Source organism: Dipteris shenzhenensis, chromosome 4, assembly GCF_047967505.1.
Source record: "Dipteris shenzhenensis isolate YYH24624 ecotype China chromosome 4, Dip_SZ_1.0, whole genome shotgun sequence".
Taxonomy (NCBI): domain Eukaryota; kingdom Viridiplantae; phylum Streptophyta; class Polypodiopsida; order Gleicheniales; family Dipteridaceae; genus Dipteris; species Dipteris shenzhenensis.
Window position 1 is genome coordinate 22,035,005 of NC_141599.1, and position 144,179 is coordinate 22,179,183.

General features: G+C 41.8%; 2 protein-coding genes across 2 annotated transcripts; both read right to left on the minus strand.

The window, feature by feature from the left end:
• Window positions 1–4,850: 4,850 nt before the first annotated feature.
• LOC147902596 (cytochrome P450 714A2-like) lies at window positions 4,851–46,012 on the minus strand. The gene is made up of 10 exons (XM_087373896.1): window positions 45,973–46,012; window positions 44,518–44,576; window positions 36,534–36,729; window positions 35,937–36,071; window positions 35,460–35,659; window positions 34,616–35,281; window positions 30,444–30,594; window positions 21,057–21,302; window positions 19,712–19,896; window positions 4,851–5,202 (listed from the first exon to the last, which is right to left on the minus strand). The coding sequence occupies exons 1-10, from the start codon at window positions 46,010–46,012 to the stop codon at window positions 5,092–5,094; spliced, it is 1,989 nt and encodes a 662-aa protein (XP_087230022.1). The 3' UTR covers window positions 4,851–5,091.
• Window positions 46,013–63,369: 17,357 nt separating this feature from the next.
• Window positions 63,370–66,727, minus strand: LOC147902597 (lysine histidine transporter 2-like). The gene is made up of 8 exons (XM_087373643.1): window positions 66,534–66,727; window positions 66,125–66,312; window positions 65,511–65,894; window positions 64,993–65,386; window positions 64,798–64,903; window positions 64,624–64,715; window positions 64,454–64,522; window positions 63,370–64,325 (listed from the first exon to the last, which is right to left on the minus strand). Exons 1-8 carry the CDS (start codon window positions 66,591–66,593, stop codon window positions 64,203–64,205), a joined length of 1,416 nt encoding a protein of 471 aa, XP_087229769.1. The 5' UTR covers window positions 66,594–66,727; the 3' UTR covers window positions 63,370–64,202.
• Between the last annotated feature and the right edge of the window lie 77,452 nt (window positions 66,728–144,179).

The window sequence follows — 144,179 nt, forward strand, 5'->3', positions numbered from 1 at the left end:
GAAACATAAAGAGGGTACAAGGTATCACTCTTATAACCCTCAGCCACTACAACCTGACCATCAGTAATCACCCATTTGGAATCCCCAAATATGGTGTGGTAACCACTGTCATCCAACAAGCCAGTGCTAATCAGATTTTTCTTGATTTGCGGCACATGGCGGACACCATCAAGCATAAATATGCGTCCATCAGGGAATACTATCTGTATACTGCCAATCCCTGCAATCTGACATGCATAGTTGTTCCCAAGATGAACAACTCCATGAGTACCTGTGTAGGAAGTAAACCACTCCCTATGAGGAGTAACATGAAAAGAAGCACCTGAATCCAAGAGCCAGGTGTGCATGTCATGGCCATCAATAACCAAAGTATGTGCAATTACAGCAGAAGAGCATAAAACATCATGTCTGTCACTGTCACTATCCTCTGCTGCAACATTCACTGCATCCAAGTCATCTGCCTTGGCCTTGCCTTTGCCTTTGCTTCCACTGCCTGCATCCTTTGTTTCAACCTTCTTGGCTTTCTGATCCCGTATGAACTTGAAGCACTAAGACTTCACATGTCCCTTCTTGCCACAATAAAAGCATTCAATATCCTTTTTGCCACGGGACTGACTGCGGGATTTGGACTTACTAGCAGATCTCCCCTTCTGCTGAGTCCTGCCTCTATCCTGTACCTGCAAAGCATTTGAAGACTTGCTGCCCATATTATTTTTACTGCTCATCTCCTCCATAAGGAGAGAGCTCTCCACATCAGCATACATAAGAATGACATTTGAATTTGACAGGGTGGTCTTGAAAGTGTCCCAACTCTCAGGGAGGGTACACAACAAGAAGGTAGCCTTGAACTCCTCATCAAGGTTCAACCCCTGTGCAATCAGCTGTGTAAAGATGGCATTGAACTCACTCAAGTGTGAGGTCATAGTTGTACCTTCCTTCATGCGAAGATCAACCAGCTTCTTCAACCAATAAACCTTACTGGCTGAACTCTTTTGGGCATACAACTCTGCTAGCCTCTGCCATAGGCCATAAGAGGTCTTTTCAGCCTGAACATTGAACACAAGAGTATCAGAAATAGTAAGCATGATAGCTGCCCTTGCGGACAAATCAAGCTCTTCCCATTCATCATCTGCCATGTCAGATGGCTTGACACCCTTCACCCTTATGGGCTTAGAAATCTTCTTTAACAGAAGTACATTCAAACATTGTTCTGCCCATAATGCATAATTGTGTGCTCCTTCCAATTTTTTTATGTTCAGAATTGATGATTCACTTCCCCCTGATGCCATATCAGATAAGGAAAGTACCTGACTCCATGTAAGTCAAAAAAAAATGACTGAATAAAGTTCTGATTTCTCAGAAAAACCTGCTCTATCAAGAGCCAGAAGCACTCACAATAGTGCTGTTTTTACTGTCAAAAAAGATCTGCAGCAAAACAGTAAATGTCCCTCCAGCCACTGTACCTTCTGACACACTGTACCGTGCTCAAATAGGCATAAAACAGTAACTCCAGAATGCTGCAGCTGTTCCACAAGCGCTTTAACAGTGCATCATCAGCTGACAAAGCACAAAACACTGCTGTAAACACTGCTGTCCTGATCACTTCTCCCACCTCAGATGAGGTATTGCACTGATTTAATATGCATAAACCACTTGGCATACACTGTTTTGTTCACTGAAAAAAAAAGGCTCCAGACACTTCAGCCTGTCACAAACCTGCAATAGAAAATGGGATAAATCCCAAACAATCACCCTTCTGCCAAGGGGATAAAAGGCATCTGAAGATCTCTGACAGTAACCCAAGTGCTCTCAAGCAAAATCTGGGCAAAAGCCCCTTGATTTGACACCTGTACCAAGTGAAAAACAACCTCAACAATGAGGGATAAGGCATACAATGTGCAAATCTCTCTGACAAAATCAACTAACAGTATAATGCATATACTGCCCTGTGTAGAAGTGACATACACAGATCCCAACGTACAAACACTCAATGAGGAACCTTTTGAGCACTGTCAACGATGGACACTTAGGGACCGAGTAAACTCGATGCGCCCTGGCCAAGCGTGGCTCAACTAAGGTTCTCTGAGTGTTGCACAAGAAATGTGACCTGCAAGAAAATGTCACCTCCACACTGCGGAAATCGAGACAAATGTGTGCACTCTGGCACCACACTACCTCAAGGCATACAAAGCATCAACTGCCGGGCAAAAGCCCTATGATATGCTCACCCGTAAACTGAGATTCAAACCAGCATATATCCTCTGTCAAATGCATAAATTCCGATATCTGTGCACAAGTCCTCTTCCAAACAGGAGGGAAATAAAAGAAAAGTACTTGCTATACTTCACGCAATACAATGCACCTCGGAAAAATTCCAAATCTCCTCGCTGTACCTGCTGTACTTTTCTCAAAATTTGAGATTTTCTTCCTCCTCGAATGCTTCCTAGGCTTGCGTGCCTAGATGCACGTTCAGTTGCACTCGTGCTGCACACAACTCGTATTCCAACTGTACCAACTGTACTAGTGCTGTACTAGCTGTACCTGTTATACTTTCAGCTCGTGTACTTGTGCAGAGTACGAAAAAAAATTTCCAAACAAAAACCTTCCTTGACGCAGATCCCTGACGAAGAAGTTTCTTGCGCTGCTCCCAATCGAAAAAGGCACCTCCCTGTCGCAGTCCGTACGGCGATCCGTACGGTACGATCGACAGTACGGTGGCCGTACGGATGTACGGACGACCGTACGTCCGTACACGATTCGATGCCCAACTACGCCCACGCGCTGCCTGCACGCTGCCCGTGCTGCTGCCTGCGCTGCTGCCTGCACTGAGGATAGGTAGAGGTAGAGGGGGTGGGTAGGCAGGGGTAGAGGGGGAAGAGTGGCTGGCTCTGATACCAGTTGAAAGGGAAGGAAGGAGAAGTACAACAGGGAGAGAGAGAGAGGGAGAGGAGTGACTCAAAATGCGGGTGTGAAGTGATGAGCCACACCACAAACTCTTTAGTTTTATTAGGATTAGGTTTTTCACCCTATGACTGTCTTAAGACAGTCATAGGTGTCATATCTTTAATAAAGGGGTGGCAATGTGCCTTTACCCCAACATAGATGAGGGGAGTAGGGGAGGTAGGGAGGCAGAGAGGGGGAGGGAGAGGGAGAAGAGAGTATAGAAGTGAGGGAGGAGAGTGGGAGGGATCGGGAGAGGAGAAGGATCGTAGCGGGTCTTAGGGAGAGGGAGGTGAGGCAGTAGTGAGAGGGAAGGAGGGCTGAGGGAGAGGCGTGAGAGCCAAGGAAGTGGCTGAGAGCTCTGAGAGGAAGTGGCGAGAGGCGGAGGGGAGAGTAGTGACAGAGCAGAAAGCTACGAGACAAAGGGATACGGAGGAATTTGAGTGCTTAGGTTAATACGTTAATTTGAGAAAATGCTTAGGTTAATTAAGTGAAAGGTGATGTATAATTAATTGAATAGTGCCTGGGCGCGATTAGAGGTGGACATGCCATTTACTTAGTAGTAAAAATGGCAATAGCCAAGGCACTTATACTTCTTTTCAAAGATTTAGGCATGGCAATTCTATTACAAGAATTGCCATGCCTAGATCTTGAAAAATATGGATGATAACAACGTAATAATCCCGCAGAATCCATAAAATCTTGGAAATGCACGTAGAGAAAAATTGTTTCCTATCCCAATAGCACAATCTTTAAACAAATCGGTTGGACCTCTCCCTTTGCCATGCATGTGTATTATAAGTTTTTTCACATTTCATGCATAGCTAAACGTATGTGTCTCTGCTCAGCTTGAGGAAGTCATAAGCAAAAAAGCATAATGACAGAATTTGACGTCTCTTGTTCTACGACAGGAATATACCATGGAACATGGTAAAATAGTTCCAATAAGAAATAACTTAACCAGAAGATGGTATGTGCAAGCTAGAACTAGACCAATGAACATAGACTTGCTCTAAAGGAAAAGTAAGTCCGTCCCTGTGATTGAAAGGTGGACATAGGCACATGGAAGAGCATCACACATAAAAGGACTTTTTTATATGGAAAGACTTGCTAAACCTTTTAAACCTGAAGCGAGGTGATGAAGTTTGGAGTATGAAGGGAAACGAAACAAACTAAGCACACAATCAAAGCAAGCCAAAGAAGAGGTTTTGTTTGCATTAATGGCGTTGGAAACTATGCAGGCAGCCAGAAATCTTGACTAGCCTATGCATACTACTGGACCTGGGTTCTCTTTCCATCCAACCCTTCCACTTATCAATCTCATACCGTTAACATTGCCACCTATCAGTAACCCGAGGAATACCAAGCATTACCATGAACATATGCCATTGAAACATGCCAAATATTTACAGCATTTAAAGAACACCAAAGGTAACATGGACAGAGCTACACCATAAAAGCATCCATCAAGAAAAGAGATGAACTGGTTAAGAAAAGGGACACCAAAAGATATGCAAAGATTGCACCTAGGATGAGATGATGTGAGGCTGAAACCACATTTGCAGTAGCTACAATTATCGGAGAAGAACATTGACAAAAAATATCGCTGCATCCCCATTGGCCCTTAATCAGTTAGATAAAAATGCAAGTACTACTTCACCCTGCCGTACAAAAAAAGAGATTGCGCTACTAATCAACGTTCTCATACCCCAAAACTGGATTAGGTGATCATGCTTGATTGGAGCTGCAGACTGCTTATTTCATTCTCAATCATGTACAGAGATAATGACAAGACAGTAAATTTTCAATTCCCAAATATCCATAAATACAAATGCAAAGCAGTGCCTGCAAAGCTTAAAGAAGCAAAGGTTTTCACAAACTCCAATTCACAGGAGAAAAAAAACGAGGCCTAGTACAAATCAAGAATGACTCAAGCTTGGGGACATAGCTTTTACACTACTCTACCTGTGACCCCAACAGTGAGGGTTCAGCAGAGGAAAAATGTCTCCAGTTCAAGCCACTCGGAAAAAAAACCCACTAAATCATCAGCCACCTAAGGGGCTTACCATAATCTTTGGGCAATTGAAAACCGTCTTGTTAAACCAAATCTTTCGATGCCACCAGAAAAAAAAGAGATCACTAAACACAGCTTCAATGGTGGCACCAAGACTCAAATATCAGTTTTGGACTGGGTGAAAGATGTGATATACAATTCTCAAATCTGGGTTCTGGATCTTCCCGACCTCCAGAACCAAGTTTTATCTGCAAAAATTTCAGTTTGGTTAGTAAGCTAGACTAGGAGAAAAAACATGTGTTGCGGACTGTGCATGCATTTTGTACACTATCTCCACCTAACAGATTGCCCAGTATAACTTAACCACAACCCAGAACTGGTGCCGGGTACCACAGACTATCAAGAAAACAGATAGCTGACCCCCCCCTCCCCCCTAAGGCTGCTATTGCTTGCTTTCCCACAGTGGCCTTTTCCACACAGCATTACGTTCAAGATCTTTCCATGCATGAAGTCTGCCCAAACATTTGAACCTGAGAGTTGGAGAGTGAGTTCAGTTATCAATCTCATGATACTCACCAACGATCAAAATCCATTGACCATAACATGTATACCAGCAATAGCTACTATGACACAGACCATCATAAGCAGCAACAGTAATGGATGCAGACCACTGTATAAAGATAGAAACTCGCACATACAGACAGACACATCTGCCACCCACTCACACAGGTATTTGCACCAAGTATCTGTCCAAACTCTAGAGGTGAAGGGCAAAGTCAATCAGAATGACAGCTGATACTTACAGAGAAAGCCACGTTTCAGAATGCAAAAAGTGCTTTCAAACCTTTGAAAGCATACCCTTCAGACTTCACAATTGGAATGGAAAGCAGAATGCGCCTTCACTACATGAGCATATGGAAACAAGGTCACAGGTACTCTCTAACAAGCATGGCGACTACGCTATTCTACACGCTTTTATGTGCTATATCTCTTCGAGTGTAGAAGCCTGTTGTTAATGAACTTGGACGTACCTGACCTACAAAGCATTGTAAGAGATTGCAAGACATGCATTGCAGGCCCTCCCATCCATCCCTATACATACCACATGGACTGTATCTACTGTTTTCCAGGCTTCAGCAATGAGCTGGATGAATACAAGACTTCCACAACCCCTATGGAAGGCAATCTCCTTCCTTCAAACTGCAGGAAAAGGATGAAGATTTCTGTAAGCTGCTGCTTCCAATGTGATGATGAGGAAGACAGAGGCCTGTTCCAGCTGTTCGCCTGAGACTTGGTGAAGTGTGATTTTAGAATTTGTGGATGACCCGACTTAAAAGATTGCACCTGTCGCCTTCACTACATGAGCATATGGAAACAAGCTCACTTGCTAACATCTAGATGAATCCAGGAACATGCCCAAACTCATCCTCTAAAAATAAAACACATAGTGCAGTTTAAATCTCACGATAGTCACTCATAGGATTGAAAACCATAAACTCCATCACGCATAGCAGGGACTAGCTACTATGACCATGTGCTTGTGGAAAGAGCGTGAATGGCCATGCTGCCTCGGTGTTTTTGAAGGTAATGTCTCCATTCTATAGGACGGCTCCGCTGCCATAAATGAGGTCATGTTTCACTCAGGTCAGCTGTGCTGCCAATTTAGTTCATCTCTGCCAAGGGTGGTTATGCTTTGGCTTGCCATGCTGCCTATAGGACCGCTCTGCTGGCATGATTGAGCAGGCCATGCCGCCACTCATATCAGCTCTGCTGTTAATATGCCTTAATCTGCCAAGCCCAAGCCATTATGCACAGCAGAAAATATGTTCAACCCGCAAGATCAGATACTGTTCTGGATCCTACTCAATATATGCACACAAGCATGTGTAAAACTTCACGCTCAGATCTGGAAATAGACATAGAGGTATTGTAACAAAAGCATAAATGGATATGTCCCGGAAATAGGACCAAACTAGATACAAAAGTGAACTACACCATGTGGACACCAGTATGCTGCCCCACTGTTGCTAAATCTGAGATCTACAAGTGTTACCGATCCTCCATCTTTCTCCTTCTGCATGATTTTCCTTCTTCAACTGCAATTGCATGCCACGTGTGCAGGGTGGTCGTCGTAGAAGCATTTCTTCTTGCCTACACCCTTTGACGAGTCCCCTGCCTCATCTGAAGAGTCACCATCAACCTTCCCTTGTCCAAGCTTACCCTTGTTCTTTCCCTTTCCTTTGCCACCATTATATCTTCAGTACTACTTCATCCAAGCCTTCTCTTGGAGCAACAATGGACTCAGGAAGAATTGCCACCACCAGCAGTCGTATTGGCTGACACGGATCAGTTTGTGGGAGAACATGCCCCACCCCAAAAAGAAAAAAACATTGCCAACCTGTAGCAGCCCTGCTAGCCAACCAATCCAGCTCCAAGGGCCTATATATGCCCCATCTTCATGGCGCCTTCCTGCCTATTTGTAGGGCTAGTTCCAGCACCACCTGCCCCTCCAATGGGGCTCTGCAACTGCAGCCTACCTGCCCTATACAAGGGCCCATGCATGGGTGTCACATGCACCAGGGTCAAGCCCAGGTGGCAGTGACAACTGGCTGCCTGGCCTGCCTGAAATGGCCCAAAAGGGCCTGGTTTTATAGGCAAGGGCCAGCAGCCTGGTCGGCCAAAACCAACCAGCCAGTCAGTTGTGCTGGCCCAAGGTTGGCTGGTTACCAGCCCTATATAAGGGGCCTTCAGCCCCCCTTTTCACTCACTCAGCTTCCTCAGTTCAGGACTCAGCTCCCAGAGTCCAGCAGCACTTCCAGCCAGCACAAGTGCGAGGTTTGGGTGTCTTATTACGGCAGCATAGTTCCCTCTCCCGCACGTTGTAGTTAGGGGAGTGGTAACCATGTATGCCGATTTGGCAACCATGTACAAATAAAGCAGTGTACTATAGTTAGGTAAAGCTCTCGTGTGTGTCTCTCATGCTTGAGTTTGCCTTTTATATTCATCTATTTTTCCGCACAACAAGTCTCCGCATGTTACAGTGGACCAACAGATGGCCAACACCATGGCTGTCCCATGGACAGATATGTGTTTGATTAGATGGATCTCATTATTTGTGCGGCCCACATGTCAGCCAATGTGCTGCCCATTTGGCAGACCCTCTATCCCTCATCATCGCCCCTAGCTTTCTATAGGTTTCACTCCCCTGTGCTCTCCTCATATGGGGCCTTACATGTGGGGAGTTGAATGTATTTCTCTAAACGCCCCCTCTCAAAGAGCCGCAACCACTTCGTGAAGGTGGACGACAGCATGTGTTGCTTATCATTGGCGGAGAGCTGAACTTGGAAAAGATGGAGTTTGAGATACAGGCGTTGGACCAGATTTGAAGGGGCCTTCGATGAGTTTTGAACGCCCTTCTGAGAGGGAAAATGGAGCAGATGCTTAGAGACGTGATTATATTTCTGTACACCAAGGCTGAATGTCTGACATCTGCACAGTCACCCTGCTGTTTGCATATGGATGCTTGGAACAACCACCAAGGTTAGTTCCTCAAACACCACATTTGCCTCTGGTTCCTCCTTTGAGGTTGGTTGTCCTCCTCCTCCTACTGATTTGCCATCTTCAATCTAAAATCACATGCTATGTGTCAAGGCCGGTCATGGTAGAAGCATTTCCAATGTCTCATCCAAAGAGTCACCATCCAGCCTCCCTTGTCCAAACTTACCCTTGTTTTGTTCTGCTTTCTTTGCCAGATGTAGCATACGCCTTCTCATTACCATTACATATATTGTACTACTTCATCTGAGCCTTCTCTTGGAGCAACAATGGGCTGTGCCTTAGGGGAGGAGCTCCAAAATGCCTTTTACAGCACCCTTTCTGCTGTAGTTTTCTGCTCCATTGATGAGCTCTACACTGAGCCAAGGGCTACTGGAAACACTGCTTGCAGGTGCCTTTACCACACCCTCCTGCTACTAACTTTGCCAATGCAAGTGTCTGGAATGCACCCTCTAATGGGTGAAATACTTGTGCTTCTGCCCACTGGGTGCCTTTTACATGGCTGAATGCCCCTCCAATCAGCTGACTGGCCTACTGTTCAGCCAACCAGCATGTGGGGGATCCCCGGTCATCGAATGAGATGCTCTATCTGCTCACGAGAAAGAGCTTGGTGAATAAATCGGCAATGTTTTCTATTGTAAATTGTCGGGCAGTAAGTCAACTCGATCAAGTCATCCATGATCAGTTCTCTGATGGAAGTGGTGTGAACCTCTATGTGCTTCATTCAAGCATGGAACATTGAATTCTTTGTGATTGCAATGCAGCTTTGGCAGTCCCACAAGATCTCCACCGCCTCATTCTGTAGGACCTCCAAATGTTCGAGGATTCATCTACGCCATAAAGATTTGCATGATGCCATACAGACCACTCTATACTCAGCCTCCGTAGATAAAAGAGTGGCCATGGGATGCTTCTTACCTAGCCAAGAACTGACTCCTAGCCCAAGTAGAAAACAGTAGCCAGTCATGGAATGTCGAGTGACCCCCATCTCCAACCCAATCCAAATCTCAGTACCTGAAGTCAATCCCTCTGCCGTATGTGACCCCGTAACCCAAATACCATTCAAGTATCACAATACATGCAAGCAAACGTGCCAATGACTCTCGGAGCTTTGAAGAGAACTGGCAAAGTAGTCCCACCGAGAATCCAATGTCAGGACGAGTGTTTGTGAGAAAAAGCAAGCTCCCCACAAGTTGCCAATACTTCAAGTCCACCAGCTTAAAAGGATCTTCATGCTGAGTTTGTTCCCCACTTCTATTGGTGACACCGCCTCGTTGCACTCTTCCATTTAAAATCTCTTAAAGATCTTCAAGCAGTGCTTTTCTTGAGGGTCAAAGCCTTCTCCTCCTCCTGCCATATCTCTATCTCCAAAAAGTATTGCAACAAGCCAAGATTAGTCATTTTTCAAACTCTTCATGCAGGAGAGTCATTACCTCCGTTATATTGCTGTCGTGAACCACGTCAGGATAAGGTCAGCGATAGAGAATCATCATCATTCTTCTGTTCCCCTTTAAATGAAGATACAAGTTAGCATCGGACGAACATGCAAAAAGGACAATCTATGTAAAGTACCCGTAGATGCGCTGCTGGGGAGCCTGTTTCAGCCCATAGAGTGCCTTCTTCAGTCAACACACCATGGTTCTCTTGGTCTGAAATCCTTGTGGCTGCTCCACATACACTTCCTCCTCCAAGTCTCCATTGAGGAAGGTAGACTCTACATCCATCTAGTAGATAGGCCACCTGTGGTGGGCAGCTAGTGCTATCAATTTCCGAATAGGGCCATTGGTGCAAAGGCCTCGTCATAGTCTAGAGTCTAGACCTTCAGCCTGTGAGTAACCCCTGGCCACCAACCTCACCCTGTACTTGTTGAGTGTTCCATTTGACGTGTACTTGGCTTTGTAGATCCACTTGGTTCCAATCACCTGCCATTTAGTCGGCCTTAGTACCAAGTCACACATGCAATTCTTCCCAATGGTAGCCATCTCACCCTCAATTGCTCTTCGTCACTCACAAACGTCCTTTGCCTCCTCGAAGATCTTTGGCTCATGAATCAACTTGATTTGAGCCATCAAGGCCTAGTTCACTATGAGATCTTTCTGGTTCCTCCGCGACCTTCTCTCATCGTCCAAACTCACTTCAAGGATTTCAGCAACCCCTGAGTCTACCATGGTCTTTATGTACCATTGAAGTAATCTCTTCTCTTTGGCAGGAGTCTTCTTCTTTGATAGTTCGAGCTCCTTTGTATTTGAATCTAACCTTGCCAAGCTTGCTTCTTATTCTTTTGCTTTAATCTGAGGCACCACCGAGATAGTGCAGGTGCTGACACTGTCTCAACCTGCCGACATAGGGCTCAATCTCTTGGAAGACTACGTCCCCACTGACCATCACCTTCTTTGCTTCTTTGGCGTACAGCCAATAGCCATGTCACTATAACTTAAAAAAAGGCATTTCCCGCTCCTTGTATCTAGGTTGGTTCTAGTGTCTTTGTGGAGATGCACCCATGCGTCACAACCAAAAACTCTTAACTGCTTGATTATAGGTTTCTTACCTATCAGAGGTGCCTTTCCCACAACCGCTTTAATCATCGTCCTATTAAGTATGTGGACAGCTGTATTAACTGCCTCTGCCCAAAGGACCTTGGGACATTCTTACCTCTCAAAATGCTCAATCCCATTTCAACTATTGCTCAATTCTTGTGCTCAACCACCCCGTATATTGGGAGTTGTGTGTTGTCGTTAACTATGTTTAATGCTAGTCTTCTTGCGATTTGAATTGAACTCATATGAAGTGAATGCTCCCCCTCGGTCTATCCTGAAAGTTTTGAGTTTTCTTGTAGTTTCTTTTTCTACCTTTGCCTTCCATTTCTTGAATTTCTTCAGGACCTGTGACTTCTTAGAAAGACAATAAAATCCAAGTCATTCTACTGAAATCATTTATGAAGTGGAGAAAGCACTCTTACCATGAAGTGACCTTGTAGGCATGTGCCCACAAAAGTGAACCACTCTATCGCCCGACTCGTGGCCTCCATCGGGAATGGTGCCCGATGATGATTGCCTTCCATGCAAACTCTACAAACAACTTGTATGCTTGGCAGTTGTGGAAGTCCATCCACCATGCCTGCCTTGCGCATCTCCTCCAAATAAGTGTAGCCAATGTTCCTAAACCTATCGTGCCACACCTCAAATTACCTAGTTAGTGTCTCCTTGTATAGCATAGCACTGATTTTGTAGAATCCTTCAACGACTCCTCGAGAAATCACTTTATCCATTATCTTGGTTGCGATGACCACTTCGTCCTCGTTGAAGACGACTCTCATTTTATTCTTTGCAAGCTAGCTAGTTGAAAGTAAATTCTTACAAGGCTCTGAGACATATATGACATTTGTCAATACCTTGTCTTCACCCATGGTCATTGTGAATGAGACGCTCCCAATGCCTTTGACCAGGCAGCTCCGACTATCCCCATGGTAACGGATGGACCGACATTAACTCCACTAAGGTTCTTGAACCACTACTTCATCAGGGTCATATATTTCAAGGCTCCATTTTCGGCCTACCAATAGTCTCCTCTGTTGCTAACAGCAATATCAAATTTGTGTAGGATCGATAAACCAGAGAGCAAGCACAAGATTCAAGAGTCGATGGATATCAGCCATCACGTCAACTAGATTAGAGAAGAGAAAGTACAATGTCCTTGAAGGTAGACCCTAGGACTAAGTGGCCTAGGTGTCACATAGGACTAAATGTCCTATGTTGCATAAAAGACACTAAAATACTAGAGTGCCTATTACTATGCCTACAAGGCCCATAGAGCATCACTAGAACCGGGAGAAGATGGCCTACAAACCCCCCTCCATGGTATGGGCTGAAGTATTCTGGAAACGTCTCACAATACCTGGTATTTTCTGGTGATGGTGACATATGTTCATTCAAAAGGATATAGCCACCTATGAATGTATAAGGTATGTCAGATCATTTCACAAAGGAAACCAAGTCTAAAGCTTGTCGGAAGACTTCGAACTTGGGACGAGGAAGTGCCTTTGTAAACATATCTGCTATGTTGTCCTCTGTAGGAAGGTAGGACAACTCTATGTCTCCTGCTGACAACCGCTCTCGAACATAATGATAGTGAACTTCAATGTGCTTGGTACGCGCATGGAACACTGGGTTACACGCAATGGCCAAAGCACTCTGGTTGTCAGTGTAGACCATAGTGGGGGATGTCTGGCTAATACCAAGATCTGTAAGTGATTGTCGAAGCCAGACACACTCTACTATAGCAGTGAAGGCTGCCCTGTACTCAGCCTCACAGCTAGATGTGGCAACTGTTGGTTGCTTCTTGCTGAGCCAAGAGATACATGAATTGCCAAGCAAAAAACAATTGCCGGTATGTGACACTCTGGTGTCGGAACAACCTGCCCAATCACTATCAGTGTAAGCATGCATGGTAAGTGAACCCTGATTACCATAGAAGAAGGCTAAATCCTAAGTGCCTCTGAGATATCTGAAGACTCTTCACTGCCTTCCAATGCTGTGAACTGGGCATGTGCATGAACCTGCTGAGCTAAGATACTGCACACTGTAAGTCAGGTTTGGTGTGACATAAGTAAATGAGACATCCAACAGCCTGCTGGTAAAGAGTGATATCACATGGTGGGCTCCCATCATGAGCTGAAAATTTGAAGCCAGGGTCCACTAGTGTAGAGATTGGCTTGCAATCCTCAAACTGAAAACGATCAAGGAGCTATCCAATATACCTGGACTGTGACATCATGATACCCCCCTCAACATGAGCAAACTGAATGCCCAAATAATAGTGTAGCTGTCCCATGTCTGACATTTCAAAAGCCTGCTGCAAATCACAGAATTAACAACCTCAAAGCCAGGAGGTTGTGTCACATAAACTTCTTCCTGCAGATCCCCATGAAGAAAAGCAATCTTGATGTCAAGCTGGTGCACTTGCCTATGGTGATGGGCTGCAATGGCAATGACACATCTAATAGTGGGATGTGGGAGCAAAGGTCTCCTCAAAGTCAATGCCTTGTTGTTGGGCATACCCTTTTGCAACAAGACGGGCTTTGTGTCGATTTATACTGCCATCAGATTTCCTTTTTAATTTGTAGACCCACCGGGTACCAATAGCATGCTTGCCGGGAGGGAGATCTACTAATTCCCATGTGTCATTTTTTGCAATGGATTGTAACTCAGCTCTCATTGCATCCATCCACTCTTTCTGTCAAAAGCATCTTTATGACACAAAGGCTCTTCATTGCAAGCTGTAGCAAGGAGTGCAAATTCAAGAAAGTGACCACTATAGGATCGATAAATGAGAGAGCAAGCACAAGATTCAAGAGTCGATGAATATCAGCCGTCACATCAACTAGATTAGAGAAGAGAAAGTACAATGTACTTGAAGGTAGACCCTAGGACTAAGTGTCCTAGGCGTCACATAGGACTAAATGTCATATGTGGCATAAAAGGCACTAAAATACTAGAGTGTCTATTACTATGCCTACAAGGCACATACCAGGGCCCATAGGGCATCACTAGAACCGGGAGAAGATGGCCTACAATTCGAAGTAGCCTGAGATCGTCTACCAGGTAGAGGTGGTTGAGCCGAGTAGATTTTGCTTCATTGGTCAAAAAAAAGAATAGGCACCGCCAGTGCTTGTAAGCAATCAACTTCAAGCATCGGTGTTCCCACGAAGTACCATGGGTTTGTTGAAAAGGTCACCTCTCCATCTGTAAACTCACTAATGAGGAAAGCATGGGATAGGGAGACCTAAGGCAAGATCTGCCTAGAGAAAGGGGAAAGAGGGGGCTGCCACATGGTTAGCACTTCACAGCAAACAAGGTGGGGTTAGCCCAGGGCAAAGGCGCACTTGTGGCAAGGATTGTGGTCAGGCTTATGACTTGCAACAGGCCCATGAACAGGGCGGCGAGAACAACAAAAGGGTCGGCTAGAAAGGAGGGCTGGTTAGGCTGGTTGGAGCCAACCAACCAAGCCTCGGATGGAGCAAACCAAGGGGCTAGGCCCCTGCATGGAATGGAGAGCCAAGGCCCAGCTTTATAGAGCCCCACAAGTCATTGGCGAGCAGAGGACGTCGGCCAACAAGTTGGCCACATTGAAGGGCGGTCCAGAAGGGCCTAGAATAGAGGGCCCATGGAAGGGGGCTGCTGGGTCGGCCACTAGACTCTCATGGGTCAATTTTTTAGGCACGGAGTCGGCCACCAAGGCAGAGCTGGGCCCTATTTAAAGGGGCATTTGCAGCCTCATAACACATCCACCAGGACAGTGAGATATGAAGTATGACACATCCACCAGGACAATGAGATATAAAGTTGGAGGTAATAAACTTCACGCACCTCTCCACTTCCTACTGCTTTCAAACTGAGTGACATATATCTTTATCACTGAGAAAGGTGAAATAAAACAAAGCTTTCATGCCAAGAGACCACACCATACTTTCCTCCCTTAGATGAGAATGAAGATGGTTAGACTTTATCAACGATCCAAAGCCCATAGAGGTCGCCTAGGAGAGAGGAAAGATTACCCTTCGTGGCACAAGAAACAGGAGGAAACAGGTGGACCATGTGCGCACAATGAGCAGCCGAGTAAGAAGCACTTTGAAGACTTTGAAAGGAAGAAAAGAACAATGGAAGGAGAGAAGACTCAAGGGAGGTAATCTGAAGTGACCTTCATTTCCAATAGAGTGATACTCTACTTAAATGCAACTCCATATGCTATACACGCAAGGGAGAAAAAGAGGTTTCATAAATACAAGAGGGAGCCGAAGCTCCAAGACTACTCATAGAAAGAGAATAAACTAGAGAGATATGGACTCAAAAGTCTACATAAGAGGATATCTACGAGAGAGAGAGAGAGAGAGAGAGAGAGCTCATGGAAGAGCCTTGAGGAGACTAGAGCTACAGCAGCATGAGGCTCAATAGTGGAAGAGATGTTGAACAAGGGAGAGGAGGGCTCCTTTTATAGAGATTTTGCCACCCTCCTTCACCCATTTACAATTGTTGCACGTAGATTCCTTTCCACATCAATCACATAAGGCCGTATGTCACCATCCATGTCCTTTTTTGCTACTCTTGCCATGTGTCCCATCAAAAGATGCCCAAGACTTGTAAAATATTGAGAAAGTCAAGAGTCTCCCCACATGGAGTCCATAGGGACCCTCTCTTTTCCATATGTCCACATCCTCCTTATTCCACAGGAATTCTAGAAGGATTCCTCTTGACTCCACACTCCTCCACATGCCTTCCACACGCTTGGCATATGATCTCTCTTATATTATTGGAACACATGGACAAGACCCACCTCTTTAAATGACTCAGTCCTCCTATTTTCTAAAAACCCCATAATATCCCATATACAAATAACTCTCACCCCATACCAAGGTATTTATCATTCATACACATGGTATTTACAATGATCCATTCCACTCATCCTCTCAATCCCATACAATCTCTAGCTTCGTTTTCTTACTAGAAGTGTCCTCTTCATCTTCAGAATCATCCTTCTTGGACTTGCCACCGCTGGGCTTGCCCTGTACTTTGCCAGCTTTGTCCTTTGCCAGGTTGCCTTGTCATCGTTGTCTTTGTTATAGAGCTTCTCCCGAGCCTCTTTTCCTGTAGTAGTAAAGGACCCAACTCCTTAAAGATCAGAGGTCTGGTCCTCTGTTTTGCTGTTCTAGTCGTAATGAAGCTCTTGAAACTCCGTGGTAGCATCCCAAGTACCATTAAGGCCAATTTACTTGAGTCGCCCAGAAATGTAAAACCCCGCCATTGCACGTATGGAGCCTGTTTGACTTGATTAATTGATCAAAGAGCTCATCAATGCGATGCATAGAATACTTTATTTTTATTGTGATTTTATTTAAGGCTCCGTAATCTATGCATAAACGCATAGTGCTATCTCTTTTCTTTACCAGTAAAACTAGTAACCGTGGTGAATTACTAGGTTGAATTTGACCCTTCCTCAGGTATTCAAATAATTGTCTTTCAACCTCAAGTTCTTCCGTTTGACTAAGTCTATATGGTGGTTTACAAATAGGAGTAGAACCAGAAATTATGTCTATTTTATGATCTACATCTCTCGGGAGATAAACCATCAGGCACATCACATGGAAAAACATCTTTAAATCCAATCATTAAATCCTTAAACAAAGATTCAGACTTTTAAATCACATCAAGAGAAAATTTATTCTTCTCAGACACAGCACAAATAAAATCACCAATAAAAGTAAGTTCACATAGGTATACCTCACATTGTTGTTGCTGTAGAAGTCGTTCCAATTCCATCAAAGAAATAAGGGAAGAGTTGGTTACATAATGTTCTCTCTGAACATGAAAGACTCTACCATCTTTTTCAAATATAATGAAACTATTTAAATAACTCTACTGCAAGCTATGCCCAAGACTATACAACCATTCCCGACCAAGAAGAACATCTGTTCGATTGAGATGCCTGATAGGCATCCTGATAGCCTTGAATATCCACCTCTTTTTGTCACTGCCTTTTGCTAGAGAGACCACATATTTACGAGCACTTGGACTCTCTAGCAACTTCAAATTTTTAACTAATGAACAGTTTAAGAAATTGTGTGTGTTGCACTATGCACCGCGTGTATTTGTTTTGTGGAGGTTTATTTGCGGCTTTAGCTCCTGCCAATTTCTTTTTAGGACAGTTCCAAGCAACATGATCTTTGCCTAAACATTTTAAGCAAAGATTTTCCTACTTGGCCTTTTCATAATTCTCTTTCTTTAGGAGAATATATCTTTGCGTTTGAGGTTTCTTAGGCGGTGCCTGAGAAATCCCCTTCCTTCCTTTTCAAATTGAAAATTTTGTTTAACTTAGGAACAAAACTAGTTTGTTCCGAAGTTCCAGCTTTGAATTTCCCCGTAGTGTCGTCATTTATTTAGGCATATTTAATTGCATCTTCCAAGGTCTTGAGAGAATTTATTCTCACCTAAATCTTGCACGTGTCGGAACTTGTCGCTTCCTTTCAACTTAAGGACCGCCTCCCTACAGTTCGCTATGTACTCGACAAAAGTGTTCTTACCCATGCTACAATTGTCCCAAGCTTCCCAAGCTCTTTTTCAGGTAAAAACTCTTTTAATAAGATTGTTCAAATTCAGCCCAATACCTAGGAATCCTATCATTTTTCCTGAGGCTCATCCACCATTTATAAGCCTTATTTCCAAGGGAAAGACTCACTTCCATAACTTGATTTTCATGAGGATTGAATCTAAGTCGATGTAAGTCTTGCCATCTTTGCAAGGACGTATTTATCACATCCTTGTTGCATTCTTTCTCTTCCCCATTGAAAATTGGTGGTTTCAAGTCCTTAAGAATGTTAAAGGTTTCTTTAAGTCAAGAGGTGGACCTCTCAACTTAACCAGAAGGAATCGATGATTGCGCCATGGGAGTTCGTCTTCGAAGTCAACGCACTTTTGTGCTTCACAACTTTTCCTTTTGATCTCACTTCTTGGCGAGTCACCAGGTCTCGAACTTCTCAAGTCGATTTCTTTTTCTGACTTTGGAGAGGCTAACGAGCTAGAAAGGTTCTAGGCCTTGCACTTTGGAAAAGGGCCTTGGAAATCTCCTTAGTTTCTCTGTATATTTCATTAGGTGGATCTTGAACTTTGAAAATCCTTAGAGAGGGGTAAAAAGCTATGATGACGTGGCTTTTGCTAAGATCTTGGAAACTTTGAATGACGTGGATGTTCTCTATCCTAAGTATTTGCAAGTCACTCAAGAAGACTTCTTCTCCGTAGATAGACGTCGCTTCAATCATAGATCATCAACCAATCGGGCTGTGAAGACAATTGGAAAGGTTGCCTACGCTTATACCTCCTCTCTATCTATTGGCGGCCGCATTTAGCCTCCCAAGGACGACGAGATCAATGTGCCACAGTGCTGGCCAGCAAGTAATTGTAACTCTAGAGAAAGTTGCCGGCAACAAGTTAAATTGTACTTGAATGAGTGCACCTATGTGGCTGTTTAAGTTGCTGATATTAATACACGTCTAGTTTCATCCACCCAAGAAGGTCCGGTCAGTCAAAGAGAGAATTCGAACAATTCTGTGGTGCCATGTGTCCTCTAATGGACTCCTTCCATTAAGCCCTCTCTTGGGCTATCCTATGCACCCCCTCGCAAATGCCTAGGCCTTGGGTGACCCTAGACCCAAGCCCTCGAGGCCCCAATATATACAAGCATTGTCGGCCCTCTGATTTCCCGCCTTGCCATAACCAAGCCATAGGCTCCCGTGATTATGGTCGACATAACACTCTCCCCCTACCATTTGGAAGAAATCAAGTCTATTTTGTAACTTGAAGAGTATATTGTAGCTTTTAGACTATTAAATTTCAAAAATATGTTTGATATTTTGTCAAACGGTAAGGTGCCATTCACCATTGCCCGGCATTTTTCAAGAGCTTCCAGATGGTGTTAAACATGTCATCCCACATCGATGCCATATCAACATTGCTAATCCACATCATGAAAGGATGGCATAATTATGAATCTGTAAGACATATCTAAGTTCTTGTACAAATTCTTAAGGGAGACTTGTCCCCATTGGAACTTTTAGCAAATTTGTTTATCAGTGTACTGCCCATGTTTCGTATGCAAGATGCAATCAAGGGTGGAGGGAGAGAAGCTATGCACCACGATTTTCCATTCTTTTCCAAGAAAAAAAAGTCCCTCATATCTACAGCTCATCGTTGTCTCTTTTTTCTCCTTCACACCTAATCTCTCAAAAAATTCAAGCCTTTCCTATCCTTTAGACAATTCTCTTTTTCATTTACATCATACCTTAAACCTTTGAAAACTAACCACTCTATCCCCCTCCAAGGGAACATGTCCACACATATCATGAGCTCCAGTATTCCATTCAATATGAAACAAATTACTTCATATACGTTTTTTGGCCTTCTGTGGACATTGATAGAGCTTTCTTTCTCTCTCTCACCCCAAAAACAAAACAACACACAAAGCAAGCACATGATTTTTTCGTTTATGTTAAACTTAAATGAAAAAAACATCTTCAAATCCAGATCAGTTTGGAAACACATTCCGCTATTATTCTCATGTGCATCAAAAGGGGGTGCTTTTGATGATCACTAAGCAATCTACAATAAACCCTAAAACACAAGAAAGAAAAGGCAGCAAGAGCAGGACTATAGAAACCTGGTATTCCTGGAGAAGTGTTGCCAGCAGCAGCATCAATTCATTAATGGCAAAATTCTTCCCAACACATGATCTTGGACCCATACCAAAAAGAAGGAAAGACGGATTGCCACAAGGATCCTTGAAGATCACGTGATCCTCACCATTGACACCACTACCTTTCACATTACAAGATTCTACGTTTCCTGCAATCAAAACTCAAATCATTTTCCATGTACAAGGCCCTGCTCAATGCATCCAAATTGTGAATACACAATGTCTACAATGACAAAATGTTTGACGACTAATGTCCTCAGACCAAAGCTGAGGTAGTAAAAAAGACTACCAATCACGTCATTTCCTGTCAGGACAAATGCCCCCCCCCCCCCCAACAACCTTCATATAATTTATTCACATTTATATGGTCCATTTGTGCTCTACTAAAGAGCCTCTCAAAACCAAGCAGAGACAATCCATAATTCAAAACCATTAAAAACAAGACTATAGATCAATATTGTGACGGGGAAGGATGCTCAAAGAGCACGGGAACATCTAAGAAATAGAGGGCCTATGTGATGCATTATGCCGAATAATATAGCAAGACAAACAAAACATTTACACCCAAGATCAAAAAGGCAGTCTCAGACATGCCATGTATGGGTATGATGTCTTGTTCACATCAAACATTAGAAAGGTGTTGCAGGTATCCAAAGTTATAATAGATTACCACAGGAGAATCAAGACTCAATAACTTGGCCCAGGTAAGGTCTGACTTTTTATAAAGCAGAACCCCAAAAAAGGTATCATGGTATATGAAACGAGTTTCACTGCAACACACGCAGGGACTGCCAAAAACACACCCAAGCCCTGGAAACACGTTTCTGTATATTATTGTCTCTTGCCTCTTCCATCACTTTAAGAAGACAATATGTCTTGTTTTAAGAGGCAAGGCAATAGGTGAATTTTGATCTTTAAACATTCAGACAATCACAATCACTACAGAGGCCACACTTTAGTGGAGTGCCTACCTTCAGCACACTCTGCTTTTTTTTTTTTTTTGGGTGAAAATATTGTTGCTTTTAAATTACTAGATGAGCATCCCAAAGCACGATATGCTCAAAATACATCAAGCAAAGATGTCAAAGTTGTATGGATCACACTAATAAGCACAGGCTTAGCACCCGGATCCATCACCCACCAAGAAGAACGATGAATATGAAGAAATGTACAGGGTAAAATGCAGATGGCATTTCATTTTACTGTCATGATCAAAATGAAGAGAGAATAAACAGTGTAAACTCATACAGGTTAACGAAATGATTAGACTTGGTAGAGGTTCCCATCATAGTATCATAGAAATGGCTACCTTTTTCTTCTCCTGCCTTCGATATACCACTAATGCTCTGGCATGCTATCTGCATGTTTGTTGGATACCTCTTTTCATTCCATAAATTCTTTTGATCTTCCATGTCTGTCCTCCTGCACAAGAATCTGTCAGGATTGAAATCCTCAGCATCTTGTCCCCAACTGCACTTCTCCATTTGAATCAATTGAACAGGTATAGCAAGAACTGCCCCAGCTGGCAAAATCAACCCCTGACCCAGTCTCATATCTGTACAAGAAAAATATGCCATCATCATTTCCTTGCTAGCAAGTAGATGGGATCAATTTGGGGCTGAATATCCCACATACATACACATGCACACATACACCTTCATTGTGCTATCTTTGTTTCCTCTTTAGCGTGGAGACCAAGATCTCAGCCTTGCATAGGAAGTATTGAGTTGCACTCTCTGATTGAATTAATGATGTATAGAACCTCAATCAAATTAATGATGTACAAAACCTCAAGGAGTGACATTGACCATTTCTAAAACCACCAGTTCTCAGGACACTTGAAATCAAGATGCACCTTAAGGAAATTACCCGTCGCTAGATAGCCAAGTGCCACAAAAGTACACGTTCCAATACAAAAGGCAGGACATCTTCCTCATAGTGGGTAAATAATGTCATAAAAACAGAAAGTATGGCCTCCATCTTCTACCACGCAAAGTCAAAATCACACCAAACTTCTTTATTCTCATCTCAGCATTAATTCCTTAGCTCACAAGAAGGTGGATTCGATTAGGGCCCATACGCGTAAACACATGCACCCATCTATCTTCCCTCCTCCCAGCTCCTAAAAGCATGAGAAGAGCATACAAAGGCCTTTGCAATATTTAATGAGATTATTGCAGTGAAAAGAATTAAGCAAACTGACATAAACCGATTTTTAATACAAATATTTGTCAGGCCCCAACAAAAACATGCTTAAGATACTCATGTTTATTCATGACCAGGAAGAAGTCATTATTCCAAGAAAATACAATATGCAGCGAGTAGCCTCAAGTATAAAACAATCAAACATCACACTAAACATGTGTCTATTTCATCGTTCAGCACTAGTTCTTTCAATTCTAAGGTAGAATAAAATGCAACCACCTGCAATGGTTTGTGTGCTGATTATAGACAAAGTTTGGATTAAGTGCATAAGCATACAGTATCCTACAGATAGGCAACAACAATGACAACTCTTCATGTAGCCTAGGGCCAATAGCTAAATAACCTCATTTTTTGATGTAAAATGCATGTATGAAATAATAGTGAAAGAATCCGATGGGGCCTTGAGGATGGACATCATGTGAACTACAAGACATCCTCAAAACCCAACAATGGGTGTATACATAGCATAAACAATTTTTTTCATGCAAGCCCATATATCCAAACACCACATACATGAGCATCCACCGGTACAAAGGTTATCATGTATATACCTAGATGAATCCAGGAACATTCCCAAACTCATCCTCTAAAAACACAGCATAGTGCAGTTTCAATCTCATGAGAGTCACTCACAAGGTTGAAAACCATAAACTCCATCATGCATAGCAGGGACTAGCTACTATGACATCCCCACTGACGTCATCAGCGCCCAACAGTGGGTGTAGACCATAGTATAAAAATATGCTCTCACACATACAAATCCACACACCCACACATACTTGAGCATCCATTTATACAAAGTCTTCGTACTGAGTTTCTGTCAGCACTCCGGAGGTGAAGGGCAGACTCAGCCATGATGAAGGCTAGCACTAAAGGAGAAGGCTAATCAAAAGGTAGTCCAAAATCTCTTCATTCAAGCTACAACTGCTTGTGAAGTCTAAACATTTTCATTTTAGTCTCTCCTCAACGAGCATCTAAATCTAAATCTAGCTGATAGGGCAACGCACCATTTAAGATAGAAAGAATTATCACAATACCAGCAGGCCGCAACTTGGACGAAAACTTCACAAAGGTTATCATGTAGACTTTCTGCAAGAACTTCAGACACTGTTTCTTCTGAATATGACATGTATTACTAAAATGGTTGAGTCCTTACTTGTAGATTATTTAGATAGGTTTTTCAAGATACAGCAAGCCCTACAAAGTCCCCATTTAAGCTCCTTATTTGATCTTTGTATTTTCTTGTTAAAGTTTTGAGCAATATATACTTTCATAAGTGAGGAATATATCCAATCTTACAAATTAATTTTTGTAATCAAATGAGGGAAAGAAGGGAAGACGGGAGTTTGTAAGAGACATCAAACATTTTTTGTAAAGCGACCGAAAGAACAAAGGAGAGGGAGAGACTGTCACATGCACCCCTATGCTTGGGTGCAAGGTGACACACTGGCTACATCGACAAGTGCATTATAGTTCCCAGAGAGGAGATTTTGTCGTATGCTGTGACCCCGTTGTGAGCCCTTGTCCAGGGATAGTCAGGCACAAGCTACGTAGGTCAGTCTCTCAGCCTTAGGTCAAGTCCGTAAGTCAGTTCTTGTTCACTAGTACCCACTGGAGAACAGTAGCTTAAGTGTTTCCATATTATAGTTTAGGTCTTAGCCTAGGTTAGGAGTCCCTTTAGGGTCCCCAAAGGCTGGATAGGTAAGCAGGGAAGGCAGCCTGCAAAGGCTGCCCAAAAACTCCCCTGGCAAATGAGCCAGGGAGGGCTTTTTATAGGCTGGTTGTAGGTCAACCAGTATGTAAAACAGACCGACTCAGTCGGCTGTTTACAGACTGGGTTGGCTCAGTCCAGCCCTATAAAAGGGCCCCTTGGCTGCCCTGTTTTCTCATTCAGTTTGCTCCTGCCTTCAGTTCTCCTACAGCTCCACTTCAGCCTCCTGTGCAGCCCCTGAGATCCTCAGATCTGACCCTGCTCTAGCCTCAGTCCCTTTGGCCATCAGTTCAGCCTGATCTGAAGGTGACCACGCAGCACAACAGTCGGAGTTTTGGACCAGCAAACGGAGAGAGGTTTGGACACTGTTTCCTCAGCTTTCTCAGCTCTCTTTTACAGTTTACACAGCTCACTCTCAGCTCTATATTTCAGTTCATCTCTCAGTTCTCTCATAGGATCTATCACTCCTAGTTTTCACTCTCACTCACGCAGTAACCCTGCATTCCGGTAGACAGCACAAGCCTCTTCCTTGCCTTGCAGAAGCGTCCTACATCATCACTGTGGACAACATCAAGGTCTCGGTATTGGTCGGCGTTGCCTCTCACGTCCTTGGGTCTGCTATACGTGTGCACAGTGAGCTCTTCAGAAGCGCGTTCCGTGCTCTCTCGAAGAGTGTTCTTTGTATTTCTCAGTTCTCCAAGTATAAAGCAAATTCTCCCCTAATTGGGGGAGGGGGCCCTCAGTGGGTACAAGGACCCAATTGGTTGTCGACTCTACTCTCTCTCTACCCTCATCTCCTTTCTCTCTCTCTATGGTAAACAACGCTCATTCCTCGCTAAAGGTTTAAAGAACCGTTGCATGTTACAGAGACAAGGGAAGAAGGGAGTTTGCAAGAGATATCAAACAAAACTAAGAGTACAAGAGAAAACAACCTGTGCTTACTAAGCTATCAAATCGCAACCCAGACAACAAGAAAAGAAAAAAAGAAGAAAAAGAAATGTGAGAGAAAGAAAGAAAACACATCTAAAGAAGGTCAAAAAAGCCTATAAAACCAAGAAGAACTGAAATCAAACTAAGAGTACACCCCCCATGGGGAAAATAGAGGTGTCTATCACATCCCCCAATGAGCTACTGCAAAAAAAAGAAGAACAAAACTCCGTTGTCGTTAGTGATCCCACCATGTCATGTCATGTGTTCCGTATCTATGAGAGAGAGAGAGAGAGAGAGAGAGAGAGAGAGAGAGAGAGAGAGAGAGAACAAACGAAACACCAAAACTAAGACAAGGGAGCAAAATATAAACTTATGCAAATACAAGAAAATAAATGAAACACAAATGCAGAAATAAAGAAAACATTTTTGAATTTATTTTTAAAATAATGATAATAAATAAATAAGGGGATTGAGAATTTACAAAACAAACTATACTCAGATCCATATGACCTCCAAAAATAGTAGAAACCTAAGAGCTATACCAAAGATGAGTTTTGAAGCTTCCCACTTTTGATTCTAATTCTAAGCTCAAGAATCCTTAACATGCCAAAGCTCAAATTCAAAAGATAAAACGACTATAACGTAGAATAGAGTGAGGTTTCTTCATTACTTTTCTCATATTCTAGGCCTTCTTTTTCATGAAAATTAGTATTATTATAGCCCTTTTGGAGAAGTGAGATGATAAAATTACTAAAAGATATAAAAGCACTCATACTTGTGTAAAGATGAGAGAACCTATAGAATTGGGAAGTAATCACACCATATTTAGCCATATCAAAGATAGTTCAGTTGATGTGAGGCACTATGATAGCATACTCATCGATGTCAACTTTTGAACCTAAAAGACGATTGAGTAATACTAAGATCTAAGAAACTACAATAGCTCCCACGAGCTTGTATAGGTAAGTTCACGAAAAGAAAATGATAAATTCCTCCATTAAAAGAATTTGGATCTTTGTACATAAAATCTTTAAAGTTTGGAACATCTCATACAAATTTCTATGAACCTCCTAACCTAAAAGAGATCAATTGTTGCATATTCATAAAATCTTTAAAGTTTGGAACATCTCAGACAAATTTCTATGAACCTCTTAATCTAAAAGAGATCAATTGTTGCATAAACTCATCTTCGTACGTAAACATATAAGAAAACAGCACTATTAGTGCCTGTGGGAATACCGATGCTTTGTTGGAATAAAAAGTCCCCTAGAGTTACAAACAAATTATCTAGAATAAATCTACGACTGTTGTGCACCTCTTCATTGTCAAATCAAGGCCTCGAGTTTTTTATTACAACAAACAAGAATCAGAATGCTCAACTCGTAAAACTTTGCAACTATTTCTTTGAATCCTATGATTGAAGACTAATGAAACACGCTTTCCTATTTGTGAAATTTTAAACAATCACCGAAAACGGTGTAAACCAAAGAAAAAATGGCATTCAAACACACACACACACACACACTTTTTTTTTGTGAAATCCATGTATTTTTATATTACAAAAGACTGTCCCCGAAATGGAGAACAGCAAATATAAGACAACTAAGCCCACCAGATCCTAGACACTCATCACGACTAGATTACCAGTGTATTCTCAATATCTTCAATGTTTCCGGCATTGCATCATTAAACCTTAGACACTTCAATTGTTTCATTTATGTCATTAATCCTTAGCACTTCAATTGTTTCATCATTACACCTTAGACACTTCAATTGTTTCCGGGCGACTTCGCCATCTCCAACAAAGGGAGCAGGATGCGCTGTAGCAGGTTTACTCGAGGCAAATGAAGGGGTTGTATTAGTAACCTCTAGTTCCCCTACATGAGGTGTACTCCATAATGTATGAAAATTTGGTCGCATAGGCCTTTTTGGTCTTTCGCAGATGATAGTAAACCTCTCTCTCTCTCTCTCTCTCTCTCTCTCTCTCTCTCTCTCTCTCTCTCTCTCTCTCTCTCTCTCTCTCTCTCTCCCAATTGGACCTCCTCCAGCTCCATACATCTACGGCTTGGGGGGGAGAGGAGTTCCCCACCAAGGTCCAGTTCTAACATGACCACTTCCTGAGGGTCTCAAAGCACGGTCTTGTCATTAGACTTCAGTATCTCGAGGAGAGGAGAGTCTCACATGCACTGAGGGTTCGCCCTCGGTCAGCTGCGAGTCATATCACATAAGTTGCGGATTGAGGCAAGGAGAGCTGCAGGCATACCCAGAGAGCATAGGACTTGCACACTATGCCAAATGGAGGAGATCGAGACAGAGGAGCACTTTCTATGTGTCTGCCCAGTCTATAATGAGATACGAGGACGATACCGCTGCCTCTTTTAGGAGAGGCACGGCTTTGGTCCACTTATACGGTTGATCCATTTTCACAATCGGGTCTGGTTGGGCTCTACGTAATTGAGATGCGTCGACGGAGAGAGACATTGATGCGACAGATCAAAGAGTAGCAGAGACTAATGCCACAGGTCACCGATATCGACAGGTCACAGACTTTTATGCATCTGAGTTAGCTGCCGGTGAGGCTGAGGGAGAGAAGCTTAAGGAGATGAGAGCATCATGGATTAGCAGTAGGAGAGTCCACCACGATGCTGCCAGACAAGCGAGGCACACTCCACGTGCGACACAAATAGAGACCAAAGCATGCACGGTCGAGGTTCGGTCTAACTCAGCTCTTCTTAGAGGCGACCACCAAAGGCAAGGCATCACCCTTGACGTAGCCCACCGGATCCAAAGATTGAGGAGACCACGCCACGAGACAGCTCGACAGACACAGATACAAGAGCTCCTCACATCTCATCAGAGAGCCACTAGGTTACCTGGATATACGGAACCTGAGCATGTACTAGGAGTGCTAGCTCTAAGCACCTGACACCCCTCTATTATTTGGCTTCCGCTACTCTAGCATTTCGACACTTGATTCATTAGTTGTAGCACTTTAGCTTTTAGCTTAGTGAACCCTCTGCTTCAGCCCTCAATGGCTTGTATGAGTTACCTTTTGGCGTGTACTGTCTCATAGGCCCACGAGGCCTCTCATAAACGTTAATCTCTCTCTCTCTCTCTCTCTCTCTCTCTCTCTCTCTCTCTCTCCTTCAAGCTCATCAAGCTCCATCTATGAGAAGAGCTCCTCCATATTCATGCTCCCTTTGGTGACTTCAAGCTCATCAAGCTCCATCTATGAGAAGAGCTCCTCCATCTCTGCCCCTGGCACTCGACTGGTCCTCAAATCCCAATGTTAGGCAGCATCTTCACAACGTCTGGAACACTATGCTACACTCTTCAGTGTCTCTCATAAACACTGTCACACTTGTGTCTGCAAACTCTCTCTAGCTGAGAAATGGAGTCTTCACTAAGAAAAGCTTGTCTCTCACTACATTGGATGATGTTGGGTCTGATTGATCCTCCTTAGCATGATCAGCCTTTTTATTCTTGTCTTCTTTACCAAATATCCACGCTTGTCACAATAGATATCCTCCCAGTCAAAAGAGTCCCCACATCCTTCTTTTTCTACAGCTTCCCTTTTCCATTCTTGCTTTTGACCATGAAAGCCTTTTCGTTGCCATCATCACTTTCGTCGTGCAGCTTCATATGGGCTTCACTTTCCATATATCTAGACGAATCTAGGAACATGACCAAACTTATCCTCTAAAATCACAACACATAGTGCAGTTTCAATCTCATGATAGTCACTCGTAAGGTTGAAAACCATAAATTCGATCACGCATAGCAGGGACTAGCTACTATGACATCCCCACTAACGTCATCAGTGCCCAACAGTGGGTGTAGACCATAGTATAAACATATGCTCTCACACATACAAATCCACACACCCACACATACTTGAGCATCCATTAATGCAAAGGTCTTTGTACTAAGTTTCTGTCAGCACGCTAGAGGTCAAGGGCAAACTCAGCCATGAAAAAGGCTAGCACTAAAGGAGAATATACCTTTGTAAGACTAGAATAAGTCCAATCATACAAATTTAGATTTTTTGTTATTCTAAAGACCAAAAATCTACACAGAAAATAAAAGGGAAAATGAAAGAGAAAAAAAAAGAGGTAAACAAAAGCTTTTATGAAAAACAAAAGGAAGACATACTTAGCAAGCAAAGCAACACTTATGTTGTCATCAGTGCCCAAGCATAAGCAGCTATACTGGGTTTCTAAAGCACTAAAGGAGAAGGCTAATCAAAAAGTAAGTCCAAAATCTCCTCATTCAAGCTACGACTGCTTGTGAAGACTATACATAGGATACTTGGTTCCGTGCTTCCCAAACTCACCGAAATTTAGGAGTGAATTGGATCCCATGGCAGATGACTTCACTTTGCACTCATTGCAAGCCTCTTCTCTAGGTCACTGCAAACCTTTTCAATTGAATCTGCATTTCTTTCTTACAGGGAAGACCTTGATCTGTAGTCATCTTCTTGAAGCAGATTCTTGAGCATGTGTCTTGGCTTTCCCACCAAGGATGTTCACCTTGGCTTTGACACCATGTTGGAAAACACACCTAAACTTGTCTAGAATATAGCAAAGCTAATGCCACATGTAGATAAATGAATGTCCTTGCAGCCCGCACTTGAGAAAACAAGACATCTAAATGCAGGAGATATTTGCCAAAGTACAACAATCACATAACTCACTTTAGACTATGCATTTAGAAGAGGAGCTAGATAGAGAACACTTTTAGAACTGGACAGAGAAAGAGTACACAAATCCACAACCTACTCATCACCAAAACTCACAAGAAGTGCCCCTCATGGGGGAAAAACACCCTTAGTCCCAACATCCTTAGGGTAATCAACCTACTTAACTTGCACTCCTTAAATGGACCCTTGAATTGGCCTTAGTAACACAGTAATATATCGATTTCAAAGCGAAAATGAGAAACATACAAGGGAAGGCACAATCGGTAAATCTTCGTAGGAGCAAATAAGGAAGCAAAGACTTCCCCTTCTCTCCCAATGAAGAGAATAACAACAAATAAGGATGGCTTTCCAAAATTCCAAAGCTCAAAGCTTGCAAGCCAAATAGGAAACATAACAGCTGCAAATGAAGAGGGCGGAATGAAAAGCTAGTTTTTTTTTTTTCCAAAGAAAATGAATAGTTAAGCTACAAATCTACAACATAGGTTTCAAAAGCCTCTTATCCAAAATGTTCAACTAAACCAAATAGATTTCAAATAAAATTATTTACCCATTTTTAATACACTTTCCAAATTGGAAGCTCGATCACTAAATCGCATTAACATTAAGGCCATAAGCCATGTTTCACCTTCTTAGAGAGCTAATCACAAGCACTATATCTACTATCTAGGTTATAAAGGTCTAGCACACACCAAGACGTTTCTCCATCCATCTATCATGATCCTTATTCTCTTAAATTAACATGTAGCCTCACACATCCTTAAATGCATAGATCTTACCATTCAAATATCAATTATAAGATAGAAGGGTAAATATGGTATTTAAGAGCAGGGTTTTTTTCAAAAATGTGATTGACAGAGCATTTACGGAGGATTTAAAGCCCATTGGCAAGCGGTTACAGTGTGTATATATATATATATAAATTGCCTCTCATCTTACAAAAATTATGAATCAGTTCATTCTATACTATTTGTGATAAAAGAAAGTGAGACAAGCCATTTGGCACATAATTATATACCAATCAAAAGTAAGCACATGTAAAAGACAGCAAATGTTCATACATGAAAGTAACATCAAAAGAAGTATGTGGACTTGTGCTTGTCCATATCGATATATCAACCACACTTCAACAAAGCATAAAAGTGTGCCAATACCATGAAGGGGAGAGCAACGTTGCAGCAACGGCCCAGAGGGCAAAAGGCGAGCAGACTCATGCAATGTTGCCATTAGATAATGGAGTCTTTTAACATCATCCAGCATAGGAGGCGATTTTTTACCGCATACATTATCAATTTCTGCATGAATCTGAGAAAAAGATGGTGTTATTAACTCGAAACCTCATAACACGCCCCCCTGAACAAATCTCTCTCTCTCTCTCTCTCTCTCTCTCCAAAACACAAGCCTACCATGGTGATCCAAATGACTTTTAAGAGGTAAGGAACAGGGAAGGCAAAGCATTGAACATCAATATAACTAGCACAACTAGCCAATCTGTCACGCGCAAGAAATAGCCAATTGGACACTCGTAACAAACTTTCTAAAATACAATTTGAAATTAAGGAGAGGAAAATTTAAGAGGCTTGGTGAGTGGTAACGAAATGACATTAGAGAAGAGGCAATAACTATTAAGTTCAAGGATAAAAATGCACGCTAGAACAATTTGACAAAGAGAACACTTCTACCACCTACATAAATGAGGAACTCACACGTGCAAGTGAAACAAAAAAAGAATGCATCACAAAGATATGAAAGCTAGAGTGTGCAAGGGAAGTTAGCAATGTACAGAGATGTAAGTTTTCATCTAAGAAAAAAAGTGCCCCTCTCAATTCTGAGAAATAAGCCCCCTCTCAACAAATAGAGGTAAGCAGCTTGGGAGACCATGAAGACTCTATCAATGGCAAGCTGGAATGGTAATGTGATGTTATGGTCCTCCCCAGGCAACCTTGCCAAAAGCTTCCAAGGGAAGGACATCATTTACACACTGAGACACCAGAGCCTCAAAAGAAGCCTCCCAGCTACACATGGGAATCTAAATATTATTGAGAGAAGAGCCACACTTCAAAATCAGTACTTTTCTAGTCACAATTATAGCTATAAATCACAGCTGTAGGTAAAGGCAAGCATGAATGGATGAATAGCCTGGCACTTGCCCAACCTCCCAACAACACTAATCCTTTGCCACTATAATATATCAAGTGAATGTTCATTCAAGGGACCCCTAAATGTGGCATACGGCGCTAGCCAGGGGGGACCTTCAGCACCTATACTATATGAGGGCTCCTAATGCAACATCCCATCCTCTCACCATGTATAGTGGAGAGCAAGATAGCAAGTTAGAAGAGGAACCCCAGTGCTAAAGAACATTCCCAACCACGGCACCAAGAGTCCTCATCTACAAGGCTCATCCCTCTCTCCAATCCTCAGGGATGTCTGCCTCAGTCTCTCTACCTGCCCTCAAGTCCCTCTCATCTGCACTAAAACACTCTCCCCTAGATGCCAAGTCATCTACAATCCTGGATATAATTATAGTAGCCTTAGGCCAAAGACTCTGGACAAACTCATCCAATTTCTATGTTTCTCTAATCTCAGGCGTTAGACCGCTCTCAAATACAGTGAAACTTATATTATGCATATGTGTGACAATGCATCAGCAACTTTATTATCCTCCCCTCTTAGGTACCAAATTCCTACATGAGTTCTATCCACCTAGCTTGGTGGGCACTCAAATCAGGCTGCTTATAAGAACATTTCAAACTATTATGATTGATATCCACCTGAAAGCTCAACAAATATAAGTAATGTCTCCATGCTTTCAAAGCATGAATAATCGCATACAACTCTTATTCATGAGTTAGCCAATATTGCTGAGAGGGAGAAAGCTTCTTGCTTTCAAAGACAACAGTAATTCCCTCTTGCAATAACCACTACTATTGCATAACCGCTTGGATCAATTTCTTGGAAAAACAATTTATGAGGATCGACAATTTTCAATACTAGCCCTTGAGTCATTGCTCTCTTTATTGTGCCAAAACTCTCTTATTGATTCTTTTCCAAAGTGTAACGTACTTTATCTAGGTCAACTCAATTAATGGTGAGACAATATCAAAATATGCTCGAATACACTTCGTGTAAAACTGAACAAATCCCAAGGACTGCAACGTTGTGACATTCTTAGGCATCACTCACACTAAAATAGCAACCACCTTCTTCGGATCCTTTCCTACTGCATCAAGACTTATAATGAACGGTAGATATTATGACTTAACCATACACAATACAGTCTTCTTCTTGTTGACAAAGAGACTAGCTTGTCTCAAAGTAATGAATCCTTTTCTTAAGTGCATTTTACATGAAAAATCCAAACATGGTCACTCACTGATCTTCCAAATGAAAAGAAGCCTATTGTTTGCACTTGGGCATACAGAGTTAAAGTTCATCAAGATGGAAAAAATACAAAGTAAGCTTAATTGCCAAAGATTAGGAATACGAAACACATTATAAAGAAACCAATACCCTAATTGCAAAGATGATAACAAAGCTGTTATTGCTTTAGCTTCTCACTTTGATTGGCCTTCCATCAAATGGATGTGAAAAATGCTTCTTGAACGGTTATCAGATGAAAAATTCAAATGACACAAGCAGAAGGATATCTTATCAAAGGCCAAGAGAACAAAAGTTTGCAGATTACTCAAATCCATAAAGATATACCTTCACGGTAAAAAAGTTTATAGTACAAAGGAAGGAAAGGAATTTGTAAGTGCCTTTAGACAAAATTATGAGTAAATGAGAAAAATAATAAACTTAGTATGCAAAGCTACACTTGTGTTCTCATCAATACCCAAGCATAAGCTGCCATTGGGTTTTGAAAGATTCCAGAATCTCCTGGGTATAGAATTGAAACATATGGAATGGTAGGATACCTTATCACTTTCTCCACATGTGTTTTAAATTGTCAGATTTTGATCCATCACTCCACACGGAGAGACAACACAGGACATAGTGCTTCTTGTACTCTATATTGATGACTTAACCATCAGACATTCCAATGGCAAACTCATCACTTAGGTGAACAAAGTACTCAATCCTGAGTTTGATAAAGATATGAGAGATGTCCACTATTTTCTCACTATAGAAATCTGGAGAAATGAAAATAGCATCCTCAAAGAGTCTTCAAACAATTTCGGATGCACAATTGCGAAACTTACCAACTCTCATGGAATCCAACAATAATTATCAACTTAAGACAAATCTCCTGATACAAATCCTCAACTGTAATACAGCCCATTGGTAGCTTGATCTACTTGACAATCACCCAACCACACATTTCTTAATTGGGGTTTCAGCCAATTCATGCAAAATCCCAAAAGATTCATCTTTTGGTTATACTCAAATATCTCAATGGCACATGGAATCTGAAATATGTCGAACTGTCCAAACCAATCTGAAATTAATGGATATACAAGTGCTGATTGGGCTGGTGTGTGGACAAGATGAACACAAGGACTTTCCTTCAGTCTGATTTTGTAGAGGCCTGTCAAACAAATGAACTCGCACCTAGATCTAATAACATGTGCACCACAGAAAGAGGATATAATGTAGTTGCACGACTGCAAAAGCCTAAGAAAGCCTTTGAGTTCACATGGGGTGTGGTCTGGTGATAACGTCCACAAATGCTCATCATCTATGAGCTAAACAAAAAGAAGCTGTACCAAAGATCTCATGAAATAGCAAGCTTTGACGAAGTTGATATTGTCCAAATTTGAATCACACGGCAGGAAATTTGTGTTTCTTAGACAAGCCAAGAAATTGAAAGACACACAAAAGTATGAATGTCATACAACGAACTCAGTTGAAGCAGAAACAAATGGAGTTACAGAAAGTCAGCAAGCCAAGAAAGCATCACAATGGGCCACCTATGGTCAAAGCAATCATTAAGACTTCAAAGACTATAAAACTAAATCTGTCTTATCTAAAGACACATAGTCTAAAACTGGTGAGTTTCAGTCTGGCTGTGCTGTGACCCTATGTGAACGGTAAATGGTAGGAGTTGTTAGATCCTGAGAGTGGTGTGCTAGGACCTATAGTTCCCCATAAAAGTATGTTGATCTCGCAATGTATTTCTGGTTTGGTGTCATAGGTCCTTTTTTGCATTCTGCCTTAGTGAGCCCTTTGCTTCAGCCCTTTTTGGCTTGTATGAGTTACCTTCTGGCTCTGCATTTGTCTCATAGGCCCGTGAGGCCTCCCACAGATGTTAATACCTCCCTCCCTCTCTCTCTCTCTCTCTCTCTCTCTCTCTCTCTCTCTCTCTCTCAGATAAAAACACTACCTTGGCTTGTACAAAGGGGTATTGTGCAAGTCGCATAAGAACTCCACCCAGAATAGACGCCGTGGTCAATGAACCATGAAACATCATGCTGATCAGACTTCCCCTGACTTCCTCAATTGAGTTGGAGTTTGATGGCCTCAACCAATCACAAGATCTAGCCAGCCCAGAAATGACCCTATCTGACAGATCCAACCCTGTCCCTTTGTATCCTGAGGCCATTTCTGAAATGTACGTGTCGCAACAAGATGCTGTCTGAGTGTGTCTTGGTACAACTGACTTATCTTGATCTTGCCTGCACTTTGCAATGATATCTTCAGTTAACTGCTTCAGCTTAAAGCAATTCTTTCTATACGTTCTGAATCTCTGATTCCAAAATGGCATAATGGAAAAGTTTGACCAAAAGCATGCTTCATTTGCAATAAGCAATAGCAGCTTCTTGAATTCATCCACAGCAGACCATGAAAGAAAGCTTTCTCCAAACAAGGCCGTGCCAAGTACACTAAATGCTAAATGCTGGGAGACTGATTTACAGTCAACTTCAGCACCAAAAACATCAATGCTGGCACTCAATTTAAGTTGATCAATCACTTTCTGGCAGATGGCCTCAACTCTGCCCATTGCCTTCCCATTAAACTCCTCGTTGAAGAGCAACCTTCTCTTGTTGGCCTGGAAGCCGTCCCCAAACAAAAAGGTTTATTTAGGCAGTGCGCTATACTCCCACAAGCACGTTCAACAAACGAAATATGATCTCCTTTCAAGAAAGCGAAAAATGCTGAGCATTAAGAAGAAGTTGAACAAGAGACTGAGCATAATAAGAACTGCTACTGATAAAAATTTGTCAAACCTCGGTAAAAGAAGCTGAAAAGACCGTACTCCTTCCATAAGCTAAATGTAAGGCCTTTCCAATGCTAGGCAGTCTATCCTTGGCCTGCAGAAGCACTTCCTCAGCTAAGCTTAAATCTTTGATTGAAACAAGCAACTGAGTAGGTCCCAACCATAACCGAACCACGGGTCCATATTCCTTATGCAGCTTGCTCAGTAAAGCTGGAAAAAAGAGACCGAAGCATGTGTCGATATAGTTAAGATCCACTTTTCCAAAAGCCAAGAGTCAACGCTTTGAGCATTCGGACAAATTTATTTTAGAAAAAAAATCTAAAAGGAAATTGTAATATGAGAGAGAGTGATATGATCGGCCCACTGCTTTGAGGGATAATATGAGTGATATGATCGGCCCACTGAGATGAGTTTGTTTACGTCCATCTTATCCCTCAAAGCATACTCTTCACGAAGATCGGAAAACTTAGAGAGCAAAGTAACATACCATTGAACCCATCACGACCCCCCGCTTTGGCAATGGACGAGGAATGACCAGAGAGAGCAGAGGATGGAGGCCCAGGTATGCGGCTACCGAGTATCCACAACCAAAATAATTTCGCAACCCTCTTCAGAAGCACTCCTGTAGTGACAATAAAGAGAGCCCACAAAATAGTATTGATCTCATGTATAGCGTATTGATGCAGGAAGGGAGGGCAACGAGCGTCAGAATCTTGAACGGAGACAGCTGCAATGCTGAAATTTGGAGCGAGCACTGTAGAATCGGGGGGGGCGGAACCCATCGCAGACAGTGACTTCAACATCAATTACATAGATGGTGTAAACGACGCCTCCTTGTTCCAATTCCAAGCGAACATGCAATTTCCTAATTACATGACCGCGATTGAGGCAACTCTCTGCCCTTGATCAAGTATGCAACAACGAAACTTCTTCGAGCTGGCACAACTTGAGACGCAAATGTCTAGTGCAGGCCGAAAGCAAGAATGCCGGAAATGCCACTGGAGAAAGTATCCGAAGAAGCGTTTTCCGCTTAAAAAACAAGACTAAATTGCCGTGAAAACGGGAGAGAGAGAGAGGATGGCACCACAATTGCAGGAAGGATGTTCTGTCCGGTGAAAAAAAACGAGGCGAACCTGCTGAAACCCGGACAGGACCCGAACCTGAAGAGGAAAGGGGGCAAAATGAGGTCGAGAAGGGGGGAGGAAAGGGAGGAAGAGGCGAGAAGGGGTGTGGAAGCTAAAGGGGGGATCAAATCGAGGGGAAATGCAAAGGGATGGAAGCTACTGTGCTCGAAATTGGAGCTCCGGCCGCCATAGCCGAGCTTGCGAAGAAGAAGATGATGAAAAATAAGAAGAAACGAAGCAATTGAAGAAGACGATGACCGCCACCAGCGGCTATTGCCCGTCTCCCCCCCCACGTGGCGCCCTTCCCTCACCCTATCCCCTTTCGACACGTGGTCCTCCCACAACCCTTAACATGGGGGTTTGACAAGGAAGCGGGCTTTCCATGTTTCAAATATAAACTCGAGTTGGGCTAGTGGTTTGAGTGTTGGGCTGCCATCCCTCAAGTCATGGGTTCAAGTCTTGGAGGCTGGCGCATGGAGTCCTAGCTTGTGGTTGGGTGCATGTGTGTGGTGTGTGTGAATGCCACAGCTATGGACCCATTGCCCACTGGTCCAGGGCGAGGTGCCCCTCGATAGGACCAGGGGTGCGTGAGTGTCGTGTGGGTGTGTTCAAAAAAATATTATATATATACTCGAGTTGACTTTTATGTATCTCCAAGTTGGCCGCATGCCACTATAGTATGCATCCTATCAAAGCTCCAAAGATGGCATTGCCACATAAACACTGAGTCTGCAGAGGGGCAACACAATGGCGCGTTGGAGAGATTTTTACCTGCCTTGTCGGCTGTTGAGTAGCCTCTATGTGGTCAAAGTTGGAGATTGGAGCCACTCTCCTACCTTTGTTTTGCTACAACAGTCCTACAAAATCAGGAAATTAAATACGCCAGAGCAACCACTCCTTGCAACATTGGATTTCGAAACAAAGCGTATGGATGTTATAGCTGGCAACCTCGCATTGTCTTGTGCAAACACTACAACTTTTGCACAAGGCTAAAGATTATATAGCAAGCATGTTTGGTATTACTATTTCCAACCGAGTACTATGGGTCTAAGGTTAGGTTCGATGCTCACATGGCCTATTCTAGATTGCCCACATTGTACCACATGCAGTCCCGACCCACTAGTGCAACATACATGATGTGATGAAGGTAAACAATCAATACCTAGTGATAAGGAGACTCTTGACTTGCATGTCAAGGCCTATGTGCCACACTATCAATCACTCAACCAATTGTGACCACATGATTTCATTGTGCAGTCAACATGGGGCTAGCTTTTAAACATGTTGGTTAACAAAATCCAAATCACCAAGTTAACAATCAATATATCTATCAATATTATGTACACCAAGAAAGGGGCAATCACTAGAATGGAAAACAATGTAATTACAAAGAATATGTTGATCTACCTATAGCTAATTGCTACTACCATGCCAAAGCCAATATTGGAGGTCACTCTAGCCAATAAAACAAAGGGGGCAAAGTGAGGTAAAAATGTATAGGACTCAATGGACTTGATCTGTGGAGTGTACAACCCCTCTTACAAAGTAGCTCGAGTGTCTAATTACCATGCCAAAGGTGAGATGTGGAGGTCAATCTAGCCAATAAAATAGGAGGCAACAATGCATTGGACTCAATGGACTTAACCTATGGAGAGTACAACCCCTTGTACAAACTAGCTCGAGTGTCTCATTGCCATCGTCTTAGTTGCTATGATGCTACAAGTGAGCAAGGGGTTCTCTTCCATTTAGTTAAATCTAATATTTTCTTCGACCCAACATCACACAATTTCTTAGTGCTTTAAACGCCTTTTGGGACTAGACCTGTGGAGAGTACAACCCCTCCCTACAAACTAGCTTAGGTCCCTCTGCCATCATCTTTGTTGCTATGACGTTACAACTGAGCTAAGGGTTCTCTTCCATCAAACAGAATCTAACGCTTGCTTTGACCCCATAACTTGAAGCTCCATAGGTTGGTAACCAATTCCAAGAAGTCACCACTATCTCAATCTTCCTCAAGAACAAGTAGTGTGATCCAAGTAGCATGCAATGTGGAAGAAGTGGCGTGTCAATTTTATCATGACTATTTTTTCAACATGACACCTGATTCGTCAAATGCCCAATCTAGATCCTATCATGTTTTCGTGCTATTTTTTTGCCACTCTATGCAATTAATTTATGGGCATTTGGCATGAGCATTTATTTGCATTATAATACTAATTTTCATCTTTGACATGTTTCTTTCAACTTTTGATATAGATATTCAGCGTTCATCAATTTCATGGTATGCACCACCACTTGGAGTCTCAAAAGATGTGCATGATTCATTTTAAGTCTTGAGCTCTATTTGTTTCCCGATAGGCTTGCTTAATATCTTTGAAAATTTTCTTAGAGGCATAGTCAACTAGAACACTCAACTTTCAGGGGCAATTTAATGCTAAAAAATCAAAGCTAGTGGTCAAGTCCATTATGCGAGGAAAAGGTTCTTGAAGAAATGCAAGATGAGTCAATGCACTACTCTTGAAGCTTCACGATCTCAAGCTTGTGCCAGAGAATAGGCATCATCTCCAATTAAGAAGAAAGCTATTAGTAGTTGACACATATGAGGTTCCACTTTGCACTTTGCATATTACTTCTCAAAAAATTGAGTTTGAGCATAGTCTTGCCCTCATTACTTGTTTAAGAAAATGGACAATCTTCAAGGCATAATGTTCTCCCACAATCTATTTTGCATTTTAGCATAACAAGAGGTGATATGATTTTATGCATGTTAGCAAGGATAACTTTCATCGTGTGTTACACTTCTATACATACAATTATCAGTCACACACTACTTTATGTGGTAGAGACAAACTTCTTATAAACATTCCCATTATTAACTAAGGCCTTTTAATAAGTGTGAGTTTTATTAAAAGCAAAAGATTCGTCTACATGTTCCCACTAGTATCGTGACTATGCCATAGTGAGATGCACCCAACTACACATTGAGCAAAATATAATTGCCCAACATGGGTGGCATCTAGTTCTTTTGCTCTTTACCTAAGGATCTTACCATGCCCAAGTTCCTTTTTAGCAATATGTATAAGGCAATTTCAGCTTCACAAGTCTAATTTTCCTCACTTTTGATTATGTTATGGATTACCTTAGCAATATTTCCCACATAAATACATATAGCCCTTGCCATTGGATCCTCATTGCATGTGAGTCCACATTAGGTTCAAGTTTGCACAACATCCAACACATATGCAACAAAAAGTTTCAAGAGTTAGAAGCCTCATAGTACCTTTTCTCAATAGAAGCCTCAACATATCCTAATTAGTAGCATACCTTGTAGTTATAACTTGATATATGGATAAAATTGTTAGCATCCTTTTCTTAATAGTTTCACAATTTAAAATTACATGTAAATCTACACTACCTCCCACAAGAGGTTGATTGTGAATGCTACTTTAAGCCAATATGCCCACCTTATTGGACACACAAAGAATTAAGAAACAAACTCCAAGTATAAAAGAAGTTAGGTAACCAAATATATATAAATCATTCTTTTTTGAAGCATGATGTTTGTGGCATGTTACGATGCTGAAAACTTTAATTTATTTTACTTCACAAATTGAACTTCAATACTGCATTGCGAATTTGTTTTACATGATGTTGTGATCTACTTGAATACTTCTATACTAAAAGCACATGTTTGCCTAGGTACAAGTTAGTTTATTGGAAAATAAAATTCCCCATGCAATGGGAATTTCAAAGATTGATACATTTCCTCATGTGCTTTAAAGACTCCATTCGACCACTTATTTAATTGTAGTAAAACTCTTGAAATAACTTTCAAGCTATATTTTAGAAGACAAAGGAAAATAATATTAGAATGAATGGACCATGCTAATGTTTTATGTGCTTTTCATGCCTTTAACACATTGGCAAAAAATTCATTTATTTTATTTTGAGAACATTTGTCAACTACTTCATGCATGTGCGCCCTGCACATACTCACACATTTATCTCAAAAATCATAACATGACAATATGAGCTTATGCTATTTCTTGTGATACATTTTGTAAGAACTTACTTGAATGTACCTAGGAAATCTCCAAAGGATTTATTAGGAATATGTGAAACTTGTTCCTTGGGAAGGAAAGTTACATTTCTCAAAAAATTACTTGAATATATTTGTAAGAGCTTAGAGTATTAGAAACAATGATGAGTGAATATTATCTTGTATGTACAAAGGCCTTTAACTAAAAAGAAGAAGAATTTTCACGTAAAACACACTCAATCCTTTACATCAATGAAAGGCTAGTACATGTGTTTTGTTAAGAGGCCTTGAAGTGTTATTAAGAATCTTTTAACTATTTTCATCCAACAAACCCTCAATTATTCACATAATTTCTCCCCATTAGATAAGCATAATTGCTCTCAATACTACCCATTTTCTAGCAAAGAAGGGAAAGGGACTACAACATTCGATTATAATCACCCTTTAGAGTGAGAAACTTGTATATTTTAAGTATTATTTTGGTGACCTCTTCTAACCACCAAAATGCCATTAAAAAGTGGTTAGCACAAAGCCAATGAGAATAATTGTTTTTGAAAGAGAGTTTCTGTAGTCTTGTTTGTAGTGATTGCAATAGAAGTCTCATTTGTAAATTTGAAAGCCATAAAAAAGAGGCAAGGCTAATGAGAATGCTTGATGAAAGTGAGTTTATGTAGTTTTTTTAGCAATGATTGCAGTAAAAGGCTCATTTGCAAATTTTGAGTTGTCTTCTTCCACATATGTCACATTCAATGAGTATTTTTAACTACAAAAGGAACATTATAAAGGCATATCTCATGTAAATGATCCTTCTAGGATTTGTGGTTTGCAATTACACAATATAGTTCTAGGTAGTTCTAGGTTTGGCTCAAAACATTGCTAAGGTAACTACCCTCTAGATCATTTAGCCTAAAGGTCTCACTAGATCATTTAGCCTCTATATCATTTTGCTAAGGTAATTACCCTATAGATTATTTAGCCTAAAGGTATCCCTTTGTTAGATTATGTGTTTGTGTACTTGAGTAACCAACTAGCCACTCTAAGGATGACTATGCTTGTTAGTAGACATTTTAGAAATTTAAGCTTGTTAATCGACATGACACAAATATAAAGTACTCATGTATTTGCACTAGCAAAACTGTCCCTCACTTTTCTGTGCCATGACTTAATATCTAGCTTTACATTGAATTGTGCACTATAAATAAAATAAATGAAAAACTAAAAATTATTAGCCCTTTCCCCCATGAAAACGTTTTGCATCATGCATTTTGTTTATTGAGGAGACGATTTTGAATGGTTTCAACCCACTAGAAAAGGAACGATTAAAAAAGAACTGATTGAGTTAACAGTAACGTTGCCTAAAATAATATTTTGTGCTACCAGCCCGAAATGAAACCTTCTTGTAAATTAACATTGATCCTCACTTTGTTGAGGACCCAACCCACATGCAATTAATAATAAAATAGCATTTACCAAACCTTTGTGCTCCCCTAATGTCCATCCATCTGACTACTCATATCCCCTTAATGTGAATCCCTTATCCAAAGTTTATGTATGAGTTATTGTTAGAACTTTCCATTTCTCAATTCATGTTTTTCAATCCCTTTAGGTTTTACCTTGAGCGAGCTTGTGTTGATATTCTAGGAAAAGAATCATGTCCCCACTAATACTTCTAAACTAAAAGCACCTTAGGGCCCATTGCTTTTCTAAAAATTTTGAAATCTTTAGTAGGGAGACCATCGGGTCCAAGTGTTTTGCTTACTAACATGCTTGTTACAAGTGCATTTTTCAATTGGAAGGACAATCTGGAGGAGGTCCTAGTGGGTATTCAATCACGTGTCTCCCATTTTCATAGGGCCCTTCTAGCTAGGCCCCTCTCATAAAAAGAGCTGGAGGAAGCCATACTTAAGAATGATAGGTCACCCGATTTTAATGGACTGACAATCAAGTTCTATCAAGCTTTCTGGGATTTACTATGACTTAATCCAGATGGCCAATGCCATGGCTAAGGTGTCACTTTCTCGAAGTGTTAACGTCATGCTTGTGAAGCTTTTTCCTAAACTCCCCAGTAGGATCAAGAAGAGACTGGCCCCCAATCACGATGTTAAACACATCATATAAAATACTTGCAAAGGCCTTAGCATCAAGATAAGAGATATTTGCACTTTGGTGGTGGATGTTGAGCAAAAAGGCTTCCTCAAAGGGAGAGACATTTTTTAGAACATCCTCAATGTCTCAACTACTCTGGATTTCATAGGTACTTCTCATTAGAATGTTCTCCTCTTTGGCTTTGACTTGGATATCCTACAATAGGGTGAGGTGGGACTATCTCTAGGAAGTGTTGGAAAGATTGGATTTTGGTGAAGGATTTACCAACATGGTGTCTACCCTATTTGGAGAAGCCTCAGCTATGCTCTACCTCAATGGTGGTGCAGTAAGCAATTTTGATCTCAAGAGATCAATCCACCAAGGCTTCCCCTTGGCACCTCTCTTGTTCACCATGGGCTCTCTCATGTTCATCGATATGGTTAAGAAGGAGGTGGAAGTTTGCAACATTAAAGGTATCTCCCTCCCTTTGGGTAATGAGTTATGTCTCCAGCTCTTGGCTGATGTTATAGTCTCTATAATTCAAGAGGATGAACCCAGTATTTGTAGGTTCTTTAAGGTTTTGAAAAAGCTTGCCGTGGCATCTGGCTCCATATTTTTGTCACGTTGCAATACATTGATATCCTCCATGATCTTATAATTGATAATCATCCATCCCTAGTATGGGTAAAAGAACATTAAACTGGTCTTCAAACAAAGTGAATCATTTCTTCAATATCAACCTTTATGTGACATCCCTTTTTATCCTTTTTGTCAAGGAGAGGAACATCCTTTTAAACAAAATAAATAGATATACATGCCAACTATATTAAAGTAAAAAAATAGGGGGGGTCAGTCCCAAGTAGACCCTTTACAAAACTTGGCTCATGACATGGACTAAGCCCGGAGCCTATGCTGCAAGCAACGAATGGAAACCATCAAACGAACATGTATGATCTAATTTCTAGCAAAGGCCCTACTAACCACTTGATTAGATAAGCTTATGAGGTTCGAAGTGATTTGGGCAAGGATTGTCGACTCTTTGGAGCCCGACTATTGTTGTTGCTATAACACGAGGTTCCTAGTCTCCCGTATGGGCATTAGGACTGCCGCATGAACATAGGTCCAAGCAGAACGACACATCCTCTAAAAACACAAGGCACCAATTACCACCCACGTTAATTTTGTGCATCAAGCCAGATAGGCAGATTCTCTTCTCCACATTCTTCCATGCCTCTCTCAATGATGCAGTTCCACAGAGTGTGTCTCACAACTTTTGTTGTCCTCCCACAGAGCGGGCCAGGAAGGATTCACTTGAATCCTTTTGGCCAACCTACCTTGGACAACTAACCCCACTAGAGCATCTTCAGTCGAGCCTTTCACCATGTCGGGCTCCTTGTCACACTGACCACTTGCGATTTAATTGTGGGACCAAATTTAGAATAATATGTAGGTATGGTATACCACCTTGGCCGTTAATCTCCAAAGTCTGGTGCTACCCACCTTCCATTGATCATCTTGTCCCTTAGAAGAGGGAATGTAGTTTGTAGGCCAACTTTCCAAAACTCCTACAATGGTAACATTCATGTAATCCACTTCACCTTGGGTAAGATGGAATGAATCTTTTAGCTGATCCATTGGAATCCAGTCAGCCTGGTTGGTGCTCCACACATTCGACCAAGAATTGATCCCTTTCTTTTAAAGATTGCTGGCACGAAGAAGATCATGGAGGGTGAATGGGTTCGCATCCTGTCTGATAGCAAGACTCCACCATATGCTTTTGCCCAAGCTTGCATCACCCAGATGGCATCACAGATGCAAACCTTCCAGGCCTCTGTCAGTCCAGCAATTAGATCCGACCCCACTATTCGAAGGGGAAATCCTGAGAAAAGCTTATCATACCAAGTAAGACTTGACCAATTACCCACCCCTCTACCCTGCCCCTTATCAATGAAAAATTTAACAATTTCTACCCATGGGGCAACACTTCTAAGACTAGGCAACCATTTACATATTTGTTGTTTTGATATCCGGGAGACCAAGGCCTCCCATGAGCTTGTGCGCCTTAAGAGCTTCCCATGAAATAAGGTGCATGCATCTTTTTCCACATTCTTTAGCCTAAACAAATGCTCTGAGGAGCCTTTCTATCTCTCATTAGGAATAGGAAACTTCTGCACTTCGTTACCACTAGGATTCTTGGAGCTCTCCTGACTCAAAGACACATCCACAAGTATCGGGGCTGCTGAAGTCTTTCCCTTCTTTCCCACAACGAGCCATTGGTTAGCTTGGTTTCAGACAACCTCCTTCTCAAAAGGACCATCGGGAGTCAGATTGATTTGTTGCTGTGACACTTCATGCATGTAGCCCGTGCAAGAAATGTCATTTGCCAGGGCCTCCGGTAATCGTTGTTCTATGTGCTCTCCTTGTTCTCCCAAGGCTAACTTATTCTTCGCATGTACTGGACAATCCTTTGTGGAATGACCTAGCTTCTTACAAACGAAGCATGCATCAGGGAATGGGCCAAACCTGACTTGCTAAGCTAGTTTTTGCTCGTGCGTGAATCATACTTTGATGAAATCCGGAACATCTTGAGCTTGTCCTAAGAATCCATGCTCTCTCCCTACCAACAGGGATGTGAGATGCAGTAGGAACCAACTGAACTCTCCCCAAAGTAGCCACAAGTGTGTCCACAATGTCACCCATCCATAGAGGTGTGCTTGGAAATGAAACCCATACAAGGCATTTGTAGAGGGACTCATCCATGTTGAATGAGGGACTCCAAGGCACCATAACAATTGACGCTCTAGAGAAGACAATACATTTGCCGCCACATCATTCCGTAGGTCTTTTGAGATGAAGCGCACCAAGAGGAAGCCTTTTCCCAAAGGTCGGAATGTCATAGTCGAAGGCCAACATCTATTTCAGTTCTTCCATGGATGGAACACGTCCTGTACCCCCTCTAGCTAGCCTCGTGAGCTCTAGTTTGATGTCCTCCACTTTGTAGCTCACAAACCATTGTGCCATTAACCCAACTTGAACAGGATTTTCACCTGGCTTCTGTTGCTCTGTGCACCACCCCCACATGTAATTTTTTCATGGCCTCCTCATCGAGCAGCTCCAAAAAACCGCTTTGCAGTTTCTTTGCAAGAATCTCCACATATGAGGGGGCATCCAGTTCATCATGCGCTTCTTAGTCCTCGCTCATCCCCACTCCACTCCTTTCGATTGGACTCCACTTCTTAGTCCAAACTCCACTCCTTTCGATTGGACTCCCTCACCTCCATGCTCTGCACTCCTGTTCTCCGTGATGGAACCCATCTCTACGTCATTGCTCCTCCTCTTTGGGCTATGACCAGCCCCTACCTCACTACCTACACATGTGGCAACCATGCACTATGGGTTTCTCCTCACTTCTCTGAAAAAAGAATAAGACAGGAACATCCTTAAGGGCTACCTTTTCCTTAAGCCTTCTCACCAGATTTAAGACTATTTTGTAGGGCTTTTGGCTTCAAAGATCTCTTTCATCTTAAGCTCATATTCAATTTCTTTATTTCTTCCTTTTCAAGGAATTTAGTACCCACTAAAGTGGGTACTAAATAAATCCATCTATTTAGGATTTATTCCATAAATCCCTATCTAATATATTCTGCAATGTACATATATGAGGGGACTTACAAATTCAAAATTGCAACATGTATATGTACTAGGGGTAGACAATTACTGTCTTCAAAAAACTAAAAATTTAAATATAGAGGTGATTGCTTGCATGTTTTATATAGTTTTTTATAGAGTGACTTACTTGGGGCCTAATCCTTAAATATTCAAGCCTTTGATGCTAGATTGCAAGACTCATGACGTTCATGCTAAGCCTAGCTACTCAGGTAGGCACATGCCTACCTCATTTGATCCAAAAACTAACCCCTAGCTACTTGAGCCATATGCTTTTAAATGATGAACTAGTCACACTTGGTTGCAATGGCCCTTGACTTGCATGCCAATTCTATTTTGAGTTGTTTCACTATTTGAGTCTCTTTATTGTATATGTTGGTTGCCATTTTAAACTAACCTCAGAAGTTACTCTTCTAGCTAGTGGATTTTCTTGTAAAACAGATCCCTTTACTCGTCTTGTTTTAAATGGAGAGTATTTTCATCCCTTTGCATAATTTAGCAAGAGGAGTATCAAACTTTAGCCAACAATAGCTATAGCACATCAAACATCATCTTTTCACTTCATCCTCAATCATTCAAGTAGTCTGGTAGGAGGAGTATCAAACTTTTGCCAAGAATAGCTGTAGCACATCAAACATCATCTTTTCACTTCATCCTCAACCATTTAAGTAAAAGAATAGGCACATAGATGATGTGTGAAAAAATTGGTCCATTGTTCAATTTGAGGGCAAGTGGATTTCCATGCTTATATGATGTGCCACAAGATCAATCCAATCAATTTTTAGGGGCTTACACACTTATTGTCAGAATCAAGGGCCTTTAGTCTCACACACACACACGCACACGCACACACACACACACACACACACACACACACACTCTCTCTCTCTCTCTCTCTCTCTCTCTCACACACACACACACACACACACACACACACACACACACACACACACACACACACACACACACACACACACACACACACACACACACACACACACACACACACACACATGCACGCACGCACGCATGCATGCACGCTTGCACGCATGCGCACATGCACACACACACACACACATTTTCTATATTGTACAAACACACGCATTGGTCCCCATACCCCCACCCTCACTCCCCACTTATGAATTACACAAAATGAACCCCCCACTTGAAAGCTTCTTTTTAATACAATTAACCTTCTTAAACACACCCCCTACCTTTCTTTTTCTACCTCCATCCTTATTTGAATTTAGTTATGGTACTCCTTCTTCTAAGAACCTTAATTTCCCCCTCTTTAGTTCTTTAAGTGCATATTTAGATCTTTAGTACTTTAATCATACTGTACACTTCATTACATATTTGTTTGGAATTTGCATACATGGTTTTGGTAAAAAATTATATAGTGACTAACTTCCTTAATTGTTTTCTCCCATCTTCTCCATTTGGTAAGTGATGGCTTACCGTTTTAATTTACCAGGTTTATTTACCCCCTTTTTTTATTGAATTGGCTTAACCTTTACTCTATGTGGCTACTCTATATCACCCCCACCTTAACCCTAGATTTCATTCTACTCTATGTTTCCCTCATTTTCTTTCCTATTGCTAACTATTCTTATCCCTATTTCCCACTTCTACGGTCCCCTAGTTTCTCTTTTTCCCTAACTAACCATTCTTACCCCAAAATTGTGCAACCTTACCTTAGCTCTTTACCTAACCTATCTTATGCCTAAACCCCAAGACCTTTACCCCTTAAGCTACATGGCATTATTAGGTGCATGCAAAGAGCAATTAAGCTACTTACCAACCCTCTCATACCACTGCCCACGACCTTGTAACTGCCATCGCCATTGCCCTTTTCTTTATTTATGCTCTTCTTTATTTATACAAGTCTCTACTATGCTCTTACAAGAGGCTTGGGTACCTTTGTATATCTTAGCTCCCTCTTATCCTTCGCGTTACATGACCCCCCCAGCCCCTCTTGTTTTGAGGAAACATGAAGATCGTCATGCCTACTGTGCTCGATGTTAGGATCTCCACCATTGGCCACAGGCACGAATTCCCCTTTTTTTCTTCTCTACTCTCAACTCCTTCACAACTTGTGATTGCGGCTCCTTTGCCAACCATTCTTGCTACTCCTCTTTTCTTTGATGTTTTTCTTCGCTGCTGCTTGGAGTCCTGGATTTCTCTTCGCTTTGCCACTTTATTAGTCTCACAAGCTCTAAGATGCGTTGTGCGCACTGTAGTTGCTACCTTTAGCTCTATTACATAGCGTCCTCACTGATCGTCCACTTAATGCTACTACGGTTGATAAAATATATGTTTCTATTGTTTCTCTCAGGTTTTGGTGCATTTTTCGCTACTATCATTGCTCCTTGCTTCTCAATTTTTCTTGACATTCCCTCCTTTTGTGTTGAGCTCCTTGTACTTAGCCCTTCACTTGACCACTTCTGTCCTTCCTTTGGCACCTTCTCCCTCTTCCTTGGCAACTCCTTCTTGATTAGCTTTGGTGCCTTTCGCGGTATCCTTGGGTTCTCTCCCTGGCTCGTTTTGCCAACTTGGTTGTCGACTTGGTGGCAGTTGCATGCTTGTACAGCTTCTCTTACATACTGCTTTCGGGGACTTTAAGCCAACTCTCCAACTGTTTCAAGCTCCCTTGCCTCTGAAGTGCACCCTTGTGATCGTGTTATGTGTCCTGGTTCCGGCCTCCTCTCCCTCATGAACTCCATCTTTTTAGCTACTGTAGAGTGTGGACAATTCTTAGCTCCTTCACTTGTCATTGGCACTGGGTACACAACCGTGGTTGCTCTATTCTCTACATATAGTGTTTAGAGTTGCCTCGTGCTTCGTGGCTCTAAGCTGGTTGATTGTCTTTTGTAAGCTCTCAAAAGGCTTCAGAGCCTTAAGTGTCTTAGTCCACTTAGTCCCCTTTTTTCATGCTCATCGGTGCTTCTTGTTTCTTTCTTTTTTTAAATTATTTAGTGCATGTTGTTTCCCTCAGTTTTTCAAGACTTGCTTTTTATGGGCCTCTTTTTGCGTATCATTTATTTCATTTGATGTTCTTATATATATATTTGCTTACATTTCCAGTTACTTTATGACTTCTTTTTAGTGTGGTAGTGTTAGATTATTGGTTTTAAAAGAATTTTCTTTTCATTGTTCATTATATCATATATAGTTTACTTCCTTATTTCGTTACTTCTATCCTTAATTCTTTATTTCAATTTCTTTTTGGTTATATATATATAAATATCCTTCTACTTGTTCATATGTACTCCTTTAGTTACTTATTTTCTAGTTTTGATGTGCTCTCACTAACTTTATTTAATCCTTTTAGCTCTAGCTCTACTAGTTCATAGAAGTAATTTATTAAATTTCTTCAATCTTTTTGTTTAGTTGTGCCATATTTAAAATTTTCTTGTTTTTCCTTGTTTATATTAATTTAATGCTTTGTCTTTCTCACCTTCACTAGCATTGTATTCTTTATAAAAAATTATAAGCGGCCCATATATAACCTTCTCACCCCTTCCCAATTTTCTCTTTGTCCTTCATTACTTCTTAATTTTTTGCAAAATTTATCGTTTATATATTCATTTAAAGTTTAGTCAATGAAAAATTTGTCATTTAAAGTTGTCGTTTATGTATTCATTTAAAGTTTAGTCATTTAAAATTTAGCCGAGTTGAAGAGACTCCATGCAATTAGGACTTAGCTTGGGCTTTCATTGTCTTTATACTAAGTATGGTGTCAATCTAACCGCTTTCATTGGTTTAGTCTCACTTGGGTGTGGAATACCCCCCGTAATTGCATTCTATTGGTGATTCATCCCTTGGTGATTCTAGTATAAATTTTCTATCAATTGTTGCAGACTTGGTTGTTTTAATATGCTATTATTCCTCTTTGGTGGTTTACAAAATAAAAGTTGATAGTGACTAACCTAAGGGAGTAGATTATCCCCCACGTCATTTTTTTCTTTTAAGTGGTGAGGACTACACCCCTTATTGTCTCGTACACTTTGTTGTCAAACTAATGATGGATTTGTGACACTGGATGTATATATAGCATGGCATTTGGAAAATTTGATATTTGTAAATCTAGACGGAGGTCTTCGCTCCTAGGTAAAGTAATAACACGCCAGGGAATACATGCATTACCTGTCTAACCAATTGAAACTATGATATTCTAACACCTAGTTTTTCTTGGATGGTGGCAGGTAAGTGGACCGTGACCTTGGAACCTGGACTACCTGATGGATTCGACACCCTTGTCCAATCTTGATTAAAAATTCTCAACTTTGTTAGAATTTTCGCAAACTCTCAATTTTTGCAATTCCCAACTTTGATGTTGTAAATATATTTTTGTACTTGTCTCTTATATAACTTTTTATCCAATTGGTGGAATTAATTGTATCGCTCATTTATTGATGGGACTATTAAATCTAAACACGCACACACACACCCCCCTCACCTCGGGGACCTTTGCACTCTTAGGTTGTGCCTATGAATTGACAATCGCTTAAACTTCCCCTAGGGGACCCTTGGACTTGTTTAACACTTTGGGGGCCCTTCATATTAGGTATCCCTTGGACCACCACATCTATGGGAATGGGATGGTCAACCACATCTATAGTGCTCTGTAACTCACTTTGGTGATTATAGACCCCTTTTGGAGCACTTATGGTTTGTATCTATCTTAGGTATTGGTAGAAAGACTCTACATGGAGGCAAGAAGAGCATGGGGGAGAGTATTTGGAAGCGTTGGGAATTGTTCACTTGATTTGTTTCATTTGCCTTTCGAAGGAGGAACATTCACATTGTACTTGTTCCATTTGTCCCATCTCTCACAAAACTTTCATTGGGATGGAGATGCAATGTGGCACTAGATGTATTAAGGAGGGGGCAAAATTTGATGGCCCTTGCACACCATTGGTGCTAGCCTTTTGTGTATTGTTCATCATGGATGCCATGAACTTAGGCATTATAGCTCACCACCAGTGGTAACTATATGGTTGGAGTCCACTAATAGGTATTGGATAGTTGGGTAATGGTGGAGGCTTCATCATTGGGTTGGACCACCATTCTATGGACCTCTATATGTTTCAAAAGGGATTTTCAAGTAAGATTTTTAAGGATGATTTTTGGGAAGTGGTATGTTGGACACTAGTGGAGGTGTGTTGCAATGTCATGGATTCTCTTGATGTGGTCCACCATCACACATTGGTAATGGTGAGTGGCAAGCATTAAATTCATTGAAGAATTTAATGGTTATAGGCACACAAAAGGAGGGATCACTTTATCTCTTAAAAGAAATATGACTCAGAAGGACAAGGCAGAAAACTCAAGGGGAGGCTTGTAGTAGCTCCCTCCATGTGTACAAGAAAAAGCATATTCTGAGAGGATGAGTAGTAGCCCGGCACACAGCCTGAGGAGCTTATGAGGGGCTTTGGGAAGTTGTGTCATGATGCAGGTAGCCCCCTGGCTTGGAAGCACATACAAGACTTTGTTGTTTCTTTGATAAATAGTGAGACTTGGCACGCAAGAGGTTTTGGATGGGAGTGACCATTCACTGGCCAAACTAAGGGAGCCATGAAGGAGTTCTCTGTGTCTTTTGGGCTTTACCATGTAACATGAGAATTGCTCTACTACAAACTACGGCACATTCTCTCCTTCATGTGGATAGTTGCTATGCATTTCTACCTCCAAAGTGAGCTAGATGAAGGGAATATGGCTGAGTATGTGTCACATGATATACATTATTGCGCATGCTTCTTCTCATGTTTCACTAGCTTACATATCGGTTTCCTTTTCATCAGCTTCATAGTCTCGCTATTGTCTGCAATAGCATCATCGACTCTATTGATAGAGCATGAGCCAGTTGACTAGCCTCGATCATGCAAGTTTGAGGGCTTGAAAAAGTGAATTAGCAAGCTGGACCTGAATGAAAGGAGAGTGATGGCTATCAAACCTAAAGTGGCACGCCAGAGGAGAATGAGAGGCAGCCTTGGTTTCCAACTTCGCAGAGTTGGAGAAATGGGAAAGCTCCTATCACAACACTTTGGATACATGGACAAGCCTTTCTAGGTAAACTTGTATCATTGCCCCTTAATAGACTGGGGGGAGGCCCAACATATAAACGAGACTATCAGCTACGCCATCTACCTTCTACTTTCCTTGTTAGAGCTGTGTGTTTTTGTGTCCTAGCTATGCTTGTAGTAGCTTCATTTACATGTATTCGAGGATGACCACATTTGCATATGGGACCATATAATATTCTCCCTTCTCATGTACTTTCTAAATAGAGTCTTGCAAGTGCTTTATGGAGCACACCTTACATAGTCCCTAGGCCACTGATATGTCCCCCTTACACAGTCCCCAGGCCATTGATATGTACTAGGCATGAGTTGATGCGATACTGTTGATATGAGAAAACTCTGCTACATGAACGATCTGCTACAAAAATGGTTGCTCACTACCTTCTACATAAGGAAGGCCCCCTTCAAATAGCCCCCTTCAAACAAATGTGGGCTAGCCTCATCATGAGAAATGGTAAGTGTCTAGTGTGCTTGGCATTTCCCTTACTGAGGCTTCCATGCTAGTTTGGCTTGCTTTTGCCAGACTCTTGCTTGCTTACAGGATTCTGTGACAGGCTATGTCACAATAGATTGATGTCCAATGCAGAATTCTACCCTCTACTTTGCTTTTCTTGTTATGCATGATCAAAGTAAGAGAAGCATGTCAGAATACTTATCTCTAGAACTTGTCTCAGAACTCATAAGTGAGAGTGGTTGACCACGTTGCTCTGGTGTCTTTGACTCTCTACCTTGAAGCTATTCAACTCTATGTGAAGCCTCCAATATAGTGCACCAATTGAAGGCTTCTAGAGTAGAAAAGATAGAACTTGTCACATTGAAGCATCTGAACATGGGTAGTTGGAACAAAGGAACAAAGATGGGTTGCGACCCACAGACTTGCTCCCAGTTAGCATTGCAAACAATGAAGAGCTCTCCACAACAGATAGTTGGGGGCTTCTTTTGTTACGAAATACGATTCATTGTGTCTGAAGGCACCTCGGGGGGGCCACTATGTAAAAACCTCGTATAGCATGTGCGATCAAGGGCCCCCTGGGGAAGGCACATATAAGGTAGTTGGAGCTACTTAAGGCCTCAAGGCCCGATCCAAGTAATTGTGTTTGTGTGCACTTTAGTCGACGGTGGAAGCCACAATTGAGTAGAAATGCTGGAATTTCTCAAGCAAGGTGATTGGTACATCAACACTTCCCTTGGAAAGCTTCATGCCTAAACTGTAATAATGGAGTTGTTTTCGTGATGAATACCTATCTAGAGAACATTCTACTACAACCTTGGCGGGCTTTGAGATTGCACTATGCCTAGTCTCAAAGACTAGAATGATTAACTTGCAGTACGCATTGGATTATTAGCTGTGCATTTGCTTTTACAAATACTAAGGTCAGACCTTTTTCTCTAGGTTTTGATTCCTCATGACATCATAATCCTCTGAATGGGGTGGCCATTAAGTCGAAGTATGGAAGCCACAAGTAGACACAAGCTACTGTTTTCTTATGGAAGGGTTCGAGACACTACTAAGATATATAGAAGAATCCTAGATATTTATGACCTTAGCATGAAACAAACATCTTAGACATATGTTGATGGATTTGAATTAAGGCCTCCATGATGGACTATTTTTTATTCAACTCTGAAAGAGATATAACAGAGGTCTTTTAAGTTTCTCTCAAGAGGGGTGTTAACTGATAAATGTTTACTAATGATCGGTTATTTCTAGATGAAATAGATAGCGAGTTTCCATTTTATGGCCCCAGCATAAGAGAAGAACTCACTTGTAGACTTTTCATTCACTTGAAAAATTCTGCCATATGAGAGAAAATATCTTTGATGGTTATTGTTAATGGAATATTTCTTTATGATATTAGTTATAATAAAATTTCCTTTATAGGAAGAAGGATTTATGATTTCATACCCTTGATTTTTGCCTACATAAGAAAAATGCTTTTCTTATGTTCCTCCTAGTTTAATAGCACTTGGGGACCTAAAATATTTTCCAAGATATTATTGTGAGCCCTTGTAAGAGTTTCTGTGAAGGTTGGAGAAAGGGTATATTGCCTTTGGATTTTGGTTTATTACCTAGGATTTTTCTTTTAACAAAGGAAGGCAAATTCTTTGGACATTTAATTATCAGTTGGGATTTTCAAGAACAATTCCTGTAAGTATCAATAATGTTAGGAATCCTTGGTTTTCACACTCTATGTGGAAGATTATGGAGGTAAGTATAACTATTTAAAAGAGAAAATGTGTTTCCATTTGAATTCTCCCTAAGTACCCTCCTCATTATTATTCAAGTATGGAAACATGTACGTGTATGCAAGTACTACTTCATTACTTTCCTTAGACTCAAGGCTCATTTCTTCTTTTTTGAACTTGAAGCTAAAATTGATTATTTCTAGTTGCCAACCTTTAATTGCCATTGAAATTCAAGAATGCCAAGATTTGTTTAAGGCTAATGAAGATAGAGTGACATGGAATAACAACTATGTACTGGCATTGAAGCTTGGCTTCCATAGCATGAATGAAATTTTCTAACTTTCATTGTGTTGTGATGGTGCCAGGTGAGTTGGCATATCTCTCCATTTTGAAATCTTTGGCATGTTTTGATGGACTTAAAATATAGCGTTGGCAATTATGACAAGAACGTTGCGGCGGATTTTCTCCAACTATTGTATAATAGGATTGAATTGATTGTTGGGGAATAATCTTAACTATCTCTATGTAATTTGGACACTTTATTAATATTATTGTGGGTACTCATGTTGATTATCATGTTGATGTTCTATCAGAAGGGGGTCAATAAGAATGGATTACTCCCATTTGTAGTTTGAAAAGGGCAATGACACATATGATTGCATTTGATGTACTTGAACATTTGAAATTGGTCAAATAGTGTAGTAGTTTAGATTTTTTGATAGGACAAACACACACACACTTTTCCTCCCTTTTCTTCCTTGTGACCCTTCTTTCTCCACCTTTTGTTCTCAGATGTGCCCCGCCCCACACCGCACCCCCCCTCCCTTCTCCCAACCCATCTTTGCCTTTCCCCCTATTTTCCTCTACCTTTCCCTAATTTTTTCCCTTTCCCCCCCTATTTTCACCTATCTCTCCCCCATTTTTTCATAATTTTTTCTAACTCCCCCTCTTTTCTCTATTTTTTCCTAAATTTTCCATATTTTTTCATATTCTTCCCCTATTTTTCTCTAATTCTTTACCCCTTTTGTTTCTCTAAACCCCCCACTTCTTTCCTAATTCCCCTCTTTTTTCTCTAAATTTTCTAAAATTTCCCTATTTTTAACTATATTTTTCTATTTTTTTGAAAAACACCCCCCCCCCTCGCCATCTTCCCCTTTCTCCCTAATTTCCCCCTATTCTTTCCTATTTCCTCCTATTTTTCTCCATCTTTTTCATATTTTTCCATATTTTCACCTATTTTTCTCTAACTTTGCCCCCCTTTTCTTTCTCAAAACCCCCATTTTGTGTTCTTTTACAAAATTTATTTTATACAGTCATTGTATTTTGTAACTTTAATTGTTGTTGGCATTGATATTTTCATTCACTATTCTGTTCAAAAGCATGCTATCAGATAAATATTTGTGCTATAATGGTCATTTCTGAGCAATCCAGTAAGAATCTCACCCCACGGTAGAAGGCAAATGTGTTCGGCATCGCACGGGGAGCCCAGAAAAGCCAAAATCTGATATGGTCCATATGGGGCTTGTTTGACCAAGGTTTGGCATTGCGCGGGGAGCTCGAAAAAGCCAAAACCTGCTATGGTGCGTATGGGGCCTGTTTGACCAAAGTCAAATAGGCCCCATATGCACCATAGCGGGTCTTGGTCAAATAGGCCCCATATGCACCATAGTGCGTTTTGGCTTTTCTGGGCTCCCCACACGATCTTGAACACATTTTCCTTCTACACCATGGTGAAAAAACATCATTTGACCACTCAAATTCACACTGAACTTGCATAAACTGATGGAAAGCATCACGTAACATGTATAATAACATGGGAACAGTAATATAACATAAAAATATCTTTTATTCATTGGCCTCAAAGGGTAGAGATTTATAAAATGATTCAGGTTACACCAAATGAACCTAAACAACATCTAGGGCCTAAGGGAGGGATCGGAGTGGATGCACTTGGCGAGTGCAAGGTCCTTGTCCATCATTGTTACTCTTTTGGCATGGATAGGACATAAGTTCATGTCTTCAAAAAGACTCACTGCCATCTACTCTGTTGCCTCCTGAATTGCTCCCATAGTGCCTGAAGTGAAACGCACATCATTCTTGTATTATTGTGCTATTTCACATACAACACACTAGAAGGGTGCATGAGGAATGAGATTGTCCACAGTGGTTTAGAACTTGTGGATCTCCTGAAGTGCCTTCATGCCTGATTTTTTGTGCCTCTTAATTTTTGGGGGACCTGCACTACCCTCTGCACATGGCTCCATGGCCGCTTGTCTGCTTTGAACTTCTTTCACCTCTCCTCCCTTGCAACCACCTCTTCAGACTCCTCTTCCTATGTCTGGTGGGTCCTTCGAGGTGGCTTGTTATGCCTAGGGGTCTGCTTTGTCCTTGGTCTCTTTTCCTTTTCATGAGGCTGTGAGACAATAGGCTAAGGCTCTTGCTCAGCTTGTGCTAGAGGCTTCTCATATTTGATAATATCGAGGCACATAGGGTTGATGGTGCTCTTCCGTGCAGTCTGCTTGGTTGGAGGATTGGGGCCAAGGTTCATTATATCTGCGAGCCCGCCAAATACTTCCTCTTGTTGTGGCCCCTGTAATCTCTACATCTCCTCTCTTTGCCTTTCTTGCTCCCCTTGTTGGTCTAGATGCTCCATGCCAGGACCCCACGGAGGAGGGAGGGGCAGTTGATTAGGATTGACTAGACTATTTTGCCCCTTTTGGGAGACCTCTCTACTTCCATGGTTAGTTGTGTGGAAGGACTGAGAGGACCCCTGATCGTGCTTGGATCCTTCATCATGCTAGGATTCCTCATGGTGCTGAGATCCCTGGGATCCCCCATGAGAGTCGTATGGTGGGGACTTGTGTCGCTTGGACTCCTGATGATGAGAACCGCCTTCAGATCCTTGCTGATCATTGCCCTCTTGGCCACTAGGGCTTGCAGTGTGTTCGGAGGCTATGGCGTTGTGAGGAGGACAATGGGTAGCATCTAAACACCATCCAGTGGGTCTAGTAGTTTGTTTAACTCATGCCATAGAAATGAGGGATTTTAGGGTTTTGAAGTGCTTTATATAGTCTTTTTTAAAGCACTTGAGGGTTTCTTTTAAATTAGGGTTTTTGATTGCACCCCCTCCCCCCCATCTTTTGTTGCCAATTCGGTAATACTTAATCTTCACCACCCTTCCTTCGAACCCACTCACCCCTTCGCCCTGCCATGTCGCACATGCAATTCTGCAATGTCTAAATAAATTTGTGAATTTTGGAATCTATAATCGACTCAAAATAGTGTTAACTTTATTCATCAAACATTTTACATTTGGGGCTCTCTTAGGACCCAACGCCTCTCCTGTCTGACTCTATGTTGCAAACCAAAGTGCAACCCCTTGGCTCCTTGTTGAGGACTTCCAAGCAGCACATCTCCTTGTCTTCTTGACATGTTGAACCGCTTTTGCAAGACTTGAGACCTCTATCTTATCGCGCTTGAGAGTCCTGGCCTCTAGAGATCTATAAAACCAATCGAACATTTCGTGTAGTACATTGCTTCGTGCGATACCATCCCCATGCCTTGTATTCTTGAAGTATGCTGCCTTTGCTCTATAGTGTGATTTCTCCATTCCTTGAGTATTCTAAATGGATAGAGAGCCCCATTGCTCCACAAACCATGGTGCATGTGCATAAAGAATATGCTGTAAAGAAAAATATTGTATTAGAAACATAAATTGACTCAAGTTTAAAGCACAAAATTTCAACCTAAGGAGGATCACCATGTAATGTGTAATATGTGACTCCCCCCATGCTTCTACCATTAATGGTATGAATTCTCCCAATGCTGTCTTGAATCTCTCATAATAAAGCTCATCTGTTTGACCTTGTCTAAGCAACTTTATAAATGCATCAAGCTTTGTCCACAGTTTTGCTCTCAAAGTAGCAATTCACAGATGTGAAGCTTGATTTGTGGTGCACTCACACAAAGCTCCAGTACTCCCAACCTAGGGTGCTTTGAGCCAATGTATGTTTTTCTTTATTAGCATGGTGGTTGGACAAGAACCTCCTTGCCTTTCCTCCACCCATGGACACTTTAGCAGGAAGATTTTGTGTCTTTCCAGATTGTTTCTTGTCTTGCTTAAGCTTCACATTGCCTCTGTGAAGTCCCATTAGTGAGAGTAGCTCTTCAGCTTTTGAAATGCATTGTGCAGATACTTGTTGTGGCCTCAAATTCCAAGCATAAACTAGATGGAGATAGAGTAACTTATCAAGTATACGCAGTTAAGCATGCAAAGTACACACGTGTACCTGCTCCAATGGAATTAGTAGAATGGGGTCCCACTTAGGATCCTTTTTGTGACAATTAAGGGCTGAACTTTGGTTGTAAGAAAGCATGCCATTTTCCCACTGTAGGCTTCTCTTTTGCATCTTCTGAGAGTGGGTGCAATACAAGCATGTCCATTTTGCATATGCACCTGTATCACAACCATACAAGCACTTGAGGGTCTTCAAATCACCAGCTAGATGCCATTCAACTTGAAACGTTCCATGCCCATCCACTATTAATGTTTGCCCTGCCTCTTGTCTTCGAATAATCGATGGGATGCCGGTTCTCTCCAAAACCCACTTCAATGTCTCATGGCACTCCTTTGGGGTCTCAAAGGCTGCAAGCCACATATGTCCTTCTCAGATTGGACTGAGAAACCTTGCTCAACTTCCTCATCCCCTCGAGCAAAATGCAAGGCATCGTTCATTATACAAATGCTCACCCTCTCTAGCCTGTGCTCTTTTACCAACTGAGCTGAGTCATCCATTTTTATAACAAATACTAGCTTGCCATCAGTACAATGAAAGAGAAATATAGTAAGGATATAGAAATAAAGTTGAATATGAAGAGGGAATTTCTCTTACCTTCTTCTCTCATCTCATAGAATTTGACCATGGCTCTCTGCAAATTCTCTACATCCATGTAAACATTATTGAAAGCATTCATCTCAAACATTTGGATGCCAGATTTCTTTTTACTCTTCCAAGTCATTGTGCCACTTACACAATGGTATCCTCCAAGCTTTTCTCTAGCACATTGGTTTGTTTCTTGACATGCAAGCCTTATAGACCACGGTGTTGGCAATGGCATTGTAGATATCTTATACTTTTCCTCCATAGCAGAATTGAAAATTTTAAAAATAGAGTTGTAAGCTTCATGACTAACACCAGTAGCATCACAAGCTCCAAGCACCTCCTTTGCTTGGACGAGGCCCTTGAAATCCTTCATTACCTCTCTAGCAACTTGTTTATGTAGCCCTTTTTTTCTAGGGTCCTTCAACACTTCCATGACATCACTTGGCTTTATTAAACTTCTTAGAACATATGAAGGATCACTATCATCCATTTCCATTGTTCCCATCAATCCTCCATGAAATTCCTAAAGTAGAGTACAAATGAGTCTTAGTGGAAAGAATGCAACACCACAAATATTTTGGAGTAAGAAATTTCATTGAAAATTTGGGGAACTAACCTTGTAGCCCGCATTCTCCTCTTTCGGGCACCACTATTGGTTGACAATGCATCCATAGATTGCAATTGTCTTTTCCTCTCCTTCGGTCCCAAAGGTGTTCCCTTCCACTTTTGTACTCATTCTATCGACTTCTCTTGTTCCTTCTTCACAGTACGTTGAACTTGGCCATAGATAGACCTTTCCAAATCTTGTTTGCTTTTAGCGAGCTTTTGGATTGATTCTTCCAATTCATGTCGCTCCAAGTCTAGTGCATGTGCTTTGTCACTAAATTCTTTGTTTTGCAATCGGAGATCCTACATACTATTATGCATTGCCACAGCATTGCCACAATAGTAATATTTCCCAAATGTGCAAGTTCTTATGCTTGGGCTCTCTGCACCTCACTTGCTTGCATAGCCGATGTGTGAGAATGGTTCAATTGATTGCAATAATCGAGCAATCTAGCATGTCCCTTGCCAACAAACCGAACAACATCATGCACTGTATGAAAAGGAGGACTCTTTTGGTTGGTGGGGTCTAAAGAATACAAGTTTCCATCCACCCAAAGGTCAAGATGCTTCTTCCCTTGCAATCGAAGACTATGGAGCACACTTTGAGGAGTTCCACTATATCCCAAAGAGCGTGTGCTTGCATATTTTACCTCCAGTTGTAGGTTCACATGGTACTTGTTGGATATGTCCTCGAATGGTGCCATGAGTACTCAAAGAGAGGTATCAGTGATGCAGGCTAAAATGTAGGGGAGAGCTGGCAAAGATGGAGCAGTGAGAGGGAAAGAGTAGTAAGGAAGAGGAAGGAGGAGAAGCAGATGAGGGCAAGAGGAAGAGGAGGAGGAGAGTAGGGCGACAGGTATAGAAGGGAGGGAAGGAGCTACTGTAGAAGGAAGGAGGAGGGGAGAGATGCTATAGAGGGAGGAGGAGGGGAGAGATTTTGCAGGAGGGAGGAGCAGAGGAGAGGAAGCCTGGGCGGCTAGAGAAGGAGGGGAGAGGAAGGAGGGAGGAGGAGCCAGAAGGAGGAGGAGGAGGCCCGGAGAGGGAGGAGGAGGAGCAAGACAGAGGAGGGGAGAGGAGGAGGGAGGGGGAGGGAGGGAGGGAGAGGGAGAGATAGGAGGAGGGAGGGAGGGAGGGAGGGAGGGAGAGAGAGAGAGAGGGAGGGAGGGAGATTTGAGATTTGAAATTCAAATTTCAAAAAGTGGCCCCCTCCCCTCATTGATGGGGGGAGAGGTGGGCTCAAATGTGGGCTTAACCCACCTAGGTTGGGCTGGTTAGTCCTCTTTGGGACCCTCCAAGCCCCAGTGCATTAGCCCACTAAGCATTCACTAATCCATTCCGTATGAGGCCCTTTTGAGACCCCAATTCTCCCCTAATGTCAATGGACACAAATCATTTATGGAGTGTGCCATACGTGTTACTAGAATGAATAATCCCTTGGAGGAGACTACATTAGTTCTCACAAAAAACAAAGCACTTAACATGGATGAAATTAAAGGCTTGCAAGTATTCATTTCTCACGTTAGGAGTATGATGCAAAAATACCTAGAGCAGTCTGAGAAAAATATGTAGATAATCATGGCAAATGAATCTCTTCTCAAACATCTAAAAGAGCAAGAAAATTAAAACGAGCATAGAATACTCAGATCTATTTTGGTTGCAACAAATTGAGTCAAGAGAAGATTCTGCATTTGCTAGAGAGTCGACTATAGCTAAAGATATGGAAGAAGCTGAGCAATGCCTTTTGCCTCATAAATTTTGTGGTAGGAAGGGTGATAAGCCGTTGCCAGAGTTTGTACCATCCGATGAAAGCCAAGAGGGACTTTTTGTTGCCATTTGTGCATTAGATCCAAATCCAAGATCAGAGTTGGATGACCAAGGGAGACCAATTTGAGTTGCAAAGGTTGCTCGGATAGCAAGGGATGAAATGGGAATCCCTAGCACATTCACAACATTATGGTATGAACCCAAACCATTAAAAAATCTCTCAAAGAGGTATACCATGAAACAACTTTATGAGGGTTGTTTGGAAAAGAAACGGGAATGGGTTCCAAATAAAGAGGGCTTGGCTAAAGTGGAGGTGAGTATCATCATCCATTGTTGGAAATCAAGGACTCGAAATCTTAAAAAGAAGCATGGCTATGATGTGGAAAAAAGTATCACGATCCCTGACAGCAGCCTCGCACATATCAAACATTGTTTGGGTAGACTTGATCCAAGTAAAGATGCAGTGACAGAGTCTGATAACTCAGAAAGAGATTCTGAAGCATAAGAGCAAATATGTCCCTATGTGGCGGTCCCCTCTCGGTGATCTTATACATCATTTTCCAAAATGGTGTATCTTTACACCACCTCTATGTTAATATGAACAACTCTTGAATTCTATCGATTAATAATTAAGTTTAAAATAAGAAAGTAATTATTAATTAATCAAAAAACTAGTTAGTAATAAAAGTAATTAATAATTACAGAATTAACAAAATGTAATAAAAATGAATAAGTTTATAATTAATAAAAATTATTTAGTAATAGAAAAGGATTAGTAATAAAAATTAATTAATAATTAATAAAATAATAAAAAATGAATAGAAATTAATAACTAAAGAATTAATTATGAATTTAAAAAATAACTAAAAATTAGCTAGTAATAGAAGGCTCAAGCATTATGCGGACATGTAAGGACCAAGCCCTATGTGGCCACATATTTAGGGGTGTGTCACATGTGGCCCCCTCGCATTCACTTTCTCGCTTACTATACTTGAACCTTTGCTTCCACATATCATAATTTGCAGAGATAGATATATATGGTGTTGTAAAAACACCCTTTTTTGAGTCTAGTAGGTCAATATCAAGTGGAGGTGATTGGTTTGGGAAAAAAGTCCAAAACAAGAGAAAAAGTCCAAAAATTATGAATACTCTGTTTATATTAAAGGCATCTCCTCATGAGACATAGGCCATATTGAGAATGGACTCTAGTCTGTAGAATCTCTTAATTACACGTCCGATATCTTGGTGGCTAGAGAACTTGTAGCGATTTTGAAGATGAACTTTTTATAAGGTAGTACTTGAGAGGTGGAATACCCTTAGTGTATGCAATAGTTGATGCAAAGTTTATTTGCATGAAAACATATTCGCACCATGGCTCCTTTCTCTCACAAAGAATTACCTGAGTGGGAAAAATTCTACTTTTGATAAGAGAAATTGTCATTTATTTCCCATATGTGGAGCCGCTTGATGGGTCCTCTCAATATGCCCGAGGATGCACACTGCAGACAATAGGGTTCCATGTCCTAAATGCATAGAAGGTCCTCCCACTCCTACCTCTCATTGGGCATCCTTGGAAAGTCCAACTTGCAACACTATGGCGATCAAGGTTTTGCCTCGAAAGCCATGATATAACAAATTCCCAATGCAAGCTGGAGCTCGACAATGTTTTGCGATGAGCCCTTGGTTGGGAATATTAACGGTGATTAGGTGAGATATAATCGATTGAGTGCAAGAAAAGCTATGTTGCATGCACCAACATTTGGAAATCACCTGAGGGCAATTGCATTGTTAAGGATGAACACCAGGCCGGAACTCGTGGATGCGAGGGTTATAGAGGGTTTTATAACCAAGCAAGCACAATGACGCAAGGGAGCCATATGAGGAGCTTTGTATAGAGAGCAAATGGTACATGTGAAAAGATTTGAAAGACACCTTAAGGACTGTCAATAGAGAGAAATATTGGAAGGATGGAGAGAGCCGCTCACAAAAAGCAATCATTGCATGCCCATATCTTTCAGACTAAATGCAATATGAAAGATGTGGCGAAGAATAGCTATACAAGCACCACGATGTCTCTGACATGGAGAACATGATGATCATCTTCACTGAGAGGATGGACACAACTCATGATTTGCATCCAATGGTTCAAGGTCATGAAATGAAATCTAAGGGGGGACATTGTTCCTGTGGTCATAAGCACGGTTCTGGTACACATCTCGTATACCATTAATCTCGCTATTAGCTTAGCTAATATAGATCCATTAACATTAATCTCGTATAGGTCCATTGATCTCGGTAATAGATCATCCGAATTTTTCACACACTGGTTTTGGGCCAGTCTTTTGAGTAAAAACTATAGGTCGAGGCAGTCACGATGATCTGCCGCAAACCCCCAATTGAGGACACTAACATGAGCAGCACTCCTAGAATGATGCAGACCTGCAAAGCGTTAACAATAATATAATCATTTGATAAGATGTAGAATGGATGGATTGGTTCCTATATACAGGACGCTTATGTACTATTACTTTCAAATCTTCTTCAACTACGGAGTATTAAAGACATACCCAATTTGTAATCCACGAAAGACTGAATGGCTTTGGTTTGTAGATGACAAGCCACATGATGCAAGGTAGCTGCAGGAGCGACGAGATATTAAAATGTCAGAGCAGGCATACGGAAATTGCTATGTAAGTGTTTGATGTGTAATTCAATGAAGCAACGATTGGTCACTTACGAAATAAGTTGTCGGGGCGAATGCAAAGCCTCCGAAAAAACCGAGGAGATCAGAGAAGAAGGGGAAAGTCATTGCTACGAAGCATGTGAAAGCTGCACCCGACAAAGCTTCCCTTTAGCTGTTTAGCAATTAAGCCCGAAAGGATTCAAAAGACTACATGTGGATCTCTCTTACCAACGTAGGCAGAGCGAGAGACGAGGCGGAGCACGATCCCAGAAGGGAAATGCAGCTTCTTCACCAGAAATGTTTCCAGCATGTCAAAGACTGGCATCGCAAAAATCTGTAGGAAGCAAATACAGTTTGATTGCCATGCAAATTGGCGAATTCCGTCAAACTTATTCCCAAGCAAACCAAGTATGAACAGCTGACCTGATAGGCGCCGATCATATGCACCGCAACCATCATGTTTGCAGCAGCAATCAGCCACTGGGGACTCTCAAGACTCGACAAAATGTTGTCTTTCACGGAGTTGCCGAAAGCCCAGTATCCCGCCAACGACACCGGAAAGTAACACAGGGCAACGATGATATAAGCAACCAGAACTCCTCGCATCATGGGAATCTTCGATGGCTTCTCTTGGGTAGACGGTATGGTGGCCTGGATTTCCAACACCACGTTGTGCCCGGCATACGCGAATGCCACCGTCCCTAAGGCGTTGAAAACATTGAACACAGCATTCGGGGTAGTTGTAAAGTTATACTCATAGGAAACGCAGCTCCGAGCTCCGTGATGTACCGATGCCGCCCAAGCAATGGTCGAGTAGCTGGGGGCAAAAAACCCAAAGTCCGAATTCATCAGTTCTTCCAATCTGACAACTGAATACTGCTCTGATCATCGAATTGCACTCCGATTTTCAAGGTTTTGGCAGAAAGACAGAGAACGCGAACCTTAGAGACATCACAGTTGCAGCCGCTGATATTAAAACTATGGAGTTCAAATTGGGTAGTTGCGAGAGAACAAAGTGAGCACATCCGAAGATCAAGATCCAGGTAGACGGACGCTGTTTCCTGCACTTACTGCAAACCAAGTCGTGAAAGTTGCTGAGGGACTTCCCCCCTGTGATCATGTAGACGATGTCCACCCCCACCTCTACCAGCAATTGCTGGGGCACCACGATCCATAAGCCCAGCTCTTTACCGAATGCGTACTGCCCCAGCTCGTGGTATCTGTCTAAACGCTTTCCAGGTACCATTTCGTGCATCTGAACCATCTGCCATATAGTGAAGAGGGTAATTAACCAAGATAAGACGAGTACTAACACTCCAGGGCCCCTGCAATCAATTATGTGGTTTGAACGACATCAGGGATTCGGCACATGAGCAGTCTGATATAAATATTGTATCCACGAATAGATCTACAATGACTATACGTATATGTTAGCCTTGCGCAAGCTAGCCTTGCGCAAGCTACACAAGAAAATACGATGCTTGTAAAAGAATTCAATGTTCAATGAGCTGGTCGCCACAGATTTAGAGATGGTCATGAAACAAGGGCCACTCACCAACCCAGCTGAACCATCGCATATGGTAAGCCTAGCACTCCTGCTCCAACCATAGATGTAACGTTGTGGAACGCTGAGTAATACCACTTGGCATTGCGGCTGACCCCGTTGGTCGGCGGAAGCCAATGCTCCACGACGTCCGGATCAACATTGCCTTCGTGACCGTCGCTTGTGAAAGCATTCTCGGCCTGAAAATTTTCACATTCAGGCGTTTTTGATGTCCAAGACCAAACACAATTGTCACTTATAAAAACAAGTTTGCATACAAATTTATCACGTAATGATTAGGCGCCCTTGCTGTATAGCACAGATTTGACTGCCTAATAGCAGCTGCAGCCCTTGCATATTGATGCTGCTACATCGCGTAAAACATAAAACGATAACATACAGAAAACGGAAACGAATGTACCCGATCAAATAAGGGAGCAGCAGATAAGCGCCTCGAAAGTTCGACATCGCCGTGATCCATGAGAACTTAGCGATCTTTTCCGTCAATTGCTAAATTGCAGCAAAGCAAACCATTGCAAACCGAATCAAAATTACAGAATCGGGGCAAAACCAGATTGCGACTGGACTCTCGGGACAGGATCGAAAGTGGTATTGGCAGCTGTGAACAATGTAATTTTACCTAGATACTCGCTGTATGATTACTGAGCTCTATCGCCTGGTGCCAACAGTCATATTTATGCAGCAAGTTCTTTTATTACGTGACCTTTCTGCAACTTTGGAGTACTGGGTAGTACGATTTTTAATCCTCGCGCTAATCCCTTAGTACCGTCGTGCAAATCATGCAAGCATACTTTTCTCTCTCCTTCTCTTGTGTGCCTGTCTGAATTAAGGTTCGGGAAAAGGCCGCTGCTTGGTCACAGTCAATAGGAAACCTAGGGCCAACCAATGACCAACGGCTGCTGTGAAATAGTTGTGGCTAGCAAGATACTACCGTGGAGTCTGGACCAGGCTATGCAGCATAAGTTAACGCTCTAAAAAGGTCTCCCAATCTTGGAAGAACCCTTATTATTCATTGCCATGACTTGGTCAAGCCTAAACACTGCCACGCACGGAGTCGTTTGGCACCTCGATATCAAGTCATCACCTCCTAAGGGTTCGGTTGCCCAGGTCTTCACGGAAGTCAGTTTCTGGTCTATCAATAAGTGCCAAAATGCTGTCATCGTTTTTAAGCATCTAATTAAGCCCATTTACTGCCACCTATATTCTAATTCACGCTCCAGCATTTGTCGCCAATTCGACACCATAGCCTACGTCTGCTGACCTTCTATGAACGCGCGACAGGCCCCTCAGCCAACCGTAGCCATCCTAGAGTTATGATCAAATCAGTCTTTGTAATGCTTGTAAGTTGTGTCTGTGGTCTCACTAGAGCTCTTCAACCTGCTACAATCAGCAGCCCGCCACCTCAATACCCTCCTTCATCAGCTCGTCCTTTCACTTGCCTCTGCCCATTGCCCAACACAGCCTACACTGCCTCAAGCAGATACGAATAGATTGATCTTTTAGCCTACACTGCCAGCTCTATGCCATCACTCAACGAACCCAACGTCACACCAGACTCCTCACCCCTGCTTTATATCGCTGCTCGCTAGCCCACAAAATGCCGTCTATGCTCGTCCAAAAGTGGCCACCCAAGTCAAGGCTTGTCTTTAAAGACCGCTATCTAGGGGCCGACCTTGATGGCCAACTCTAACCTCTAGGGACCGTCCAAGGGCAAATGCCTCTTTGGTACGGCATATCCAATCAATGTGCTAGCGCAAGGAACGTGTGGACAACGTCATTATAGAAAGAAAAAGTTTGAGGTGCACCTTCGGAAAGGTAGTTTCCAAGAACATAGCACAAGGCAATGTAGCCAAATAATGTTGGTCCTCTTGTGGGTCATAGTGATGGGTTTGTGAAGAGCCTTCCTCAGAATGTAGCTCTTTTAGAAGTTACAAGAGGAGCTTCAAATGCATTCATCTAGCTGGCAATGATCTCTTAATAGTCAAGTGATATACATATTCAAAAGTCCCAACACCGAGTAGTTTCCAAGAACATGGCTCTTTTAAAAGTCAGAAGAAAAGCTTCAAATGCATTCATCTAGCTCTCAATGATCTCTTAATAGTCAAGTGACTTTCATCAAAAGTCCCCACACCCACTAGTTTCCAAGAACATAGCACAAGTAATGTGGCCTAATCAAGTTGGAATCTTGCGGGTCATAGTTGTGGGTTCTAGAAGAATCTTCCACAACAACACAAAGCAACTATAGACGCGCTTGGTAGACGCGCAAAATAGCGGGCGCGTCTATAGGCGTTGCTTTAGTAGAGAAATTACGGGCGCGTCTATAGGCGCGGCTAAACGCTCGTTTATTTGCACGTAAATCATCGCATCTATTTGCGCGTTTGACCTGAGAAAATACGGGCCCGTTTAACATCCCGTTTATTAGCGCATCTATTTGCGCGTGTATTTGCGCGTTTATTTGCGCGTTTATTTGCGCGTTTACACTGAGAATCAGACGCGCATTTAGACGCGTAAATAGACGCGCTCCAGAGAATACAGAAAGTGAGATTTTGGTGTACATCATTGCTTTCCAAACATTGCCCATGATTACCAAAGTACATAATTTTTTGCAAGCCCACATATACAAGAATTAAGTGAAATGAGGAGAATGAGACAATATGTAAAATAGTTTTGCCAATATCAATTGTGGGGCTACGGTTCAATCTCATCCTCAATGAGATCAACCCTTGCCAAACTATCTACTTCAAAATCCAAACAATTGTTTAGATCTACAAATACATTCAACCCACTACTACTTGTGCCACTCATGTGCTCATCGAAATCAACATCTCCAATGGTAGGCTCGTCCTCACGGGTAATGTCGGCCTCAATATCTATATCTCCTATCTCATGATCATCCTCCTCTCTTGTATCACGGTCATCATCACGTCCATGGCCATGATCATCCTCCATACGCTCCATATTAGTAAATGTACTATACATCACTTTGGAACGTGGCATAATAGGTATGACATGCCACCATCTATTATTATCCACCATTGGTTGATAGACAACCTAATTCAAACACAAATACAATCATGTTACTTTTCTTGCATCAAATATTTAAAAGCGAGTATTTTTATGTGTGTGCACAGTACCTGTTCACATTGTTGCGGTAGTACTAGTGTGTCCTTCCTACTTTGCCAAAACTTTGTGGAGTCAATAGTTACAAAGCCACTTGCATGACGTTTGATTGTTGCATTAGGGCCTCTTTCCACCACATCCTTAAACCACTTTACATCCAAAACATACACAAAGAAGCGTCGAAAGTCAAGCATAATGATATCTTGGATTATGCCACAATAATCATCCATGGCTCCATTGGCTCCCTCAAAGCTAGCAATGACGCCGCAATCTTGTGTGTTTCTCTTATCATCAATCCGTTGTGTTCGAAAATGCTTGCCCTGATACCATATAGCATTGAACATAGTGCACTACACCAAGAAAAAATCAATTAAATAAGCAATCTAAATTATAAAAAGCTCCTAACTTATGCATAACATTCTATATACCGACCTTGCTCATGCATCCCCTAGCATACTCCCATTCTTCCATCGTGATATGCATCCCCTCGTCTTTCTCTGCTTTCTCCATTTCATCAAGTAGCCAATCCACATGAATATCCTTTGGAAGTGCTCTTAGATGCTGAGGGTATGGCACACGAGATCCGTGGTGTGTACGAAAGAGGGCCCTTTCTTCTTGTCTTCTTGCCTTTGCATCCTCGTATCTTGTCACCCATCTTTTCATCACATCACTATTAAGCACGCAAAAGAGGTTGATACTATTACGCAACTCCGTGTCTATTACTTTGTTGCGTCCTTTTCCTTGAGGCACAATAGAGGTCATCCTTAGGTCTTCATCATCTCTCCATAGTCGTGGGAGAGAGCTATCCACATCAACAAGAAACTCAGAAATATATACAAGTGACTCTTGTACCAACCAACCCTCGGCCATGCTATCTTCGGGTCTTGCATTTTGTCTCACGAAGCCCTTCAACGTCTTCATGAAGCGCTCGAGGAAGAACAACCATCGTGCATGTATAGTACCGCATATAGCAATCTCATCCACCAAATGTACTATGAGATGTAGTTGGCTTGTGAGAATAGAACGTGGAAATGTCTCCTCCACTAAACAAACCGCCTCCACTGACATAACTCGAGCATTCTCAAGCGTGGTGGGATCTATTTCCTTTGAGCTCACATACCTCACAAGCTCGCCCATCTTGTAAATACAATCTTTCACGTCCTTTGATGCACTACGTGAAATGCTAGTAGGTAGTATGAACTGAACCCGCGAGGAGGTGGTTGATTAGTTGCTTATAGCTATTCACTCACAAATTTGAAAGGAAAAAGATATTATGCATATAAAATACTTACTTGGAGCATCTTGTGCCAATCATGAGATTTCAAGCCATATAATTGCTCTACACCTCTTTTCTTGCTCTTTGTAAAGGCTCCCTTCAAACACCTCATGCATCCAGTGGGAGTACGAATTGTAGTAATAGCGCGCTTCACCGTCGCCATCTCTAGCTTTGATAACATCCACGGTGCACGAGGTAAAAAAACACGCCCATTTGGTCTCTCTTGAGGCCAAGCTTCACGCATCCTCCCTGTGGTACGTAGATCCTCCCTTATGCCTGCCGAATCTCGTGTCCCATTCAAATGCTCCCAAATGGTAGATGCCACATTCTTGAAGATATGCATGGGATCGAGCAGGTGATTGATCTTGAGGTGGGACCAATATGGTAAACGATAATAATGGAGTATCTAAACAAAATAAAGTGTTAGCGTGCAATCTTTACTTCCAACCAATATAGCCAATCTTTACTTCCAACCAATAGTTACAAATCCTTACCGGCTCATGCCAAGTGGTGGAGGAGTCGTGGAACCGTCCCAAATTCTCATCCAATCTCCCGCGGTGAGTGATTGTGGGAGGACTTCATTCCAAGGGGCAACATATCTAGGATGATCAGGTGGGAGAAATCGATGGTGATTCTCATAGATGACCTTATTCAATGCGTCTGCCCGTGAGGCAACTAGCGAAGGACCACAAACAGGACATGCATGGTAACCCGATGTAGTGAGACCTAAAACAATAGATGCAATTAAGAGTGGAAGGTGGGTTTAGGGTGCCACGTCCTTTGCCTATTCATAATTAAAAAATGCAATGCTTACCTGAACACTCGCCATAGCCTGGGAAGTCATGCATCGTCCACATCAAGACTGCTTTGCAGTTGAAGTCTCGTGACGAGGGAGGCCTGCTCACATCATGCACCTCGATACCTCTCCAAAGTATCTCTAGCTCATCAATCAAAGGCTCCAAATAAACATCAGGGTTTTTGACTTTATGTTTTCCTGGAATTAGAAGGGACAGCATGACATGTCCTTTCTTAATAGCCATAGAGGGTGGAAGATTGTAATTCACCAATACCACTGGCCATACACTGTAAGACGTGCTTTTGAGACCAAATGGGTTCACACCGTCCATACCCAATCCAAGTCTTAAGCTCCTAGGTTCTTCCTTGAAGCTTGGCCATGTGTCTTCAATATGCTTCCACGCAAGAGAGTCCGCGGGAGTTCTCCACTTACCATCGGTTGATCGATGGGAGGAATGCCATGACATGAGCTCTACAATAGATTTGCACTTGAACATATGTTGGATGCGAGGGATTATGGAAAAATGTCGCAATACCTTACGAGGCACATCCAAGGTTTTGAGATCTGCTCTATATCTTGCCTCTCCACAAGTAGGACACTCTCTTGCATCCTTATGTAGTCCACGAAACAAAACGCAATCGTTGACACATGCATGGATGCGCTTGTAATCTAATCCTCCAAGAGAGGTCACATGTTGCCTTGCCATATCTCTTGAGGTCGGTAATTTATTCTCCCTTGGAAGCATTTTACACAATAGCCTGCACGTAAAGACCATAAATGAGGAAAAGCATTCGAGTAATTGACCCACGCGCATAATTCACCATGTTTGCAAAATCGACTTTAAAGCTTACTTGAGTAATGCATTCAAACTTGCATTGCTCCATCCATAGATGGTTTGCAAGTTTAGTAACTCAAGGGAGGCACGTAGAACAGAGAATGTGCACCCCTCAAACAGTGGAGTCGATGCTGCGGTAAAAAGATCATCCTGCTCCATGCTATTATCCCTCCCTTGATGGACATATAAATCCCGCACCATATCATCAAACACCTCCTCCTCCACGGCTTCATGAGGTAATGGCGGAGGGCTACTATCACCATCACTCCATGCATCCGTAACGGTCCCTCCTGAAGATCCCACCTCATATCGCCGACGCTTCGCCTCCTCACGACGGGCATAGGGTAACATGTGCGGGTGTGGCACTGCATCCTGTATCAAATTAAAACGGGATCATAACTCAAACATATGAACACCCATAGGTATCTCAATCAACCTTAACTTACAAACCCTTACCCTGTTTATGGTCACATCCCATTCTCCATACTTTGAGATATGATTGAGCGTAATCCTGCGTGCACGATACATGTTTCCTCGACATCGATCACACAGACATTTGATTTTTTGCTCCAACCACATTTCGCGATGGTGGATACGGAGGGATTCATCCTCACTGGAGCTACTTGTTCAAGATGGAGACATCCTACAAACAAACAACCCACCAAATTTGCTCTTCTTCAAATGCTTAATTCAAACTCTGTGTTGCATCTATCGCTGCGTCTATAGTCGCGTCTATCATCGCGTCTAACGGCGCGTCTAAACACGTGTCTAGTCTGTGTATTCAGACGTGACTATAGACGCGCTAATAGACGCGACTATAAACGCGCTAATAGACGCGGCTTTTTAAACATGCTTTTCGGCGCGCCGCTCGCTTTGCTTTTCTTTTCATTACTTAAACTTCGCGAGCGGCTTCCTTCTTTCTTTATTAGCAGTTCCATAGATTCGAAGCTTAAGAGAGAGCCTCTCATACACAGTTCCAAGCTTTCACTCAAGAGAAAGGGACCGTACCTACACTTGCTTCCAAGCCTAAAGAAGAGGAGGAGTACGAACAAGGAGAAGAAACAAGTTTGGAAAAGAAAGATCCTTCCATACCTTTTTCCAAGTAAGTCCTTTTGAAGTTGTTCTTGCTTGCTCTTTCCAGTTTTGTACTTTCTCGCATCCACGAAACGCAGGGTCTAGGTATGAGCGACACGTTCTTTTGTCGGGCGCAACGTCCTTTTCGACTTTTTAGTATTCTCGCCTGTCGGACCGCGTCTATAGGCGCGTCCGAGAACGCGTCTAAACGCGCATCTAAAAGCGCGTCTATCCACGCGTCTGGCTTGTTGCAGACACACACAGACGCGTCTATAGACACTCAGACAAACGCTCTGTTAAACGGGCTTTTAAACGCATTGTTAGACGCGTTGTTAGACGTATTGTTAAACAGACTGTTAGACGGACTGATAGACGCGCTTTTAAACGCACTATTAGACGGACTGTTAGACGCGCTTTTACTTGAATTGTTTAACGCTCTGTTAGACGCGTCTATAGACGCACAGAGCAGACGGGTCTATAGACGCGCTCTGACAGAGCCTATTTTTTTTCCCCTTTCTTCTCAGCTCCCAAAGTAATAGATTTGTTTCCTATTTTCCAGTTCAACATGTGGCCAGGAAGTGCTTCTAGCTCACCTGATCCACGGGAATCGATTTGGAAGGATTTATATAATCTTTTAGGGCACCCTCCTAGTCCTGCGGAGTTATACGGGTATATGACGGGTACCCTTAACACTCCCCAGGAGTCGGCACTACAGACTCCGAGCCACCCCACATCGCCTGAGATCACCCCAGCGGAGTCCGCACAGCCGTCTTATGCCCCTTCCCCCGTACCGTCTTATGCCCCTTCCCCCATGCTGTCTTATGTCCCTTCTGCCATCCCGTCTTATGCCCCTTCCCCCATGCCGTCAGGAGGTCCTTCTGTCTCGGCGAGCCGTCGACGTACTCCCCAGCCGTCGAGACTCGGTTCTCCAGCTACGAGTGGTCAGCGTAGTCCCGTGCAGTCCCCAGCTACGAGTGGCCAGCGTATGAGCTCGACACGACAGGGTAGCAGGCGTAGTAGCAGGGAGAGCGGTGGCGGATGCTGCTTTGGGCCATGTGGCGGTGAGGAGGAGGATGATTCAGATGATTTAGACGTGCCTCTGGGTGATGGTACGATTTATTATGACATCACTCAGACAGGAGGCATCTTGATGGATGCGCAGGGGAAGGACATCATGGCCTTCATGCGCTCTGTAATTGCTAACAATTACAGAGATTGCTTTATCCACTATAAAGACCACCCAAAGAGGTTGGCTGAGGAGACCCTCGCTGCTGTTCGCTCTAGGTATCCTAACCCCCCCAATCGCCAGTTCACAGATAAATGGGCCAAGTCAAAGATTGTTACGATACTTGGCAATAAAAGATCTTCCCTTAAGAGGCAGGCACTAGCGGAGCTTGCCAGGCTTGAGGCAGGTCAACCTCCAAGGGGCCCGCCCCACACCGCTCACAAGCGTGAGTGGAAGAAGGCAATGAAGTCAGTGAGGGAGGAGCCAGCCAGTCTGCAGCACGTGGAGGCACGGAGGATCCAGATGGAGGAATATGGAAGCGCGCATTTTGGAGCAGGGGGTGTTGAATCATGGGAGGCCCAATTTGTAAGTATCGATCTCAAATTATATTGCTTATGTAGTTTATTAGGAGGTTGGTTGTTTCTTTGTACTAATCCCTCCACAAAGTGTATCGCGGTCATGCAGCTTGAGATCATGGGCAGATACCCTACTCCAGTGGAGACAGCCTACCACCGCCACCATCGCAGAGGAGATACATGGAGGCACTTCTATGATGACGGGTTGATTACTGAGGAGCAGTATACCCGAGCTACTGGATAGGCCCCCCAGGTATTTGAAAGTAATTAAATAATGCCAAAATTATAAGTAAAGATTTGATTTTTCATACATTGATATATGTTGTCCCTTGTTTACAGCCCCATGCACAAGACGACGAGGAAGACGAGGAAGGAGGTGCAGAAGGGAGCGCAGAAGGGAGCATGGAAGGCAACGAGGATTAGTCGTAGAAGTAGTGCTACTATTCTTTTTTGTACTTAAAGCCACTGGCTTGGCTTCGTGCCTCTTGTATATAGACTCCTCTTATTTTTTGTACTTGAAGCCACATGACATGGCTTAGCTTCCTTATTTTTTGTACTTGAAGCCACATGACGTGGCTTAGCTTCGTGCTATATGTATATACAAGCACTTTTTGAGCTTTCAATTTTATTGCGTTTTGGAGTTGTAATATTTTATTTGGAATTGTAATTAAAATGCGGTTGGCTATAAGAATTGAATTACATAATGTGGATATGGGATTCTTGTAACTATATAGCATACACAACATACACAGTACTATTCTGTAAATTTTTTTTAAAAAAAAGGCGCGTCTATCAGTGCGTTTAAAAACGCGTTTATATCCGCGTCTGTCTGTTCGACTTGCGTCTATATGCGCGTTTATAAAAGCGTTTACAAGCGCGTTTATTTATGCGTCTCTGGGCGCGTCTATACGCGCGTAAGTCAGATATATAGACGCGTAATTAGATGCGGTCTCCTGACGTGCAAATAGACGCGCCCGTAAGTTTTTTATTTAGTTCATAAAACGCGTCTATGCGCGCGTCTATGGGTGCTTTGTCTTGTTGTGTTCCTTGGAATGTGGCTCTTTTGGAAGTTAGAAGATGAGCATTCATGTAGCTCCCAAATTATGATCTCTTTTAATAGGCAAGTGACTTTCATCAAAAGTCCACACTCGCTTTGAAGGGGCTTTGAAAAGTGGGTTGGGATTAATACTAAACTAATTCTTAAATGATTGACCAACTTATCACATAGAAAATACAAAATAGCTCTCGGGGGGTCACTATGTATAAACCCTCTATATCACGTGCGTTCAAGGCCTATATTTAAAATCCCTTATCTGTAAATTTTTTCAACAATAAAATATACCTCTTTTCTATACAAATCTGTAAATTTTTTCAAAACTATTTTAAATAGTCCCTTATGTATATTTATTTCTGTAAATTTTAGAAATAAAAAATATCCTTCTGTTGAACTCATGTGATAGAGTTACATTTGATGAGTGACCCCCCCGAGAAATAGCTTCACAGAGGTGACTCAAATTGACTTCACAACATTAGAGAGTGGTTAGTTAGAGCAAGATGATTACTAGAGGCTTAAGAGATAAATATGATATGTGCAATATGTATGCATACATGCATGATGCACACGTGCATATACAAATCTAAATCCTTGCATCATCAATAGTCACATAGCACAGGTTATAAGCTTGCAAGCTTGCTTGCATTTACACAAGTGTTCATAGAAATCCAACAAACTATATACAATGAAATGCAACTTTTTAAATCTACTAGAGATTTTTCTTTTGACTAATCAGAATGGAGATGTAGAGCATTGTTTGCCGTTATGGGATTGAGGTTGATGAATGAATTGTGCTTTAGTTCCTACTGATTTTCCTCTGCAGGTGCAACATGAGGTTTAAGGCATTCTTAGATATTCGGCTCTAAAGACACCTAGTGAGGATGGACTCCCTTGTGAGTTCTATAAATGTTTTATGGGAAATTGTAGGCCCTTGTCTACTGAATTTTGGAATGAAAGCATTGCCTTGGAGAAGCTCCCTTTTCATTTGATTGGTGGGGTCATTAAGCTCCTTCAAAGGAGGGGGACAAAACTGAGCTAAAAAATTGGACGCCTCTCACAATGCTCAATTGCAGCTACGAGATTTTAGCCAAATCCTTAGCCCTGAGCTCCAAAACAGAACGGACAAATGGATACGCCAAGAGCAAAAAGGGTTTTTAAAGGAAGACATCTTCTTGAAGAAATTATTAATATCTGGGAAGGCTACACTTGGTAGTGAAAGCTCTTAATTAGAGCTCTTGTAAAAAATGGTTGAGCTGTGCTTATCATCTGTATTTTCCATTTTCTTTAATATAAATTTTTATTTCCCAAAAAAAAACTCAACTAATTGTGATGCGGCAATGCACATGGCATGACCTTGAGGCCATCTGTTATTACCTTTTCTTTTTTTGGGCATTAGATTGGGTATATTAGTTTGGCTTATGAGGCCAGCATCATGCGTAGGGGTTGAAGGGTCTCCATGTGTCAAGTATCACCCTTGACCTAGCTATGTATCATGTTGCTATTATATGAAATGATGGTTTTTAAGAGTGCATTGAATGCGGTGATGGCTAGAATAACAAGGAGGCTTTCCCATTTCATTTAGAGTGAATGAGTGCTACACATGTGCATGTATCCTTTAGGTGGGGTGATGGCTCAAAAGGGGGCTAAACGCTCTGAAGTAGTCTATCATTATGCATGTATGCAACAACATGAGGGCCTCCATTCGAGGACTTTATCAAGGTTTCTTAATGCAGCTTGGGGGCATGCTCGGGGCATGTTCCAACATATTCATGATATATGCTATATAGAGGGAGGCATGTTCCCTCATCTTGTTGTTTAGCATTTATCGAGATGGTGAATGATTTAGTCTAAGAGAAACTGTTTTTCTGAAGGAGTAGTAGGAGAAGCCTTTAATATGGGGATTAAGGAGGAGAGTTCCATGTGGCGTAGGAAGTATCCCACATATGATGGGTTGTGGAGAGGCCTTGGAGAAGTGGCCATGCTTATATTCAAAGTAGACCTTTGCTATATCTTCAATTGAGCCTTGTCTCATTTTGCATATATCATGTAGTGTCTTTCCACTTGATGGTTCATGCTTTGTAGGTAGCTTTACCGTAGGGCACAAGCTAGGACTCCCTCATCTTGATTTCAAAGTTACAACACAATGATCTAACAATGTAGTTTTAAGTATACCCCCTTAATTAAATTTGAAGTAAAACCATAATACTAGTGCCATAGTTTATAATATTTCTATTGCATAAGGACTAATTTCAATTAACCCTATGCATAATCCGATTTTCAAAATCCAAAGCTACACATGTGTGACATGAAAACCCCATGAAAATAAAGTTCCAAATAGTAAAGCATCACCTTTTACTTTTCAATGAAAACCATGTAAAATAAAAAATTTGTGAACATTATAAGTATCACAAATCATTGAAAATAGTCTTTATTATGCCATACATCTTATATGTATAATAAATTAAGAGGTCTTTCTCTACTTTATGGAGGTCTAAATGATTGAGGGATGAAGGTCCAAAATCTATGCACCCTGAGTTAAAATATTATGTGAGGTGCATATCTTTTCTATTTTAGCATTCCTTTCTCACATTAATCTGATCTTCATTGTGTTCATTCAAGAACAGTAATTTCATTAATTTTGGGAATAGATCTATTGTTTCGTTAATAGTGGATGTTTAGCTTTGTTCATTCATATAATATATCCACTATTTTGTTAATTTTTGGAATGATCGATATTTCCTTTAAAAAATCTCATCAAGTTTATTCTATTGAGAAAATGTATCAGATTTTTATTGATTATGGGAATGGGTTATTTGTCACATGTTTCAACATTATGATCCCACAAATATATATGTAGTGTTGACACCAACAATTGCATCTCAAGACAATTTAATATAACACACCATTCAAGAGTTTGTTGAAGCCCAATAGAGTAGTTCAAATTTTGTTGAATCCAATATGGCTCATAAGCATGCCAAAGGTCGTTGCATTTCATAATACATAGCATCAAACTTGATAGCATGTCCTTTGGCCTATTTGTATTTTAAAGCAATCTAGGCCACATTGCACTTGCTTGGGATATCCAATTTTGCTGATGTGTGTCGCCAATGGGGGTAAACCCCAGTGTAACAATGAAACTTCAAGGCAAGATAAGGCTGAGGATAGGAGAGGTGGAAGAAGGAACTGAGAGTGTGAGAGTAAAGTGAAGGAAGCAAAAGAGTGAGAGTAAGGCTGAGGATAAGAGAACGGCGGAAGAAGGAGCTGGGAATGTGAGAGTAAGGCTAAGGATCAGAGAATGGTAATGAGAGACAATGGCTGAAAATTTTGCTAATCCCATGAATTTCAAATTTCACACCTCTTACTTGCAAATCTTTGAATACCACAACCTGCATTGCCTTGTGAACTGCACTGTACCTTGCGTACAAGCTAGTTGGTCTTTACCTAGGTAAGTTGTCTTCTATTCTTTGGTTGCCTCACAAAATAGCTAGTCTTTTGGAGGATCTATATTCTAGTGGTTCATTGATTGTCGCCATGGCATCAATGGCAAGATACAGCTCATCATGTCTTCTTGCAAGAGAAGCAGGCAGAGGCTATAAGATAAAAAAGCTGAAAAACTTGGTTAAGGCACAAGGTCAGATTGCGGGTCGACGAAAGCAATGGCATGGTATCAAAATGGCAACGAAAGACACATCTGCAATGTTTATGTGGGAAGAAACAATGAGAAGAAAGAAGATTCCTTGCAGAGCAGTAGCAAAAAGAGGTTGTATATGCATGCCATCGAAGCAAAGAACATGAGCTTAGATCAACTAGCTGCAGTAGAGAGGGTGAAATTAACTATGTTGGTATCCCATGAAACATAGGAGAAATGGCTTGGGCATACACTGTTGAAGATGTTGTCAATCAAAAGGACCAATGTGGCTCCAGTTGTTGGATGTAGAATGGAAGCAAGGCATGATCATCCCGATCTAAAATAAGGACATCTGTAGAAAGTAAATGGGACACAGGAAATTTGACGAGCACATCATACACATGTTGGATATAATGCAGGTCAGTGGTTGCCTAACCGATGGTTGTCTATGATTAAGTTTTGGAATAGTTTAACTGTTTAATTTTGAAATCAGGCACAAGGCACAAGGCCTTGAGGACTTCTAAGAGCTCCTTATCTATGAATGGTGCATCCACTTGTCTATCATGCCTTGGTAGACCACTTAGGGGGCATTAGGGGGATATGGACTCAAAAAGGGACTCATAAGGTTTTGATTAGAGAATGGGTGAATCTCTAATCTTTACTTTACATTTTATTTGGCTTTTGGATGTGGTAGAGGCAAACTTCCCCAATCCAATGGTGCAAATTGTGGTGCATATGATCCATTGGATTGTCTATGAACATCTAAGGGCATGCAAGCAATACCTCTTTCAAACCGTAAATAATAAATCTTCATTTAACCATGTGTGAGGAGTGCCAATTCTCCATTGTGAGATCAAAATCTTCATCCAATGGTGCACCCAATTACTATTCTCCATTGCAAGATGGAGATCTCCATCCAAAGGTGCACGAATGCCGCCATATTGTATCCCATGTGGTTTGATGCACTTGAGTCAACATACCACACATCATTGCTTTCTTCTATACTTGTCACATAATTGGTCATGTGCTGCACCATAAACAGATCCTCATTTCTGTCATCACCCTGTCTACTAGAGGATGCATAATTGCCTTGCTGCAATTTTCCAGTCATGATGTCATTCTGCTTTTTATAGTAGTCTTTAACCATATGACCCATTTTACCACAATAGTAGCATTCAACATTGTTGTTTGCATTTTGGCCTCTCTGCTATCCACCACGACCTCTTTGGCTCCCCCTGCCTCTAAAGTTACCACATCCTCCTCCATAGGACTGGTTTTCTTGAATTTGCTGCATATTCTAATTTCTGCCATGGCCTCCAAATTGGCCTGCTCTACCTCTGCCTCGACCTCTTCCAGTATTTGAGTAGAAGATAGCTTCTTTTGAAGTTCCTCCTGAAGAAGATGTACCACCATTTCTCTGCTCTTTAGAAATTAGAAGAGAAATCAACTCCTCAAAATCAGGAACATTCTCACGGACGGCAATGGATGTCCAAAATTGTGCATAATCCTTTCCTAGACCATTCAAGGTCACAGAAACTAAATCATCATCTTCCACTGGTGACCCAATAGAAGCAAGTGCATCTGCAATCTTCTTCACCTTCATGTGGTAGTCATTGATGCTCATATTTTCTCTCTGCACATTATGCAACTCTTGCTTGAGCTACATTTTCCTGGCTTGCGTATTTGTGCTATACATTTTTTCTAAAGTATCCCACGCCTCCTTCGGTGTGCTTGCATCCTAAATATGCACAATCATAGAATTTGAAATACTGATAGATAGCCAATACATAACTTTTCTGGCTCTCTCCTGGCTCTCTCATGCCAGCCTTGAAATGCCTGCAACTCCTATTGATTGGGAACATTAGGAATAACTGGTTCTTGTTCAGCTCTAGTAATGAACTCCCAATAGCCTTTTCCCTTAGGGAAATTCGTCATTCTAAACTTCCATGCTTGGAAGTTGTTCTTATCAAGCTTTTCAGTGACAATCTATGAAAGAGCATCAGACGCCATTACAGAACACTGCAAAATATTCTATCATTGCCAAAAAACACAACTTTTGCCTCACAAGGGCAAATCTGCAAAACTGACAAAAGTGGTATTTGACCACATAGTCACTTCCTAGTGACGATTATGCATCAACAAGCAATAAGAATGATTTTGTCACTCCCAATATCTTTGCGCACAAGCATACGATGTAATTTCTATGATAACTTTTCACCGACCTGTAGAACAGTGGTCGCACACAAAAAATAGGGCACTTTCCTAAGTGCCTGCGGAAAACTTCTGCCACCAAAACCGGCCTCGAAATGGCCCGGTAGCATATATAGCCCTCTTGCCACACCACAAAGGGCATCCCAATCTAAGTGCACTCTTGCACTTTTCGGCTATGCTACCTGCAGAGATTTGCTCCCAAACTTGAAAAAAAAGGAAAGCAACACTGATCCTCTTACTAGGACACCGCGAACTTGGTTTGCTTTCTTGAGCTCCTTACCACAAACCGAGCTTTGATACCATGTGAAGAGAGTGGGAGAGAAGGAAGGAGTCTCACTTGCAGCTTTCTCACATACACAATGGGGGAATATACACAAAGGTGGATATCACGAGTGGAGCTCAATATCTCAACATCATGGCCATCATGTCCCATTTACATGACTAAAAGACCACCTACTCATTTTTTTGTACCATCAAAGAGGATGCAAGGGAAAAAACAAAGTAATATTCATTCTTGACCCTGAAAATGGGACCTAATGGCCATGATACTTTGCACGCCTCAATATAAGTGATTTTAAGGCCCTTGCAAAGTATCTTGGCCATCGCATCCCATTTGTATGACTAGAAGACCATCAGGGCATGTTTTTGTACCATCAATAGGATGCATGGGCAAAACCAAGGAAATGTTCATTCTTGACCATGTAAATGGGACCCGATGGCCATGATACTTTGCACGGAGATTTTAAGGCCATCGCAAAGTATCATGGCCATTGGGTCCCATTTTCATGACTAGAAGGCCACCAATAGGATACGGATGCTAAAACAATGAGCCTCATAGTTTCAAAACTTCACAATCTATTTCATGCTATCATCTTTTAAACTCTATCAAGACTTGGAATAAGGACTAGCATTTAAATTTTGAGGCCAAATAAAATAATATCACCAAGTAATGTAAAAGCTTTTTTGATGCTAATATCGATGCTATGTGAGCTAAAACCCAATCCTGAATCGCATTGCTTTCATTCTTCTCTCCCATCCTTGCACTGATCCTCTATAACCTTGAACCACCTCCACACCTTTCAAGCATCTCTTCACAACTAGGGATGACCACCAAACCTTGCAAGCATCCAAGATTCAAAGTATTGTACTAGGTATGTTGGTTTGTTTGGTTTTCTCAAGTATTTCTTTCCTTTCCCCTTGTGTTGCCCTTTTTGTTCCCCTTCCCTTTCCCTTCCCTTCCCTTTCCCTTTCCCTTTCCCTTTCCTTCCCTTTTCCTTTCTTTCCTTTCCCTTTTCTTCTCCTTTCTCCCTTTCCTTTTTTTCCTTTCTCCCTTTTATTTTCTACTTTTCCTTCTCCTTTCTCTCTTCTCTTTTCTCCCTTTCCTTTTTCCCCTTTCTCCCTTCTCTTTTCTCCTTTTCCTTCTCCTTTCTCTCTTCTCTTTTCTCCCTTTCCTTTTTCCCCTTCTCCCTTCTCTTTTCTCCTTTTCCTTCTCCTTTCTACCTTCGCTTTTCTCGCTTTCCCTTTTCCCCTTCTTCCCTCTCTTTTCTCCTTTTCCTTCTCCTTTCTACCTTCACTTTTGCCCTTCTCTTTTCTCCCTTTTCTCGTTCTTTTCTTTTCTCCTCCTTCTCTTTTTCTCCCTTTCCTTTTTCCCCTTTTCCCTTGTATTTTCCCTTTTCCTTCTCCTTCTACTTTTTCCCTCTCCTTTTTCTTCTCTCTTCTCTCTTCTCCTTATACTTTTCTTACTCATTCCTTCTTCTAGTCTTCTCTCTTAACCAATTTTACTTTAAGCTTCCAATATTCTTCTAGTTTTCCATTTTCCCCTCCCTTTCCCTTTGTTTTGAAATGAATTTATGTTTAATTAATTGAATTTGCAATGCTTATAGGCTTTATGAATTTATGCTTTTTGGATATATGCTTTATGCATATGCTTCAAGCCTGTATGCATATGCATAATGGGATGTGTATAGGCTTGAAGCACATGCATATGTATATGCTTAAAGCTTTAAATCTTTATGCATATGCTATAGAGGTCAACGTTTACAAAAAGAAGAAATCTTGTATGCAATTTTTACTGAGCATGGGGAATGTTCCCTTCACCATTGTGCTCCTTGAATCCTTCTCCTTGCATGGAAAAGATTGCATTTGCTTCTCGTTTGTAAACATTGACCTCTTGAGAACTCTGAGAAGGAAACTTCACATCATTTAAATATATAGAATGCATTCTACATTTTAAGTAAACTCTCTTCTAAATTTTAAATAAACTCTCCCATTTGATTTTTGAAGGATGCCGAGTGGAGGACAACGAGTGGAGGACAAGTGGAAAGGGTAAAAAGGGACCCTCCTCTGATAGTACTAAATTGATAATAATATAGAGAGGGAAATGTAATGAATACGAGCAATGTATTAAATGCAAAAGAGACAACTCAATGTACTTACATTAATTAACATGTATGTATGTCTATCTATATTGCAATAGCCTAAGGGCACAAAACTAGTACACAAACTATCTTGCTTAAGTGAAATACGAGCAATGTATTGAATGCAAAAGAGACAACTCAATGTATCAAACATACTTACATTAATTGACATTTATGTATGTCTATATTGCAATATCCCAAGGCCACAAAACTAGTACACAAACTCTCTTGCTTGCCTCAGCTAAGACACATTGAGACTATGTGAGCACAAGGGCTCAAGAGTCAAATCAATCCTCCTAGAATCTACACAACAAGACTAGACTAATATAAGAAAGATCCCATTACAACTCAGACTCTATTCTTTTATATTAAGACACACTGTGAGGTGATCTAACTAACTATCTTCTTAACTTGTTCTACCACCGATCTACTAGACCATTCCTGATGATTGTACCTTGACTCTTTGCCTCTCCATGGAGCTTGGAGGAGCACCACCTTCCCATTGGTGTTGGCCAAATCTATCACCACTTGCCTACATGGGCTTGATCCGAGCAAGTGCAACCCGTCCTAGTGACCTGATTTGGTCACTTCCTAATTGGGAGTTAACAATCACCTCAACTTAGCTTTTGTTATGTCCTCACAAATCTTATTGTACTCATTCTAGACTTTCTTTGAATGAGAGAGGCCCACCAGTAAAGTGCCATTTGCTAGAACTATATTTGTGTCATTTGCAAGGTGGAATTCATTGTATTGTTGCTGCATGAGCACCAGAGGTTGTCTCTTTAAGGTTGGTGCAAAGAAAGACCTACAAAAAGCTTCTAATGTGGTGATGAGCATGGATTGTCCTTGTAGCATGGTCTATCTAAGTAAAATAGGTTGTACAAGCCTGGGTAAATGCCACTATAAGCAATGGGTGATTTCTCTGGTGCCCATGGCTAGAGTTTTAGGATCTACCATTCTTTCTCCAATTGTAGGGTTGGAGACATAGGTGGCCAAGGGTGTATGCCCTAGATGTCCATTGGCATTGATATTTCTAAGAGACTTAATTATCCCTTCTTGATGTACCATGAATTATTGTTGGTATTCGATGGTCTTCTAGGTGTTCTTGACTGACCCCATGGTCTCATTGTACTAATGGATTGAGGCTACATGATTGGGTAGGAAACCCTCGTGCACTATCTTTAGATGAGTGAGTTCATTTGTTCTTATTTCTAATTCCTCCAAAAGCTCCACGAGCTCATCATAAATTTTTTTGAGCTCTCTAGAGTAATGATTGTGTTCTTGTCACTCATACAACAAAACCTCTGGAGGCACCTAATTGGCAGCAATGTGTTGCACCATTGATGCTACTTCAAGCCCTATCTTTCTTGACTACTACCAATTGGCATAAATTGCATTTGGAGATGCAATGTCTTGAAATCAAAATAGAGAGTGAATACCCTCACCTGGTAGCACATGACATGGAGGAGGCAATCAAGAGGTCTCCCATGCCTTAATTAAGAATGACATTGAATATTTTTTGCTCTATTGGAGCATAATCCCCTGTATGTAAATTTTTGACCACTGTTGCCTTGTCTAGGTTGGTTACCAGTTGAGATTTATGGAATAGAATTCTATAGCATGATTTACTAAAAAGATTTTGTTCACTTGGGCCAGACAATTCATGCATTGCACCCTTGCCCTTATGATCTACTATAGTATGATCATCTACTTTTGATTGCAAATGCATAAGGCCAAGGCCGATTTCCACATCTTTAATAGCTGAGTTGGTATTTTAGACCTCCTACTCAGCCTCAATAGAAATCTTCTTAAATTCAGCCATAGCGTTCTCTAACTCTATAGTAGCTTCCTCTATGGTGGCTGTTGTGGTGGTCTCTGGGACCTCAAGAATAGTCTTTCCCATTTCTCCTATGGGCTTTGTGTTTGCTCTGGGTACCACAAGCTCAGTATCCATGTTTTTTAGTGGCTCCTTGGGGTTGTTAGTTTGTACTGACTCATCACTAGCCTTTGGCAACTTCTTTGCCACTTTGTGCATAGTGTTCACATTACCTTATCCCTTAGTGCTATGGGGTGGCTCTTTTTTTTCATTGGAACAAGATTGATCTAGCCACTTGCATCACCTTTCTTTTCCTCATGTTGAGATTTCACAATGACCATCTCTGTGCTCAACTTCTCAATGTTGGTAGTGTGAAAACATGTGTGCCACAAGATCTATGGAGCGCTCTAAGGTGGATGGAACCTATGTGGAAACATGATGAAGAGAATGCTCATGACATGTAACTCAAGTCAATTATGTTCCAAGATAGATTAGCTTGGACTCATAAAGAGAGTGTTGAGTGTATATGTGTATCAACAATACATGATAGGCTTCTTATATAGAGAGAGCCATTAGAATAGTCAACCCATGTGGGATCCTCAGATCCACATTTCATCTAGTGGATGTCCTTGCTCCACATCTTCACATCATGTAGTCCACATCCTTGGGTGGCTACTTTAATTCTTTCTACACCATAGCTTAGTCTCTAATTCATGCACACATGGCACCATATCTCAACACCTCCCCTTGGTGCCATGATCCATTGGCTACTTCAAGGTGGTCAGATGTGAGTTACAAATCCATCACCTCTCCTTAATGCATCCATTGGCTACTTCAAGGTGGTCAGATGTGAGTTACAAATCCATCACCTCTCCTTAATGCATACCTGCTATTTAAGGTGGTTAGATGTGGGTATTACAGATCAAATCCTCCCCGGGGTGATTTCATAACTACTCTAAGGTGGTCAAGTTTGATTTACAAGAATATAGGCTAAAGGTGGAAAGCTTTTACTTCTCAATACATGTTGTTGTTGTCATTCTGCTCATGGCTTGATGAGGACTCCACGTAGTTGACCTGCTGGTTCTTCAATCAACAGTCTTCTTCTTTGTGTTATGGTCATCTCGTGCACTTGTGCTTTTGGCATGCTTTTTGCATTCATACGTTGCTTTACCAGTTGTTTCAAAGGTCTTACCATGAGCTTATTTTTGCTTCAATGGCAGTGTCTAATTGCATTCTAATTGCATACAATGATTCTGATTGGATAGGTGTGTAGAGCTCAAAAAGTCTATCACTTTTCCTTTTTGGAGCGATTGCAAATTCTTTCTGGATTGAAAGTTACGGCTTGTCAAAGTTTTAATCAAGAAGAGGGATCTAATTGATGGTGTGGGAGTGTGCATTTGCATGCTGCATACACAGTGTGCATAGTAAGAGAAAAGTGCCACATGTGAATGATGAGGTGGCTATGTTGACATGGCATAATGGAACTCGCATTCACCTTGGTGGGTTGATTTAAGTAGACCTAGGTAAGTTAACCCTTATCTACATGTGTCAATTGGTAGACCAAAGCTCGACCAAAGATTAAACTAGCCTAAACCTTATCTGCCATGTAGGCATAGAGTCAGCTATGATGGCATGGCAATGAAGGAGTCATGGTTTGTTGGAGTTGTTGTGTATGTGCTTGTGTGATGGAATTTTTCTTGCTAAAGCTTATGCCACTATGCGAGTTGTAGAGTCACGTGAGTTGTTGTTTGTTGCATACGTTCTTCACTTCCCTGCCTCTTCACTTGCGTTGAGGTTGTTGGTGCTGGCACTTGTAGATGGCCTTATCATGCTTTGTGTTCCCTTTACTGAGCATTCTTGGCTATGGCTCTTGTTGAGCCTCTTTTCTTTTGTTTGATGTGCTGTGTGCTGTAGATAGAGCTGCTACTGCTTGTGTTGCTCATAGATGCACTACCGGCTTTTTGTTTTGTTGTTGTGACCTCCTTCAAGTGAAGTCGTGAGGAGATTCTATAGGTAGCTCAATGAGTGATGACCATTTGGGTGCAGGTAAGAGCTACTCTCATGAAAGCTCTAGAACTTAAAGATTCGATGGAGTCTCTATTGCAGCTCTGTGACGCAAAATTTGTAGAAGCAGGTCCAACCTTGAACACAAGAATGTCATTGCTCACAGAGATGGTGAAAATTTCCCACCAAATACCCATGTGTTGATGCTTTCACAAGGTGCACTCTTCAATGCAACAGTGACTACAGCCAACTCAGTAGCATCAACCATAAGAGCAGGTGATTGTTTTTGCTATTGATGATTGCATTGAAGCTTGTGGCTACCTTCGTGTAAGGCATTGAGTGGTAGAGTTGATGGTAGAGGTACTGAGCACGAGATAAGCCAGGCTTTATAGCGTTTCTTGTGACAATTGTGTTGGAGGTTGCTGTAGGAGTTGCTTCTATTGGTATAGCTTGTGGAAGCCATGCTTGCATGTAAGAAGGCTATGAAGTTGTAGCCTTGCTTGCATGTAAGAAGGCTATGAAGTTATAGCCTTTACTGTTGCTTGCTTTCCAGCTTGCTTGTGAGCCTCATGCCTGCTTGCATGATTTAGACTTAGATAGTCTAAGATTCTTCATAGTACTATCTCTTTTTCAAAGAAGTCTCTCAAGCAAAACATGAAGACTCTCTAAGAACCTCTCTCAAGAATTTCTCACAAGAAGGATTAAAATGAGAGGAAACCTATGGATGGAAATTTCTTTCTACACAATACCTTAGCCTCTAATTCATGTGCACATGGCGCCATGTCTCAACAAGTAGGAGGAGTTTGATCTGTAGCACCTATGGTGTCAGATCCTCCATTGATGGCCATTATAAATCCACTTGTCTACTCCTTATGTCACCTTGTGGCTACTCTTTATTAGGTATGATCAGCAAGGTTTGAGTCTTAGGTGGAGAGGGTTGTGGCTTGGATGGGGTGAAGAGATAATATCCTAAAAGTTTAGTGGTATTGAAGGAAGTGGATTAGAGGCTATTGCAAGAGAGAACATTAGCTCATGAGTGGAAAGCAAAGACTAGGGGATTCAAGAACAGGAGGGAGAGACTTTCTAACCTCTACCACAACCTCCACAGAAAGTGTTGGAGCATGATGGTTTTAACCGATATTTATTGACTGGTTTCGGAATCGCATTCCCATACATATCCTCCAATTTGAATGTTCCCTCTCCCAAGACCTCAACAATCTTGTAGGAACCATTATATTATAACTTTAGTTTACCAAGACAAGGGCCCGGTTTAGAATTAAACATTAACACCAGATCCCCCTTCAAGAACACCCTAAATTTGATATTCCTATTGACCCATGCTTGTCTCCGCTTCTGGATCACATCTAAAATGCATGAATGAACAACCCGATCTTCTTCCAACTTGAGCAACTGCTGGATCCTATGATTAACTGACTCTTCTGGCGACAATCTACATCTAGCCACTATTCAAAGACTTGGTACAATGAACTCCATTGGAACCACAGCTTCACACCTATACACCAGACGAAAAGGTGTCATTCCAGTAGTTACCTTGTATGCTGTCCGGAATGCCCACAACACCGAATGTAACTTTTGGTCCCAATCAGTTCTATTCTCTGAAACTATTCTCCTGAGTATTTTCTTGAATGTCTTATTTGAATTTTCAGCTTGACCATTAGCTTGTGGATAATACGTAGTTGATTTCTTATGCACAATCATATGTAAACTTGTTAGCTTTTTCATTACTTTGTTCAAAAAATGAACTCCTTGATCAGATACTATCTCAATTGGACACCAAATCTAGTCATGGTATTATAATATAGAAACTTAGCTGTGCTTGTAGCTATATTATCCCTCAAAGCAATTGCTTCCACCCACTTTCTACAGTAATCTATAGCCACTAGGATATACTTTTTCCTAGTATACTTGGCAAGAGGTTTGATAGGAGCCATGAAATCAAGCCCCCATTTTTGGAAAGGACCTAGAGGTAGTACAGGTTGATGTGGCATTTTTTCTACATCTGTTGGTCTTCTATCTCACTAACAAGGTAAACCAGTCTTGGAAAATTCATGAGCATCCTTCAAGACTATGGGCCACCACAAACCGGCCTGAAGTATCTTTTTTCCAGTGATGTCACCCAAATAGTGACCCTCTGAACTTCTAGCATGTGGTTCCATCAAAATAGCTTTTCTCTCAGAATCTGGGATACACACCTGATCACCTGATCAATGCCTCTCCGGTACAACACTCCCACTATGACCAGAAATGGTTTACTTTGTAACACAAATTTCTTCCTTTGATCTTGAGACAATGATTGAGGTACCACCCCATCTGTGAAAAACAGCAACATCCGATCGTACCAATCCTGCCCTTCCTCCGTACTGACAGAAAATAAATGAGCATCAGGTAAATCATCTTGAACCCCCAAAGGTTCTTCACCACTCAGCAATCTGCTTAAATAATTTGCAACATGTTGCTTTCCTTGTGTATGTACAATGTCATAATCATATTCTTGAAGCAATAATATCCATCTACCTAATCGGCTAGACAATTGTGGTTTATTCACCAAATAAATAAGCGCCTGATGATCCACATGTAGTACCACTTTATTTCCCAACAAATAATGTCAAAATTTTTGGAGAGCATACACCATCCCCAATGCTTCTCTCTAAGTCACACTATAATTTTGTTCTACTTTTGGCATTCTCCTGCTTGCATAGTATATAGGTTGAAACCAACCTTTAACAAATTGTTGCATCAACACTGCTCCAATAGCGACATCTAAAGCATCCACAAAAATATGGAATGGCAACTTCCAATTAGGTGGTTACAGGATAGGTGCTACAACTAACATTTTCTTTAACAAAATGAAAGCCCTCTGTTGTGGTTCTCCCATGTAAACAATTCTCCCTTCTTGGTAAGCTTTGTCAGTGGTACACAAACATGAGATAGCTATTGTAAAAATCTACTGTGCCACTTGATCTACCTAACAAATCGTGATAACTGCTTCAAGGTTCTAGGTGTAGGGGCGTTCTAAATGACTTTCACTTTTTGTGGATCTATGGTCATCCCTTCTTTTGAAATTATATGTCCCAACAAGAGACCCCTTTTTACAGAAAATGCACACTTCTCCCGGTTTAAGCTCAGTCGTGCAATTCTGCATCTCTCAAGGCATAACCTCTGATGCTGCAAATGCTCATTCTTTTTTCCAAACACAAAAAAATCATCCAAAAGCTCTGATAAAAGTAGTCAAGTAAGGAGCAAAAACTTCCTGGATCCATTTCTGAAATGTGGGAGGTGCATTCTTAAGACTAAAAGTCATAATGTTACTAGCAAAAACTCCCCATTCTATGATGAAAGTTGTCTTATCTCTGTCCTCCAGAGACATCCTTATCTAATTGTAGCCATTGAAACCATCAAGGAAACTATACATTTTTTGACCAGCTATAGCATCAAGCATTGTGTCACAAAAAGGCAATGGAAAAGGGTTTGTTATTGTTGCTGCATTTAATTTTTTGTAATCAACACACACTCTCAGCTTACCATTCTTCTAAGGTACTATGACTATAGGTGAAAGCCAAGTTACCTTATCTACTAGGTAAATGAACCCCACCTTGAGTAGCTTATCAATTTCCTCCTTCACCCTCTGAGCATAGTTTGGATTCATTCTATATCTTTGTTGAACCATCAGGATAGCATCTTTCTTCAAGTTAATTCTATGTTTAGCAAAAAGATGGATCAACTCCTTTCATATCCGTGTAATGCCAAGCAAACACATCCTTGAATTCCAATAACAATTTATGTAAAGCTTCTAAAAAAGTTGCATCTAACAAAGCACTAACATGCACCAACTTTGGATCTTGTTCTGTTCCAAGGTTCATCTTAGTTAAATCATCCTCCTGTACTATTGCACACTTCTTTAAGTGCTCCCTCAAATGCTGTTTCAACTTTAATGATTGCTTGAACGTTGGTTTTAATGTAAACTTCTTCCTTCTCCTCATCAATGTCCCACTGGTCTGCATAAACTCCATTTGACTTCTTTTCTTTGCCTTCTTCTTGGGCTTAGGACTATCCAAAATCAAAACTGTGGACATTTCCATTGCTGAAAAACTACGCCTTGAAAGACTCTTGTAGTGATCAAGAATACTAAGCACATCCACTTCAAAAATTGGCACAAGAGATGGATTTCTTTTCAGGAACCATTCCTCCTCATCATCTTCCAGTTCAGCCACCATGTTAATGCCTTCAGCTCTGCCAAGGGTTGAACCCTTTCCGGTACACTCCTTGTTGGAACTAGTGCCATCTTAAATTTCTTCTTTCCTTTTCTGATGGTCACCCTATCAGTCCCCCAATCCTACTGTCACCCTATCAGCCCCCCAATCTTGCTTAATCTTGGCTACCTGAAACCATGGCCTGCCAAGTAGCATTGAATAAGACTGCTCATCTCCCTCCAATCTTAGGACCACAAAATTGACCATAAACATCAATCCACAAACTCCAATCTACTTATTCCTCAGAATTTCTAGAGGTTGGACCCTTCTTTGGTCTGCCATCTTCACCTAAAAAGGGGTTGTTTCTAATTCATTGAGACAGAATTTCCTGTAAAGGTCTTCGGACAAGATGTTCACACCTGACCCACCATCTAGCAGGACTTTTGGTATCATTTGTGACTTATATTCCATCTCAATAAGTGGTACAGTATAAGCCACATCCTGAATTTGTTGCATTAACAGCAGTTGGGTCAACTTTGAAAGACTCTCCCTCTTCCTTTTTTGCCTTATCCATTAGGCTTCCCATGTCAACTGACAACTTAGCCAACAATTGCATTTTGAATTAAGAAGCCGTCCAATGTGATATTAATGTTAGCCTTGAGTTGGCTGTGAAACAATTCTTCTTGTTCCCTTGTAACCTCCTTTTCTGATTCCTTAAGTACCTTGATCCTTGGATGAGCCTCTTTGCAAGCCCCTTTCTTCTTTTTGAATGTCTACTTTCTAGCTTTCATCTTGCATATCAGATACCTCAGGTTGTAGTATGCTCCCTTTGCTTCTGTCAGCCTGATCTTCCTTTCATTCCACCTCAATCACTGTTGGATTTGCACGTTGAGGTTGTACTTTGTTCTCTGCTGGTTGTACTGATTCATCCATCTTTACTTAGCAGGTATGGGTTGTGTGGTGTTCATCAATGCCCATTTAACCTTTTTATCTGCATTTACCTTATCCAAGGCTTTAAGAACCTCATGTCAAACTTTCTTTTGTTCATCCCAATCAATTGGGTGTTTGCGTTTGTCTGCCATTGGCACTTTTTCTTCCTTTGGGATCGGTCCTCTAGACATTGTTACAGCCAGTGCTGCCGGATCATTTTGTCCTCCTGACATGTCACTCTCCTACTTACATCCTGAACAATCACATAAAACAGCCAATATTGGCTCCATAACCTTCTTCTCTTGTGCTACTATCTACTTCAATTTCCCCGGTCCTTCCTCTACCCCATTTTGCTCGAGCTGTATTATCACAACATTGGCCTAGGCTGGTGGAGGACGAGGTGGATTTTGTGTTTGTGATCGTGTCTGGTATTGAACAATTGGGATGCCCCTCTCATTGCAGTGTTTACAATAGAGTTCACATCCTGGACCTTGCCTATGTCCATCTTTTCCACAATATGTGCAATTCTGTGCATCATTACTTGTATTGGCTTGTCGAGGATTATTTTCCCAATTCTGATATGCTGGTCTTCTCATCTGGTTAGCATTCTCATTTACCCCTACTTGATTGGTTGCACGTGGTTGTGTCGCTACTATAGCAGCTTGCATGTGAGGAGGCAGTCACCCCCTATAATTCGGATTGTACCAGCAATTGGCACTATCATGATTTCATTTGAGACAAAAATCACATTGAGCTTTCTCAGATGAAACGGCTTCTGATAGCCCCATACTTTTTGATCCTTTTCTCTAGCTTCTCATTCCCTAAGGAAGCTTTTTCCTTTTTCTTTGACTTGGAACTTCCCTTGGACTTTCCCTTCTTGGATTCCTTTTCTCTTTTTCTCTTGGACTTCATGTCCTCATCATCTGAAGCATCCAAATCGTCTTCCTCTGACTCGGATTCTGCATCATCATCCTCACTATCGGTGTCAAAATCTTCGTCTGAATCTGAATCCTCTACATCCTTCTTTTTCCCCTTCTTTGATTTGCTTTTGGTCATCCCAAATCTCCGTTTCACACATTGTGCAGATGCAACCATGTTGCCGAAGTCGTTGGCTCCTACAAACGTATCCCTTCCCACCACATCACTTCTCTATTCCTTATTCAACCCTTTGTAGAAGAAATCCCCCAATTGTTCCTCAGTCAGTCTCTGAGTGGTGGCTAGCCTCTGGTTCACATTTTGGAACTTCTAGGCATAGTCTTCTACCAATAGATCCTTCTGTTTCAATTGTCAGAGTTTCTTGAGGATTGCTTCTGGTGTTTTATCTTGTCGAAATCTTGACAAAATGGCTTGTTTCAAAGCATCATAATCCAGAAACTGATTCATACCATATTGAATGAACCAACTCATGGCCTTGACCACCAAGGTTGCTGCCAATTGTTCCTTCTTGACTGCATCGCCAAGCTGACCTTCGAAACCACTTGCTACCCATCATGTCTCAAATTGCCGAATGTGACTATCAGAGTCTTGTTTTGTCTTGCCATTGAATTTAGGAGAGCAGACTTTGGGGTTCTGAATGTTGACTACTGGATTGATTGGAACTAGCGGTTTTGCTCTCCTTGGGCGGGGTTTGCTCGAGAGTGGATCAAACAATTGCCTTTGCGCTCCTACATATAGCCCAACTACTGCGTGGTACCCAAAAGTTGCCCGAATGAAGGTTTCTGATGGAGGCCATGTGAGATTTTTTGCATTAACTACATCTTGGTATTCTGAACTTCCTCTAGAACTAGTGGAAGGATCTTCACCAGATGCTGTGTTACAAGGAACCCAGTCTTCATCCTCCAAACTCAGAGCAATTTCATCCAATTCTGGCTGGATTCTAGATGGTTCTCCTACCTCTTCCTGCGTTCCAACCATCTCACCATGTCCTTCCTCATTTGCATCAATATGGCCCCTTGGGCCCTTGTAAAGTATAGATGATTGATGACTCCGTTTCCTCCGTGTCTGACATCCACTATCACTCTCTCCATGAATATTCCATGAGATTGCTTAACTCCTTCTCCCTTCGGTCTTCAGATTGAATTATCTACACCAGCCTCAGTGTTCCTTGACATTTCCATCCATGATTTCTCCTGCAAGGAATTCTTGCCTCTTCTGCTACAAATTGTGGATCAATTCCTACACATTGTTGATGATCGCTTGAAGTGCTTCACAATTCCCACCATTCAGAGTTGCCTGTTGGAGGTTCCTTAGCGACTGGAGAGCACGGTAGAGAATATTGATTTCTCTCTGCAGGTGTTGGACGTTCTCATTCCATAGACTGGACATTGTGTGTGCGCATTCTACCACATGCACTCCGTTTCCACATCATTTGCATGAAGGAGCCATATGCTCTCTCTTCTCATGTTCACAATCGAAAATGGCTAATTGCTTTGCAGTGTCCGTTTGCTTGTAGGCGTGGATTGTGTTGACTTAATCTCTTTGATCATTCATTGTTTCAAGATTCGATTCATTCATTATGATTGTCCATCCCCTTGTGGGTAGAACGCCTGCGACTTTGACATGTTGCACGCCTTCTTTGTCTTTCAACTCCTTTTCTGCATTCGGTCAAAATGCCCAATTTATTTGCAAGATTACCAGTGTAACAAATAGAGGATAATTCTGAACTTCCACCTATTGAGATAATCAAACTTTCCAAAAACACTTGAGGAATACATTTCCAGTGAGGTAATATGCTAAATAAACTTTGTATATCATCGCATTGCAAAGAACATTTCAAAACCAACAAGAGGGAGAAGAATCGTAAACTATTTAGACTTTTGGAATAGAGAATAGACTATCGAATAGCCAAAACTACATATTCAGCAATATTCGTCGTTGCATCAACACTGTATTCTTGAACTTGATGTATTTCTACTAACCGCCGGTAGATTTCAGGATATAATCTCTACCTATTACACTAGCGATCCTGTAAATAAATTGGGCATTTCGACCGAATACGAAAAAGGAGTTGAAAGACAAAGAAGGCGGGCAACATGTCGAAGCCACAAGCATTCTACTTGCCACAAGGGGATGGACAATTAGAACGAATGAATCGAATCCTGATTTAGTTAATGATCAAAGAGATTAAGTCAACACAATCCACGCCTACAAGCAATCCGACGCTGCAAAGAAATTAGCCATTTTCGATTGTGAACATGAGAAGAGAGAGCATATGGTTCCTTCGTGCAAATGTTGTGGAAATGGAGCGCATGTGGTAGAATGCACACACATAGAGTCCAGTCTATGGAACAACAACGTCGAACACCTACAGAGAGAAATCAATATTTTCTACTGTGCTCTCTAGGAGCTAAGGAACCTCCAACAGGCAACTGTGAATGGTGGGAATTGTGAAGCATTTCAAGCGATCATAAGCAATGTGCGGGAATTGATCTGTGATTTGCAGCAGAAGAGGTGAGAATTCCTTGTAGGAGAAATCATGGATGGAAATGTCTGAGAGCACTAAGGCTGGTGTAGATAATTCAATCTTAAGACCAAAGGGAGAAGGAGTCGAGCAATCTCACAAAATGTTCATAGAGAGAGTGGTAGCAGATGTCACACACAGAGGAAACAGAGTCATCTCCATGGCATATCAGTCGTTTGTACTTTACAATGGCCTGACCAAGGGGTTGTATTGATGCAAATGAGGAAGGACCTGGCCAGACAGTTGGAATGCAGGAAGAGGTAGGAGAACCATCTAGAATCTAGCCAGAATTGGATGAAACGGCTCCGAGTTCGAAAGATGAAGATTGGGTTCCTGGTAACATAGCGTCCGGTGAAGATCCTTCCACTAGTTTTGGAGGAAGCTCAGAATACCAAGATGCAATTAATGCAAAAAATATCACATGGTCTCCATCAGAAACCTTCATTTGGGCAACTTTTGGGTACCACACAATACTTGGGCTGTATGTAGGAGTGCAAAGGCAATTGTTTGAACCACTCTCGAGCAAACCCCACCCAAGGAGAGCAAAACCACTAGTTCCAATCAATCCAGCAGTCAACATGTAGAACCCCAGAGTCCCGCTCTACTAAATTCAGTGGCAAGACAAAACAAGACCCTGATAGTCACATTGGGCAATTTGAGTCCCGATGGGTAGCAAGTGGTTTCGAGGGTCAGCTTGGCGATGCAGTCAAGAAGGAAAAATTGGTAGCAACCTTGGTGGGCAAGGCCATGAGTTGGTTCATTCAATATGGTATGAATCACTTTCCGGATTATGATGCTTTGAAACAAGCTTTTTTGTCAAGATTCCGACAAGAGAAAACACCAGAAGCAATCCTTAAGAAACTCCAACAATTGAAACAAAAGGATCTATTGGTAGAAGACTATGCCCAGAAGTTTCGAAATCTGAACCAGAGGCTAGCCACTGCTTAAAGACCGACTGAGGAACAATTGGGGGATTACTTCTGCAAAGGGTTGAATAAGGAATAGAGAAGTGTTGTGGCGGGAAGAGATACGTTGGCAGGAGCCAATGACTTTGATAACAAGGTCGCAGCTGCACAACGTGCAAAACAGAGATTTGGGATGACCAAAAGCAAATCAAAGAAGTGGGAAAAAAGGGATGCAGAGGATTCAAATTCGAACACAGATTCAGATGAAGATTTTGACACCGATAGTGAGGATGATGATGTGGAATCTGAGTCAGAGGAAGATGATTCGGATGCTTCGGATGATGAGGACATGAAATCCAAGAGAAAAAGAAAAAAGGAATCCAAGAAGGGAAAGTCCAAGGGGAGTTCCAAGTCAAAGAAAAAGGCAAAAGCTTCCTTAGGGGATGAGAAGCTAGAGAAAAAGATCAAAAAGCATTTGAAAAGTATGGGGCTATCAGAAGTCGTTTCATCTGAGAAAGCTCAATGTGAGTTTTGTCTCAAATGAAATCATGACAGTGCCAATTGCTGGTACGATCCGAATTATAGGGGCCGACTGCCTCCTCACATATGCAAGTTGTTGTAGAAGCGACACAACCCCCTGCAACCAATCAAGTAGGGGTAAATGAGAATGCTAACCAGATGAGAAGACCAGCTTATCAAAATTGGGAAAATAATCCTCCACAACCAATACAAGTAATTACGCACAAAATTGCACATATTGTGGAAAAGCTAGACACAGGCAAGGTCTAGGATGTGAACTATATTGTAAACACCACAATGAGACGGGCATCCCGATTGTTCAATACCAGTAGACATGATTGTTAAGAGAGTGGGAGAGAGGTAAGGAGTCTCACTTGCGGCTTTCTCACATACACAATGGGGGAATACACACAAAGGTGGAGGCTGAACACAGTTTTCCTCTTCTTAGTTGTGAAAGCCAAAAAACTCTCTCTCATACAAAAAGGAATAGATGAACCCTATATGTGGGTCTCAAACCAAACTCAACTAACCTAGGTGGCATACTAACTGAGCCACTAACTAGAGTACATAAAGATAGCTGTCATCGAGCTATTATTCATGGGCTATGTACCAACCGCATCTGCAGCTAACAAGTCGGTGACATAACTGCACAACGGTCACCCTGGCATATCACGAGTGGAGCTCAATATCTCAACACTCCCCCTCGAGCTCAATCCCAATTCCTACACACCAAGTAGGTCTCTGAGCTTGCGCAGCTTCTCACACCCAATGCCTTCGTGAATATGTCAGCTACCTGATCCTCTGTGCTAACATAAACTAGATCAATAAGACCTAGTAAAACCTTCTCCCGCACATAGCGATAATGCACCTCAATGTGCTTTTTCTAGCATGATAGACTGGGTTATTTGCCAAGTGTATACTGCTCATGTTGTCATAATAAATGAAAACTGGCCCATTTGTACACTGATGCATATCATAAAGTAGCTTATGCAACCAAGCTACCTCACATGCAGCCATTGTTGCACCCCTGTACTCAGCCTTTGTGCTTGACAAGGCAACTGTAGGCTGTTTCTTGCTGCTCCAAGTGATTGCAGCACTCCCAAAAGAGAACACATATCCACTGGTAGATCGTCTATCAAAAACACTACCAGCCCAATCAGCATCAGTGTATCCATGCAACTGTATATGAACCCTAGTCTCATAAAATAGTCCATATTGCAATGTGGACTTCACATACCTGAGTATGCATCTAGCTGCATCCAAATACGGTTTCCTTGGAGCCTGCATAAACTGACTTACCAATCCAACATCATAGCTCAAATCTGGCCTGGTAATAGTCATATAAATCAAACTTCCTACTATGCGTCTGTACATAGTAGGGTCTTCCAGAAGCTCACCTGCATCTGCGCTCAGCTTCACATTCTGCTCCAAGGGGACTGAAATAGGCTTATAGCCTGTCATCCCATATTTGTACAGCATGTCCAATCCATACTGCCTCTGCAAGAGCCGTATCCCACTTGGTGATCTAATCACCTCAATGCCCAAGAAGTAACGCAGCTCTCCCAAATCCTTCATCTCAAACTTCTGCTTCAATAGCATTTTCACATGAAGGATATCTTCATCACTATCACCTGTGATGATCAAATCATCAACATAAATGACAAGTAGCATAATACCTTTCTCTGTTTTTCTCACATAAAGTGAGAAATCCACCATGGAAATCTGAAAGCCAATAGTGACAAGATATTGTCCTATCTTGTCAGACCATGCTCTACGTGCTTGCTTCAAGCCATACAAGGCTTTCTTCAACTTGGAAAAAACTCAAGATGAATAGCATGCACATAACCTGGTGGCTGCTCCATATAGACCTCTTCTTGCAAATCACCATGCAAGAAGGCATTCTTTACATTCATCTGATGTAAAGATCATCCCTTCGATGCAGCCATAGCAATGACTACTCTCACAGTTACCATCCTTGCAATCAGACTAAATGTTTCTTCATAATCAATGCCATATGTCTGTGCATACCCCTTGACAACTAATCTTGCCTTGTATCTACTCACAGAACCATCTGCATTGTGCTTCACCTTATAGACCCACTTGTAGCCAATTGCATTCTGGTGTTTAGGCAAAGGCACCAATTCCCATGTAGCATTTGCTTCCAAGGCATCCATTTCTTCATCCATGGCTTTCTCCCAATTTTCTTTTCCCATGGCTTGCTCAAAAGAAGTGGGTCCTGGTTCTTATATCACTTTGACCATATAGGCATAGTGAATGGCTGTAAATCCATCATATTTCAGCCTATCCATAGGATACTTGATTCTGGTAGACCTGTGCAAAATAGGCTCACTACCAGGTGCTCTCAAAACATCCCTGGTCTTCCTTACTCTAGGTGTGACAACAGAAGGAATACCCAACTCATCATCAATGTTATGTTCAGAGCCAGTGGATTCACCATCCACATAAGAGTGACCTGCATTCACATCAACCATGGGCTGATCTACTTTCTCTTTTCCTTTTCGTGATACCTGCATACCACTATCTGCATTGCTTTGAGGAGATTCTCCTGATCTCAATCTGCCTGTCCATGGTGAAGTATGTGAACCACTACTAGAGGACACTATAGGTCCACTAATATTTTGTGATTGCTGCTGTGAATTCTGTGCAGCATTACCATTTTGTGCATCTACATCATCAACCACATTTACTGGTTTATACCAGCTGTTCATCTCATCAAAAACAACATCTCTGCTTACTGTAAACTTACGAGTAAAAGGGTTATAGCATCTATACCCTTTCTGCTGTAGAGAATAACCAATAAAGATGCACTTCTCAGCTTTTGGATCCAACTTGGATCTCAACTCATCTGGCACATGAACATAGGCAATGCAACCAAAAACTTTCAAATGAGAAATATCTAGTTTCCTACCGGTATACCTCTCCTCTAGCGTCATGCCATGTATTGCTGCAGTGGGAGTCTTGTTCATTATGTAGACGCAACTGCTTCAGCCCAATAAAAATCTGGCAGGTCTTTTTCGTTGAGCATGGCACGAGATACCTCTCCAATATGCCTGTTTTTCCTTTTTGCAAGTCCATTTTGTTGTGGGGTATGACTGCATGAATATTGCTGCTTTATGCCATGCTCCTAACGGAACCTTGCAAACTCATTTGAGAGGTACTCTCCCCCTCCATCTGACCTTAGGCATTTTATTTGGAAGCCTGTTTCTTTTTCAACCATAGCTTTAAAAGCTTTGAAATGCCTAAGCACTTCACTTTTCTTTTTTATAAAATACACCCAAAATTTTCTGCTATAGTCATCAATAAAAGTGACAAAATAATGACAGCCTCCAATAGATGCAGCTTTAGTAGTCCACACATCAGAGTGGATTAATTCCAATGGCCTCTTACTCTCTTGAACATGTCTAGGAAATGGTTTCCTTGCCTATTTTCCAGATTGATAGGCTTCACATATCTTATGCATATCTGCAACCTTGAACTTGGGCAACAATATTTTGGGCCTGCATTAATTTAAGTCGCTGTACATTAACATGACCAATGCATTTATGCCAGATATCAATATCTGCAACTACACCGGTCCCATGTGCAAACATTGCTGCACTCAATTCAGGCATGTCCACATCCAACGTAAACATCCTACCCTTCTTCTTCCCTTTTGCTATCAAGTGACCTTTATTTTTCATATCCTCAACAAAGCATCCATGAGGATTAAATCTGACCTGCAAGCCCTGCTCAACCATTTGACCAACAGAAACCAGGTTCTTGGTGATGTTCAGAACATGAAATACATCAAACAGGTATTTCTTTTTCGCATCCTGCATAGACAAAGGAATTTAACCAATTTGCACAATAGGATGTGCAGTATCATCACCAGTCTCCACAAATCCTAGTTTTTCCATTTTCCTTGCATCCTGCATCCATTCTGCATGACCTGTCATGTGGTTTGATGCATGTGAGTCAACATACCACACATCACTGGTTTCTTCTGCACTTGTCACAGAATTGGTCATGTGTTGCACCATAAACAAATGCTCATTTCTGCCATCACCCTGTCTACTAGAGGATGCATAATTGCCTTGCTGTAATTTTCCATTCATAATGTCATTCTGCTTTTTGTAGCAGTCTTTAGCCATGTACCACAATAGTAGCATTCAACATTGTTGTTTGCATTTTGGCCCCTTTGCCATCCACCACGGCCTCTTTGGCTCCCCCTACCTCTAAGGTTACCACGTCCTTCTCCATAGGACTGGTTTTCTTGAATTTGCTGCATATTCTGATTTCTGCACGGCCTCCAGATCGGCCTGCTCTACCTCTGCCTCTACCTCTTCTAGCATTTGAGTAGAAGACAGTTTCTTTTGAAGTTCCTCCTGAAGAAGATGCACCACCATTTCTCTACTCTTCAGAAATTAGGAGAGCAATCAAGTCCTCAAAATCAGGAAATTTTTCACGGACGGCAATGGATGTCCGGAACTGTGCATAATCCTTTCCTAGACCATTCAAGGTCACAGAAACTAAATCATCATCACAAAGGAATACCTTTCCTGCAATTTTCTTCACCTTCATGTGGTAGTCATTGATGCTCATATTTTCTCTCTACACATTGTGCAACTCCTGCTTGAGCTGCATTTCCCTGGCTTGCGTATTTGTGCTGTACATTTTTGCCAAAGTATCCCATGCCTCCTTTGGCGTACTTGCATCTTGAATATGCACAATCATAGAATCTGAAATACTGATAGACAGCCAATACATAACTTTTTTGGCTCTCTCATGCCATCCTTTAAATGCCTGCATTTCTTGTTGATTGGGAACATTAGGAAGAAGTGGTTCTTCTTCATTTCTTGTAATGAACTCCCAATAGCCTTTTCCCATAAGGAAATTCGTCATTCTAAACTTCCATGCGTGGAAGTTGTTCTTGTCAAGCTTTTCAGTGACAATCTGTGAAAGAGAATCAGACGCCATTACAGAACACTGCAAAATATTCTGTCACTGCAAAAAACACAGCTTCTGCCTCACAAGGGCAAATCTGCAAAACTGATGAAAGTGGTATTTGACAACACAGTCACTTCCTAGTGATGATTTGGCATCAACATGCAATAAGGATGATTCTGTAACTCCCAATATCTCTGCGCATAGGCATACGATGCAATTTTTGCGACAACTTTTCACCGACCTACAAAACAGTGGTTGCACAGCAAAAACAGGGCCTTTTTCTCAGTGCTTGCGTAGAACTTCCGCCTCCAAAACGGGCCCCGAAATGGCCTCGAATTAGAAAAATAAAGTCACCCTCTCGCCACACCGTGAAGGGCATCTCAATCTGAGAGAATGCACTCTTGCACTTGCAGAGATTTGCTCCCAAACTCGAAAAAGGAAAGTTGAGCTCCTTACCATGAACCAGGCTCTGATACCATGTTAAGAGAGTGGGAAAGAGGTAAGAAGTCTCACTTGCGGCTTTCTCACATACACAATGGGGCAATACACACAAAGGTGGAGGCTGAAAACAGTTTTCCTCTTCTTAGTTGTGAAAGCCAAAAAACTCTCTCTCATACAAAAAGGAATAGATGAACCCTATATGTGGGTCTCAAACCAAACTCAACTAACCTAGGTGGCATACTAACTGAGCCACTAACTAGAGTACATAAAGATAGCTGTCATCCAGCTATTATTCATGGGCGGTGTACCAACCGCATCTGCAACTAACAAGTCGGTGACATAACTGCACAACGATCACCCTGGCATATCACGAGTGGAGCTCGATATCTCAACAATGATCACAAATGCAAAATCCACCTCGTCCACCACTAGCCCAGGCCAATGCTGTGATAATACAGATCGAGCAGAATGGGGTAGAGGAAGGACTGGGGAAATCGAAGCAAACAGTAGCACAAGAGAAGAAGGTTATGGAGCCGGTACTGGCTATTTTATGTGATTGTTTAGGATGTAAGTAGGAGAGTGACATGTCAGAAGGACAAAATGATCCAAAAACACTAGCTGTAACAAGGTCTAAAGGACCGATCCCAAAGGAAGAAAAAATGCCAATGGCAGACAAACACAAACACCGAATTGATTGGGATGAGCAAAAGAAAGTTCGACATGAGGTTCTTAAAGCCTTGGATAAGGTAAATACAGATAAAAAGATTAAATGGATATTGATGGACACCACACAACCCATACTTGCTAAAGTAAAGATGGATGAATCAGTACAACCAACAGAGAACAAAGTAGAACCTCAATGTGCAAATCCAGCAGTGATTGAGGTGGAACCAAAGGAAGATCAGGATGACAACAAAGGGAGCATAGTACAACTTGAGGTATCTGATATGCAAGATGAAAGCCAGAAAAGTAGACATTCAGAAAAAGAAAGGGGCTTGCAAAGAGGCTCAACCGAGGATCGAGGTACTTAAGGAATCAGAAAAGGAGGTTACAGGGGAACAAGAAGAATTGTTTCACATCCTGCTGCTGCTCAAGGCTAAGATTAATATCACATCGGACCACTTCTTAATCTGGTACCAGAATTCAAAACGCAATTGTTGGCTAAGTTGTCAGTTGACATGGGGAGCCTAATGGATAAGGCAAAAAAGGAAGAGGGAGAGTCTTTCGAAGTTGACCCAGCTGTTAATGCAGCATAGATTGAGGATGTGGATTATACTGTACCACTTATTCAAGTGGAATATAAGTCACATATGATACCAGAAGTCCTGTTAGATGGTGGGTCGGGTATGAACATCTTGTCCAAAGACCTTTACAGGAAATTCTATCTCAATAAATTAGAACCAGCCCCTTTTCAGGTAAAGATGGTGGACCAAAGAAGGGTCCAACCTCTAGGAATTCTAAGGAATCAGCAAATTGGAGTTTGCGGATTGACGTTTATGGTCAGTTTTGTGGTCCTAAGATTGGAGGGAGATGAGCAGTCTTATTTGATGCTACTTGGCAGGTCGTGGTTTCAGGTAGCCAAGATTAAGCAGGATTGGGGGGCTGATAGGATGACCATTAGAAAAGGAAAGAAGAAATTTAAGATGGCAATGGTTCCAACAAGAAGTGTACCGAAAAGGGTTCAACCCTTGGCAGCTGAAGGCATTAACATGGTGGCTGAAGTGGAAGATGATGAGGAATGGTTCTTGAAAAGAAATCCATCTCTTGTGCCAATTTTTGAAGTGTATGTGCTGATTATTCTTGATTAGTACAAGAGTCTTTCAAGGCGCAATTTTCTAGCAATGGAGATGTCTCCGCAGTTCCGATTCCCAGTCCGAAGGAAGCCCAAGAAGAAGGCAAAGAAAAGAAGTCAGATGGAGTTTATGTAGACCACTGGGACATTGATGAGGAGAAGGAAGAAGTTTACATTAAAAACTACATTCAAGCAATCATTGAAGTTGAAGCAGCATTTGAGGAGCACTTAAGTATGCAAGAGTATAGGAGGATGATTTAACTAAGATGAACCTTGGAATAGAACAAGATTCAAAGTTGGTGCATGTTAGTGCTTTGTTAGATGCAACTTTTTTTGAAGCTTTACATAAATTGTTATTGGAATTCAAGGATGTGTTTGCTTGCCATTGCACGGATATGAAAGGAGTTGATCCATCTTTTTGCCAACATAGAATTAACTTGAAGAAAGATGATGTCCCAGTGGTTTAGCAAAGATATAGAATGAATCCAAACTATGCTCAAAGGGTGAAGGAGGAAATTGATAAGCTACTCAAGGTGGGGTTCATTTACCCAGTAGATAAGGTAACTTGCCTTTCACCTATAGTCATAGTACCTAAGAAGAATGGTAAGCTGAGAGTGTGTGTTGATTATAGAAAATTAAATGCAGCAACAATAACATACCCTTTTCCATTGCCTTTTTGTGACACAATGCTTGATGCTATAGCTAGTCACAAAATGTATACTTTCCTTGATGGTTTCAGTGGCTACAATCAGATAAGGATGGCTCTAGAGGACAACTTTCATCACAAAATAGGGAGTTTTTGCTAGTAACGTTATGTGTTTTGGTCTTAAGAATGCACCTCCCACATTTCAGAAATGGATCCAAGAAATTTTTGCTCCTTACTTTACTTTTATCAGAGTTTTTCTGGATGATTTTTCTATGTTCGGAAAAAAGAATGAGCATTTGTAGCATTTGAGGTTATGCCTTGAGAGATGCGGAATCGCACGACTGAGCTTAAACTCGGAGAAGTGTGCATTTGCTATAAAAAGGGGTGTCTTGTTGTGTGGTTCAGATGAACTTCTGGGCATAGTCTTCTACCAACAGATCCTTTTGTTTCAATTGTTGGAGTTTCTTCAAGATTGCTTCTGGTGTTTTCTCTTGTCATAATGTTGACAAAAAAGCCTAACGCATTCGGAACTTTGGAACTTGAATCACAACTCTGCATTCGGATCTCGCGTCACTTTGAATCTTCGCATCTTTGGACCTGAAAGTAGTCACTCCATACAACTTTGCCACCATGCACTGCACCACCAAAACCTCTACCACAACCTCCACAGAAAGTGTTGGACCATGATATGGTTTTTGTGAAGAGAGTGGGAGAGAAGGAAGGAGTCTCACTTGCGCCTTTCTCACATACACAATGGGGGAATATACACAAAGGTGGAGGCTGAAAATTGTTTTCCTCTTCTTAGTTGTGAAAGCCAAAAGAACTCTAAGGACAAAAGAATAGCTAAACCTTATATGTGGGTCTCAAACCAAACTCAGCTAACTAAGGTGGCATACCAACTGAGCCACTAACTAGAGTACATAAAGGTAGCTATCATCCAGCTCTCATCCAGCTATTATTCATGGGTGGTGTACCAACCGCATCTGCAGCTAACAAGTCGGTGACATAAATGCACAACGGTCACCTTGGCATATCACGAGTGGAGCTCGATATCTCAACACTCCCCCTCTAGCTTAATCCCAATTCCTGCACACCAAGCAGGTCTCTGAACTTGTGCAGCTTCTCTGCACCCAATGCCTTCGTGAATATGTTAGCTACCTGATCCTCTGTGCTGACATAAACTAGATCAATAAAACCTACTAGAACCTTCTCCCGCACATAGTGATAATGCACCTCAATGTGCTTTGTTCTAGCATGATAGACTGGGTTATTTGCCAAGTGTATACTGCTCATGTTGTCACAATAAATGACAAGTGGCCCATCTGTAGACTGATGCATATCATAAAGTAGCTTATGCAACCAAGCTGGCTCACATGCAGCCATTGTTGCACCCTTGTACTCAGCCTCTGTGCTTAACAAGGCAACTGTAGGAGGCTGTTTCTTACTGCTCCAAGTGGCTGCAGCATTCCTAAAAGAGAACACATATCCACTAGTAGATCATCTATCAGAAATACTACCAGCCCAATTAGCATCAGTGTATCCATGCAAGGTATCTATGGTACTAGAAATCCACCATCCCAGCACCTTACAAACAAGGACTACAAAATCATAGGTGAGAGAGAGGTCTTCATATCACTAGGAATTCCTATCGGGTTCAGATGTTCAATAAACGATCAATGGGACTTGGTAATTGATAGAATCAAGGATAAAATCAACAAATGGAAAGGCCTTCAACCAACTCTTGCCAGGAGGAATTTTGTCTTAAATCACTACATCTACCCTTTGATTCTATATTTATTTCCAACTAGGCACCGACTAAAAAGAGTAGGGAAAGATTAATAGCCTTTTCCGGTCTTTCCTGTGGGGGGGGGACGTAGACCACCACAAAATGGCCAAAGTAAGATGGAAACTTTGCACGCTGCCCAAAGAGTTAGAAGGGTTGGGGATTGTGGATGTTGAGAACCTTTCTAGAACCAGTCTCAACATTGGCTACTTTGATCCCCCGTAACATAGACAAAGTCAGGTTCAAAGGATGCAAACACTGGAAGCAGATTCTGTTTGGGGTAGCACTCCTAGGCAAAGAACCATGTGTTCCTAAAGGCTCTAAACTCTAGAGGGGAATGTGGCAGGCCTAGGAGTCAATGTGACCGTATATCACCTAGAAGGTCTTCTCAAGAAAGACGGGTACTTTTTGTAGTTAAGACTCAATCTGGTTCCTCTTAATCTTGCCAAACTCATAGGTGCTCTGAAAGGAGCTCTTTGGCTCAACAAGAAGGGAGTAAGAGTTTGGGGTGATCTTCGAAATCGAGAACAAGGTAAGTGGCTAGATGACAACATGTTGATAGCCATGTTTTGACTCAGTAGGTTTGATTTGAGACTAATATAAGAGCAATAACTACTGCGGTCAAGGGATAATCTTCCTTAGATGGGAGGTTGCCTCCAGTCGTCCCTAAAGGAATTCAGATTGGCTGGACAGACACAGCTCTCTCCTAAACCCATATGGGTAGAAGGACTAGAAGAGGTAATAAGGCTCCTTGACCTAAAATGGCACACAATAGACTCGAACAGAGTTGTGGGCAAAGAGATTTGAAAAAGTGTGGGATAGGAACATCTCAGAGAAAGAATCTTTCCTTCTCTAGTTAATCCTACACAAAGGATTCTGGAAAGCCAGTCGAGCATGGAGGATATCCCATGGTGACGAATTGGGTAAGAGATGTTGAAGTGCGCAAGAAGACATCCTACACCTCCTCCTAAACTGTAGACTATCCAGAATTCTGTGGGACACAATACAACAACTTCAAGCCTGGTTCCCGTTTAGTTATGCCTACTTGCTATTGGGTGACACTCCTAGCAAAGCCCCCCCCAACTGTAACGTTATCCGTGCTTTTGCACTGTGGTCCATATGGATTACTCGATGTGCCAAATTTTTTTAAGATAATCACGTGGATGCTATTTACTTTTTCCTAAATCTATGTTTGAAACCAGGAGGGAAGTGACAATTTGCAAAGTATGCTCCAAACCTAGACTCAGCTTCAAGTGTACGTTAAGAAAGAAAACTTGGCAAAAGAAGAGTTTTTACACACTACTCAATATGATGCAACTTCACACTCTTGCAGAGAGCGAGGTGAAATAAAGAGAATGGTTGCGATGTCAAGTGCACAACACCACACCACCCCTGGGACCGTTGCCTCTCGCCCCCACTCATGATTCTGCCCCCGTCCCCCTCAAACCCATTGTGGCACCTCTACTTGATCCTCTTTCACCCTTACCCACCCCGAGTTCCCAATAACTGTCTGTGCCATCCTTACAAGCTCAGAAGACTGCTGCTCCCCTAGAGCCTCAAAAAGCCTCACCACCCCCCTCCTTCAAAAAACCCGTCTCGTCTACTAACCCTGCAAGCACCTCATTTAAAGTGCACAATGGGAATATGTCAAGAGAACTTTTCCTCTAGTCCCTTCAGCGACCCAAGAGAGAGATTCTTGAGAAGGGACAGAAGCGCAGATGCTTGTGCCCATACATGCACATTCCGACTACTGTTGTTCAAGGCTATTACTCACATGCTTCAGAAGGAAGAGACGGGTTGACATCTCCTGCTTAACTATCACCCTTTCTTTTTCAGTGCGACTTGTTCTGGTAGAAGACTCCCCTTGTTACTTCTCCCTTATATGGGGTAGAGAACTTTTCATGTAAATCTGACTGTCTCTTTTTGACATAATAATATAAACCTGCATTTTTGGGATTAGAAAATGGCACTCAAGATACGAACAGTATTGTGTATGCACACTTGCTACTCTAGCAACAAGCTTGAGGGAGTTGAGAGGGAGTTATGTAAAAAACCCATATAAAAACTCAATATAGCACGTGTGATCAAGGGTCATTAAAAAGCCCCTACCTAACATCCCTTTAGTGAATTTTGAGATGATAAAAGTAACCCTTATGTATGGAAATTTTTGATTTTGAATACCCCTTATGTACATATATCTTATATGACTTCATAAAAATGTAAAAGCCCTTTTGTTGGTTGGACATGCTATCTTACATTTTGTTAGTTGCTCCCCTAGGGAAACAAGACAACCCAAACTCTAAGCTCTAGGACTTTAGATACATGAATCTTTTTTTCATTTTCAGTGGGTGCTACCCACTGCATTTACAAGCATTTGCATCTACTTGTTACAACAGTAGGTTAGATTACATGGTATCAACTCAATCTAACAATCCTGACATTTGCAAATCATATGTTCATTTGCTTGTCTAACATGTGTTGCTGAAGTCATTGACAATTCTCATCTTGTGTTGCCTCATCTTTGTCTTTTAGCACAATAGTTATCTTGGGTTGGGCATTGTTTACACTATGCTCACACTATGTTGACTGGTGGGAAGGAGTTGCTTCCCATTTTGCCCATATGCTCTTTGATTGTCCATTCACTTTCTTTCCTAGGGCATTCATGCTTGTTGAATCTGTGGTATGTTGATTTCAGGGTTCACCATCGGGTGTAATGCAACAATGATTGCCTAAGGCCTTCCTCAATATGCTCCACTCTTTAGTCCAAATATTTGCCGAGTATGGCCTACAATCTCCCTACAATAAGAGGAGCTTTGTTGTAATCAATATGGCTTATAAGTAACAATATAGTATTTGGCAAGAAATCCATAACATTCATGACATAAAGTGGAAACCATCAAAGACTATTGAGGGTAAGCTAAGTGATTTAGCTCAAGGATCTTTAGAGGAAGGGGAAAAAAACATTTAGTCTTCTCATTTTTGAAGCTAGGTTGGCCTTAGGTTTTGGGATAGACATCAATTTTGAATATTACTACTACTACGTAGAGCTTACTAGGAAAATCTTGCCTTGTGTAAAATTGGCTCTTTTGTTTGGGTGTCTCACCAACTAGGGCCCTAATACATAGAAAAACAAACTTCTAACAATGCATGACTTTGAAACAGTTATAATGATATCAATTCACATGATTTAAAAACCTTTAATTAAGATGTCTATGTGCTTATGATTTAGTGAAGTAGAGAAGAAAGGAAATTGCTCAATGAAAATTTGAGTAGATAGATTTGAGCATGGGTGTTTCACTAAAGGCAACAATGTTGTCTTTGATTGAAGACAAGACCTTTAATATATCTTTATGATATGTTATTCATTTTAAAAGATATAATGATATCGATTCACATGATTTAAAAACCATTAATTGAGATGTCTCTGTGCTTATGATTTAGTGAAGTGGAGAAGAAAGGAAAGTGCTCAATGAAAATTTGAGTAGATAGATTTGAGCAACGTTTGGGTGTTTTACTAAAGACAAAAATGTTGTCTTTCATTAAAGATAAGACTATTAATCTATCTTTATAATATGTCATTCATTTTAAAAGATAGATTGCAATGCATGTCATAATTTTGTTCACATAACCTCAAATGATGCATGTCTCTTGGAAATGTTTGACTTTCTCTTTAAGCAAAAAATTCACTACAAGGCATAGGCCATTTTCCGACGGAAATACCGACGCTTTTTACATTAATTTTTTTTTTTCACGGGCGCAAAGGTCGCTATAAAAGTCGCTAAAAGCGTCAGAAAAGGAGCGTCACTATAAACCGTCGCTATATAGCGACGTTGTTAATCGTCGCTATATAGCGACGATGCAAACGTCGCTATATAGCGACTCTGTTAATCGTCGCTATATAGCGACACTGGTAAACGTCGCTATATAGTGACGATTAACAGAAGTAAAAAAAAGGGTTAGTGGGGCTAAACAGGGCTTCCTTTTGGCCCTGTTTAGCCCCACTAATCCTTTTTTTTTTTTGTAATTACAAAAGAAAGTTTTTTATAACAAAATTTCCCTTGCTTGCAGGGTGATACAAAATTGTTCTTGTGAAATGATGAGGAAAAAATGCATATACATATACAACAGTGTTTGTAACAAAATTACCCTGTGAAAGGGCGATACAAAATTGCTCAAACGAGCGGATATACAAAATGCTACTACCACTACTCATCCGAATCTGAATCATCTTCGTCTTGTTGGCCTGTTCCTTGGTCCTCGACACCTGCGTCTTCTCCCTCGTCCTCGACACCTGCGTCCGATCCTTGCCCCTGTTGATCGCTCGCCTCCCCGATGATGGGACGCTTGAGCTTTGACCCTAAGAGTGAACCATATAAATCAAAAATTAGATTGGAACTTAAATTAAAAAGTGAGATTATAAGTAGGAGTAAACTTATACCGTGCGAGCAGCCACCTCAGCCCAATCGACTGTCGCTCCCATTGCCTCTTGCTCAATGAACCACGGCTTTGTTCCTATCCGAAATGCGAACCGCGTCTCTGCATCCGTAGGAAGACGACCCATCGCAGCTTGCTGTGGATCCAATTTACGAGAGTTAGAGTTAGCTAAAGTGCATGTAATATGTAAGTAAAACAAATAGAACAATACATTAAATGGGAAGAAGTAGACTTACCACGGTTGCCTCGAACGCATACCGTCCGCCTGCACCAAAGTGCGAAGTACCTACGACGTCCAGCCGTCTCTTCGCAGCCCTCCTCTGACCCTCGAACATTTCGGGATGGTCCCTATGTTACTTCTTGAAGTACTTCCAATCAGCTTTGTCTGCCCAGCTGGGTTTAGCCAACCCCTTTGTAATGGAAGTACGCAAGGTTGATCTACGATGCTTTAGGACCAAACCCATGCGCTCGAGCATATAATTGTGATTAAACTCCACATTTGGCGGATTAGGGTATCTTTGTTTTAACTCATCGATCAACGCCTGCTTCTTTTGGGCATCTTGATACCGCCAATCGGTATTTATGCCGCTCTTGAAGTGATGACTCATCAACCTCCTCATGGCAGCCATCACTGCTTTGCCCTTTTTATCTTCTATTATCTCTCCGGCAGATGTGATTTGATAGGAGAGATCCCCTGATGAGTAAGGGGGACTGACGGTAGCAGAGTCTGAAGGAGTGGAAGCTGCGCGACCGCTTCCGGATCGAGGAGTAGCAGTGGGAGTAGGAGAGGGAAAGGGACCTGACTAATACTGTGTCTCCGGACCAAGTGGAGACCTAAAGGAGTGTGAGTGTGCTGACTCGTCTACATCTCCTGAGTCAGCACAACATGAGCCGCCCGTCCTACTCTTCCTTCCCTTGCAGGAGGCATGCGCAGGTGATGATCCCGCGGTCGAAGGGGCGCGAGGGGATGGCTGGGCAGTACGTCCACCCGTCGGTGTAGGGGAAGGAATTGCGGAGGTCCTCTGAGAGAGCATAGAGAAGAATCTCGCTGCCTCCTCATCGCTCATCTGCGCTACAAACTCGTCGGGAGTCCCGACAAAGCCATGCGCAGCTAGCAAAGGAGTTCCCCGAGGGGTAGTCGCAGTGCTACGTGGAAGAGGGGTCGGACCAGGGGTAGTCGCAGTGCTAGGACCGAGAGGAGTCGGACCAGGGGTAGTCCTCGGGGTAGTCGCCTGAGAGGAATCAAAGTCCTCTGGAGCATATAGATCGTGAGCTCTCCTCCTGCGAGGCTGTCCGTACTCGTCGGATGAGCGACGTGATCCCATGTCTAACATAGACACAAACACGAAAACAAAAAACAAAAAAACAAACATAAGCATTCTCATAGGCATAGGCATAGGCAAGAAGAAAGAAGAGGGAAAGGAAAGAGGGAAAGGAAAGAGGGAAAGAAGATGGAAAGGAAAGAAAAGAATGAGAATGAGGAAATAGAGAATGAGAGAAGGGGGAAATAGAGAAGGGGAAAGAGATGAGGGAAAATAGAGAAGGAGAGAAGGGGGAAATAGAGTGGGAAATAGAGAATGAGCTTATGCCGAAATAGAGAATGAGCTTATGCTTCTCTCATTCTCTATTTCCGCATAAGCTCACGCATAAGCATGAGCTTATGCGGAAACTTAAGCATAAGCTCATGCTCATGCATGAGCATAAGCATGAGCTTATGCTTATGCTTATGCTTAAGCATAGGCATCGGAAATAGAGAAGGAGCTTATGCGGAAATAGAGAATGAGTTTCCGCATAAGCTTCTCTCATTCTCTATTTCCGCATAAGCTCATGCATAAGCATGAGCTTATGCGGAAACTTGAGCATAAGCTCATGCTCATGCATGAGCATAAGCATGAGCTTATGCTTATGCTTATGCGGAAAGCATAGGCATCGGAAATAGAGAAGGAGCTTATGCGGAAATAGAGAATGAGCTTATGCTTCTCTCATTCTCTATTTCTGCATAAGCTCACGCATAAGCATGAGCTTATGCGGAAACATGAGCATAAGCTCATGCTCACTCATGAGCATAAGCATAAGCTCATGCGGAAAAAGAGAAGGAGCTTATGCGGAAATAGAGAATGAGTTTCCGCATAAGCTTCTCTCATTCTCTATTTCCGCATAAGCTCATGCATAAGCTCATGCTCATGTATGAGCATAAGCATGAGCTTATGCAGATGCTTATGTATGAGCATAAGCATAAGCTCATGCTTATGTATGAGCATAAGCATAAGCTCGTGCTTATGCTCATGCGGAAAAAGAGAAGGAGCTTATGCGGAAAAAGAGAAGGAGCTTATGCGGAAATAGAGAATGAGAGAAGCATAAGCTTCTCTCATTCTCTATTTCCGCATAAGCTCATGCATAAGCATAGCTTATGCGGAAACTTAAGCATAAGCTCATGCTCATGCATGAGCATAAGCATAAGCATAAGCTCATGCTTATGCTCATGCAGAAAAAGAGAAGGAGCTTATGCATAAAAAGAGAAGGAGCTTATGCGGAAATAGAGAATGAGAGAAGCATAAGCTTCTCTCATTCTCTATTTCCGCATAAGCTCACGCATAAGCATAAGCTTATGCGTAAACTTAAGCATAAGCTCATGCTCATGCGGAAAAAGAGAAGGAGCTAATGCATAAAAAGAGAAGGAGCTTATGCGGAAATAGAGAATGAGAGAAGCATATAGAGAATGAGAGAAGCATAAGCTTCTCTCATTCTCTATTTCCGCATAAGCTCACGCATAAGCATAAGCTTACGCGTAAACTTAAGCATAATCTCATGCTCATGCATGAGCATAAGCATGAGCTTATGCGGAAAAAGAGAAGGAGCTTATGCGGAAATAGAGAATGAGTTTCCGCATAAGCTTCTCTCATTCTCTATTTCCGCATAAGCTCATGCATAAGCATAAGCTTATGCGGAAACTTAAGCATAAGCTCATGCTCATGCATGAGCATAAGCTCATGCGGAAGCTCATGCTTATGCTCATGCGGAAAAAGAGAAGGAGCTTATGCATAAAAAGAGAAGGAGGAGCTTATGCGGAAAAAGAGAAGGAGCTTATGCAGAAATAGAGAATGAGAGAAGCATAAGCTTCTCTCATTCTCTATTTTCGCATAAGCTCACGCATAAGCATAAGCTTATGCGTAAACTTAAGCATAAGCTCATGCTCATGCGGAAAAAGAGAAGGAGCTAATGCATAAAAAGAGAAGGAGCTTATGCGGAAATAGAGAATGAGAGAAGCATAAGCTTCTCTCATTCTCTATTTCCGCATAAGCTCACGCATAAGCATAAGCTTATGCGTAAACTTAAGCATAAGCTCATGCTCATGCATGAGCATAAGCTCATGCTTATGCTCATGCGGAAAAAGAGAAGGAGCTTATGCATAAAAAGAGAAGGAGGAGCTTATGCGGAAAAAGAGAAGGAGCTTATGCGGAAATAGAGAATGAGAGAAGCATAAGCTTCTCTCATTCTCTATTTCCGCATAAGCTCATGCATAAGCATAAGCTTATGCGGAAACTTAAGCATAAGCTGATGCTCATGCGGAAAAAGAGAAGGAGCTTATGCATAAAAAGAGAAGGAGGAGCTTATGCGGAAAAAGAGAAGGAGCTTATGCGGAAATAGAGAATGAGAGAAGCATGAGCATAAGCTTCTCTCATTCTCTATTTTCGCGTAAGCTCATGCATAAGCATAAGCTTATGCGGAAACTTAAGCATAAGCTCATGCTCATGCGCATGCGGAAAAAGAGCTTATGCGAATGAGAGAAGGGGGAAATAGAGAAGGGGGAATGAGAGAAGCATAAGCATAAGAGAATAAGAGGGAAAGGAAATAAAGAATAAGAGGGAAAGGAAAGAGAGAAGGGAAAAGAGATGAGGGGAAAAGAGAGAAGGGGGAAAGAGAGAATAAGAGAAGAGGCAAAAAAGAGAAGGGGGAAAAAGGAGAAAAAGAGAAGGGGGAAGAAGAAAAGAGAGAGAGGGGAAGAGAGGGTTCCTACGCCCATCACTGCAGCTAGGCCAATGCAAATAACAAAAATAATAAATGGAAAGAAGAGGAAGCACTTACCTATAAAAGTATGTCCCGCTCGGTGTAGTGGACTGGCCCTATAAAAGAGAGAAAACAACCCATTTTTTCAAATAAGATGTTAGTGGAAAGAGGAGATTACAAAAGCAACTTCTTGAAGGGAGGAGATTGAGGAGACAAGGAAAGGAGGAGATTGAGGAGACAAGGAGAAAGAGAAGGAAGAGAAATACAGAAAAAAGAGGTGAGTTTTCTTTCTTTCTTTCTTGAAATCTCGTTTTTTGTTTCAATCCTTTCAAATCAAGCATGAAAACTAGTTTACAGGTTTAGCAATACAAGAAGAAACACTCACAAAACTAAAGCTAACAAACAAACAACCTACATTGTTGAAACAAACTCACCTCTTGAAGAACTTTCTTTCAGGAAACCAAGGAGGGAAAAGGATAGAGAGGGAGTATAAGAGGTAGGAGAAGGGTGAGGAGTGGAAAATAGAGTGGGAGGTTGCTTGGAATAGATGGGAGGTCGTCGAAAATAGGTGGGAGGAGATTTTGGGTTGCTTACTTGAGAGATTAGGGGATGGATTGAGCAAAACGCCGCGCGTTTCGGTGTTTCGGGTTTTAACCCACAGCGTCGCTATATAGTGACGCTTATTCGTCGCTATATAGCGACGTTTTTAATTAAAAACGTCGCTATATAGCGATGGAACAGAGCGTCGCTAAATAGCGACGCTTACTGTTCATTTTTTTTATATGGCCTCAAGTGAAGCTCAAACATGCTATGCTTATAATTGTCAATATCTCCTCTTACTATATAGCCTTACTATATAGGATTTTTTGTTTCAATCCTTACTATATAGCGACGTCATTCTTTTTATATGGCCTCAAGAGAAGCTCAAACATGCTATGCTTATAATTGTCAATATCTCCTCTTCATGCTTATGTTGTGATTTTATAAGTGTAGATGGAAGGGACGAGTGGAAGCTCATCCGATGATGCGCCAATGCCCGGGAGCACGAAGTGGCTTACGGAGAGATTATACTGTCATTGCACTCATTGCAAGCGAGAAGTACGACATCAACGTCGTATTATCATGCACCACTTGCGGATGTATGGGGAGGAGCCGGAACCAGTACCCCCCGTTGGTGTTGCACATGTTGATGGATTATCGGTAAGTCAAAGCTATTTAAGTTCGCAATCTTATCGTATACCAGGAAATGTTATATTTACACGAATGAGCTTATGACAGGATGAGGAGGGTGACGAGGGTACACATATACCTTCTCACTTTCAACAAGACTATAGTCTCCCGGATGACGACGAGGGTATGGTCGACATGATGGATTCCATTTTTAGGGGCACTACATCCCACGTACACGTGATGTCAGAGTCTGAGGTCAAAATGCGAGAGTTGCAATCAACACAATTGTACGAGGGTGCTAGGATGTCTAAACTACGTGCTTGTCTCTCAATCTTGAATCTACAAGTACAGTATGGGTGGTCGGATACAAGTGTCTCGGCCTTAATGAGGTTAGCCCTTGCATTAATTTGACTCATTATTTGGATATTGTTTGTTTTGAGAATCATCATTTGGATAGTGTGTTTGTCATAGGTTGCCCCAGAAGATGTTGCCTGCACCAAATACCATGCCCGCATCAAGAGATGAAGCGAAAAAGATGCTAACAATGGTGGGTATGGATTATGATACCATCCATGCTTGCCGTAATGATTGTATTCTCTTTCGTCGTGAGCATGGAGATTTGGCTAGTTGTCCAAAGTGTGGGGAACAACGATATAGAGATGACTTGCAAGGTGAGCGGATACCGGTAAAGGTCTTAAGACACTTTCCCATCATTGCAAGAATACAACACATGTTTCGATGCAAATCCATAGCGGAGTTGATGACATGGCATGCATCTCATCGGTCCACTAATCACACATTGAGGATTCCCGCAGATTGTGCAGCTTGGAAGCACATAGATAATCAGTGGTCGGACTTTGCGAGAGAGCCACGCAACTTACATCTTGGGCTAGCCATGGACGGCGTGAATCCTTTCGGGTTACGCTCGACATCTTGGTCGACATGGCCCATAGTCGTGGTGAATTACAATATCCCACTATGGCTAACAATAAAAAAGGGACACCTCATGCTTGCACTACTTGTGCCAGGAAAGTACAAGGCAAAAAACATGGACGTGTACATGGCACCTTTGATAGAGGAGTTACAGATATTATGGAGAGGAGTGCAGGTCTTTGATATTTCCAGAGTTCCTAGGCATACCAATGATATTTTGGTCAGGGGTATCTTGATGTGGACCATGCATGACTACCCAGGATATGGAGAGTGCGCAGGTACGTGGTTATGTCTTTACATGTACAATGAGGGATTATGCTTTTTTTACTCTCTTTTGCACGCATGTCTTATACTAACATATTCATGCACGCGTGCAGGACTTGTTACAAGTGGGTACCATGCTTGTCCTCTTTGTGGACCCGCTCTGAAATCGCTTGCACGCTACTCCAAACATATGAGGAAAAATGTTTATGAAGGTCATGCTCGATACCTTCCACTCGACCATCTCGCACGTGGAGGTCAGCTTGATCCACCACCATCATATTTGAAAGCAAGTGATTGGATTCAAGCTTGGAGGGCGAATGGAGAGGAACCTTCTCCTGGTATGAAGAGGCTATCGATCTTTCACGAGCTTCCTTATTGGGGTCAGTTACAAATCAATCATCTCTTGGATCCCATGCATATCTTTAAGAATGTGGGGGCTACCATTTGGGCACACTTGGTTGGTTCCAAGGACTCGAGAGGAGTGCGAGAAGACTTGCGTGCTATGAATAGGATGTCTCGTTTGTGGCCCCAAGTGCATGCTTCAGGAAAAGTTGTCCTCTTGAAAGCAACATGGATCCTCTCTATGAGGGAGGAGGCAGCGATCAAGGCAGACATTGCCTCTTTTCAAACACCGACAGGGTACATGCGTTGCTTGAAAGGAGCATTTTCAAAGGACAATAAGCTTAGTGGCCTCAAGTCCCATGATTGGCACAAGGTCTTACAGGTATTCTAAGTAGAATTAGTGTACCGATAATAGTGATGCGTTAGCGTAATTATTATTATGTTATATTGTTGACATGATTTCATTATTGCTTTGATAGTTCATCCTTCCAATTACAATAAAAGGGTGCTTACAAGAAGATGTTAGAAATGCTATATTCAAGATCTGTGGTATTGTGAGGTATGCTTACTATCAAATCGCATTATGTATTTTCTTAATGGACATGTGAAATAGGTGGATATCTCAAATATCTTACATATGCATGGACATGTGAAATAGGTGGATATCTCAAAAAGAGATCTCTATATCGAGCATCGAGAAGGCTAGGGTGGAATCCATCGAAGCCGTATGCTTGCTTGAGAAGCACTTTCCCTCAAGCATTATGACAACTCAAGTCCACTTGCTTGTGCACATAGTTGATGAGGTGGCTATAGCAGGTACCGTTCATAATCGATGGATGTTTTTTCTCGAGCGGTTTATGAAAACTTTAAAGGGGTTTGTAAGACAAAGAGCAAGACCGGAAGCAAGCATGGCAGAGGGATGGCTTGTGCAAGAGTCATTAGTATATATCACAGAGTTTCTTGCATCCACGGATCCTGATATGCCGCAAGCTTGGCACAATAAGGATGATGATCGCATCATTGGCAAGGTCCCCCAAGGAAAAGGGATTGAAAGAAAGATGAGCGAAGAGCAAATGGAGAAATTCAATAAGTTTTGTATCCTCAATAGCCCTGAGATGCAGAAGTGGATTGAGAGATATGAAGTGGCCAAAGCAGAAAGAATAAATGCAAGGACGAGATCCAGAGTAATGTACAGGCGATCACAACCATATCCACGAGATCTGGCTCTTCTCCCTACTCACATGTCACTTGATTGGCTACAACTGGCTGTACGTAAAGCCGAACGTGATGGAGAGACAATAAACGAGCGCGAGCGGGAGTTATCATCTGGATGTATGGTGCATGTAAGTTTCTTATCTCTTGACGTAATTAAGTAATTATTTGTGGCAATATATGCTATAAAATAGGTGCATCTTCATTGTTTTAATGATGCTCTTTTACAGTACAAAAAGTACAGTGCATTATGGTCATATGGACGACATTTTCACGTGGAACGCATCGATTCAAAGAGAGTCACGTATGATTGTGGAGTCATGGCTAACTTCACACAAGATAGCCGAGCAAGTGCTTCGGATACCAATCTTCTCTCCTCACAGTTGGATTATTGTGGAACCATACGCGACATCTATGAAATTGATTTCAGACGATTTACTATTTTCATTCTTGATGTAAAATGGTTTAGAACTACTTACAACGGTCCCCATGCGACAGTGAGAAAAGATAGTAGCGGTCTCTTTGCAATAGACTCCACCAAACATTGGACCGATGAAAGTGATACTTTTGTTCTTCCCGAGCACTGTGAGCAGGTGCATACTAATGATTTAATTAGTCGAAGCTTTCGTTTTTAAAGTCCATTGATATATATATAATTGACGACATTTGGCACCCATCTTCAATATAGGTGGTTTTTCATCCGGATCGTTCTGATCCAAGATGGTGGTACGTGATCCAAGTTGCACCACGAAGTAAGCAAATTTTTGAAGATCGAGATGTGGATATGGAGATGCCACTACCAATGCCGGATCCAATTGATGAATCTAGCGAAGAAGATGTAGATCACCATATGAGGCAAGAGGAAGATGCGCATAATGACATCGCACGGGAGGAGGATGGAGATCACGATATTAACGAGGAAGACAACAATCATCAAGATCAATCACCACACTTAAGCTTATTGAAGAAGATGATCAAATACTTTTAGGTGAACGTACGATACTAGAGTACGATGATGATATAGGAGATCAACTCGGTATAGAGTTGGAGATAGACTTGCTTGGCGCCTTAGACTTGGCTCAAGATGAAACAGTTGATGTAAATGCTCTTATTTGATTTTTCTCATCTCAAACTTGGACATGAATATATGAGCTCCAAAGGCTTGATGTACATGCTCTCATTTTTTTATTCTTTATGAGCTCAAACATGTATGCAAATTTAAAAAATTTTGTCATTGGAAAAAACTAATTTTTAAGGCCTTAAAAAAAAAAAAAACCTCTCTATAAGAGCTCTGTAAAAACGTCGCTATAATATTTTGTCTCAATGTCGCTATATAGCGACTTTTAAGAAAGTCGCTATATAGAGACGATTTACGAAACCCGATTTTTATACCGACGATTAACGCTAAGCGGGCGCTAATCGTCGGTACGTAAACATCGCAATAGGATGCATGTGTAGTAGTGATTGTTATTTACTATAAAAGGCTCTCATGTGTGGAAAGGCTTAGTAAAAGTTTGCGAGAATATGATAACGTATTCTATATAATATGGCATTTATGAATAATATGTCCTCAAGGATATAAGCTCTAGGGACAAACAAGTGTGTCATAACAAATTGAAATTATTCGTGGTAAATGCCTTAGGACTTTATAAGTATTGTGGATTGCTCGGAAATACACAAATCGATGCACCATTAAATAATTAATGTATATTGGTATATTCTTATGGGAACGCTCTGGATTTTGGAAAGAAATAGTTATATTTGTAAGGAAAACATCATTTTGTACCCAAGCTACATTTATAATTTCATCACATTGCAACGAAATATCTAAGTTCCCATGATTGTTACGTCTGTTTCTGATAACTTCTGCATGTGTCCACCTTCGGTTTGTTGTAGACTTCCAGCCGATAAGGTTTTGGCACATCAACTTCCCTCTTGTTTGACAATGCAGAGAAAGATTGTATAATGGATTCGTGTCCTGATTAGGAGGTCCCCTTTTCTTCTGCTTGTTCACTTCTTGAACATTATCTAGTCTTGCACGTCCACTTTCTTGATGGCCTTTCCATCGTGATTAACCGGAAAAAGATCGTGTGAAGGTACTCATGGATTGGTCTACTCTACCTCTTCTCCCTTGTTCACTGCCTTTGAATACTCTCCACCCGAGCACGTCAACTTTCTTGAGGCGCCAAACAGGGACCCGGGGGGAACAGGGTCGTATTGGAAACCAACCGAATATCTTTACAAGGCGTATGGCAGTACAAACTTACACTTTAGGTTCTCCATCTTCTGCAATAGGGGAGAGGACAACCTCTTGCCCGCAAGTGGGACAGGATTTGCCTTGTTTGCACGTCAGCCAACGATCGATGCAGGCAGTATGGAAGCCATGATTACAAATGGGAAGCACTCGTATGGGATGGCCTTGTTCGAAACCGTCCAAACAGATACCGCAATCTGATCCCAGAAACGAGCCCAAGTGTTGTTGTGGATCGCATGTGTATGGGGCTGCTGGAAGCGCAGCTTCGATGGCCGCTATATCAACAACTGTATCACGTGTAGGAAAGGGAGTGGGAGCAGAGGTAATTGGAAGCATCGGAGGCAGATCAGGACGTGGAAGGCGCAAGCAAATGCTTAGGAAGATCGAAAGCATAATTACAACCCCAAACATAAGGAGCGTGGTGAGGCAAGGGCCCAAAGTTGGATTCATTTTTCTGTGGGCGTTCACAAGATGAAGAGTTTTTTTGCCGATTCTACAAGGAATCGGTCTTATAAGAGCCACAGGCTATCCAAACGCTAAAAAGCACAGCCAAAAAGCTAGTCTCAAGAAGGTTACATGACCGACTATCTCAATTAATATTGAGCCACTTGTCCTTAAATTCAATTTGAAAAGCTAATCTAAAGCTAAAGCTAATCCAAGCAATTGAAAAGCTAAGCGTATGAAAATCGTAAAGCTAGGGCACAAAAAAGATCAAGAATTAAAGATCATGTGATTGGGTGTTCTGAGCTACTTTTCCAATTCTAGTAGCCCTCTCGAAGTCACCATTGTTCCGAGCAATGGTGCTTTGGATTGGAAGTTGCCAAGGTGAAAGCTATGAGCCATGCAAGGAACCATTATCGATTCAAGAACTTCTTCTTATTTCTTACTCCCTAAGCTATGTTTGCTTGTTTCGCTATGCCTCGGTAAAAACTGCAAATGGATTGTGGTTATAAGGCACACATTTCATGATGGCGATTTATTTTTCAAACTGAAGAGTTATTGCTTGAAGAGAGGCGAGTTATGAGACTGTTGAATTCATCCAATTTTAGAGACAAGTCACATTCTAATGCTTGGGACCAGCTTGCCAACAGATCAATAAAATCTGTCTTGATTAGAAAGAGAAAAATAGGGGCGCTTGCCAACAGATCAATAAAATCTGTCTTGATTAGAAAGAGAAAAATAGGGGCGCTGGTCCCAAGCATTAGAATATGACTTGCAAATGGATTGTGGTTATAAGGCACACATTTCATGATGGCGATTTATTTTTCAAACTGAAGAGTTATTGCTTGAAGAGAGGCGAGTTATGAGACTGTTGAATTCATCCAATTTTAGAGACAAGTCACATTCTAATGCTTGGGACCAGCTTGCCAACAGATCAATAAAATCTGTCTTGATTAGAAAGAGAAAAATAGGGGCGCTTGCCAACAGATCAATAAAATCTGTCTTGATTAGAAAGAGAAAAATAGGGGCGCTGGTCCCAAGCATTAGAATATGACTTGTCTCTAAAATTGGATGAATTCAACAGTCTCATAACTCGCCTCTCTTCAAGCAATAACTCTTCAGTTTGAAAAATAAATTGCCATCATGAAATGTGTGCCTTATAACCACAATCCATTTGCAGTGGAGTTGCGATAAGCACGTAGAGGGTGAGAGTTGCGATAGATGCACATCATCCACCTTGCAAATGTGAGAGTTGCGATAGATGCACATCATCCACCTTGCAAATGTGTTTCAAAGTGATCCCTTGGGGAGGAACAATGCCTCTGAGTTTTTGTTTGTAGAATCCCATCCTACAAGTTGTCTTTTGAGGCCAAATTGGTGTGAAGGTTATCATCAGGTAGGGGCATGGTGCCCATGGAGTGTAAACAATAGTTCTTCATTGAGGAAGCGAATGAGCTTGCAACCTGTCATGGGTCAAAAGATGATGCGGGATGATACAAAATAGATTCTCAGCATGCAGCTACTGGTGGGTTCAGACTAAAGTCTGTGCCATTCCACTATTTGGAATTGAAGCATTCATCTTCTTTCTTGAAAAACTTCACCTTTGGTGTCCAAAAATAAAATTGATAAAGTTGTATTTAACCTAGATCCATAAACATGCCTGAGAGGTTCTATCATGTAAGAAATCTCTTATAACAAAATCTTCCTTCATAGATGAGAAGGGAAAATTTCACAAGGTGAAGCGAGGGTGAAGCACAGTTTTCCACATCCCTTGAATCACACTCCTTGGAGTTTCCTTCTTGGTGCACCATCTTAATCCACGTATTGTTTCATATAATTAGATTTCATCATGTGTATGTTTAAAATATAAAACCTTTTAACAACACGACACACGAAGCTCAGATAAGGTTGGATAAAAGATTATTTATTACATGGGTGTTCATACCACAAAAGTTGGTACAAAAGTGTCAAATCCTTTAGGTAGTCCAAGCTCTGAGGTTAGGGTCAACTTACGACAATGTAAGAGTTTCTTTGGCAAGGAATGCGGGTGGTAGCAAGCTAAGGGTGTCCACTTTTTGTTCACTCCCCAATCCTAAGGAGGTGGAAAAACAAGCTTTTTAGCACACAAAAATGCAAATCTCACCTACTTCCCTATGGATCTAGTCTTTGAAGTCTTCTGACACAACATCACACTTGCTATTGTGCACACAATCGTATAGTCTGATCGAAAATTCGATGCACACACAAAAAATTTCTTTGTGTCACACGGCATGGTTCCAGGGTGGTCACACGTTTGTCACGAACAAAGAGTGTCATATAAAATTCTAAATTTCTCGCTCATTTTAGATTAAATGTTATTGAAACTTTGTAAGTGGTCTCTTTGCATTATGTAGAGCTTAACTTGATTTATTGGTAATTTTATGAATGATTTATCTAATTATAAATAATTATTTATAATAAATAAAGTCATAAAATACATGCATTTTAGTAGCACACCACATTTTTTTAGTATTTTGAATAATTAAGCAAATCCAATTCGGTGGAAGGTTAGTAGGCACATAAGGGTGTGTGGTTGAATCATCAAATCCCAAATTCAACGGTTAGATTTAGGAAGATTGAAGTTTAATTTTTACTTTTACTCCTCAGAGGATCAACAAAGAATATTAAAAATAAATCTAGTAATTCTCAAACATAACCAAACATTTCAAAAATGTCAATATTTTTAGTCCTATGCGTGATGAATAAGAGGAAAAAATTTTGGTTAAATTTGAGTAAGGGAAACGTACGATATGGCCTCCAACAGTTAAATCTCCCTTTTGTGGGGGAAAAAGGGCCACCCAAGCCTAATACCAAGACAAGGTAGGCTTGGTATTAGGCTTCGTGAGGTAGGCTAGGAGCATCACCGATCCTAGTGGCAAGCCTTTGGAGTCTGCATGCTGCCCATGTGGAAGGCTGAGTCATCAAAACCATGCCACGTTGTTAGACCACGTGGTGCCATCTCATCAAGCAGATGTGACATCACTCCTTGCCATGTCACCTTACATTGCCACACGTGCTGCCACATGTGCCACCTCATCATTCCACATCATCAGCCATGTGATCACACAATGCCACCTTGGCATACCTCCTCTCCTGGCCACGTCACCAATCCTCCACCTCAATTTGCCATGTCATCTACCACCTCATGAATGCCAACTCATCATGCCACATCATGCCCAGTACCACATCATGACCATGCAGGAAGAGACTATATTACCACATCATGACCATGCATGGTGCCACATCAGCCAGATGTATACACATGACGATGTGCGATGCATACAATACCTCGATCGAGGTATATATGATGGGTGAGGCATACAATACCTCGTTCGAGGTATGTGACCGAGCACACATAGAGATACCTCGATCGAGGTTCATACATACATGCATGCGCAATGCACTAAATACCTCGATCGAGGTTCATACATACATGCATGCGCAATGCACTAAATACCTCGATCGAGGTTCATACATACATGCATGCGCAATGCACTAAATACCTCGATCGAGGTATAAGGTCTGATCGCGGCTCTGGGCATAGCAGACGTCTCCACCAAAACTAAGCCAATTAGTATCAATCTTAGCACCTCTCCACCAATAATAATGAAGAGCAATCTAAGAGCAATCTTGTGGATGAGTTGAGGCTCTCTATAAGACACCACGTTTTGGTTCATTTCACCCATTCTTAGCCATTCTTGCCTCCTCATCACTTTGTCACACCTTCCATCCTACTTTCATTGAGAATGGGTTCTCAAAGCCGTAGAGCTAGTAGACGTGAAAGATGTAGGAACCCCCCCCCCCAAATCTCATTGACGAGGAGCGCAAGCGGAAGGCTCGTGAGTGCAAGAGAGCCTCTAGAGTTCGAGCTCGCGCTGCCACCACTGATCCACCTCCAGCTCTACCTCTACATCCCACCTCCACCCCCACCCCCACCTCCATTGTCCCCCCATGCTCATCCGCTCCCCTACCTCTAGCCTCCGCCCTTCCCCTAGCCACCTACATTTTGGCCTCCACCTCTACCTCTTCCCCCTCCACCCTCCCCCCTCCCCCTCCCCCTCCCCCCGCTCCGCTTGGCGCCTCCCTTCCCCCGTCCACCCTACCATCTCCCATTGATCCCGTTGCCCCACCTTGCAGCAGCAGTGTTGCTTCACGACGTGACTTGCCGAAGTCCACTATCCGTCGTCGTACTAGCAAGATTGTGCAGTCTTTTTTTTGTGACCTCACGCCAGCTTCGCAGTCTTCTCTTCTTACGTCCCTGATTGATCACCCTGACTTGGTAGAGTGTAGGAGGCTTGCTGGTCTTGGTGCACGTAGAGATAGGGTTGTATCTAGCGAGGTCCTTAGCAGTGTTCGACGTTCCTATGCTTCTATTAAGCATAGGAACTCCAGTGATGCCTTGGTAGCACGTCGTGCTATTGTGGCTGCCATTAGTAGACCTCATATGATAGGCCATGTGCATACCGCTTCACGTCTTCTTCAGATTGCACCGCGCACATTGCGAGCAGGCATCATTAGGAGGCAGAGTCTAGAGGATAGTGAGACTGATGCTCTTTGGGCTTCGAGTGGTCGTGCACCTCGCAGCGATCGATTGTTGGATGATTCCACTAGGTCCTTCATACAACAGTTTTGGGAGGAGCATTGCAGAGCATCCCCGGTGTTCAAGAAGGCATTGCGGAAGAGGGTGTCACGCGGTGTGTACATTGAGCATGGTGCATGTTTTTTGGAGTGTACCCAGACTGAGTTGTACACTCAGTTTGTAGAGGCGCACCCGGAGTTCAAGATTGGGCAGAGGTCATTTGAGCGATGTAGGCCATGGTTTGTGCGATGCTCTCAGGAGCGTGACACATGCTGTTGTCGCTACCATGTGGATTTTGGATTGATGTATGACGTATTCCGTTCCCTTGATGGTCATAGGGGAGTGGTTCCTACTAGCCCTCGCGACTTCATTCATTCCATATTGTGTACACGAGATGGTGATGCTTTATTCCACTCCCTTGATTGTGTGGAAGGCACGTGTACTTTGTGTGGTGACTTTGCCAGAGTGCCACGAGTTGCACTAGATACTTGTGATGTGCAGATGGTTCATTGGCAGCAGTATGAGTACTGTACCTTGACATTAGATGGTGGTGCACAGTCGAGGAGGTTGCAGCTTGTGGGGAAGGAGACACCACGTGTTGTATTCATTGACTGTTTTCGAGGGAAGCTGTACCGCTACATACGCCACTCGCACACTGCGAAATGGGAGGATCGTCAGTTTCGTGCATGTTTGAGGACATTTCCTATAGGGGTGGTTGTCTCAGTGGTGGACTTTGCGGAGAATTACACCTTTGCACCACAGCATGAGATCCAATCGGAGTATTATTTCTCCGAACAGGTGACGTGTGATTGAGTATTGATTTTTTCCCCGCCTCATTATATTGAATTATTTCAATAGTCATATATTTTTTTCAATGCCATATTGCAGGTTGCTATATTTGTGCACATTAGCTATCGTCATGCACAGGCTCATGTGGATGGCATTGATAGCACCATGGACTCACGCATCATTGTGCGAGAGTATCACTTCTACATTAGTGATGATCGATCGCATGATGCCCATTTTGTGCAGCATTGCTTCACTTTGCATGATAGTTTCTTGAGGGATCATGGTGTCACATGGCAGCGGCGCTGGATCTGGTCAGACGGTTGCGGTGGTCAGTTCAAATCCGCTAGACAGTTTTATTGGTTCTGCAGATGGCACCGTGAGACAGGCATTCCGATCACATGGAGCTACTTCGAGACAGGGCACGGTAAGGGAGAGCACGATGGTGCAGGTGCTTGCGTGAAGCGTGCTTTGCGTCGATACTAGTTGCGTCACAGTGCCGATCGCTTCAAGGATGCACATGATGTGGTGCGGTGGTGCAACCAGCACTTATCCACTAGTGCTACGTCCTCGTTTCAGTCGCGTGACGATAGGGTGGTGAGCCGGTATTTTTGGTGCGTGGACATTGGGAGTCTTGATCGGTCGAGGCCTTTTGATTGTCATTCTGTGCCTGGCACTCTTGATTTCCATTCCATCAGGAGCGTAGGTGAGTCTCACCCCGCGATCTTTTCTCAACGGTTTGCATGTTTTTGCTCTGCATGCATTGATGATGATTGGGGAGGGTGCTCCATGATACCATGGGCCGATCCATGGGTACGGCGAGTGCTTTCTCCCTTCCAGTCTTGGGAGGAGATACATGATGATCAGGATGCGGGATTCAGTTCCTCTAGAGATTATGACCAGCTTACAGATATTTTGCGTATTGGTGATATCTTCGCGGTTATTGCTTCGGAGGGCAATGAGGAGGGTGTGGAGTATTACTTGTTGCGATGCTCTATGCTGAAGAGTGTGCTGAATGAGGATACAGTGGATGGGCATGGGATGCACTTCAATGCTCATAGCATGATCGTCGGTGGCCACTATTTTCAGCAGATACAGAGGCGTGGTCGCTATATTGAGTTCCAGGAGTACATGGCGGATCGGGAGGCATACATGTATTCTCATCTTGTTGTTGGGATCAAGATTACTTTGAGTCATGTTCGCACTCGCAAGGCGACGTCCACTCCACGATGGCGCCTTGCAGTGGCGGATCACGAGAGCATACTTGCAACTATTGGCATGAGAGCTGATCCTGAGGAGTAGCACATTACATATCATATTTTTTGGGATCATCAGTTGATCAGATTGATTTTTATTGGGTATCACTAGTTGATTACACTTTTTTGTATTCGATATGTATAGGCTCACTGTGTGACCGTACCATTGTAATTTTCATGGACTCATATTTTGTATTTCACTATGATGGCTGTATACACGTTCATACACATCATTGTATTAGATTCTATTTTTAACATGATGTCCGATGTCTTCTCAATGGGATTTGTTGTGTTTGTAATACAAAAAATTGTTTATTAGTAGTAATGTTGTAATTTGTTTTGTGCATTAGGACATTTTAAAAACGTGAAACGCGCGTGTGGACTTATCTGTTGGGAATGAAACTTTGCACGACTCTTAGGCCACCCTAGACATACATCCACGCAAGATTTGGTCTCCAACCTATTTGGTATGCGCCACGTGGAAGGTATAATGCGTACATTTTTACAATCCCTACTAGCACGACTACGTGTGAGAAATGGCGCACGTACTAACCAAATATGCATGTGGACTTATTTGTTGGAGATTAAACTTTGCACGGCTCTTAGGTTACCGTAGACATACATCCACGCAAGATTTGGTGCCCAACTGATTTGGTATGCGCCACGTGGAAGGTACAATGCGTACATTTTTACAATCCCTACTAGCACGACTACGTATGAGCTATGGCGCATGTACTAACGAAATACGCATGTGGACTTATTTGTTGCAAATGAAACTTCACACGACTCTTAGGCTACCGTAGACGTACATCCACGCAAGATTTGGTGCCCAACTGATTTGGTATGCGCCACATGGAAGGACAGTTGCGTACATTTTTACAATCCCTACTAGCACTCGTGACTACGTATGAAAAATGGCGCACGTACTAATGAAATACGCACGTGGACTTATCTGTTGGGGATGAAACTTCACACGTCTCTTAGGCTACCCTAGACGTACATCCACGCAAGATTTGGTCTCCAACTGATTTGGTATGTGCCACATGGAAGGACAAATGCATACATTTTTACAATTTCTACTAGCACGACTAAACCCTAAACCCTAAACCCTGGACCCTAAATCCTAAACCCTGTTGGGCACGAAACTTCACACGCCTCTTAGGCTACCATAGACGTACATCCACGCAAGATTTGGTCTCCAACTGATTTGGTATGCGCCACGTGGAAGGACAAATGCATACATTTTTACAATTTCTACTAGCACGACTAAACCCTAAACCCTAAACCCTGGACCCTAAATCCTAAACCCTGTTGGACACGAAACTTCACACGCCTCTTAGGCTACCCTAGACGTACATCCACGCAAGATTTGGTCTCCAACTGATTTTGTTTGCGCCATGTAGAAGCAATCCCTACTAGCACGGCTAAACCCTAAACCCTAAACCGTAAACCCTGGACCCTAAATCCTAAAACCTGTTGGGGACGAAACTTCACACGCCTCTTAGGCTACCCTAGACGTACATCCACGCAAGATTTGGTCTCCAACTGATTTTGTTTGCGCCATGTAGAAGCAATCCCTACTAGCACGGCTAAACCCTAAACCCTAAACCCTGGACCCTAAATCCTTAACCCTGTTGGGGACGAAACTTCACACACCTCTTAGGCTACCCTAGACGTACATCCACGCAAGATTTGGTCTCCAACTAATTTGGTTTGCGCCACGTAGAAGCAATCCCTACTAGCACGGCTAAACCCTAAACCCTAAACCCTGGACCCTAAATCCTAAACCCTGTTGGGGACGAAACTTCACACGCCTCTTAGGCTACCCTAGACGTACATCCACGCAAGATTTGGTCTCCAACTGATTTGGTTTGCGCCACGTAGAAGCAATTCCTACTAGCACGGCTAAACCCTAAACCCTAAACCCTGGACCCTAAATCCTAAACCCTGTTGGGGACGAAACTTCACACGCCTCTTAGGCTACCCTAGATGTACATCCACGCAAGATTTGGTCTCCAACTGATTTGGTTTGCGCCACGTAGAAGCAATCCCTACTAGCACGACTACACGTTAGCGTACCACCAAAGTCAAAAGAAAATAGTAAAATTAAATTGTGGCCTAACATGTCACACCTTCCTTGTACTCCCATACATGAGTAGAGTTTAAAAGGGAGAAGTGGGATTGTTAATATGTGTATATTTTTTTGGTGCATAGCCACAACAACCCTTTCTTTTTACATAAACCAAATACCAACACTTTTCCTTATACCAACCGCCAATCCTTTCTCTTGTACATAAACCACTAAATGCAAAAGAAAATAGTGAAATAAAATGGTGGGCTAGCATGCCACACCTTCCTTGTATTCCCTTTAATTTAAAAAAACATGACAAATTGCAAAGGAGAAGAAACTGCTTCATTCAACTAAGAGAGTTGCTAGAGCTTTTTCTTTGAAATACCAATCGTTTTCTATGCAAGTGCCCATATCAAATCCATATAAAAGAATTTCTACACCCTACAAACTAAGCATGTCCACACATTGGTGATTTCTCGAATTTTTTCCTTTTGTCATGTTGTTTAAGTATCTCTAGATCACACATTCCCTCAAGTTCATTGGTGTTGAAAGAATTTTTTATCAATTGATTTACACATAGGTAACAACATTGCCCTCGGAGTCATGGATAAGTTTTGTACCAATATACATTTCTAGAATACTTTTTGTAAATAGCATAAATTGAAAGTTGGTAAAATTGATGTTACTTTAATATCTAATTTCATTTGATGAAACAATTTTACATTGGGCTATGGCATTGTCTAAAAAAAGTAATTTTCTTTTTATACAAATTAGTTTATCAAATGGTTGAATTTCAACATATTTTGATATTAAGATCGGAAGGCTAGATTTGGAAGCATGAATATGACAATAGTTGTCTTTTTGAAAAATTGATGAAAATTTGGATTTTGAAACACACTTTATTGACAAACATGAATAGAATAAAATTTTTGTTTAAAAAATGAAAAACTTTTATCAGCAAAATAAAATTTTCATCCAAAAAAAGATGAATTTTGATATGTTTAATGTTTAATGTTTGCAATTAATGTTTAATGTTTACAATTACTTCACATGGCATTCTTTTTTAAATACCTTATGTATTAAACAAACTATAAACTGAGATAAACTGAGATAAACAAAGTGTGAAGAACATCATGAAAGTACGAAAATGCTCATACATCATAAAAGTGGGAACAATATCATGAAAGTACCAAAATGAATCTATACATCATCATCATCATGCTGCAAAAGTGCATCCCTATACAAGAAACGTGTGAAGCCTAAACAATCAATCTGAATCTGAATCTGATAACTCTACATATGATCCTCTAGTGGAACGCTGACGTGGCTCCTGTATGACTCGCTGCCCAACCGTCCGCTGTGTGCCCTCAGGCAATGCCGGCTCAGATGGGCCAGCCTCATCACCTGCATGAGATGGGCCAGCCTCATCCTGATGAAGAGGAGGGCATGCTGCACGCGCCACTGCTGCCATCTCTGCCTCCCTCGCCTCCTCTATGTACGCGCGTCTCAGCTCCCATAGCCGTGCATCTGCGAATACTCGTGCCTCAAATCCAGCGTGAGTAATCGTCTCTACATGTGAAAGACGCTAGTCTCGGCCCCGCCCTAGCTGCTGCTCCACCCACTGCTGCAATGATGTCTACAGCTCTGCCTCTCGCTCAATCCGGCGTGCCTCCTCCACTCGTGCCTCGTCACCTGGCATGAAATCACCGTACGAAAAGCGTCGTGGAACGCATGATGCAACCACCGATGTATCCGCACCCTCCTGCATCAGCAATGCTCTCTGTGCCTCCTCCCTGTAGTGCTCTGTCAAGACTACATGGGCGAATGGATCAACAGCCTGACGATGACCAGGATATAGATCATCCATGCCCAGTCCTCTGTATGTCGCCACATCAATGTCGGCAAAGCATACAGGGCACACTGAACGTGCCACCATGTGGCAGGTCATGCAGTGGAGATGTGCGATGTGGCCGCACCCTAGTCCAAACCACCCTACGGTGTCAAAGTCCTCGTGGCAGAGGACACAAGTGGCAGTAGGAAGCCTCGCTACGACTACTGCGTCTATGGGTGTCCTAGTCGGCACATCTACAGGAGGAGCAGGGTATAGGGCCACACTGGGGTCGATCCTATGGCGCGACGGATCACGACTAATATGCCTCAGCTGCAAAATATAGTGCTCTGCGCGATGGTATGCTATGCGTGTCCGAATCCTCTGCTCCTCCAAATCTGTCTGCAACAGTCGTGCGCGAGACTCCATCTCCTGACGCAATAGATGTGCCTGCAAATGCAAACATGTTGCGTACATGGTGAGAATTAACCAAAAAACTTCAGTTCAAAACATGCTACAAAAAAATAAACTAACATAATCAAAATAACTAACCTCGTCCCTAGACTCGGCCAACACAGCCTCCAACTCTGCAATCCATCTGTCTCGAGCCTCCAACTCGTGCTGAGGCGCCGTAGATGTGGGAGGTGGTGTGGATGTGGGATGCTCCATCGATGATCGAGGTGGGGGAGGTGGAATCGCAATAGATCTCGATAGGGCCGAGACCATGTGCTGCAAGGATGATGCCACTGAATGAACATCCCCCCTAATCTGTCCTCCCACCGCTCGCAATGCCGGTGCAGGGATGGTGTGCAACTCTGGTCCCTCGCGTCGACGCCGAACACCTACAATCTGACGCTCCTGACGCCCCATCCTACCACGTCCCGCTCCTGATCCTGGACGGGTACTGAGGTAGTCCACCCGATGACCAAGGACAAACTCAGCGTAAAGCTGCATGGCAAACGACCTGGCTATCTGGCGGTTGTGAGGCAACCGACCACCATTCGCAGCAAGATATCTCGGATAAATGTGTGCTGCTATGATGGGGTGCCTACACCGTAAACTATGCAAGGGGAGCCCTGATCGTGGTCGCTGGCCCTCGGTGTGACCATCCCAAAACATGTCATCCAAGGCCTCCCTGTGATGTGACTCCCGCTCAAACAACTGTCGAATCGCTCTCCAATCCAAGCCACCACCAGTGATCTCTGCCTCGGCCTGTGCCTGAAAGCTATCCACAACGTCCTCAACTGTCTCCAATCGACTCAGAGCCTCAATAACTGAATCCAGGCTCGCAACCAAGTGAGGGGGTGCCCTAGCATCCTACAGTGCCCTCATCTCAGCTCTCAGCATCTCTATCTGCATACGAATAGTGGTGCTAGAACCTGTGCGCTGGCTGGCGCATGCACAAAAAAAACACATGGAAATTAATATTCTATTTGGGTAATGAAAATAATATTCTATTCAATATGACTTATAATCTATTTACGTAATGAAAACTATTTGTACGTACTCCTTGATGAGGTAGATCCTATGCACCTACCGGTAGATGGGCCAAATGTGTGGCTCAATATTAATCAATATTATTAATAATTCTTAATTTTGATTAGAATTTTTTCACTCTAGTCGTTGCATTTTAAAACTTAGATGTCTCAAATATTTTCTCCTTATATGTTTCCCTTTTTTCACTTTTTATCCAATATGAATCTTTTCCACATGTGGTGTAAGGACCACATTGTCCACTAATGGCCCCTATACTAAGGACAGATAGTGGAGAGGTTTGGTTAATAAGACCTTCTTTGAATGCTTTACTGCCTTGGGTTTGCAATAGATATGGAGGAGATAGAAGGATACCTAATACATTACTTTGAACGATACACAAGCAAGGCGCATCTAGTATTTCTCGGACTACACATTAAAAAAGAGAGCGGGTTCACACTACAGACCTTTTAAAGCGAGAACTTTGAGAAAATAATTAAGCCTTTTCAATATTATCTATTTTGGTTGGGCAATCCAACTCAACTAGTGGCCATTCCTATAGATCATCACTTGGTTCAAGACATTTTGTATAAGACTCACTCGACTTCTAGTTGTAAAAATAGTTTTGGAATGAGATCATCCACATACGTAGCAACAACAAAGGGCACAAGATCCCTAGAAGAGGATTCAAAAACTTTGAAAATTAAATTCTTGGATGTCCCTATGCAATGGGAAGGGTTGCATACGATAACTAATGTTAATTTTGGTTGAGCTCAAGTAATAAGCGTCACCGTTGCCTATGGTTGGACTAGCAAGAAAGAGACCATCCTTGCTTACAATGAAACTAGCATATAATTCCTTGAGCATGTGGTTGACATTCCATGTGTGACATAGTTTCAACGAGGGCAAGGAGATATGTAGCATCCGCACTATTTTGGTTATGAGGTGGTTCACGTGATTATTGATACAAAGTCTTTTTGGGAAAACATCTTAATCATTTGTAAAAGACAAGATAAATGTTGTTAACATTAGTCATAGGTTTCCCTACGGTGCAAAAAGGGATGTATGTGTGCCACATGGCGAGCTGCCATGTAGCAAACAACATGGAATGGGATGCTTCAAATGTCGACTCTTGAAGGTTATGGAGTTCTCTCTCTCTTAAGTCTCTTATCTATGATCATTAAGGGATGATTAGGAGAGATTCAGTCATTAACAGGCTCTATTTGAACTTACGTCTATAGTTGATCAAAACACTTGCATATATTAGCATGAATGTGGAATGAATATAGATCCACTAGAGTCCCATGTGCAATGAATGTTAGGTATTCTAGTTAAACTTTCAGTTTCTCTATTGCGTATTTCTTTCTTCTTATACATATAAGAGAAGTAGATGAATTATGGAACTAGACAACAAACATGATCAAAGTGCTAGATCTAAAGCATGCCATAGTGATAGCATAAGAATCTCAAACAGTTTATAGGCACAGACCGTAATATTCGAGTTCTTGAAGACCCATCCAAATATTCTCAATCTTGTAATATTCTTTTTTCAGTTATGCTAGAGTCTATGCATAACTTAGAAGAATTAGACATTTGCAAACTATTCCATGTCTTCTTAAGGTCTAAGCCACTTTTTTATGTCTTCTTAAGGGATATTGAAGATTTGGACTAAGCCACTATCTAGGCATTTCCACTACTAAAAAAAGCTCTATTTTAAAAAAAAAATTAATTTTCACATTTTAAATAAAAATTCTCGTAATTCATAAATTTAAGAAAAACATTAAAATGCATTTTATAATTTTTCTTATAAACTAAAATTTTAAATTACGTTTTATAAAATTAAAATTTTCACATTTTAAATTATAAATGTCGTAATTTAAAAATTAAAAAAAAAAATTACAAATACATTTCAAATTTATAAATATTTTATAATTAATAATATGAACGTTTTTTTATTTACTAAAAAAAGCTCCATTTAAAAAAAAAATTAATTTTCACATTTTAATTAAAAAATCCCGTATTTCATAAATTTCAGAAAAACATTAAAATGCATTTTATAATTTTTCCTTTAAACTAAAATTTAATCAAATTCTACATAAAAGAAAATACTACATAAAAGAAAATGCTACATAAAAAAAAACCCTACCTGGACTCTCCCGCTCCTGCTCCGTCCATCTCCGTCGATGTCCGTTCGTGGCTCTCCGTCGCTCGCGCTTTTCCGTCGAAGTCCGACAAATCCGAAATCGGTGGATGAGACAGAGCTCGATCGAGGTATGCAGAATGAGGGGGGTCGCTCTCCTTTTATAAGAAAAATTAGGGTTTAGCTACCTCGATCGAGGTATTCTTGACATGCCCATACATCTCGGCACATATACCTCGATCGAGGTATTGGCATGCCGCGATACCTCGATCGAGGTATTCTTGACATAACCATACATCTCGTTGGCATGCCACGATACCTCGATCGAGGTATTCCTGACATGCCCATACATCTCGGTACATCTACCTCGATCGAGGTATCGCCATGCCACGATACCTCGATCGAGGTATTGTGAAATGCCCATACATCTCGGTACATCCACGTCGATGGAGGTTTTGACATGCCACGATACCTCGATCGTGGTGTGTTGGCAGAAGCGGGATGCCAAGTCATGTGTCCAGCATACCTCGATCAAGGTATTTCATCCGCCCTGTTGGCTGCTTTGTCGGATGGCACATACCTCGATCGAGGTATGCTGGACTATGCCACCTGACCTCGGTCGAGGTTGAGCTGGATTGCCACAATACCTCGAACGAGGTAGATGTGGCATGTATAGCTGGCTTGCCAGCAGCAAGCCTCGATCGAGGTAGAGGCTCGGTCCGGTGAAAAAGCCACGTACCTCGATCGAGGTATTGGCTAGGCTCGGTTGTGCTCGTGTGTGATTTTCATTGGAGCTTATACCTCGATCGAGGTATTGGAGACCGAAGCAAAACCTTTGTATTTTCACTCGAGCGGGTGTCACACTCACCCGAAAGTGGCGCGGAAGTGGACACCCTTAGCTTGCTACCTCCCATGCCAATAATGTTTAAGCAAAAAAAACTATTTGCAAACAAAAGTAGAGCTGGTGAAGTCCTGACAAGCATCTCATTTACTGAAGACGAGAATCTGCCTACCTGCCACCATTCAATAAGAAAACATTATGAGAACCAGGTTAACTTAAGTTGGGAAGACATGTGTCATAGACACTCCTCCCTTGTTATCAAGGTGACAATAAATTAGAAACTTTAGCCAAAACTTTAACCAACTTAATGTATAAACGTATCCAAGTGTAAAAGGATGGGTATATTCGAGTGTGGATCTGGTAGAGTAAATCAAGTAAAGGGTTACGTTGCGTATTTAGGGGAGGAAAAGTATAGGAAATATTTTAGTTATAAACAAAACAAAGGATGTATGGCAAAATTACTTGGGGGAACTTGTAAGGGAAAGAATAAATGACATATAAAGGGAAAATTTTTAAAAATAATAAAAATTTAAGAGGGGACTTTATTTATGGTAGTTATAAAGAAAGGGCGGGGAGTGAAGGAAATAGTTAGAAGAGTGAAGAGAGGGTACGTGGGGTGATTTTCTAATTTGGGAAAGTAAGAAAAACCAGATGGTTTAGGAAGACAACAGGTAGCACCGTTTTTAATAACGAAACTAGAGTAAAAAATAAGGGTGAGGAGGGAGTGAAAATTTATAGGCACTTTATTTTTTTGGGCAAGAAGGGGGAAATCTAGAGTAGTTGGGTAGAATAAAGTGGCCAATTGAGGTTTAAAACAAAAATTAAGGGGGTCACCGTGCGGAGCGGAACTGAGGGATCAAAAGTCACAGACCTTCGATCGATACGTTCAAAGTAAACCCTAGACAGCAATGATGGGCACTCGCAGCACTGGTAGAGTCAACAGTTTGAACTTTGCAGTGCAGCTAGGTGGGCAGCCGGGCGGGCCGCGGGAGGGAAAGATAGACAAGCTGAGATAGTGGACAAAGGTGAGTCGTACACGGGCAAGTTGTCGCAGGAATTGAGAAGTGATGGGCACGAGTGGATAGGTGAGGGAAGCAGGAATGATTGTGAGAGACTAGACTAGGGGAGGAGGGCATTTATAGGCATGGGAGTCTCTAAGTCGGGGAACGGGAGTTGGGATAGAGAGTTATTGGTTGGTTAGGGAATAGTTAGCAGAGAGTGTTAGTAGTGAATAAGTTCAGTTAGGGAGATTTAATTAGACGGGGTTTAGGAATAGGTTAGGACATTTAACCAAGTTGACTTATTTAGATAAAAATTAATAAGAAATACAAGGAAAAAGGAAGAATCGAGGTATTAAGATAAATGAAGGAAGAAAATAGGGGAGATAGAAATAGGGAGAATAATTAGAAAAAAGGGGGGGATAGGTAAAATAGGGGAATAATTAGGAAAAGTTTTAGAAAAAAATTAGGAAATAATTAGGGAGAAATAGGAAATAAATAGGGGGAAATTAGGAAAGCATTAAAAAATTTTAGGAAATAATTAGGGGAAAATAGAAAATAATAGGAAAAACTTAAGGAAATTTGGTAACATTTTTTAGAAAAGAGAAGTACAAATGAAAATTAGAGGAAATTAGAAAGGAATTTAAATGAGGAAAAAATAATTGTAATGAAATTATGCTAGAATAAGAAAAAATTGAAGGAAAAAAGAAAATATTTAGAAAAAAGTTAGGAATTTAGGAGAAAATATAAAAAACTAGGGACAATAGGAAAAATTAGGGGGAATGGGAAATTTGGAAAAGAGGGAATATATAGAAGGTGAATTTTAAAAATAGAAAAATAAAATTGAACAGTAAAAAGAATAAGCAAATAAGGATAAGGAAAAAGTTATTAAACAAGGAAAGAGAGGGGAGTTTAATGAAAGAAAAATAAAAAATGAAAAGTAAAAAAGTAAAAATTAAAACATTAAATTAAAATTTAAAATTTTTAAAATTTTCAAAATTAAATAAAATTTTAAAAAACAAGGTGGTGATACCACAAGGAACCTCTAGCAATCAGCCATGCCATCACATCCTCTCTAGAGGCTTTACTGGGAACCTCTGAAGTTGTCGCCGATAGTAAATTGGAAGCTCGTCAACTCCTATTGGAGTGTGTGGACGAGAAAATCTCAGATGAGGATAGGATTTTGCCTGGACAGGCCCTCCATGGTTGAGGAAGCTGACGAGGTCCTACTGCACATGAAGAAGAACAAGGCACCAGGCTCGGATGGACTGACAGTCGAACTCTATCAAGCACTTTGGGGAATGATGAGAGGAGACTTTGTGAACATGGCCAATGCAATATGGCTGAAGGAATCCCTCTCCCCTAATGTCAACAAAGGCTTGATCAGGCTCATTCCCAAACGAATCCCCATGGAGAAATTCGGTGACCTGAGACCTTTATCTCTGCTCAATGTCTCCTATAAGTTACTTGCAAAATTGGTTAACACCAGGATAGTAAACCTGATTCCTCAGGTAGTCTCAGCTCAACAATACGGGTTTGTGAAGGGCAGACACATCCACGACAATGTCCTCAATGTAATAGCTGCAATGGAGCATGCTTGGGTGAATAAAGAGGAGATTATCCTTTTGAATATTGATTTCGATAAAGCTTACAATCGGGTTGAATGGGGGTATATTCTGGTAGTGGGCTGCAGTCCATGGGATTTGGAGACAGGTTCCTGGCACTCATCAAAACACTGTTGTCAAATGCCTCAGCCGCAGTGACTGTAAATGGCTTAGAAGTAGGCTCCTTCAAGCTAAAGAGGTCAATCAGGCAGGGTTGCCCCTGGCCCCCCTCCTTTTTGCCTTGGTTACTGAACCGCTGCTAGCAATGTTTAGAAAGCTCATAGCAAGGGGCTCTCTGGACCCTATGAGGAGTGGGAAAAGTCTCAAGCCCTGTTTGTATCCAGGAGGGAACCTCGTGACTGGATGAGGGATACGGGTCTGCAGTGGGTCTACAGGGGCTAGGTTATCAGGCATCTTGGCATCCCTATCAGTGTTGGGATCTCTATCAAGCAAAGATTTATGTGGTGGTGGCCCAAGTTTAAGGCCAAAATTGATGCATGGTCGAAGGTCCCCCTAAACTTACTGGGCAGATGCATGGTTGTTAAGCACATCCTAGCTCCAGCTTCATTCTACATCTTGTCTGTCTATGCGCTTTACAAGACTCATATCCTCATGATTGAGAAGAACTTGAGGGCTTTCATCTGGAAAAAGACTAAGTGGAAGTGGTTATCTAGGTCGGTATTGTGTGCCCCTAAGAAACTGGGTGGATTTGGTGTCCCTAACCTAAAGAGGAGTTCAACATCCTTTCTAATAAAGCTATGGGTTCAGTTTCTAGATTCTAGAGAGCCTTGGATAGAGTTCTTGGAGGATGCCATTCGCAAGGCATCAGTCAAGCACTTCCAGGGTATGGACATGTGGAACAAGGTATTTTCAGTCACCCCTGTAGGGATAAAGGGAAGCTTCTTTAATCAACTAGTGGCTTTGTGGAAGGAAGGTCTTTATATGCTAGAATGGAAAGGACTACCAGCCGGTGAGGCTGACTACTCCCTCAAACTATCCATCTGGTGGCAAGCGGCCTGGCAGGGTGGAGGTTTTTTGCAATTGGTAACGAGCTAATTGTAGGGCAAATCTTTGCCAAAGGAATTCATGCATGGGAAGACATTTGGGATGCAGGGAACGGGACTGGTTTTCCCCAGCGACAATTGTTGAAAGATACAAGCTGTCACAAGAGGAAGGAACCCTCATGAGCAATATTCTTCACTGGATTCCGGAGTGCTGGCCCTCTAACCTCCACCCATCTACAGTTTCCCTGCCTGAAGAGTGGGAATGGGGGCCTAACACTCCCCTTTGCAAGTTAATGGCCAAGGCACTTGACAGGCTCCTAGCCTACAAGGTAAGGTGGTTTCAGAAAGCCAACGATAGATGGCTCAAGGAGGACCCTAAGATTGTATGGCGTGGTAGGTATATTCGACTATGGAAGGCAACTCCATACTGTAAAATCAACTTCTCTTTGTAAAGAATAGCAGGTGGCCACTTCCCCATTGGTGGTCATGTACCTTGGCTCCATGTAGATGACAGGTGCAAGCTTTGCAAGGCTGCTGCAAAATCTCTCACTCACTTGTTCTGGGGTTGCCCATGGGTTCGCAATGTCCGAGGTATACTCCGAACTCGGTGTGCTAAGACGTTAGGACTGGAATTTATTTCCAAGGGAGCGGCAATCTTTGGAGCTGCCTTACAGCAAGACAAAGCTACCCTATGGGACCTGATTAGATACGCCACTATACATAAGATTTGGATGGCTCGTTATGAGGCTTCAGTGAATGGTTCTGCTGTGTTTTCTGTTGTATGTAAGCAGGCTATAGTGGATATAGGGATGCATGTTAGTTGGTTGGTGGCATGTTGGCCAAAGGAAGCAGAGAGACTACGTCTCTAGAGCTTGTTGTATGAGATGTCCTTTGGACTGCACTAAGTAATATAAGAGAAGATCACTTTCAAAAAAAAAAAAAGATACTGGAGCGTGGGAGCCTGGAGGTACAAAAAGGTCTTGGAGCTAGATAGTTCGCACGAGCGGGCAAAAGGTTTGGATTTTGAAGTCAGCAGTTTGCAACGTAGCTATGGCAAAGGAGGTGGGGATCCGGGCGGGAAACACAGACAAGCTGAGTTAGTGGACAAAGGTGAGTCCTACATGGGCGTGTTGTCATGGGAACTTAGCAATGATGGGAACGAGTGGATAGGTGAGGGAAGCAAGAGTGATTGTGAGAGACTGAACTAGGGGAGGAGGGCATTTATAGGCATGGAAGTCTCTAAGTCGGGGAAAGGGGGGGTTGGGATAGAGAATCGAGGAAAGGGGAGTCGAGTTATTGGTTGGTTAGGGAATAGTTAGTAGAGAGTGTTAGTAGTAGTAAATAAGTTAAGTTAGGGAGATTTAATTAGAGGGGGTTTTAGAAATAGGTTAGGACGTTTAACCAAGTTGACTTATTTAGATGAAAAAAATTAATAAGAAATACAAGGAAAAAGGAAGAATCGAGGTATTAAGATAAATAAAGGAAGACAATAGGGGAAATAGAAATAGGGGGAATAATTAGAAAAAAGGGGGGGATAGGTAAAAAAGGGGAATAATTAGAAAAAGTTTTAGAAAAAATTAGGGGAAAATAGGAAATAAATAGGGGAAAATTTTAGGAAAGCATTAAAAAACTTAGGAAATAATTAGCAAAAAAATAGAAAATAATAGGAAAAACTTAAGGAAATTTGGTAACATTTTTGAGAAAGGAGAAGTACAAATAAAAAGTAGAGGAAATTAGAAAGGAATTTAAATGAGAAAAAAAGAATTGTAACGAAATTAGGCTAGAATAAGAAAAAATTAAAGGAAAAAAGAAAATATTTAGAAGGAATTTAGGAGAAAATATAAAAAATTAGGGACAATAGGAAAAATTAGGGGAAATGGGAAATTTGGAAAAGAGGGAATATAATAGAAGGTAAATTTTAAAAATAGAAAAATAAAAGTGAACAATAAAAAGAATAAGAAAATAAGGATAAGGAAAAAGTTATTAAACAAGGAAAGTGAGGGGAATTTAATGAAAGTAAAATTAAATAATTAAATAAAAAATAAAAAATTGAGGGGGGTTAAGGTGGGAATATAGGGGAGCCAGGGTTTTTTAAAAAAGGGGGAAAGGGATAGGAAGTGTGTGTGTGTGTGTGTGCACGCGCACACGTGTGTGCACGTGTGCATGTGCATGTGCATGTGTTTGTGTGTGTCTGTGTGTGTGTTAGGGGGGTGAGTCCAATCCCCTTGGCTTGTATACCTTATAACACACTATTCAAAATTTTTGGACTTGTGTAAAGTCCAATTTGAGAAATGGACTAAAAAACAGTCCAAAATTTTTGAATATACTAGTAATGTTGTTTTTTGAACTAGATTTGACAACTCAAAACAAAAGATTTGGTAATTACATACTAAGAACATCAATGCATAACCAAATCTCTTACAAAGGTGGTCTACATAAACATCTTCATAACTTCTTATGAGTCGAGCTATTATCACCTAAGAACATCAATAGATGACCAATTCTTTTAAAAAGGTGGTGTAAATAAACACCTTTATGTATAAGTGGTGTGCACACCTTTATGACCATTTCTTTTAGAAAGGTGGTGTAGATAAACCCCTTAGAAAGGTAGTGTACATAAACCCCTTAGAAAGGTAGTGTACATATTAAATCCTTTTATGTGTAAGTGGTGTACATATACACCTCACTTGGTATTAAAAAGCATCCAATACATTGACATAAAGTTTAAAATACACCATTAAGTATAAAATGGACCTCATAAACAATCTTTATACACAATAATGAGAGTAAAGAAATCAAAAAAGTAGTTAACTTTTTATTAGATCTTCGCATTACATAGAAGTTCAAAACTTGCAAAGTTCAAAACTTGTGATTAGCCGTCAGCCATCATGTTCCTTAATACCAATGTCCTCAATGCTAGGCC

Excerpts from the sequence above, each read along its gene's own strand:
- LOC147902597 (XM_087373643.1), bottom strand. The coding sequence starts at position 66,593 with ATGGATCACGGCGATGTCGAACTTTCGAGGCGCTTATCTGCTGCTCCC. Across the intron at positions 65,895-66,124 it reads GCGATGGTTCAGCTGGGTTG|GGGCCCTGGAGTGTTAGTAC; the intron begins GTGAGTGGCCCT and ends AATTGATTGCAG. Across the intron at positions 64,326-64,453 it reads TTTCGTGGATTACAAATTGG|GTCTGCATCATTCTAGGAGT; the intron begins GTATGTCTTTAA and ends AACGCTTTGCAG.
- LOC147902596 (XM_087373896.1), bottom strand. The coding sequence starts at position 46,012 with ATGGGTTCCATCACGGAGAACAGGAGTGCAGAGCATGGAG. Across the intron at positions 44,577-45,972 it reads CAGGAGTGCAGAGCATGGAG|GATTTCCCCTTCGAATAGTG; the intron begins GTGAGGGAGTCC and ends AGCTTTTCTCAG. Across the intron at positions 5,203-19,711 it reads CACTTCTCCAGGAATACCAG|ATAAAACTTGGTTCTGGAGG; the intron begins GTTTCTATAGTC and ends AAATTTTTGCAG.